The sequence below is a fragment of the Vombatus ursinus genome, unplaced genomic scaffold, assembly GCF_900497805.2.
Source record: "Vombatus ursinus unplaced genomic scaffold, bare-nosed wombat genome assembly UNPS02010548.1, whole genome shotgun sequence".
Lineage (NCBI taxonomy): Eukaryota > Metazoa > Chordata > Mammalia > Diprotodontia > Vombatidae > Vombatus > Vombatus ursinus.
The window spans coordinates 15,596,229-15,716,005 of NW_020950326.1; the positions used below are offsets into that span (position 1 = coordinate 15,596,229).

A 119,777-nucleotide genomic window follows, 5' to 3' on the forward strand; every position below is an offset into this window, starting at 1 on the left:
TAGAGAATAATGAACAAGAAAATGCAAGAAAGGCCTTATCCTTTTCTTTGGGGTTAGGTTCCCCTAGGATGGAACCTGGACTGTGGATGATATGGAGATGAGCCTCTTTGAATTAAACAGGTTAATCTTCCTGGGACAAACATAGGAACCTTCATAGGGCCCTCTATTTGGAGCTTTTCCATTTTTAGAGGACCTGTCAGAAATTCCACTCTCCTGACCTGACCTTAAAGAACCCAGAGTCACCTCTGTGTTGGATTAAAATATCAGAAGAGAATCTTATATAATAAATATTTTGGGAATGTAATAAAACATATAGGTCCTGAAAGGAGCTTACAGTCTAATTGTAGAGAGAAGACATGCACAGAAAAATATAAGTAGTAATATAAGGTGGCAAAGGTGTTCAAATGTGTGGTGCAGATGGTAAGTGCCCCAGGAATTCAGAGGAAGGCAAGAATACTAAGTGTGAAGTGCTAGGGAAGGCTTCACAGGAAGAGTTGAAACTTCAGCTATGTGTTAAAGGATAAGTAAGATTCTAAAAAGGTGGAGAAAAGTGAGAGGGCATTCCAGTCAGGGAAAAGTGGTATGTTGTTGTTCAACTGTGTCCAATTCTTTGTGACCCCATTCGAGGTTTTCTTGGCAGAGATCTTGGAATGGTTTGCCATTTCCTAAACTGAGGCAAACAGGGTTAAGTGACTTGCCCAGGGTCACACAACTGGTGTCCAAGGTTACTTTTGAACTCAGGTCTTCATGACTCCAGGCCCAGAGTTCTACCCACTGCATCATGTAGCTGCTCAAAAAATGGTGTAAAAGCATTGTGAAAAAGTAAATAATGAGTAAAACTGCCTTTGGCGAGAGCAGAGGGTTTGTGTAGGAGAATGATGGGAAATGAGCTTGAAAACGTAGGCTGAGGTAAAAATGGCTAGGAGATCTTGAAAGTCAAGGTAAGGAGTTTGGACTATGCAAACAATCCCTGAAAACAATATAGTGCCTTACAGAGTATAAAATATATCACCTCCATTGAGAGGAAATATGGTGTAATGGATAGCGAGCCAACCTGAGTCAAGTCCTGCCTCTGACAAATAATAGCTTATGACCATGTGTAAATTATTGAACTTTCGAATGCCCCAGACAACTCTCTAAAAATATATGTTGCAGAATAGTTGCCTATCTGGATTAGTAGAAGGGAGTTCCTTCACCAGGAGTTCTCTACACCAGTGAAATTACAGGTCTAAAACATCCCTTCCTTCTGCTCCCTCCAATTTATATCCATTATGTCTTTTGTTTTTTTTACAGCCCTCCTGAAAGGTAAATAGTACAAAGTAATAAAGACACCAATGCATACAAATACATGTGTGGCCAGCCTCTTTGTTTATTTCATAGGCATCATTTGATTTTTGAGATGAGAAGAATTTTGCTTAGATTTTAGAAATCATATAGTTTAACCCTCTCATTTTACAGATGAGGAAACTGAGGCGCTGAGAGGTTAAGGAACTTTGCCAATGTTTACAAAGCAAGTTTATGGCAAAATTAGCACTACCAGGTTTTCTGATGATCAGCCCAATGGTTTTGCTGCTGTCCTTTGCTGCTTCCATATAACTAAAAAGGAGTAACTCAGCAGGAAAGACTATACCAGGGCCTGATGTCCTTGTAAGCATCTGGGATTTTATTCACAGTCTAAGTCTGACTAGTTCAAAGACTTAGCCATTTCATCCTATAGCATCCCAGTTTACAGACAGACACAATCATGGCCATCATAGCACAAGTGCCTCCGTTAACTATGTGTGCTTGGAGACGCTGCTCTGTAATGTACCTCCATATTTGGGAAACAATGTTTTTCGGTCTGTTGCTAAATGCTTCCAGACGGACAGAGAAGGACCAGAGGCAAGTCAGGAGGGGCTGACTCACAGGAGTGAGTCACAGACGGGTGAAAGGAGATTTCATTGCCAGCAGACTGAAAGCTAAAGATCAACCAATGAAGCAGACGCACAGGCTCCCTCCTCAGCCATCCTAGGGAAAGGCAAGTTTTTGGCAACTGTTCACTGGAAGACTGGATCGTTAATGTTGTTGCTGTTCTCAGACCTCTATCAAGGGAGTAAGCAGAGTCAACTCCTGTACATGGGATGGGATAGAAGCCAAGGGCTGGATGTGTCTGTTGCATAATCCCACAGCATGAACTCCTTCAGGCCCTGGTCTTCTGGTTTGGCTAAAATGTCCTCTTCTTGTACTCCCTCTCAGCCACGAAAACTATTATTACTCAGCCAAAATCAAAAGGGGACAATGCAGGAATTACAGCAGTTGAGGCAGGGAAGAAGAAAGAAAGGTATGATAAGCATTTATTAAGCCCCTAGTATATGCCAAGCACTGTGCTAGGCACTGGGGAAATAAATATAAAAAATGAAATAATCTCTACTCACAAGTTGCTGACTTTAAAAGTCTTTCTTAATCTGTTGTGGTAGAGTGAGGGAGAACTTGAGTAACTGAAATTCACAGATAATTTCTAAAATTCATTTTAATCAGTAATTTCAATCTTCCCAATAAGGTATTTCCACCAGAGGGACTCCCAATCAGCTAAATTGTTTTCTTTAGGTTTTATCTCCTATCCTTATCCCTACTTAGAAGTGGATACATTAGAGAGCATGAAAATACCTCTATCGGGGAGATAACTCTAATAAAAGATAATATATAACAAATATATTAGGTGTAAAACAAAAATACCATGTGAGAGGTTGGTGGAGGAAAAAAGGTCTTTATTGACTGAGGGGATTAGGGAAAGCTTCATGAAGGAGATAGCATTTGAATTGAGCACTAAAAGATTGGTAGGAAATCACCAGATGAAGAGGAGGGAAAGCATTCCAGCCATAGGGAACAACATAAACAAAGTCTGGGAGGTGAGGAAGCACAGGGCATGTTGGAGAAAACCTAATTTTTCTGGCGTGCTGAAGCTATGGAGACAAATGACATGCAATAAAGTTGAACAGATAGGGTAGTGTCGGATTACTGAGGGCCTTGAATGTCATTTTACTCAGTAACAGAGAGCAATGGAAATGAATAGAGAAGTGACAGAACCAGGTCTAGAGAGAATTTGGCATGTCATTTCCAAAAGGTTGCTGATATCTTGCTTAATGCACTAATTCAAGCCTGTGGTAGAATGTAAACGTTCTGAGGGCAGGAACTATTTTTCATTCTATCATTGTAGCCACAGTATGCTTTTTGGGTTGTGTTGGAGTCCACAAATTATAGGCCTAAAGTTCTCCATCCTAAGCACTTAAAGTACGTATTAAAGATTAGACACAGTCCACTGACATAAAGAAGTTGATGATCGGGCAGGTGTCAAGGTAGCCAGCGGTCCTTCACATGGAAAGTCTTTTTTAAGTATTTTGCTGTAATCAATGCTATGGAAGGCTTAAGAACTTCAGAGCCCTTACCCTTTAAGGATTTACAGTCTTAGACAAGAAGCAATGTAGACACCCATGTATAAGTCAAAGAGATACTAAAATATTCCATTTCCAGTCCGTTTCCACACTGTTTTTTGCCCCACAGTTGGGACTGGTAGGGAGGCTTGTTATAGATCAGCAATGACAGCTCCTCAGTGCCCATTGTATGTCCAGACTGTGTTAGTTCTATGTATGCTGTCAGGGACAGAGGAAGAGAAGGAGAGATGAAGAGAGAGAAGCAGAGGAAGAGAAGGAAAGAGTTTTTGAGTGACTTCTTCTGTGGGTCCACCTCTATGTTCCCATGGTTCTTCGTGTCTCTGAGGAAGTTTTCTGTGCTAGGCCATGATTTGCGGTGAGCTCCCTGAGGTCTGGGACACAAAGAACACCAAGGATTTGGCTGATTGTAACTTTATATTACAAAGTCAGAGGTCGTTGTATTCCTGATTAAACCCTCTGAGCCGTGCTCTAGTCTCTCAGATAATGATGCCCTGTTAGGAGACCCCAGTGGAATATTGAAAAGCCTTCCAAATCCAAACAAATGAATCTCAAAGAATTTTGGATCGAGGGCTTTTCTAGCATCCCCCAAATTATTCCATCCAGGCACGCACCTTTTCCATAAGTGCCTAAAGGTCAACCTTGTGACTGGTACAAGCTAAAAATATTGCAATAAGTCCAGAGAAAGGACATTTTCTGATGAAGCTAGAGCTCCGGGAACAGACCAGTGAAACAAAACTCCATCTGCAAACATAATAATGGCTGCCAGTTTCTCACACTTTGGGTCACGTGCTTCCTCTTGTACTTTGGATATCTATTGTTTTTTCTCCAAGGAGCTCTCGGCTCCTGCTTCCATGCCTCCCCTCTCCTCCTTATTTTCACTTTTCTGACTTTAGAAAATGTTTTTTGTAAAAATGCTATTAGAGACTGAACAAGCAGTCTGGGGAGTTTCTGAGTTTTTTAAGTAGAAAGTTGCTATAAAACCTTAATTAATGATTAGCTAATGAATGAATAGCGTTATTCATGGTGCATGGGCAGCCCAGGACCAAAGTTCTCTGAGGGCATTTCATGGATGTATTTCTCAGAAGAGCTGATCCGATACAGAACCACACAACCAGCTGGGGAATTCCGACTTGGGAATGGCAACCTAGAGAAAGGACCAGTCAAATATACCAGCCCCACAGAGGGCATGCATGTAACCTTTGACCACTTAGTCTCACAACCTAGCCTGAATCACCTGCCTCTTCGCAGTAAAAACAAATCAGCGACTTCTGATGAAAAACTACACTAAGTTAACCACAATCCAAAAGGGAAAGTGGATGGAATGAATCAGAGGAACTTCGAGGATTGGCAAACGTTAGGTTGCATTTCCCTTTAAGGATCTAAGAGTCATTCTGACATCAGACATAGAGTAGAGAATCAGAGAATCATAGGATTTAGGGTGGAAAAAGGCCATAGAAATAATTTACCTAAACCCCCTTATTTTGCAAACTAGGAAACTGAGGTCCACAGAACTCAAGGGACTTGCCCAAAGTAGTAGAGCTGAGATTACATCCGAGTAGGGATTCCAACCTGGTGTTCTTTGCATTGAATCACCGCATCAGAGGCTTAATGAGTACATGTTCATTATATGAAAACATATCAATATGTAGAACACGTGTATAACTTGTATTTGAGAGGGTCTTGAGCCTTGGCAATAACAGACTGGGTTCACCTTGGAGGTTTTTCAATAATAATCTAATAATGATAACAATAATAATAATTTTTATTATAAACAAAGTACCAGAAGCAAGAGACAAAAGCAACTGTAAATACTCTGTAACTGAAAAGACTTGTCCCTGATAAAAATCAACATCACAATCATTAACTCAGAAAGTAGAGTTGTGTTACAAATTGGAAAGCAAGCTCTCCTGACCAGGTCCAAACAAACAGATAAGAACACCGGATGACTCAGACCATTGCAAACAGTGACACATTCCAGCAGGTATTCAAGGCTGGGGAATGTATTGCTGTAGAATCACCCCTCCCCCCTGCCCTGCCCTGCCCCAAATGTAGTTCAAAGTTCTTCTCTTCCATGAAGCCTATCTAATTTTAAACAGCCCTGCTTACAGAGCATGAGTCTTCCTAGCAAACCTCTCCCTGTCCCAATGCGCATTTGTACATTTGCAATTACTTATGTTTGATATAGTAATTCCATTATTGCATATAGCATCATTTATCCACTTCCTGTGTTTATGGAATTATATAAAACATTGAAATAAAGATAGGCTTATCTTTTGGCACACGCACAAAAAAGTTAGTCCTGGCAAGAAAGAATTTTCACTAAAGGAGAAAAAAAATCGAATGAAGGTAAAATGAATCAGAACTCTGATGACTTGCCCTTTCAGTATTCCTCACTGCATAAACCTCTAGAGGAAGTGTTCTGAATTAAAGCTTTCCAGTTTAAAAAACCAAGACTTACAAAGTCTCTGTAGTTTGAAGCAAAGCCCTTTGATTCTGTGCCTGAGGTTCAGAGCTCCTTCTGAGTGATTAGGACTATCAGTGACTCTGATCAGCAATTTGATGGGTACATGTTCATTATATGAATACATATCAACTAAGCAGAAGATACCTATAACTTGTATTCAATGGATTTTAATCCTTGACATAACAGACTGGGTTCACCTTGGGGGTCTCTCAATAACATCTCTTTTGTGCCTCTTTTTGTGGGATAATTTACCCCATTCAATCTCCCCTCTCCTTCTTCCGGTACAATTTTCTTTCTCACCCCTTTATTTTATTTTATTTTTTTTGGGTATCATCCCATCAAAGTCAGCTTACATCCACACCCTCTCTCTATATAAACTCCTTCTGATTATGCTTATAGTAATAAAGTTCATAAGAGTTACAAATATAATCTTGCCATATAGAAATATAAACAGTTTAACTGTATGGAATTTTTTATATTTTCTCTTTCTTGTTTCTTTTTTATCTTATTATGTTTCCCTTGAGTCTTCTATTTGGAGGTCAAATTTTGTATTTAGCCCTGGTCTTTTAATTAGGAATTCTTGAAAGTCCTCTCTTTCATTAAATATCCATTTTCCCCCTGAAAGATTATATTAAATTTTGCTGGGTAGGTGATTCTTGATTGTAATCCTAACTTCTTTGCCTTCCAGTATATCATATTCCAAGCTCTCTGGTTTTTTAATGTGGAACCTGCCAAATCCTGTGTAATCCTGACTGTAGCTCCATGATATTTGAATTGTTTCTTTTTGGCTGCTTGCAGTACTTTCTCTTTTATCTGTGAGCTCTGGAATTTGGCTATAATGTCACTGGGAGTTATCAGGGAAGTTTTCTTTGATAATTTCTTTAAAGATGTTGTCCAGGCTTTTTTTTTTTATCATGGCTTTCAGGTAGTCCAATAATTCTTATATTATCTCTCCTGGATCTATTTTCTAGGTCAGTTGTGCTTCCAATGAGAAATTTCACATTTTCTTCTATTTTTTTTTTACTTTTTTGATTTTGTTTTGTTGTATCTTGATGTTACATAGAGTCATTAGCTTCCATTTGCTCAATTCAAATTTTCAAGAAATTATTTTCTTCAGTGAACTTTTGTATTTCTTTTTCCATTTGGCCAATTCTATTTTTAGGAAGTTATTTTCCTCAGCAAATCTTTGTATATCTTTTCCCACGTTATTGACTCGTTTTTCATGATTCTCTTGCATTACTCTCATTTTCTTTCCAAATGTTTCTTCTGTTTCTCTAATTTGCTTTTTTTAATCTTTGTTAAGCTCTTCCAGGAATTCTTTTTGGGCCTGAGATCAAATTACATTTTTCTTTAAGGCTTCATGTGTAGCCATTTTGACACTATTGTCCTCTTCTAAGTTTATGCCTTGATCTCAGTAATGTTCTGTAATCAAGTTCTTTTTTGCTCATTTTTCTGCCTTTGTGTGACTTGGTGTTTTTATATGAGAGTTGGGCTCTGGTCCTGCACTGTCCCAAGCTTTTTGTGCTGGGGCTCAGGGTCTAACTGCTGGCTTTCACCGGGCTTCAGGGCTTAGCTGATTGCTTTCACTGGAGGATAGGTTATCTTTCTAGCTTTTACTGGGGAATGGAGCCTCCCTATTAGCCTCCCCTGGTTGTGGGGTTTAGCTGCTGTCCTGCCCCAGAGGTAGGACTTTTTGCTGGGTTGCTATTTTAACAGTCTTTCTGGTGGCCAGCCCTGGGGCAGTGCTTCACAACTAGTCAGCATTTGGGGTGAAGGCCTCAGTGGTGGCTTGTGCTAGGGGTGGGGTCCCTGGGATGGGACCTTACTCTGCTGCTCAGACTACTCACTTGCCTAGGGGGCGGTTTCACTGGTGGATTGCCCCCAGCTTGGAGCCTTCCTGCAGGGACTTTGCTGTGTGATTGGCTGCTACTGCTGCTGCTTTTGAACCTCACTCCCCTCCTACTCCGGTGAGATGGATCTTTCCTGCTGGGCTGGTCATCTGCTTCCCCCCTCCTAGATCAAGTCTGAGGCTGTTTTCTAATTGTTTGGAGGGGAATTTGGAAGGGCTTCAGAGGGTTCCTTCCTCAAAGTCTCATCTATGTCTTAAAGGTCAAACTCAAGGTCCAGTGGAGTGTGTGAATGGTCATTCATAAGATGTTGCTTCCCTGGTCCTCAAAGACATATAACTTTGAAAGGGGTGAACTTGAGTCAATGATGGAACAAAAACTGTGGCCAATAAAGATTCAGGACAAGGATAATTCACGTCTCAGAGAGATAATTTATACCTCATTCAGGAGACAAGATGGGGAGGGGAAGTGACAGGCAAAGCTTAAACTTTACTTGCATCAAAATTGGCTCAAAGAGGGAATAACATACACATTCAGCTGGATACAGAAATCTATCTTACCCTATAAGGAAATAAAAAAAAGGAAGAAAAAAAGGATAATAGAAGGAAGAGGGGGAACTGATAAAAGGGAGGGTAGATTGAGGAAAGAATATTTCATATATATATATTTATATATATATTTCTTAAGTTATAATATATTAACCATAATTAGAGGCAGCTCAGTATCACAACAGATAGAGCACTGGACTTGGAATCAGGAAGAAGTGAGGCTGATTCCAGTCTCAGACACTAGCTCTGTGATCCTGGCTAAGCCATTTAACCTCTTTACGCCTCAGTTTCTTTATCTGTAAAATGAGGATAATAATAGTACTTATCTTAAAGGGTTGTTATGAGAATCAAATGAGATAACACATGTGTTTTGCAAACTTTAAAGCTAAATAAATGCTCATTATGATTAATAACAAAAAAATAAAGAAAATGGAAGAGAGACAAAGACACAAAGACAGAGGTGAGGGAGAGAGAAGAGGGCCATTAAAGCTTTTTTAAAAAAATTCTGAGAAGAAAGCAGAGGAGAGACTAGAAAGAAGCACAAACACAACATCTTTGAAAGTTACATGTTGAATTTATTACATATTTAAAATGAAAAATAAGCTGTGCATAATAGAGATTCATAGCTGCATGTAAAAATCTCTTTTTCTAATCAATTATGTATATAGAAATGCCCATTTTATTTGCCATTTAAGTTCAAAATAAAAATAAATAATAAAAAAAGAAATTGTAAACCTGGGATACAAAGACTCACATTTAACCTCTAGCTTTGCCACTTACTTGTACAGCTATGAATAAGTCAGAAGTTAAATGACTATATTCTGTTAATTAATGCAGGCTGAGATAGTGTTAGCCTTTATATCAGCCACATCACATTGTTGGCTCATGTTGAGCTTGTGATCACCTAAAACATACGTCTTCTCTTTTTCACCCAAGGTACCATCTTCAGCTCTTCCATATCTCATATGTATATAATCAATTTTTGTAGCCAAGGGGCAGGACTTTCCATGTATCAAAAATACAGATCTAGTAAGCTTGCCTTCTATGTCTTTGTTGGGTTGTTGATAAAAATATAGATTAGCAAAAAAAGAAAAAAAATACAGATTAGCACAAGATCAAAGACAAAATCTGGGGACACATGAGTAAATTCCTTCCTCCCCACCCCCCCTCCCAAGCTAATATTGATTCCCTAATCAGTGTTTTTCAGTAAGATTGTTCAAGCAACCAGGTGCAATTTACATCATGATACTATCATCCCAGTCTACCTTTCTTGACTCGTCTATGAGTTGGAGCTAAAGCAATAGAGGGTGCATTATTTATCATGTTTATAATGTCCCTCTGATTTAAATGCCAAGTAATTCTACAAAAATGAGGTTTATTCTGTTCTCTATAATTTTTGAAAGATTATCAATAATAATGCCTCCATAATATTTGTGAATCCTTTAAGTTTCCTGGGATATAATTCCTCTGAGTCTGGAGACTTGAGCTCACTTAAAAGCAGGTAAGTGTTCTATGATTGTCTTCTGTGGGTCATCTCCATCAGACCCTCTAGGGGCGCAGAAGGTGGATGGGGTGGGAGGATAGTGTAAATGCAAGAATAGGGAAGAATATAAAGTGTAATATAAAGCATATTGGATTTGGGTTCAGGAAAGATCTGGGTTCAAATCCTAGCTCTGATACTTTCTAGTTATATTTCACTGGTCAAGTCATTTAATTTCTCTAAACCTCAGTTTCTTCATCTATAAATAGATATAATAATATTTGGGATACCAGCTGCACAGGGCCCTTGTGAGGAAAGCACTTTAATAAATCTAGATTGCTATATAAATGTGAGCTGTTATCAGTATGAGGCTGATATTATTACTGTCAGGGTCCCCTGACTGACCTCTGACTGCAAGGGTGCCAGAACTTCTGGCATCAGCATTCCTAAGCAAATAAGGAAGGTCTCAGAAGCAATATTGGGAGTAACACAGTCATTGCTGTCCTTGTGGCACATTTCATTACTGCCAAACCCTTTGAAGAGCTCTGAGCCTAAGGTTTTAGGTAACTCACAGCATGACCTGGCACAAAGGACTCACTAGGTACACACAGGAATTGTGGGAGAGAAATAGATGCTGAATGAAGTTCTTGGGAATATTGCCTGCAACTGTTGATTTGTCATACTCCACCTGACCCACCCCCAGCCCCAAAGCCAGGCTCTCCTGGCTTTTTTTTATTATTATGGTCACATCATTATTAATATACTCCACCAAATTGGGCAGTCTCTAATTTACTCACATGATGGTATTATGGTTTCCTCTATTTTATGTTCACACAAAATTCTCTCCAATATGCTTCTTGGGTTCATGAATTTCAAGATGTGTGTGTCTATGTTTCTGTCTATCTATCTATGTATCTATGTATCTATGTATCTATCTATCCATCCATCTATCTATTCATCCATCCATCTATCCATCTATCATCTATCCATCCATCTATCTATCTATCTATCTATCTATCTATCTATCTATCTATCTATCTATCTATCTATCTATCTGTCTATCTATCTATCCTTATACCTTCTTAATAAACCTTCCTATTTCCTCTCTTCTTCAATTTAGTTGTTTCATCTGAATAAGATATAACCTTCAATATGATCTTACCACCTTATTCCCGGATGTGTTATTTGAGGAAGTAGAAGTGGAATTAAAGAAAAAATATGAAAGAGAATCTGGAACAAGGCACACATGGAAGAAATCTGTATAGGAGGTGGTACAACTTTGAAAGCATTGAAGAATTATTTATAATACACTTGAATGTGGTGGTGGGGAGTGATTTGTAGCTAAGTGGCACAGTTGAGAGTACTGGACTTGGAGCTAGGGGAGACCTAGGTTCAAATCCTGCCTCAGATACTTACTACTTGGGTGACCCTGCTCAAGTCATTTAACTTCTCTGAGTTTCCTCATTCCATCATCCCCCTCAATGGGGATGATAATAGCAACTGCCTCACAGAATTATCATGAGACTAAAAAGAGATATGTAAAGGGCTTTGCAAACCTTAAAGCACTGTATAAATGTTAGCTGTTATTATTTTATAATTTACCTGTATGGAGATGTGGGTTAAGGAGAAGGGTGATTCTGGGGAAAGATACAAAAAAGAATTTTAGAAACCATGGGCAATATTCCAATGGATTTATGACCTCATTGGCCTGGGAATTTCAGTGATATAGATCATAGCCCACACATGCCTGCCTATCCTATATGACTTGTCCATTTCCTCTCAAAAATGAATCACAGGGGCTTCCTTGAGTTTTCCTGTCATTTCAGGGAAATCAGTGGGGCATATACAATGTCCACTGGCTATTCCTCATTCTCCTTATATGACCAGATCATTTTTTCCTCTGCTCACATATGCCTGCAAGGACACTACCAAGTAATTTCTGGTTTGTAACATGCTATAGCCTACTCATACCTCTCATACACCACACCACAGGCATCGTTACTACCCAAAAAAGACAATTGAAAGGATGCCAGTAACTACTCTACTTTTTCATCTTCACAAAATCTTTAGGAATGATCTGTGTATATATCATGAATATTTTTGACAGTAAGATGAAAAGGGAGCAAGTTTTCACAAATGACATTCTTTTGGGCACCACATCTTTAGAGTCATATAATTAACTGTCAGTGATGGAAAATACTACATCCTTCTGAATTTATTGTTTGTTTAATTAGCAAAAAATATTAACTCAGGCATGATGTAACCCTAAGAGTAGTCTCTCAAGTGTATTTTAATGTCATATAAGATTTCTTGATAAATGCCATAACAGAAATAATTGTTTGATGACTTCTGATTATTAATATCAAGTAAAATATAAAACAGGGAGATATTTGCTTAGCAAAAGTGTTTGCTACTTTTACAGAAGATGCTATGTTCAGGGTAAAATTGGAAAAGAGATCTTCTCTAGGCAATGAGGTACTCTCAACATTCCTGTTTATGGATGACATTGTGCTGATTGAATCAGGGCCTAGAATGTCACAGGGTTTCCTCAGAGTGAACCACAGTTACTCAAATGAGACCACATTGGAAAAACTAAGTACATTAAAAATGTTTATTGTCTAGACTATTATAATGTGAAGTCTAGTCCATTTAATGTATTTGTACACGTATCTATGACAGTCACTCTAAATTAACAATAAACTGGGTTAAGAATTAAACAGGACGAAGAGAGTAGGTTGGGTAGCATTTGAAAGAATATGTATTACTTTTAATGATTGTAATTAGCTCACAGAAATCCTCCTTTAAAAAGAAATCTTATTTTTTATTTACAATTGTTTTTTAATTTATCCTTCTCCCAACCTCCACACAACAGGAATTACATTACTTTTAGCAATGATTTAAAAAGAAAAAAAAATGCAGTTTAGTAAAACTAACATTTATCTCATTTGACAATCGATGCAACATTTTACATTTATAGTGTCCCACCTTTGCAAAGAAGTGAGAGAATTCATTTCCTCAATTTCTCTCTGGGGTTAAGCTTGGCCATTATAATTACACAGTGTTTAGGCTTGTATTTTGGTTCTTTCCATTTCCATTCTTGTTAACGCTGGTTTTTTTGCTCTACTTATTCCATTCTGCATCAGTTCACATATCTTCCCATGTTTCTCTGAATTGTTCATATTCATCTCTTTTTACAGTACATTCCATTGCATTTGTGTAACACAATTTATTTAGCCAGTCACCAATCAATGGAAACCTTCTTTTCTTCTAGTTCTTTGCTACCACAAAAAGAGTTACAATAAACATTTTTTATACATAGAGTCCCTTTTACTTTTTCTTTGGTCCCTTTGAGGTATAGTTCATCGTTAATTTGTAGTGTCTGTCATAAATATATGTACTAATACACCCTCCAAATGGACTAGAGTTAACGTTATAGTAGTCTAGACAATAGTAGTGGGATCACTGGGTCAAAGGATATATACAGTTTAATAAAATTTTGAACATAGTTCTGTATTGCTTTCCCTAGAATGATTGAACTGGTTCACAGCTCAATCAATAGAGTGTTAGTGTACCTATTTTCCCATATCCCCTTCAGCATTTGTCATTTTCTTTTTTTTTTTTTTTGTGGTCTTATGGGTGTGAGGTGGTGCCTCAGAGTTGTTTTAATTTGCATTTCTCTAGTTATTAGGGATTTAGAGCATTTTTTTCATATGACTATTCATAGCTTTGATTTCTTCCTCTAAAAACTGTGTATTCACATCCTTTGACCCTTTATCAATTAGAGAATCACTCTTATTCTTGTAAATTTAACTCAATTCCCTATATATTTTAGAAATGGTACTTCTATCAGAGAAACTTGCTGCAAAGATTTTCCCCCCAGTTTCCTGCTTTTCTTCTAATTTTTCCTGTATTGGTTTTGTTTGTGCTAAACCTTTTTAATTTTATGTAATCAAAATTTTCTGTTTTACTTTCTGTGAACCTCTCTGTCTCTTGTGTGGTCATGAACTCTTCTTATAGAAGAGTTCTAACTCTATAAATCTAACAGATAATTTCTTCCATGTTCCACTAATATCCTTATGATATCACTTTTTACATTTAAATCATGTGCCCATTTGAGCTTATTTTGGTGTGTAGTGGGAGATGTTGGTCTATGCCTAGTTTCTCTGGACTGATTTCCAATTTTCCCAATAGTTTTTGTCAAATAGTGAGTTCTTGCCTCCCTGATAGCTGGGCGCTTTGGGTTTATCACACACTAAGTTACTGTGCTCATTTGCTTCTGTATATTGCATACTTAATCTGTTCCACTGATCAACCACTGTATTTCTTGCCTAGTATCATCTGTTTTGACTATTACAGCTACAATCATAGCTGCAGAATGTAAAGAGACTTAGAGGAAAGCTTCTAACATATTGGACATAGGCTCTGTAGAGGATCTATAGAGAATATGGACAGAAATCACACCAGATGAGAAGGAACGGATGGCTCACATTCCACACCTATGAAGTGAATGTCCTCATCAATGACACCATGCTCCATTGAAGTAAAACCTCCAATTGTTAAAATCTAGTTGTGAATCCCATCCCACCAAGACCCAATAAATGCAATACTGATGTTGTGTTTACCTCCTTACATTCAAATTCCAAAGTCATTTTGTTTATGTGCATTTTGTTTTTCTGTGAGGCAATCGAGGTTAAGTGACTTGCCCAGGGTCACATAGCTAGTGTACATTACGTGTCTGAGACCAGATTTGAACTCAGTTCCTCCTGATTCCAGGGCCAGTGCTCTATCTACTGTGCCACTTAGCTGTCCTTATGTGAATTTCTTGATAGTTAAACAAGAGACACCTTTCTAATTCTTCCAGAAGAGGCCTAGGCAGTTTGGATTTCAGCAAACAAGAGAGCAAAACTGCATCCTGTTGCTGGGTGGAGGAAAGTATGAGTTGGAGAGCAGTTTTATAGTTCAAAAAAAATTGGGAGGCAGCTAGGTAGTGCAGCGAATAGAGCTCTGGCCTTGGAGTCAGGAAGACCCGAGTTTACATCCAGCCTCAGACACTTAACACTTACTAGCTGTGTGACCCTGGGCAAGTCACTTAACCCCAATTGCCTCACCAAAAAGCAAAAAAAAAAAAAAAAGTTGGGCGCCACAGTAGACTTGCTTCATGGATAGCCACAGAAGCTCAGTGAGGGTTCTTAACCTATGGTCTGTGTGAGGGAGGAGTCCATGGATAGATTTTAGAGGACCTATAAACTTGAATGGGGAAAATTACATCTTTATTTTCACTAATGTCTTATCAAAATGAACTCTTCCTTCAATGATTTAAAAACATTCTGAGGAATACATAGGCTTCAGCAATCTGACAAAGAGGTCCATAATAAAAACAAAGGTTAACAATCTCTGTTCTAAACCAAGGGTAGGAACAAAATGAAATTGAAAGAAGAGGAGACTAAATTAAAGGATCATGGAGTCATGCGTTTTTGAGTAAGAAGGGACCTTGGAAATAATCTATCTAATCTCTTCATTTTCCAGGTGAGTAAATTGATACCTGGAGAGGAAAAAAGGCTTGTCCAAAGCTGCACAGATAGTGAAACAGCAGAGGTGGGAGCATGGAAAACTCAGCTCCTTTGATTCAAATCCAGGGTTTTGGGGTGTTTTTATCCCACTGCATTGGCTTGGGCTTGGATGTTGATTTAGGTTGTTGAATAGAGGAATCCAAAGCCCAGGGCTATCTTAATAGTTTGATAAAGCTAGACTTACTTTCTATTCTATCTACCTGTAATTACTAGTTCAAATGGATTTTATGGCCTTCTAAGGTGGTCACCATCTTTAGTAAATTAGTTCTTGTTGTTTATAAGATGACTGCTGTCAGTGACAGGAACCCAAAGGGTAAGAGACCTCATGTAAGAGAGCTATGTTCCTTCCTTCTTGTCAAATTGAACAATGGGCAGTAACTAATCTAGGGGGCAGGGTTGGAAGATAGGACTAGGAGAGCCAGTGTAGCCACTTATCACACCTGGAAGATCCTGACAAACTGGGTGGTGGCAGGGTACTCGTTGGGCCACCATAATCTCTCCCAATATAGACCATGTGAACAAACCCAGTGTCTGTGAATTGTTTTGCTTCCTTTCTCTTCAGGAGGTAGAATTTATAGCCTTCTCATACAAATTCCACTTTTCTGTTGATTTGTTTCTCGGGTAAATGTCAGAAATGTGGTGCTATATTACTGGATAGAAGAAGCAATAGATTTTGGAAACAAGAGGGTGGGCAGTCAGGGTGCAATAAATGTAATAATACAGCCTGTTCAGTGTTCTACTGGTATTTGGGGTTGTAGAGAGGGGACAGGTACCTGGATGACTAAGAAGTAGGAAGAACAGGTCAAATTCAGTACAAGTTGAATAAAAGAGAAATGCAGACCTAGTTTAGTTATTGGAAGAAGACATTAAGAAGTTGTTGTTGTTTGTCCTTCATTTTTTTTTAAATTTTAAAATGTCCTTTTTTAACTTGATGTGGTTTCAAATATTACAATGCTTAAAATGCTACAAATTGTGATAAAAATGCCTTTATCCAGAATACTTAAATCAAACCAATGTTTATCAGAATTGTAATAGTGGGTAGTATAGGTAAAGCATACATACTGAAAATTTCCTTCTTTCACAGGATAATTCAATTCTGTACCCTAAGTAGGATTTATTCTTGACTTGAAGGACTCCAGAGTCCCTCAGTTTAGTAAATGTATGTCCTTCATTTTCGAAGAGGACCAATAACATCACAGGTGATGTCTTAACGTGTGCATGAATTGGATTTAAGTGAGGCAAAGTTGCACAGTCATCAGCCTCACTCTCCTAGAGTCATCAAAGTCCATTGGCAGGACAAAAGTCAAGAGGACTGGTGATGGCTCAGGATGCAATGGATGACCTTGGTGTGTCTTTGCTGTCTGACCAAGCTCTAAGCACTCCCCAGGACCCGACTTAGCCACCTTCATGGCTGCTGGAACAAATTGTTCTTATCCACCCATTCTACTGGGCAAACTTTTCACATGCTTGGAGTAGACATTCTTCCAACTCACCAATGGCTTTGAAGCCTGTCAGTTACTTTCAACCTGGTTTCCCCATCTGCAGAGACAGTTTACCTGGGTGTGGCCACTATGTATGCTACAGCTTCTTGGAGCCACAGGTGAAAGTTGGGTAAAGGTAAACACCAAAGATGGATGAGCAGCCCTGAAAAGGGCTTGACAAGCCCTCAACTAGAGATGTTAGTTCCCCCGAACATTCCATATACTCCTATAATAATATAATATAATAATAATAGTATGAATAACTAGTAAGGCATAATCTGGTGGCTAAAATTATATATCAGAAACTCTCTAATTTTCATAGACTAACAGATCATAACCTTGTACTGCAAATACTGATCTTAGAATATTCTCAGGTCAGTCAGTCAGTTCAATTGGTCAACAAACATTTATTTAGTCCTTACTCTGTGCGAGACGCTTGTGCTAGCGCTAAGGATACACAGAAAGGTAAAAATGCTCTCCTTGACCTCAAGAAGCTCACATAGTAATGGGGATGACAGCATATAGATGGCTATGATGTACATACAGATATATACGGAGTAGAGGGAAGGTAATCAAAGAGGGAAGACTACTAGCAGAAGGAAGGCACTAGTAATGGAGGAAAGGAGGACTGGTGGGAGGGAAGGATGAAAAGTCTCGTGCAGAAGGGGAGATTTGAGGTGATTCTTGAAGGGAGCTACAGAAGCTAAGAGATGGAGGTGAAGATGAGGACGTTCTAGGCCTGTGGCACATGCCAAAGGAATGATATTGGGAAATGGAGTGTCATGTACAAGGAATAGCAAGTGGGCCAGTATAGCTGTATTGCAGAATGTACTGAGGGAAGTAAAGTATAAAAAACTGGAAAGGCAGGAAGAGCCCAGGTTGTAGACGGTTTTAAATGCCAGGGGATTTATGTTTGATCTTATGGAGCTACAGTAGTTTACTAAGTTGGGATGGCATATGGGGACAGGATGGTGATAAGGTCAGTACTGTGTTTTAGGAACTCACCTTGGTAATTGAGTAGAGGATAGCTAAGAATGGAGATGAGTGAAGGAGATCAATTAGTTGACTATTGTAATAGTCTAAGTGAGAGCTGATGAGTGCCCGTACCAGGGTAGGGGGGAGGAGTGTACTTATGTTGTAAAGGTAGATATAATAAGATTTGACAAGAGATTGGATGTTTGGAAAGAGTTCAAATGAGTAGTTGAAGATGACCTTGTGGTTGTGAACCTGAGTAAAAGGGAGGATAGTAGTGATAGGAAAATTGGGAAGAGGGAGGGGATTGGGGGGAAAATAACAAGTTCTGTTGTGGACACATTGAATTTAAATGCCTATTTGGACATCCAATTTGAGATGTTTAGAAGGCGGTTGGCGATGCAAGACTGGACTTAGGAAAGAGATTAGGGCTGAATAAACAGATCTGGGAACCATCTGCATAGAGATGATGACTGAACTCACGGGAGCTGATGAGGTCACCGAGTGAGAATATAGAGGGAGAAGAGGGCCCAGTACAGAGCCTTGGGGGACACCTATGATCAATGATAATGATATGGATGAAGATCTAGCAAAGAAGACCAAGAAGGAGCAGAAGACAGGTAGGGAGAGAACCAGGAAAGAACAAAATCATGAATATTTAGAGAAGAAGGAGTGTCCAGGAGGAGATGGTGCTCAGTGGTCAGAGGCTGCATAGAGACTAAGAAGGGTGAGGACTAGAGAAGTTAACCGATAAATTATACAGGAACCAGACTATTCATTATCATAGATAGAACCATTGCCTACAATCGCCTGGACATAACATTGATCCACAAAAACTTAAGAACAACCCAAAATTCTCATAACCTCCAAATTAACTGGAATGGAAAGCTTTTGAAGTATGGATACCTCACTGAGAAGATCAAAAATCACATGGGAAAAGAATGAAGTACATATCATCCCTGTTGTCCAGCCTGCTACTAGAATTGTACCAAAGGTACTGTCAGTGAGTTAACATTTTCCATCCTAATAATTTTATTCTGCAAAATGAGCTGGAGAAGGACATGGCAACCACTCCAGTATTTTTGCCAAGAAAATCCCACATGGGGTCACAGAGAGCCAGACATGACTGAAAACAACTGAACAACAGCAACAACAATTTTATTAAATTGTGAAAAACAGTTATTTTTATTCACCTGTGCAGCAGGGCTAGAGAAGATTAAATATGAAGGAACAGCAGCAGGTTAGTGACTTGTTCCAGCGTAGTTTCTATCTGAACCTAATCAATTGATAATCAATCAATAAACATTTATTAAACATCTATCACGTGCCAGACACTGTGCTAAGTACCAAGTGCTAAGCCCTTAGGAAAAGATGAGAAGAATGTCAGAACAACTCACATTTACATAGTGCTTTAAGATTTACAAAGCATTAAATGAGATATCTGTAAAGCATTTAGCACAGTGCCTAGCACATAGTAGGCGCTGTATAATTGCACTTCCTGTCCCCCATGCCTGTAAGAAATTGAGGAGGTTAAGTGACTTGCCCTGGATAGCTAGTAAGTGTCAGAGGCTGGGTTTGAATTCCTGATTCTCAGCCCAGAGCTCTATCTATTGTGCCACCTAGTCAAGTCCACCTATTGTGGAGGCCCACAATAAAGAACATTTCTATAGTACTTCAAGGTTTACTAAGTGCATTTCTCCCAACAACCTTCTGAGGTAAGTGTATATATCCTGCAACTTTGCTCAAGTTGTTAATTATTTCAATTAGTTTTTTTAGTTGATTCTATAGGATTTTCTAACTATATCATCATATCATCTGCAAAAGTGGTAGTTTTGTTTCCTCATTACCTCTTCTAATTCCTTCAATTTCTTTTTTCTTCTCTTATTGCCAGTTAACCTTTCTAGTACAATATTGAATAATGGTGACAATGAAGTATGACCATTTTAGAGACACAACTCAGGAGAGATTAACTAATTAATTAATGCTCAGGAGAAATTAAGTGATTTGTCCAGGATCATAGGGCTAATTAGTGGTAAAGCTAGAATTTGAACCAAAGTCTCTTCAGTTCAATTCAGCAGATATTTATAAAATGCCTAGATGTGTGTAAAACACTATGCTACTCTGCTAAGTACTGGAGAGATAGGTAGATAGACACACGGACCGACAGACAAACAGATAGATACTAGGTATAATCTATACTTAAAAATGACCAATCCAATTAGCTTGGGTTCAGTAATGTCAGCGTCCTTTTGTTTATCTGTGGAGAGGAAAACCTTAGTGCAACAGTGATGAGTAAATATTTGAGGTTATGGATTAACTCAGGTAGCTGAGGCTATCATGGCGACAAGAAGACGATACCGCCAGTCTTCCACTGCCCACATCTGTAAGTTCTCCCCAAATGATTTCTAACCCTTTAAAGTAAGATACATGAAATGCAAAACATAGAAAGGAAAGTGTGAGGGGGAAAAAAAGACAGGGCGGGAAAGGGAGAGCACCAAAGGATGAGAGAGCAACATAGAAATAAGCATGGCTTGAGATGGAAGCTCAATATTCTTGGGATCTTCATAGGCTGGGTAACCCACCTGGATCAAGGAAGTCATCCAGGTTTTGAAATGAAGGGGGCACAGTTGGAAAATGAAAAGAGGTTCCTAGAATGAACTGGACTAAGTGGTTAGTTGACACTTCTATAGTAATGGGTATTCAAAGGAACCAAATGTCACTCATTCTGCTTTGTTAGGGATTCTATTAGGAGTATTCCTCTCCCTAAGGAGTATAGCAGGCCTAGAAGAAGCCCTAGGGCACAAAGAAACTTGAGACTTAGAACTAGGACCCACAGCTTCCTGGCAGAGCTATTCCTGTGTAGGTGAATAGTTGGTGGTGGGAGGGTTGCCAGGGTGGGGAGAGAGTTGGGTAGGTCCTTTCCTAAAAGGTACATCTCTCTCTGTACAAATCTTACCATGTGGTCTTCCTTTACCTTCCCGTTTTACCTCCTCTCAGTTTTAAATCAGGTAAAATCAGGCTAGAGTGAATATCAAAAGCAGACTTGAAGGGGAGAAAGAAGTCAGGAAAGGGAAAATGCCACTATAGAAGTGTTCACAGAAGTGGAGGGGGCAATCCCACCCAACTCAACTTGGTTATTGTTGGGGTGAGGACAGGTCTGAATATTTTGCATATATGAATCTGAGGTCTTTTGAAAGCAAGAGTTGAAAGATTTGCTTCAGTTGCTCCAGTGATCTGCCGCTCTGAGTCATGGCTTAGTAGACCAGGGACCTTCAAAGAATTAGCTGAGTGCCATCACCTCAATGCTATACCTTAGGAACAGTTCTGCCACCCAATTAACTAATTCTGATGTTTTGTCCCCTTGAGACGTGATCTCAGTGCTTCAATGGCTTCTCTAGGTAGGATGGCTGGGAATGGAAGGGAGTGGAGGAGAGAAGGGAGCTTTTGCAACTCCTTTTTGCCAGGTGTCAGTTCTTTCGAAATGTGGCGACTTGTGAGCTTTTTGGTGTTTGTGGCCTCCTGGTATTCACTCGGTGGACAAGCCAACTCAGGTAAGGGGTAACAGATTCTCATCCCACAAACACATACAGTTGTAACCTTATGCAGTAACTCAGATTCCCTGGAACAGTGACAGGGTATATGATGAGAATGATAGTGATAATGATGAAAAATAATTATAGTCCCTTGCATTTGTGCCATGCTTTATGTTTGCAAATCAATTCCCAGAGTCAGAGTTGGAAGGGTCTTCAGCAGGATTCTGGTCCAGCCTCTACCTGGACAAGAATCCCATCTCTGTTTCTGAGAGGTGAGCATCTAATTTATGTTGAAGACCTCCAGTGATGGGGAACCCACTATTTGCTGAGGCAGTGAATCCACTTCCAGCTACCCACTTTTGGAGAGTTCTAAATCTTAGGTCTTCTGTCATAGACTGTGAACTCCTTGGAGCCAAGGACTGGTTAATTTTTGTCTTTATATCTGATGGATAAATGTGAAGTTAACTGACTAGAAAAACAAGAGGATATAGTGAAAAGAACACTGAAATGGGAAGCTGGATGTCTGAGTTCTAGTCCTTCCCCTACACCTAATACACAGCTCTATACAAAGAAGATGCTAAGTAAATTTTAAGTGAAAGTTGAATGTTGAAGCTATTCTAGTCCCTACCATGAATAGAGTTTGCCATCTAATTAGAAAAATCAAATATACATACTGGAAAATTTAGGGGAAAATGGGGAGACTAGTCTGACATCTCCTCCCTCTGATATCTAGTTTGGGGATAGAGGAAAGAAATGAAAAGGATACTGGTTGCCAAAAGGGCAGATTAGGGTCCATCACAGGAAGGACAAGAGGATTCTGAAAAGGGAAGCTGAGAATGGGTGTGGAGGGAGACCTAAGGAATTCTGTAGACTTCACAGTTTTGCTGATGCCAGTTCTGGGTGTTCCTAGCCATGTATCACCACCCACCCTCATGCGTACAGTACTGCAGAGCGGTAGAAGCCCTGACTTCAATGCCAGGATTCAAATATTGGCTTACACAGCCTCTTCTCCTACTCATGCTATCCCTGCTGCACCCACCCCTCCTGCTTTCTTCAGTGTTCTCTAGCAGTAAGAAAGCCAACCAAATCCTGAGGATTCAGAAGCGAGCTAATTCGTTCCTGGAAGAGATTAAACCCGGCAACCTGGAGCGGGAATGCAATGAGGAGATGTGCGACCTGGAGGAAGTCCAGGAGATCTTTACAACTCGGGAAGAAACAGTAAGTTGGGATTGGAATATGCCATATCCTCCAGCAGACGAACACTCACTGCAAGAGGCTCTGGGCTGAGAAGGAATCAAGCTCGGAGTCAGGTTAGATGACGAATGGATGTCATTCTGAACCTAGAAGAGATGCTACTTCCTACACAAAATCCTTTCCTGATTACTCGAGCTGTTAATGCTCTCATTCCTTCTCCTTCTCTTCTCTTCCTCCCAGGCAGCTGGGTGGTGCAGTAGATAGAATGCCTGTCCTGGAGTCAAGAGGACTTGAGTTCAAATCCCTCCTCAGATATTTATTAGCTATGAGACTCTGGGCAAGTTGCCTTACCTCTGTATGCCTCCATTTCTTCATATGTAAAATGGGGATGATAATAATGGCACCTACTGCCCAGGGTTGTTGTGAGGATCAAATAAAGTAATAGTTGTAAAGTGCTTTGCACAGTGCCTGGCATATAGTAGGTGCTTAAAATGTTAATTTGCTTCTCTTCTTCAAATTACTCTATACTTATGTTCTTCTTCAAATTACTTTAGACTTATTTATTTGAGTACATATTGAATGCCCAGTAGAATATAAACTCCCTGAGAGTAGGAACTTTCCTTCTTGTATTTTTTGTTTTGTTTTTATATCTCCAGGGCCAAGCACAGTACCATACACATAGAAATCATTTAACGTTTACAGGATTGACTTGGAATCTTGGAGATGCTCTCTCTCCTCTTCTCTTCCTCTTGCTCTCTCCTTTTTCTCTCCCTCTTCTCTGTCTCTCTTTCTCTCCTTCTTCTCTCCCCCCTCCCCTGCCCCCATCTGTGTCTCAGTCTCAGTTTCTCTCTTAAACTTCTGCAGGAGGGAGATCTTTGTGCCCAATCTTTTATTCCCTTCTGCATGGAAGAAGTAGATCTCTCTCCCCTCCACCGCTCCTGGTAGACAAGTAACTGGGTCATTTATCCTGGGTAGCTAGACTACAGGAATGCTGCTGGTGCATAACAATGACAATGGCCCTCCAATTTGGATGATTCTTTTCTTCCAAAGGGCCCCAGTCCAGTTTCAGATATCATTTTATTTTACTGTAGAGGAGTTAGGACTTCTCAATTTACAGAGATAGAAGACTGAGGCCCATTCACGTTCAAAGGAAGTGGTTCATCCAAGACCATTCAATCAATGTCAGCCTGAGGTCCCCACACGCCTCCCATCCTTTCAGCAGAGTATTTCCATGTCTAGAGACTGCATAGCTCAGCTCCTAGGCCAGGAGAAAGTTCCCCAACAAAGATTCTCCTTTCTCTGCTTTCTGGAGAAAAGGAAGGAGGGAATGATGAGAAGGGAGAGTCTTAAGGACAGTCTGACTCGTCAGAAAGGAACAGAAATAAAGGAGTTGATTGGGATCTTGGAAAAAGGATGAAGAGCATGGATAGATATCTGAAGCATTTGCTTGTGGGAAGGGAAAGGAAGAAGCATTTATTAAGCACCTACTATGTGCCAGGCCCTGTGCTAAGCACTTTACAAATATTATTTCATTTGATTCTTGCAACAACTTTGGGAGGTAGGTGCTATTATTAGCACCATTTTATAGGTGAGGAGACTGAGGCAAATAGAGGTGAGGTGACTTGCCCAAGGTGACAAAGCTAGTAAATGCCTAAGGCTGGATTTGAACTCGAGTCTTCCTGACTCTAGACCTAGCATACTAGCCACTATCCTAACTAAGCTGCTTCTAATTTGTCCTTGTTGTAAGTTTATGGCGGTCCCTATGACAAAGCCTAGAGAGCAGGATCTAGAATTTAAGCAGAAGGTAACACAAGCCACAAACACATTTGTGGATGGGGTCTGGATAGTCCCATTTTACAGAATGGGAAAATTGAGGCCAAGGAGAACTTACTTGCCTGTGGCACAGTATTGGCCACCCTATGCTCAGTCGTGTTGACACAGCAGCATTTTCCCCACTTCTGACTTAGTTTGGGCCTGTGGGCAGATGTGCAAACATTGCTGTTCTGGGAAGAAACCAGGATTGAAAGGCAGACAGGTTTACCTACATTTGCTGCGTTTGTCCTGATCCCCTAACCCTCCACTAAAACTTGTGTTTCTTCCTTTCACAGTTAGCTTACTGGTCAAAGTATGTGGGTGAGTATCAAATTTTCTATTGTGACTTTTACTATTCCATTGTAGGCCAACAGACAGTCTTTCACATTCATTTCTTCTGGGTTCCTCCCAGCTTTGCCTGATTTTTTTTCTTTAATTTTTAAGAAAAATTAGGACAAACCAACACTAAGCTTATTCTATTTGGAAATGAGAAGTAGATTTCATAGATTTTGGAGACCTATCCTCAGAATATCTGATTCTGTGACTGTATCTGGCCCATTAAACCAGACTTACAGATGAACACAGAGTATTCTTGGTCCCAGAGCAGCCCCGCCCATTTTCCTAGCCTTAAGGAAAACTACTTACTCCTTAGTCACATTCACACCACGTTTTAGATCTGCAAAAAGCCTTGACAACTGGCCTTCTCTGGGGCATCTTTAAGAACTTGGGTATGTATTCTCTCTCTCCAAAATGTGCCAAGCCTATCAGGATTAAATCAAGCACTAGGAAATTGGCCAAACCTGGGAGGATAAAGAAAAGAATGGCTGTTTTGTGAACAATCTGCCCCACCTCATTATTTTCCCAACTCCCATCCTTTAAATATCTTCCAGATGGAGACCAGTGCGATCCCCATCCCTGCCATAATGGGACCTGTATTGACGGTATTGGTAGCTTTCAGTGCATCTGCACAAAAGGCTGGGAAGGACGCCTTTGTGGGCATGGTAACTCTCAGAAGTTTATCTTTGATTTTTTCTCTTGACTAGTGGTCCACTGTGGTAGGTTACAGTAGCATTTGCTCAGTAGAACTGGGAACTCCCAGAGGGGTTAGGAGAGGGGTTAGGGCTTTCTGTAGCAAGACCGACTCCAGTTCTTTTTCTCCCCAAGTGCTCCTACCATTAAGTTTCAATTTCTTCTCAGGGACAATTGCTCTTTCTAACTAAAGCCCTGCCTGCCTTCCTCAGACATTTCAGAGAAAGATGATTAGGATTGTTAGTGTTTGACCAGGAAGTCAGAGAACATGTTTGGGGTGAGGGGAGCATAGCAGGGAGAAAGGGGGTGGAGGCAGGGACAGTAAACTGAAACAAGGCCTGAGGTGGGTGAGACAACAAGCTTGGCTGGGGCACAGAGTGCATATTAGTGATGGAGATTGATAAGAGTGGCTAAATAGAATGTAAGCTTCTTGAGGACAAGTACTATTTATCTTGGTATCCCCAGTGATGACACAGTAGGTGCTTAATAAATGCAGGAAAAGATCATAGGGTTTAGAGCTGGAAGGCTCTCTCTCTCTCTCTGTCTCTGTCTCTGTCTCTCTCTCTCCCTCTGTGTGTGTATAAATATATATACATATACATATACATATATATATACATATACATATATATATGTCATCTCATGAAACCCTCTCATTTTACAGATAAAACTGAGGCACAGAAAGGTGAAGTAAATTGTTTGAGGTCACACAGGTAGCAGATGATAAGAACTAGGATTCCAACCCAGGTCTCTGGCTCCAAATTCAACCTTCTTTCCTCCTGGTGCTTGTTGATTTGAGAAGTAGGCTCTTTCATAGGCTCACAGCCTTACAGTAGGGATTCTTAGCTTTTCCTGTGTCATGGACTCCTTTGAAGATCTGGTGAAGCCTATAGACCCCTTCTCAGACTACTGTTTTAAAATAATTGAAGGAAATGCTCAATTTCAGTCAGAGATTAAAGAAAATAAAGATGTAATTTTTCCCCCATCCAAGCTCACAGACCCCTTGAAATCTGTTCATGGGGAGCTGTCAATGGATTCGAGGCTAAGGACCTCTGTCTAGAGCTAGAAGAAAGCTCAAATGTCACCTATTCTAACCCCCCCATTTTACAGATAAGGAAACTGAGGCCCAGGAAGGGTAAGAAACTTGCCCCAAAATCACACACAGAGTGAGTCACTGAGGTAGGATTTGAACTCAGGTCCTCTGGTTCTAGGACCAGGATTCATTCTGCTATATGATACTCATTGAATTAAACTGAGAATTAGATTCTTTCCTTGGCATAGGCTCTCCCTGAGCATCTGGGAGAGCCAACATTGGAAAGGCATTTTTCCAGTTTTGTGAAATTGTATTTAACAGTGTTGCCATCATCTGTTTGTTAATACATCCCCTCAGGGATAGTTCAGGGGGTAAAAACCTACTTTCTCTCTTCTTCCCTTCTAATCACTCCCATTTCTGAGTCCTCCGGAGCCTGATTGATTAACATCTGGCTCTTGTTCCTGTCCCAGAGGTAAGCTACACTAACTGCTCCACAAACAATGGCGGCTGTGTTCATTACTGCACCGAGGACCTCGAGAATCAGCAGCGCTATTGCAGCTGTGCCCCTGGATATCAAGAGAGCGACAACCCTATGGAGTGTAAACCTGTTGGTGAGTAAACAGTTGGTGAATTCTCCTGTTGGGGAACCAGAGGGAGAATATCCAGGGCCTTTCATTCAGCCAAGAAAAGAGAAGACGAAGGCAGAACTGGATCATGATAGGTGAATCATGGGGAGAACTAGCTATAATCTTTGGCTCTATCACCATATAAATATGTCATTCCACTGCGGGCTAGCCGACCCAAGCAAATTAGAAGTCAGTGAAGTGTGTTTGCCTTTGGCATTATCCTACTTCTCTTCTCCTTTGTTCTGGCCTACATCTCCCTTGGGTGCCTTTCTTATGTCCCATTCCTTCAGGAACTTGCTTTCTATTGGCCATCAAATAGTCCATGCTAAGGTGATAGCCCATAATGATATGAGGCAGGAATTCTTAACCTGGGGTTATCCTCCCCCATAGATAGATTAAAAGGGGTCCATGTACTTGGATGGGAAGACGCACTAACCATTAACTGAAATTTATTATTTCCTTCAATTATGAATGTGAAATAAACATTTTTGGGGGGAGACCATCGGCTTCACTGAGGTGCTAAAGGGGCAAAGAATCCCTGGATTAATGTGTTCCCATCCCCTAGGAGCATCTTCACTCTTGTAAAAGGCCCCAGAAGTAAAAAGATGAAGCCTTAATAGGGGAAGCTCAGGTATCAAAGATAGGTGGCAGGGGGCACACATTTTGGCAAGGAGTTGAGTACCAAGTGCCTTGGGTCCCCCACTTCACAACAGGAGGTTCCATTACACAACAAAAGGTTAGAGTTTAGAATTGTCAAATCTAATTGATCATAAAGGCTCAGATGAGATAACATTTGTAAAGTGCTTAGCACAGTGCCTGGCACATAGTAGGTGCTTAATAAACACCATTTGTTCCCTTTCTTCCTTCCTTCCTTTAGATGAATGGTGTCATTTCATTATGATCTGATATCAATGAGGCCAAGGTTGTGGGTTTGATTCTGGTATGAGATAGTTCATTCAGTCATTCAACAAATAGCTAGTTATTTAGCCACAGGTTGACTCACCCCTTCTTCTCTCCCACCTCCTAGTCTGGGCTTTCTCATCCCTATCCCCATCCCCATCACCACTCCTTAAAGAAAAATTCTCTCCTCCTTTCTTCCTATACCATCTTTCTCCTTCCTTCTTTCTTTTTCAACATTGTGACAATATAATCTTTCCCACCATCATCCATCTGTTCTGAGAATTATACCCTGGGTATCTCTCCGTCAATTCAGAGTTCCTTTGCTCCTTAAAATGCATAACCTAGGCCCCTTTATCTGTATTATGGATCTTAAGATCATAGATTTAGAACTGGAAGGGACCTTCAAAGTCAACTAGTTCAACTACCTCAATTTCAGATGAGGAATAACAACAATAAAGACAATAATTACTATTATTTGTTTTCCCCTGAGTACCTCACAGGGAAATTTTAAAGACCAAATGAGAAAATTGTGCAAAACAAAAGTGTTCTAAGACTATGAGGTATAATAACTGTTGTTATTATGACTATTTCTGCTACTGTTGTTAGCCACACCCTCCGAGAACTAGAAGGGACCTAATGAAATCATGAATTAAGATCCCTGCTTCTGGGGAGGACCACCTGTGAAATATAAATGGTAAGATTAAGAATAACAGCATCACAAAATTACAGAATTTTATACTTGGAAGGGCACTCAATGCTCCTCTAGTCTCACCCCTACCTGATAGGTAGGGGTTCCAGCCTCCTACTTGAAGACTTCCAAAGATGGGGAGCCTGCTACCTTCCAAAGTGCCACTTTTGGGTTATTCTAATTCCTAGGAAGTTTTCCTGACATCAAACCTAAATTTGCTTCTTTGTAGCTTCCATTGTTACTTCTGATTCTGCCCTCTGGGGCCAAACGGAACAATTCAGTTCTTTCCCCAAATGACCTCCCTTTAAATACTTGGATACAGCTGCCATGTTCCTTGAATCTTCTTTTCTCCAGGTTAGACATATGTAAGTCCTTCAATCAATTCTCATACCACTTCTTTTGCTACATATTCACTAACTATCTCTTTAATGATTCATTTTAGTGTAACAATAAAAACCAGCTGCCACTGGAAGAGGGAAACAAGACTAGACCACACACCCTCTTTTTTTTTCCATTCAGAGAATGGAAATCTTCACTGTGGAGCCCTACATGTGCATAGTTCTGATAGAGCCTAATCTCCAAAGAGAGGAGTCAGGTTCTTTTGTTTTACTCTCTGGCTTTTTATGATGCTCCCCTCAAACTCCCAGGGAGAATCACTTAAATTTGTCTGGCTTATGTTTGGGGTCTCCCCAAAGGGAGAGCACTCAAGGTACAATGTAAGTTGGGTATAGGACAGCTATTTATTCCTTCTCTACAAAAGACATTTTTAATAAATACAAACACCACAAATGCTTATTGGCTGAAACACTAGTAGTAACATCATTACCATTACACTCTCTGGGGAAGTTAGGACAAACATTAGAATATGAAGTAGGAATTGATAATTAGGCATTTTACATTTCACCTCAATCTTGCATTGTCCAATCAATATTCTCTAGGTCTGCACCTTCTTGTAAGCCTTTTAGGAGATGAGCTCATCTTGCTGTTAGTCATACTTCTGATTCTGGAGCTCTTCTTGTTGCCAGTCAGCTCTTACTGAGCTCTGATCTCTTGAAATCACAAGGCTGACTCTAAGACTGGAAGTATCTATCTCAGGGTGATTACTTAATCATTCATACTCAGGAAAGAAAGAAAAAAAGTGTAGAGGCCCAGGCTCACCTCTTCCATCCCTATTTTAGTTGCCAAATGTTTGCAGTTTGCTATTTCTGCTGAGATAGGGAGAAGGGTAATCTCTCCCATCCCCAAACCCTCATCTCTCAGGGAGAGCCCAGGGAGAGCAACTCACCACCCAGGAAAGTCAAAGGAAGAGAGTGGGTTGGAAGCTGTTTATCCTTTTTAAGTGACACAGCACTTCACCTTCCTACAGGGGGAGGTCCAGAGGACTATCCAGGGTTTTCTGTATCATACCAAGGCACCAAGTCCTTTCAGCATTGAGCCATATAATTTCCTGGAAGTGTCCAGAGCACAAGCTCAGTACTCCATCAGTTGAACTCTAGGAAGACCAGTCCCTGCTTTTTTGGGGGTGAGGATTGCTGTCATTTATTTTCCATTACACTAGGATTTCCTGGGAATCACATGTAAGCTCACTGCCTACAATTTTCTGACCCTATTCTCTTCCTTTTTTTTAAAAAATTAGGACATTTATCTTCCCCATCACTCATTTTCCATGATCTTTCAAACATCAGTGACAGGAGCTCAGCAATCACTACCTGCCAGTTCTTCCACCTGGACAGAGTGACTAGAATTCATCAAGGACAATAATGTATTCTCTTATTATGTCCTGACTTACCATGGATATCAACTCCCTGTTAGTCCATTTTCAACCTATTATTTCTAGGACAAAGGAAACAGAAATATAATAGAAATATTGAATGGCTCACCTTCTCTCTGTTGTCTTCAGGTTTTCTTTGGTGTCTTATCTCAGAAGAAGCATCCCCTCCACTTAAGCACAATAGTCTTTAAGGCACATTCCTGCTCTTGAGCCTCTGTATGGGATGCTCCCCATCCTCGGAAGCTCTTCCTGCACCTCCTCTTAGCTAAATCCTTCCCCTTGAAAATTTGGCTCAAATCTTACCTCTTCCATGAAGCCTTCCCAGACCACTCTAGCCATCATTGTTCTTCCCTAGTACTTACAGTCCTTACCACATACTCCAGGTACTTTATCCCAAGGACACAATCCAGGGCCTTAATTGTTCTCTAATTTTTATATATTTATGTCTTGTGATTGCAAATTCCTTAAGGTCTAGGACCATCCAACATCGCCCACAGTATCTAGCACAGAACAGGGCATATAGTAGCTTTTACTTTTTATTAACTAAAGTGCTTACTGTTGGTTAACTGACTGATCTCTGTAGATAAACAGACATAGTCATAAAGTATTAGGATTGGAAAGGACTTTAGAGACCCCTAATCCAGATGAAGAAGTAGAGGATGTAATTTACCTTAGGTCACACAGCTAGGGCAATATCACCAGTAAATCCATAGGAAGGAGGTGACTATGATAGATGGAAGGATCTTAGCCTGGCCATATGTTTCTATAAAGGGTTTTTTGTGACAGCGTAGGTTGCCTATTTGATTTATCATTGACATTGTCCTCTCATTTTCTAGTCAATTTTCCATGTGGGAAACCAAAGGTGAATTACCCAATACCCAAAGAATTACAAATTCGAATCTTAGGGGGGAGACCAGCCAACAAAGGTGACAGCCCATGGCAGGTAAGAAGGAACATGTCTCCATTCAGGATTATAACCACCTTTTATTTGTTCATTCATTCAAAAATTTCTCAAGTTTTTACTACTACTACTACTACTACTACTACTACTACTACTACTACTACTACACTAGCATTTAATAGCACTTTAAGGTTTGCAAAGAACTTTACAAATGTTATCTAAATTTAAAAAATATTATCTAATTTTATCCTCACAACAATCCTGGAGGTAAGTTCTATCACCCCCATTTTACAGTCAAGGAAAAAGGCAGATAGATGAAATAATTTGCCCAAGATCACTTAGCTAGTAAGTATCTGAGAATTGATTTGAACTCCTGTCTTCAGGTCCAGGGCTCTGGACTACACTAGTCCATTACACCCCCTAGTACAACAATACACTGTATAATACCCTGTGGGGACCATATGAATAAAACGCGGTCTATGCCCTTGTGCAGCTTACAGTCTAATTAGGGTGCTAAGGAATAAAATAAGTACACAAGTGGGATACATATAGAGATGAGAGTTATACAGAAAAATAGCTTCTGCTTGGTGACTTGATGATCTTAGACTAAAACATATTGAATTCATGGCAATGATGAGACATCCAAGTAGAGATATCTAGAAAGCATTTGGAAATTTGAGTCAAGTATAGAGAGAGGGGATTGATAAATCGTACATTGGTAAGTAATTAATTAGTATCAATTACAGCCCCCAGAAATGCAAGTGGAGCTATCTCAAGATATATTAATGTGAAATTAACAAAATTATCAAGGATAATATTTTTTAAAAGATGAAGATAAAATTATAAAATTTGACAACTTGGAAATATCCATTAAGAGCATGTATGACAATGGATTCACTGAGAAACAGAAATAATTTTTCTAGAGGACAGAGTAGACAAGTTCCAAAACTACTCCTCTAGAAGAATGCTTGGAAGTTTTGGAAACAAAAGTAATGGATCTGGGTGGGGGGTGGGTTGGGTGTAACAAAACTCAGAGTGACAACTTAAGGGTTAAATTATTAATGCTCCCTAAAAAGAATATGTCCCAGAAATAAATTTTCTTGAAAGGAACAGATAACATAGAAACTCAGAGGATGCCTAAAGGGGTCAACCCCAAATTCAGCCCACCTAAACACATCATCACCAAGCTCCAAGATTATAAGGACAAGTAGACTGTTTTGTAAGCAGCCAAGAAAGACATCATGTGTCAAAGATGAGGAATAACAGAACTAGAATGTAAAATGTTAAAAATTAAAGTAAATTGGATTTTACCCAGAAATCAGGTACTCCACAAAACTGAACGTATTCTTCAAAGACAAAATAGCCTCCTTTTTTTCTCATCTGCCAAATGAGTGGGTAAATTATCTCTAGTATTCTTTCCATCTCTGAATCTTATCAACTCTTTGTTTCAGGTGATACTGTTGGACTCCAGGTCAAAGTTAAAGTGTGGGGGTGTCCTTATTCATTCTTCCTGGGTGCTGACTGCAGCCCACTGTGTGGAACAACCAAAATACCTTATAGTAAGACTTGGTAAGGAAATCACACATGGCCTCTCTGCTTGTGGTGGTGAAGGTGGGCTTGGCAGATGGGAGAGATTGGGAAATATCCAATCATGTTCCATCAGAATATCTGGTATTTAAGGGATTATTCTAGATTCCTTTTCACTTACTTCTAGGATTCTCCATGAGTTTTTATAAACTTCTGTGTCTTTGTGACTTTGTGTCTCCAAAGCCAGACAACTGCTAAAGAGATAATCAGTGATTTTTTCTGAGACTTTCCTGGGAATTGGAACTATTTTTATTTTTACAGGGATTGGGGAAAAGGAAGCAGCAGTGGTTTGAGTTTCCAGGGACTGCTTATTTCTGTGTAGATACCCAAATGCCTTTGAGGAAGTAGTCTGTCCTATTCACTACTATCCAGACCAAGGCTAGTAGTTCATCAAGGAAGGGTGACTGAATATGAGTCACATTATCCCATCAACTTCCCAGAGGCAACAAACAGGGCATGAAGTCATCTAAGTTGTACTCCTGACTTTGCCCTAGCCAACAGTGTAATCTCCAGATGTCACCTTGTCTACTTAAACGTGTCCTCTAGCAGTATTTTCCTGTATGAAATGGTAGTGTAACGTAATGAAAAGAATGTGGGACTTTGAGAATAAAGTGTCTGAATTTTACAGCACTTACTATTTGTACCATCACATAGTACCATTGTGGTGTAAGGGAAAAGGAACCAGAAAATCTAGGTTCTAGTTCTGACTGCCATTTACTAGTTCTGTGACCTGAGGCACTTAAATCTTTCTAAGATCTAGGTTCCCCATATAAAATGGCAATTGTAATAATACCTGCCCTGTATATAGTCCTTTATGTTGAAATATTGATTATTGAGGTGGTGGAATGCTCTGTCAGATACTAGACTTCCATTTTGCAGCTAAAAATATCTATAGTCATTGTCTCTACTTTCTCACTTCTTGGCCATATTTCAACCCCCGGGATTTCATCCTCACCAACGTGATTGAAACTGCTTTCTCCCAAGTGGTAAATGATTTCTTTATTACTAAATCCTTGGCCCTCATATTCTGTGTACCTTGGACCAAATTACTTAAACTCTTTGTGTATCTCAGTTTTCTCTTCAATAAAATGGGAAAAAATTATAGCCCTACCTCCTTCGAAGGGCTATTATAAGGAGCAGAACAGCTTTATCAAGTGTGAAGAGCTAGACAAATGTGAGTTAGGATGGTGACAGCAGGAACAATCCCCCAATGAGGGACCCCATGAAAGATGAAGGGATCACATACTGTCATGGAGTCATAGGGTTAGAGCTGGACTTTAGATATCATCTAGTCTACCCCCTTCATTTTATAGATGGGAAAGTAAGGCCCAGAGAAGGAAGTGACTTATCCAAGATCATATAGGTAGCAGAACCAGGATTCAAACACAGGTTTTTTTTTTTTAATTCAAAATCTGGGGCCCTTTTCATTATACTGCAAGTGGCACATAGGGTCATAGATTTAGAGCTAGAAAGGACTTGAGAGGTCCTCGAGTCCAACCCTCTCATTTTACAGATTAAGAAACTGAGGGTCCAAGAGGTTGTACAAATAGTGTCAGAGCTGGGCAGAAGCCAGGTTCTCTGCCTCCCAAATCAGCATTCTTTCCACCATAAGAGACAGGGGCGAGGGAATCCTGCTGGAAAAAGTGCTGGCATAGGAGAGCTCCATTATAAAAAGACTTAATAGATCCTACATGGGAACACTATGAGTGAAATAACAAGAGGCGATGTGTTTTTATGGAAGGAGCAGTGACTGGGCTGGATGCCAAGAGAGCTGGGTTCTAGCCCTGGCTTTGTAACTATCTGTGCAAACATGTGTGCAAACACAGAAATTCAGTTTAATCTCTTTAGACCTCAGCTCTCTCATCTAGAAAATCAGGGAAATGGACTTGAGCTCCAAGGTTTTTAATCTATGATTCAGTGTCCTTCTATGAAACATAATGATCCCCTAATGTCCAAATCCACTATAATTCAGATAATCTATAAGGAGAATGCTAGTCTGTCCTCTCGCCTTTTGAAAGAATTTCACTGGATTATTGTTATTGCTCACCTGAGCCAAGCAGCTCAAAATGGGAGCAGGAAGGATGACCTGACTTAGAGCTGCAACCAGGGACCTATCTAGAACAGACAATCTAGAACAACTCCCTCCTTTGACAGGCTTAGAGAGGCTCAGTGATTTACCCAGTGTCTCCCAGGCAATAATTGGCAGGCCAGGGATTGGGACCCACGTCTCCCGGCTCTAAATTCATTGCTCTTTCCATTACAGCACAGAGCAGGCACAGAAACTGAGGGCTTGTGGGAGTGATTCATTCCTCTCATCCTTTGAATTCCTTGAACCAAAGTTTGCTCTGCAGGAAAAGGAAGGGGAGATGAAGTAATTGCATCAAGCATATTTCACCTCCAGGATGTCAAATGTGCCAACCAAACACTTACTGAATCCTCATTATTCATAAGACACCCTACTGGACTCTGGGTAATAGAAAGATAATCATATTAGAATCAAGGCCCTGATCTCTAGGAGACTAATGGTTTAAATTTGGGAGATTGGGCATACCTTCATAAAGAAACTACCAATACAAGGCAGTATATAAGTATATGCCAAATAAACTTTACAGACAAAACTGCTATGGAAGACCACGGCTGCTCACAATTTGTTCTTTTGAACCTTGTTCTCGGTATTGCTTCTTCCAGGTGCCTAGTGGGCTTCTTATGCCTGTCCTCCCTAGATAGTAAATATCCTGTGCTCCAAACTTGTCTTCTTAGCGCCTTCCCCATCAAGACTCACATTTGTTCAGTGTGCTGATTTCAAAAATCTGATAAGCTAATTCACAATAAGATGTTAATTATTAATCTCTGGCTGTGTTAACCTCCCAGGGATATTTAGATTTTAAAAGAGGCTATACTTGAAAAGATAATGATTTGGTGTAGCCCACATTAATTTGTTCAAGCTCCATTTTGGGTTTTGGAATTTGCTGACTGACCCACAGGTCTAGCTGACTGGGGTACCACCTGAGTAAAGGAGGTTTGGGGAAGTTTAAGCATATTTTCATATGAACGAATTGCTCCACATAATAGGGGAAAATATTGTTAGGACTGAAATTCTCCCAGAGAAGCCTTATTCTCAGGATTCTGCAGAGTATAGTTTGGGAGATGCCTCCTTAACTCAACTAAATGGATCTATAATGATAAATTTTCAGGCACTGTGATGGTCTAGCAATTGGTAAATATTTAGGTGATGGGACTTCCCTACTACAGCTTGAATCAGTCCGGTTGGGTTCCTCCTACTTCATGTTCCATCTCTTTGTCTTTGGACAGGCTGTGCCTTATGCCTGGAATGTACTTCCTCAGGTCTGTCTCTTGGAATCCCTGGATTCCTTCAAGGCTCAGCTCAGTTGCTCCCTCCTACACAAAGCTCATCTTGATCTCCAACCCTACCCTTAATTGTCAGCATTCTCCTCCTCCAACTAGATTTTATGTTTCCTTGTATTTATACTTTATTATATATATGCACATATATTTATACAAATACTTTGTATTTACATATGTGTGGACATGTTCTTCCCTGCCCAATACAATATAAGCTTCTGGAGAACAGGGTTGGTTTCTGTGTCTGTTTTTCTACTCCCAATGCCTAGTATATATGATAGGTGCTTCATAAATACTTGTTGAATGAATTAATCGAACACCTATTCAACCTAAACATAAGGATGATATCCTCTGTGTGTGTGCCTACGGAGAAATTCATAATAGCTAACACTTACATGGTACCTGAGGTTTCCAAAGCACTTTACAAATATGATCTCATTTTTCACCTTTATAACAACCCTGGGAGGTAGATGCTATTATTACCATCCCCATTTTACAGATGAGGAAACTGAGGCAAAAAGAGGCAGAAATGATTTTCTAAATTACAGAGTTAGGCAGTGTCTGAGCCTGGATTTGAATGCAGGTTTTTCTGACTTCAGGTCCAGCACTCTATCCACTACTCCACTTAGATGTTGGTAAGATTGAGAGGTGGAAAAAGCAGGAGAGATCATTCAGAGGTGTTAAACTCACTGCTTGTGGGCAGCATGCAATCCACAAAACTCCCTAGAGCAAGAACCAGATTAAACTGTACTGGGGAAATGTTTAACAAAATAAAAATACAATACAACATAGGTAATGTCAATTTGTGGTTTTCTAAGACAATATGAGGCCACAGGGATCTGTTTCTATTTGAGTTTCACACCTTCTAGCCCTAGCTCCTTTTTTCCCAGAAGAGAAAACTGCGATCCACAGAGCATAATTGAATTGCTCAAGGTCATACAACTAGTAAGTAGCAGAGTCTGGATTTACACCCTGGCCGTCAGACTACAAATCCAGGACTCTTTGCACTATGCCAAACTACAGCCAAAATGTAGACTAGAGACCCTAATCCTGGTCCCTCTTTTATATGAGTGCATGCTTGTTTATTTCTTTCTGTGAGAATCATCATTTCCTTGGCTTTCTTCTGAAAACCTGGGGGAAGTAGCCAAGTGGAAGAACAGTTCATGAGTCCTTTTGTGCTTTTTTTTTCTCTCTCTCTCTCTTTCTCTCTGTCCCCTTACCTCCCTGCCTCATGCCAGGTGAATACGACATCCGGCGGTATGAGAATTCAGAGATGGATTTTAACATACAGAAAACTATTGTGCACCCAAACTATACCAAAAGTACCTCAGACAACGACATTGCACTGCTTTACCTGGACAAGCCGGTTGTCTTCTCCAAATACATCCTGCCCATCTGCCTTCCCAACTTGGGACTGGCTCATCGAGAGCTCATGAAGGAAGGGAGAGAAACGGTGGTAACAGGTTGGGGACGTCAGTTTGAACAGTCCAGGAACCGTACCTATATCCTCAGGTTCATCAAAATCCCCCTGGCCTCTTACTTTGCATGCTCCCAAACCATGCAAAATAGCATCTCAGAGAACATGCTCTGCGCAGGAATCCTTGGTGACAACCGAGATGCTTGTGAGGGGGACAGTGGGGGGCCCATGGTGACTGAATTCCGAGGTACATGGTTCCTAGTGGGCCTGGTGAGCTGGGGGGAGGGCTGTGGGCGACCAAACAACTTTGGTATCTACACCAAAGTCAGTCAGTATCTTCACTGGATACATGGCCATGTCAAAGCCGAAGAAATGTTGTCAAAGAGTAAGTCAGCATCTTAGTCTCTTGAGGGACTCAGTGGAGTTCAGAGCCCAAAGTGAGATAGGGGGCCGTCCACTGACGTTAAACAGAGTGCAAATCTTGCCCACATACCTGTAAGTGTGTCCTCGTTTTTCCCTCAGTCTATGATAGCTATTAAGCACCTATTATAGATATAAAGGAGATGCCCCATAGAATAGAAGACACGGACCTACCTCTCATCAAGGGCATTGCCATGTAGTCGTGGCAGACAGCGTCTACCTACACATGCAGCATCTCTAGACAGTGCCTTTGACTTGGCCTCCTTCAAGACTCAAATCAAATGCTACCTGCTGCAGGGGCCTTTTCTGGTCCTTTCATTCATATAAGCCTTCCATTTTGAGGTTTCCTTCCTACTATTCCATATGTATCTTATTGTCTCTATTATTTACATATTGTCACCTCCTGTGGAGCCCTCCACTAGTATGTAAGCTCCTTGAGGGCAGGGACTGTTTTTGTGTTTTTGCATTTCTTTGTATCCCCAACAACCCAGCACAGTGCCTGGAAGATAGCTGGATGATAATAAACATTATTAATTAATTAAGCTTAATAAATGCATTATTGATGGAAAACAGAATGAGGTGATGTGAAGAGCACTGGGTCTGGGGTTGGGATGACTCTTGGGCTCTACAAATGACTACCTATGGGAAAGTGGGTAAATTATTTCACTTCTCCAGACCTCAGTTTCCATATCTGTAAAAGGATTGGATTGAACTAGATTAATTCTAAGGTCCTTTTGAGTTCTAAATCTGATGGCTAGAGCATAGAAGTAATTACAATTTGACACCATTCAGGTGGACCCTGGTTTAAAGGAATCCCATATACATAACTCTGACATTAGAGTCAAATAAATTAAGAGACAGTTATTATTTATTTAAAAAAAAGATTCCTATGGATTTGAGTCAAAGGACTTGGGTTCAAATCTTAGCTCTTTTAATCAACTAAACAAGCATTTACTAAGAGCTAATTATGTGCCAAGCACTCTGCTAATGGCTAACAGTCACTGCCTCTAAGAAGCTTACATTTTAATGGGGGAGGCAACATGTACAAACACGGTACATGCAAGATACATACAGAATAGACTGGAGGCAACCTCAGAGGGGAAAGCATTAGAAGCTGGGAGGATAGGGAAAAAACCTCCTGCAGGAAATGACACTCACTCGTGTTGAGTCTTAAAGGACTTAATAACTGTGTTTTTATTGTTGTTCAGTCCTTTCAGTCACGTCCGACTCTTTGCGACCCTGTTTGGGGTTTCCTTGGTGAAGATACTGGAGAGGTTTGCCATTTCCTTCTCCAGCTCATTTTACAGAGGAGGAAACTGAGGCAAAAAGGGTTAAGTGACTTGTCCAGGGTAACACAACTATTAAGTGTCTGAGGTTAGATTTGAACTCAGGAAGGTGAGTCTTCCTAAGTCCAGGCCCATCACTCTATCCACTGTGTCACCTAGGTGCCCCATTAATAACTATATGATCTTAGGCAAATCACTTCTCTCTCTGAGTTTTCCCATTGGTGAAATGAAAGCATTGGACTATCCAATGCAATAATCCAAGGTCCTTTGGATTCTTGTACTCTACATCCTCCTTCATTTGTATATCTTTAACTATTTGACAGAGAGTTTGGGTAAGAATCACGGAGGGATAGTATGGGAAGGTAGAGTTCAGTTCTCAGGAGTCCTTACTGGCTGAAGAGTTGGTTAGGAAGGAAGATAGCTTACCTCAGAAATCACAGTGTAAGTCAATAGAAAGTGAGGAATGGACTTATAAATGACCATCATTTAAAACCAGTTTCTTAGCTTCACATCTATTGTATTAAAACAAGGACTCTTAGGTGCTGGAGGAGCAGATAATACTTGAACACTCAATGCAACCCAAAGGAAAGCCCCAGAGTAAGATATTCCTCTTGGTTGCACTAGAGAGAGGTTGGAGAGTTATGGGAGGGAGGGGGCATGGAGGATTTAGTTCCCTTTCTGATGACCTCTTCAGATTAGTGAGATGGTAGGAGGCGTGGTCTCCACCAAGCTCAACAATAAGGCATGTGCAGGTAAATGTTTAACAAAGGGTGGAGTGGGTCACACTTTTAAATCTGCTTAATTGACATTTTCTCCATCACTTTAATTAGCCTAGACAATCAATAAAAACAAATCAAGCCATGATCTGTAGCATTTGTGTATTTCTGAGGTGTAAATGTTCACATTGAAAATTTGACAATTGGCTCTCCATAGCTGGTTGGAGATATCTCCACCAACCTCCCTTCACCCCCAGTAGATACATAATGGAAGGGTAGATAGCAGTGTAAAACTGAAAAGTAACTGAGGAAGTCCTTTGGTCCAGCCCCTTGCCTCCAAGCGCGAACTGATTCAGAACTTTCCTCACATCTTTAGGTTACTTAACCTCCTACTGTAGCACCATTCAGTATTTAATCAGCGTTCTATTTAAGACATCTTATTATTTAAATTCCTTTACCCTTACTCTACATTTAGAGCTAGGGACAAAAGGGGAAGGTAGACATAATAATATTAATTTCATCTCCAATCTTTTCTGGCACTAAGTACATAGGCTGGGATATAAACCATGTAATCCAATCTCCTCATTTTATAGATGAGGATATTGAGGCTCATAAGGGTTAAATGGCTTGTCCAGGGTCATTTGCAGCAGAGTTGGGTTTTGAACTCAGGTGCTCTGACTCTAGAACCAGTGCTCTTTCCATGATACCATTCCACGTCCAGCAGTCAGGATAGTATGATACATATAACAGATGTTCAGTGTATATTTATTGAATGAAGATGTAGACTAGCACTCAGGGAACTAAATAACATAAATATCTTATGAGTTCTAATGTTATTGCAGCTTCTACCCAACTGTGTGAGCCTGAACAAGTTATTTAATGCTTTACTCTGGGCCTTAGTTTTTCCACTCTACAAAGGGAATAGCAAAACTCTACAATGTAGGGATAAGAATTGACAAGTACCATTAAACTCTTTGGGGACAGATGAGGATATAGTTGCCGTTTTGGGTTTCTTGCAAATGAAAGGGACTATTGAACCATCCAGGGATATTAACAACCTTTAGTTATTCATGGGCTAAGAACCTAACTTATCATGTGTTATCACAGAATCAGAGAATTTTAGAGCAAGAAGGGGCCTTAGGGATCACCTATGAGGAAACTGAGGCCCAGGTCTTGTGATTCTCCTCTTTGTCTTTCTTGATGCCCATCTACAGAAGTGGGGACTAGACACAATGTCACATCATAGAAAGAGGATGAGACTAGAAGTCAGGAAACCTGCATTCTAGTCCCAGTTCTCTTTCCTGTGAGACCTTAGGTAAGTAACTTAACTTCTCTGAAACTCTATGTTCTCACCTACAAAAACTAAGGGGTTTGGAAATCCTCCTCCTCCTCACCATCATTATCATCATCACCACCACCACCACCATCATCATCATTATTGCTAGCACATTAAGGTTTGCAAAAATACTTTCCTTGTTATTTTACTTGACCTTACCCACAACCCTGTGAGGTAGGTTCTCTCATTATCCTCAATTTACAAAGGAGGAAACTGAAACAAACAAGTTAAGTGAGTTGCCCAAGGTCACAGAGTTAGTAAATATCTAAGGCTGGATTTGAACTCAGGTCTTCCTAACTCCTATCACCAAAATTCTATGATGCCAAATAAGGAGTAAAACATAAACCAGTCAATATTACAGTCTTTTCAGCTCTAATAAAAAATATTAGAAAAGAAGAGATTTAACATTTGGTGGAAATTAAGTTTTTGAATTATCTTGCTACTGTTATTGTATCTACAACAGAGAGTATGCATAAGTAAGTGGTTGCCCATGTAATATGATTTGAGGGGAAGCCAAAAGGTCCCTTATATATTCCAAAATATTTTCCTCACTATCCTGCCACAAGGTGTGACCATCTCATAATTAGTTACCTTTTTGAGTTAAGCATTGTTCTCTCTAGGCTCCACTTTTTAAAGTTTGACTGCCCCTGAGATGGATAATTTGTTAAATCATTAGCCATGTTCTATGACGTAATTTATCAGGGCCTCTTGGTAAGACACTCAACCTTCAAGGTCAGAGGAAATGGAATATGGCAAAGGTCCAGAGCCTTTGCAGAGAGCAGGCATGGGTGCAGAATGTCAGTGGGCCTCAGCTCAGGTATCTGGACAAAGTCTATCAGGAAGGGAGACAGGAGAAAAAAAGGGGGAGGTGTTGTTGTTTGTCCTTAGTGCTGGAAGAGTAACAATGACATCAAGAGGGTGATGTCTTGACTTGCAAGTTAGTTGGGTTTAAGTGAGGCACGGCTGTGCAAAGTCATCAGCCTCACTCTCTCCTCCAGAGTCATCAGAGTCCGGTGACAAGACATAGGTCAGGATGACTGGTGATGGTCCTGGATGCAATGGGAGGCCTTGGCCTTTTTAAGTGAGGGTCTTTACTAGGTCTCAGGTTGTCTGAGGCAACCCCCATTAGGTAAGAACTGAGGCAAAAGAACCAGTCAAGGAGAGGAAGACTCTCTGCTTCTGGCCAGAACAGAAACCATTGCTATTTGCTCACTCTGAGTCATCAAAACCAAAACAATGACCTAGTGAGGCTTGGGCTGGGACCTATTATTGACCAATCGGTGAGACCTGGAGTGATTTGGGTTTAAAGGCATAGTCAGGTAGCTCCACTTGAATCCCAATGGGCTTTATCAAAGCCTGGTTTTCCAGAGGTGTATTTCAAGAAATCATAAATTAAAATTACATGAGACAGAAGAGGTAATTGTCCCAGATTTAAAAAATGATAAAATAAGTAAATAGGGAAGAAAAAAATCTAATTTATCCTAAACCCCAAGATATCTTGTGAAGTATAAGCGAACAAAATTTATATTCCTTTGGACAGAGCATCCACATTTAAGGGTATGACTCCCCATGTGGGTAGAGGAAGAGGAGGAGAAGGAGGAGGAGGAGGAGGAAATAGTAGCATCGCTCAACTGGAACCGGTCTGTTGGGTCCTCTGGACGGACAGCTACTGTTACTCATATATTGTTGTTAGTCCTTCATTTTCGAAGAGGACCAATGACATCAGGAAGGTGATGTATTGACTTGTAAATGAGTTGGGTTTAGGTGAGACACAGCCATGCAAAATCATCAGCTCCACTCTCTCCTTCAGAATCATTGGAGTCCTGTGGCAAGACGTAAGTCAAGACAACTGGAGATAGTTCAGGATGCAGTGGGAGACAAAGGTAGAGGTATGAGGATGCTGGAGACACACTTCACTGGCGTTGCTATTTTTTTCTGTAGATTTGATCTCAGCAAAGATTTGCCAGAGTGCTAGGAACTGTAGAGATACCATCTTTGAAAAAAAAAATAACTGTGTGCTGGGAAAAGAAGCCTGTGTAGTGGATAGAAAACTAGCATTGGAGTCAGGAAAACCTGAGTTCAAATCTTGCTTCTGACACAAATTGGCCATGTTTGTACCTGGGCTAGGCATTGCATTTCAGTGCCTCAAGCAACTTTTTTTTTTTTTTAAGGCAATTGGGGTTAAGTGACTTGCCCAGGGTCACACAGCTAGTAAGTGTCAAGTGTTTGATCTGAGACCGGATTTGAACTCAGGTCCTCCTGACTTCAGGGCCAGTGCTCTATCCACTGCACCACCTAGCTGCCCCTCTCAAGCAACTTTCCAAGCCTTTAAATCCCAAAGCAGTTGCAGATCTTCATTAACAGAGGGACTTTCCTCACTGGGAGTCACCTAAACAATGAAATTGTTAGTCTGGGGGTGGGGGTGGGGAAAGGACTACGGAGAGAGATTCATTTGTTCAACAAATATTTATTGAGGCACCAGTATGAGTCAGGCATAGAATGTCAGAGTTGGAACAGACCTTTGTGATCATCTTGTTCAATTCCCTTATTTTATAGATCAGGAGACTGAGGCCCAAAAAGGTGAAGTGACTTTCCCACAGCTGGTAGTGGTATAACATAAAGCCTTCTGACTCTTAATCTAGTACTTGTTCCACTATTCCATGTTGCAACTGGCAGAGCGATACCTGGCAATTCTGGTGTACAGGACGAGCATCACTGAACACGCCGCGGGAAAGAAAGGACTCCAGAAATGAACTTTCAAAGACAAATTCAGTTGAGTGTGACTAGGGTAGGGTGGGATGAGAAGTGGTATGGTATGAAGAAACCTCAGGGAAAGATCTAAGACTTCAAATATACAAGGCCTTAAAGAAGGAAGGAGGGAAAGAAGGAAGGAAGGTATCTAGGAGAGAAGGAAGGTAGCTAGGAAAGAAGGAAGGGAGGTAGGGAGGGAGGAGGCTAGAAGGAAGAAGGGAAGAAAGAGAGGAGGGAAGGAAAAGAAGCAAAGGAGAGGGGAAGAAAGGAAAATAGGGAAGAATAAGGGAAGGAAGGATGAAAGGAAGGAAGGAGAAAAGGAGAGAGGAAAAGAAGGAAGGAAGAAAGGGAGGGAGGAAAAAAGAAGAGAGGGAGAAAGGGAGGAAGAGAGGAAGGAAAGATTTATTTATTACCTGTTATGTGCTAGGAACTGTGTTAAGTTCTTTAAAAATATTTTCTCATTTGATCTTTATAACAACCCTGAAAGGTTGGTGTTATTATTTTCCCCATTTTACAGGTGAGGAGGGGGTCATCTCCAGTCATCCTGATCTGTATCTTGCCAACGGACCCAGTTGGCTCCAGAGGAGAGAGTGAGGCTAGTGACTTTGCACAGTGCGCCCTCACTTAAATCCAATTCACTTGCAAGTCATGACATCACCTTCCTGATGTCATGATCCTCTATGAGAACAGACAAACAATAACAACAACAACAACAGAAACAACAGATGAGGAAACTGAAGCAGAAAGATTTGAAGTGACTTGCCCAGGATCATGCAGCTAGTAAGTGCCTCAGGTTTTCCTGACTCAAGCTCAGCATCCCATCCATAGCACTACCTAGCAGACCAGAGGTACTACACTATAATGTAGAGATGGAAATCCCAGGATGCCATGAAGATACAACAAGATACAACATATCACTGTTGGAAAGGCCACCACCAATGAAGGGATGGGAGCAGAGCAGCACTGGACTGGGAAGATCACCTGTGGTGTGGCCCCAGCAGGAGAACTATCTGGAAGCTTCCTATTTTAATAATTATTCTTACTAACTAGGGGCTAAGTATAATTATTTTTATCCGGTGGAAAAGTGCAAGTTCTATCAGTGCCTTCCAACTTTCAGAACTAGTCATCCCACCTTAGTTATAATTCTGTCCTTATGTAGTCTACAATCTAGGAGAAAAGATATATATTAAAAAATAGCAAACATTTGTATAGTGCTTAATGGTATACAAAGGACTTTACATGAAACCCATGTGATAACTGAGGACAGACAAACCAGTTTCAGTCTTGGATGCTTATCTATCTATATCTGTCTATGTATCTATATCTTTATCTATCCACACACACACACACACACACACACACACACACGCACACACACACACAATATGGCTTCTGCCTCCTCACCCAGAGTCTCTTTTCTTGTAACATCTGAATTTGCTTCATTTTTAGTTGTTATTTTTGTGTCCTCAAGTCAACAAGCCAAGTCAGTAAAGCATTTATCAAGCACTTACTATGTTCCAAGTAATATTCAGCTCTGGGAATATAAAATACAAGCAGAAATAATGAAATAGACAGACCCTGCCTTCAAGGAGCTTACCTTCCAATGGGAGAAGATGATACATAAGAGGAAGGTGAAAAATGGAGAGTATGGAGGGAATGATAGAGAAAGTTTGGAGAATCAGGAGTGAACCTGGAAAGGAGTGAAAACATGGCTAGCCTGGGTAGTTTCCTTAAAATGGAAACTCCCTTGCAAGCACCAAGCTAATAAAGAATGAAAATAGAACAAGTTTATTACACACAACAAAGACTAGAAATAGGATTCATACCTGAGCTCACAGCCAAGAATATGTTCTCCTTTCAAGGTCCCTGCCTTCCCCCAGGCATTCCAGACTTAAAGCAATATCCTGGAGTCAATGCCCCTTCAAGTACGGAAAGAACTTGGGGGCTTCTAAAGATAAAAGCAACTCAACCCTCTGGGGGAAACTACCTTTCACAGGAACGTCTACAGTTGTTTCAGCCTTAAAGAGCCATCCTGGGGTTGAGATCTCCTAAGTGGAGAACTTCGGGGTTGCTGTAGAGCCAACTTCCCTCCCCTAGGCCATCACAGTTCATATAACCTGTGAAGGAAAGGTCCAGTTGTCCCTGTCTCTCTGCTCTTCAATTTGACCCAGAAACTTCTCATTGCTTTGAGGTGGCAGCCTCCCTGTACTGCCTGCTACTCTCCCTTCTTTAGGAAAGTGTTACAGTTCTTTTATCCAGGACCAAATTGCCTCTGGGCTAGTTAACACAACAATTAATCAGTAAAAGAGTGAAGCTATAACAATTGAGCACCTACTATTCGCAGGCACTATGCTAGGTATAGCTAGGGATAGCTAAATGTATAGCCATGCTCTAGGGGAAAATAAAAGGGCCCTTCAGGAACCTGGCAGACTGCTGAGATTACCATAAATTTATCTTGTATGTGCATAGTTGTTTTCAGATTGTCTTCCTCAGTAGAATGTCTCCCATTGGACTCTCACCTTGGGGACAAAGCTTATTTTTATTTATTTATTTTTGTCACCAGCACTTATTACAATGCTAGCACAGAGTAAGCCTTAATAAATACTTGTTGACTGATGACCTCTTAGAGACCTGCTGATGTTCTTTCTCTAAGGAAGGTCCTCAGCACTTAGGGTAACTAAATTACATTTCACCTCTTTCCTGCCTTAGGGTGCACTGAAGTCAGTATGCTTCCCATCTCTCAGACATGTGAACATCATCTCCTGCTGAGCATTTTTGAGACTAGTGAAAAACATTTCTACCCTTTACATTCCTCTTTTCAATTTTCCCTTATGTCCAAATATTAAGTCTTATGTATGAGAGAACCTCTGACAACCACAAAATGGTGCTAGGATTAGGAAAAGGGGAAATGGCAGAGAGAGTCAAAGAAGGGCAGAGCAACCCAATGCCCTTATTTCCCTGCCATAAATTGTCTTATTTGAACTTCCTAATAATTCAATGAGATAGCTTCTCCATTATATCACACTTCCTCCCTTCCAGAAAAGGGGCTCTGAGTGTGTCTTCACATGAAGACTATATTCATCATTTGGGACTCCAAAGAGGGAAGTCAAGTTTTCCTTGAATTTTTTTTTTTTGGTTTATTTTGCTCCCATTATAACCAGAGTAGAACTCTGGGGAAAATCTTTTAAACAAAGTTTAGATTTGACTTATGTCTAGCATCTCCTCAAAAAGAATTAAGGGGTCATTTCCAGGAAAGGTGCTCAGAATACACACCAGATGCTTCAGGCACCTTCTCATCTTTCACATATCTCTGAGACTCTGCTCCGCACTGCCTCTGGAATTCACATGCTGTTTGGAGGTTTTCATCGTATCCCTCCTGGCATCTTCACTTTCCTTTTTAAAGGGAAACACAAGCAAAAGTGGGAATAGTGGTCCTGATTTCATTGGCATGTGAATCTTAGGAATTCAACCTGGGAAATTAAGGAAAAGGCAGTTTTTCAAAAGTGGTCTATGGAACTGTGGAAGTAGTTTTGGGGATCAATAGGTTTTTCTCAATTACCCTCAGGTCTTAAGAGGACTATTGCATTTTGTCTGTGAAACCAAAGGGCTGTGATGTGGGAGCTTACTGTGGAGGGTAGGAGTCAGGGTTGTAGCATGAGAATTTATCACTATATTCCCTACAATACTAAGATTTTAAGGCAAAAAGAAAAACTTTTAAAAGCATGTCTCTCTCACCTTTTCACTTGCTCACTCCTTGCTCCTGATGCTTCCCTTCCCCTCTCCTTATCTCCCAGAGGTCTTCTTTTCCCCAGTTTTGAGCCTTTATTTATCCTTTGTCAGCTTCTCCTCTAGAAAGCAGTGAGAAAGGAGGAGATAGCATAAGAACCCTTCATGTGTGGCTAATGTGCACAAGTACCTGAATGTGTGCAGGATAGGAGGAAGGACAGCTGGTAGCACATACTCTATAAGAAAGAGGCGTGTATGACATTTTTCCTAAGTGCAACTGATAATATATGTATCCTGTAGTACCTCTTACCCCGCCAAAAAAGGGTCTAGCATCTAACAAAAAAGGTACTCATGGTACAAAACAGAAATCATGTATAGGACAGCTATTTATTTTCTCCAAAAAGAAAGAAAATGCTGAAAGCACATGTGTCTCTTAAGTGCTTATTAACAAATACTGGAAGTATAATACATTTAAAATAATAACACCACACTCATTATACTTTCCTGAGAGGTTAAAAACACACACTCACACGCGCGTGCACACACACACACACACACACACACACACACACAAACAACTTTGTGGGACTACCAAACAGACTTTTCACCTTCACCTGAGACCTTCCTATCTGAGCAACTCGTAAGACTCAAAACAGCATGCCTTGGCATGCTGTAACTTTTTAGTCCCTTCAGCATAGGATCCTGCTTGTCTTGGACATCTCCACTTAGAAGTGATGTAATTGCAGGCAGCCTCTTCTATTAGGCAGTCATCATGGACTCAGAACCTAGGAACTCTTGAATTCACGAGTTATTGACAGTATTAGAAATACTCATATCAGGACTGCTGCCTCAGATACTTCCTAGTTGTGTGATCCTCGGCAAGTCTTGGCTAGAAGGGGCTGTATTCCACGACCTTTAAAATCCCTTTCATCTCTAAATCTATAATCCTTAAATCCTTTGACCTGTGCATAGGGAGCAAAGAGGCAGCCAAGGTCTGAAGGTTCAGATAGATTTGCCTAGGTAAGTACATATTCTCACTCACATGTGCTCTAGATATGGACTGCCATTGCTGCTGGTGGTGGTGGTGAGTGTGTGTGTGTGTGTGTGTATGTGTGTGGAGATTCCCCTCACCCCTCAATGGAAGTCCAAAGAACACCAGACATAGTCCCAAAGTGGCCGACTTAAAGGAAAGGAGCAGAGACTTTGTATAGCTCATTTGAGAGGGGAGGTCTCTATATAGGAGTTAATCCCCTGCAATATTCAGTAGCCATCCTCTTTGAAGTCCTGGTCATGGGGACAAAGTGACCAATCAGTTGTGTCTATGTAGCATGCACTTTAGCAAGAGCCTGGGACATATGTACCACAGAAAGAGACCAAGGCACATATCCATTTCCATGAACCTGAAACATATGCCCAGCTCCATGGGGTAACCCTTATTACAACTACTATTATCCCTATTTTGCTGATGAGGAAACTGAGGCTCAGAGGTGTTTAGTAATTTTTCACATGTTGACACAGTTAATGTCAAGGCAAGATAGGTGTCTCCTGATTGTAGATAATTAATAATAATAGATAACTGGCATTTATATAATGCTTAAAAGTTTGCAAATCACTCTACAAATATTATCTCATTTTATCCTCACAATAACCTTAGGAAGTAAGTGTTTTTATTATCCCCATTTTATAGATGAGGAAACTGAGGCAGACAGAGATAAAGTGACTTGCCCAGGGTCCCACAGCTAGTAAGTATCCGAGGTCAGATTTGAACTCAAGTCCTCCTGACTTCCATTCCAGTGCTTTGTCCAATGAGCAACTAGGCTGCTACAATCTTTCCAGTGTATTATGTTGTCTCCTCAGTATAACTACATGCATACAAATAACTATTGTACAAAGCTTTAGGTACTAAGAGTTATAGGAATGATAGAGAAAACAATTATCCCTATAGGAGTTTGTAGAGGGAAAGAATAATCATTTTTATCTGGTGATCAGAGAAGGCTTGTTGGACTAGGTACCAAAAAGATATCTTGGAGCATCCACCACTGGATTGCCCTTCAAACATAACTCACAAAAAAGAGAAGCAAAAAACCCAAGCAGCTGCTGTCAGAAAGAACTCCCCTGGGGGGGGGGGGCAGAGCCAAGATGGTGGAGTGAAAGCAGTGACTTGCTTGAGCTCTCCCCTACACCTCTCCAAAAACCTATAAAAAATGGCTCTAAATAAATTCTAAAGCAGTAGAACCCACAAAAAGACAGAGTGAAACAAATTTCCAGCCCAAGACAATCTGGATGGCTGATAAGAAAGGTATATTGCGCTGGGCTGGGAGAGGAGCACAGTTTGGCGTGGGGCTCGTAGGCCCCAGCGACCCTGGAGCAGGCCTCAGAGGACTGAATCGCGGGCAGCTGTGGAGGTTTCCAGGCTTTTCAACACATGAATGCCAAAGACAACTTGGAAGGTCAGTGGGAAAAGTCTGTGACTGCGGTGAGAGTTAGAAGCTAGGTTTCAGCCACAAGTCCCAAGTACGGGCAGTGGCTGCCTCCTGAGCTTCTGCCACAGACTGAGGGGGAATCGAGTGGCTGATCAGAGGGGGATTGCAGGGATCTCTTTGCCAGTGCTGAGGCAGGATTCTCTTGCTTTGCCCGTGCTTGGATCTGGGTCACAGTTCTGAGGGGCAGTCCTGGGGTGAGGAGGAGTGCTGGCATGGTGGAGCTTGCTGTGGTGGTAGAGAGGAAACACCTCACCCCTTATCATAGTACCTTGGAAGAACTGAAAATTTACAGGTCCCTAGAAGTATCTCTGAAAACAGCTGGACAAACCCCTGAAGCTTGGGACGGTACATTGGAAGCAGATTCTTACCTTAACAAAAAGTTTAAAACTCAAGTAATTGGCTAGGATCATGAGCAAACCTCGCAAAAAGAGTCAAACTATATTATCTTATTTTGGTGACAAAGAAGATCAAAACATACAACCAGAAGAAGACAACAAAGTCAAAGCTCCTATATCCAAAGCCTCCAAGAAAAATATGAATTAGTCTTAGGCCTTGGAGCAGCTCAAAAGGGATTGTGAGAAGCAAATAAGAGAAGTAGAGGAAGAACTGGGAAGAGAAATGAGAGTGATGCAAGAAAATCATGAAAAACAAGTCAACAGCTTGCTAAAGGAGACCCAAAAAAATAGTGAAGAAAATAACACCTTAAAAAATAGCCTAACCCAAATGGCAAAAGAGGTCCAAAAAGCTAATGAGGAAAAGAATGCCTTAAACAGCAAAATTGGCCAAATGGAAAAGGAAGTCCAAAAGATTACTGGAGAAAATACTTCCTTAAAAATTAGAATAGAGCAATTGGAAGCTAGTGACTTTATGAGAAATCAAGACATTGTAAAATAAATCCAAAAGGATGAAAAACTAGAAAACAATGTGAAGTATCTCACTGAAAAAACAACTGACCTGGAAAATAGATCCAAGAGAGGGAATTTAAAAATTATTGGACTATCTGAAAGCCATGATCAAAAAAAGAGCCTAGACATCATCTTTCAAGAATTTATCAAGGAAAACTGCCCTGCTATTTTAGAACCAGAGGGCAAAATAGAAATTGAAAGAATCCACTGATCTCCTCCTGAAAGAGATCCCCAAAGGAAAACTACTAGGAATATTGTAGCCAAATTTCAGAGTTCCCAGGTCAAGGAGAAAATACTGCAAGCAGCCAGAAAGAAACAATTCAAGTATTGTGGAAACACAATCAGGATAACACAAGATTTAGCAGCTTCTACATTAAGGGACTGCAGGGCATGGAATATAATATTCTGGAGGGCAAAGGAGATAGGATTACAACCAAGAATCACCTACCCAGCAAAACCGAGTATAATCCTTCAGGGGAAAAAATGGTCATTCAGTGAAATAGAGGGCCTTCAAGCATTCTTGATGAAAAGACCAGAGCTGAATAGAAAATTTGACTTTCAAATACAAGACTCAAGTGGAACATGAAGAGGTAAACAGGAAAGAGAAATCATAAGAGACTTATTAAGGTTGAACTGTTTACATTTCTGCATGGAAAGATGATATTTGTATCTCATGAGACCTTTGTCAGTATTAGGGTAGTTGGAGAGAAAAAATTATATGTATGTATCTATGTATAGATAGATAGATAGATAGATAGATAGATAGATAGAGGGCACAGGGAGAGTTGATGATGAAAGGGTCGTTATCTGGAGAATAAAATTAAGGGGTGAGAGAGGATTATATTAGGGGAAGGAGAAGGGGAGAGGTAGAATGGGGTAAATTATCTCACACAAAAAAAAATAAAAGAAAAGTCTCTTACAGTGGAAGGGAAACAGGGGAAGGTGAGAGAGAATGAGTGAATCTTATTCTCATAGGATTTGACTTGAGGGAATAACATACACACTCAATTGGGTATGGAAATCTATCTTACTCTACAGGAAAATGGGGGGGAGGGGACAAGAAAGTAGGGGGATGATAGAGAGGAGGGCAGATTGGGTATGGGGGTAATCAGGAGCAAATACTTATGAGGAGAGACAGGGTCAAAAGAAAGAATAGAATAAATGGGGGAGAGCAGGATAAGATTAAGGGAAATAGAGTTAGTTTTTCACAGCATGTCTACTATGGAAGTGTTTTGCATAACTGCACATGTATAACCTAAAAAGAAAGAAAGAAAGAAAGAAAGAAAGAACGAACGAAAGAACTCCCCTGGGATGAGATCAATGTGACCAGGTCAGTGGCTTGTACTTATTCCCAAGGCTGGGTAATCACTGGTGATGCCCCGGGTTTCCTGGCATGGGTGAGTCAACTTTGTGAGTTGAGTAAGCTCCAATCAGGTAATTCTCTCTCTCTGGCTTGAGCACAGAAGAGGCAGGATTTCACATTCCTTCTCTAGGGAGGTGCCCTGAGGTTGGAGTGAGGTGAGGATTGCCCTTTAGTGAAGGGCAATTTAATAATAAAGTCAGCTGATTGGAAAGGAGAGAGACTAAAGGTTTAGATTCAGAAGCAGCAGGCTGTAGTAGCACAGTGTTAAATTAAGAATCAGTAAGACCTAAGGTTCAAACTTATTACTTTCATTTACTAGGTGTGTGACCCTGGGCAAGTCACTTGATACATCTTAGCCTCAGTTTCTTTACCTGTAAAATGAAGGGGTTGGTCTTTAAGGTCCCTTCCAACTTTAAACCTATCATACTATGAAACTGACCACATTGGGGAAGGACTTATGCCTATTAGGTTCTCCCACTTCGTATCCATTAAGATAGTTTCTTTAGATTTTACTACCTAAGAAAAAGCCTTCCTGAAATGAAATCAATTAGTCGATCAATTCTTGATAGGAGGAACAGGGTAAGAGTAAGGCTCAACACAAGAATGAAGAGGAATGGGAAGAAGGTGAAGCAGCCAGCCTGACTGAAAGGAAGGGTTTCTTTTGAAAAGCAGTGAGAGACAAGTTGAAGCTGCTAGACTGAGGAGGGTGATGGGCTGAAGCTTTTATTTAGGGAACTGCCTCCCAAAGGGAGACAAGTTATGAACCTTGAAGTTCTCTCTCTAAGAGAAGGCTACCAGGGAGTTTTCTTCACTCCTACAGAGGAAAAGGGGGAAAGTTGGATAAACATGTTTGGTTGGGCAGTGGCCAGAGTAGACCCTGTATCTCTGCCAATATTTGCAACATGTCAATCATTAGCTGGTGGCTGTTCTTAGGGCTTCAGAAACCACCACAACCCAGATCTCCCGAGAAGGTGAGTGTTCATTCCGACAACTTGGATTTATTCGGAGAGACCTGCAGGGAGAATGAGGGGATGTCTGGGAAAAGGTGTGGGCAGGGCAGTATTGAGGAAACATAGGTCCAACCCTTTAGGGATTAGCTGATTGTCTGGAGTCCTGAGAGAAAAAAAAAATTACATTCTTCTTTCCTCTTAAACCCTGCTAGTACAAGGCAGAATGGACTCTTATTTCCCCCAGTAAGAGGTATAGCCCCCAGACTTCCAGACTGGCCAGTGTTTCCAGCTGGCAAATGTGATAGCAGCCAACATTATCCTTTTGGGAAAGAGAAGGGGGCAGGCAGTGTTCAGTGAACTTGTGGGTGGAGGTGAGACTAGGCTAGCTCACCCAATCTTATCTTGCCTGGCATTGCCTTTCATCATTCAGAACCCATTCCAACAAAGGATCAGCTGGCAAGAGCAAGCCTCAGCCTCTCACTATACTGATGCTACCTGGTTGTATCTCTGCTAGTAGATTTTAAACTCCCCAAGGGCAGAAATTATGTCTTACATATACCTTATATCCCCACAAAGTGACTAGCCCAGGGTCACACAAGTTTATAAATGCACGCATAGGTATTGAGCAACTAATTGGTGGGCACAGACCACCGATAGTGAGGGAGGGGAATCAGAACTAAGACTTGGTTTCTAGTCAAGAGTTTACATCTTTATGGGAGAGACAAAGCAGATATATGAGAAATAATATTAAGCTAAATTATCAAATACTAGATTGAGGGAATTGAATATGTCAATAGGAGTTTCTGAACTTAAGAAATTCAGAGAAGAGAGTGATCATGTGGGTTAGAGCTGGGACACTCTTCTGAAGAGGTGTGAGTGAAAAAGGTAAGGACGTTTAAAGTGCATTGGCACCCTCGATCTCCTTAGGCATGTTTTCTGTCCATTTTACCTGTGTGGCTCTCCCTTCTCTGGGGTACCTCTTTGCCCTTTTTCCTTCAGAGTTCCTGTGACTGATAACCTTGGGCACCTCTGAAGCTCTTTATTTCCTTCTCCCATCATGACATGGAAGTTCTTATTGATTCCAACACTCCTGGCATTGGGACTGGGCCTCCCCTATGTGGCTGGAGCAGAGTCAGGTATGTAGAGGCTGATAGCTGATGGGAATAAGGGACCTCATCATGCTGATATCAGTGAGGATGGAGGGGAGTGTGTGTGTGTGTGTGTGTGTGTGTGTGTGTGTGTGTGTGTGTGTTTACTTTTCTGATTCAGGCTGGTCACTCTCATATGTGTCTCTTGACCATTTTGATCTCGTGATTTCTCCAATGTGAAGATGCTTGCTCCTCTGAGGCAGATTGCAATCAAATCTTAACAGCACCATTTGTTTATCTAGCCCTGTGATAGCTGCTGTGGAGCACATCTCCACCTTCACAAATTAGAGCATACCAAAAGTCTTAGTGTATTTAAGCTACTAAAATTTAAAACTGCACTAAGACTTTTGAGATACCCTGTATAAGATATGGTCTCTGGGCTTAGAACACTTATGGTTTACTTAGGGGGTGGGGGTAGGAAGAGAAGACCAACATACATGAAACAATAGTGAATGACAAATAATTATGCACTCAAATGGTAAACAGACTATATAATTGCCATAATAATCCAGAAGTGTAGTAGAATACTCTGCTGGACTTAAGGGTAAGAGGCTGGCTCAAATCTCACATTAGATGCATGACCCAGAGCAGGTCATTTAACCTCTTTTAACTTCTGGAAAGGCTCAAATGGGAATAATAATACTTATGCTACTTATCTCACAAAGTCAATATGAGGCAAATACTTTGTATACTTTAAAGGGCTATACAGGATGTTGAAGTTTAAAATGGCACTGAGACTTTTGGGACACTTGATATAAGTGTGGTTTATCATTATCATTATATTGTTGCTATTATTGCCTCTGTAGGCTAGGTTGGTCAATATTTTCACAAATATTTGGTGCCTCCCCCATTGGAATGTAACTCATTGCAAGTAGGGATTATTTCATTCTTTGTACTTAAATCCCCAGTGCCTGATACATAGTAGGTATATAATAAATACTAGCTGGTTGTTTCAAGTAGGCTTTATTTTAGGAAGGATTTAGATAGTCAAAGCTATTATGCATCTCAATAGCAGGGGAAGAAAAATGAAAAATATGATACCTAGTATTGTCTTGAAAGTATGACAGTTAAAAGTATCCTGATGACTTGGACAGTGGATCCTGAGTAATAATGATATAAAACTCATTTGATAGAAACCAAAATATCTTTGCTGCCTCTAAAGGGATTAAGTCTCTCTGAAAATTAGCAGGGACCACCTTGATTGGAGTTATATTAAAACATCGAGTGTCCATGGGTGCCTTTGAAGAGGTGGATGGATACCATAACCCTGATGTGTCTAAACTCAACCAATTTCTCTGGAGTTTCTGGTTTGAGCGAGACTAATTCTAGCTATGCAGAATGCTCACATGGTACTATATATAGGCAGTGAGTAGGGGTACAGTACTGGAACCTCCTTACCATTTATGTCTTCCCTGCACTAACTTATAGAAGGGCAGAAGGCAGTGCTGGCAGGGAACACACAGGTTCATGGCAACCAGCACTCTCAGGTTATCCCCCCCAAACCCTCAACCATGGGGGTATAGCCAGAGAAGTTTGATTTTTGGAAATTCCTTGGTGCCCATAGAATGGAAGCATCACTTGAGGAAACCCAGTGGTAGGGGCTGACGTGTTTTCAATGCATGAGTAGGCTATGTCTGCAGAGGCTGCTGCACAATCCACTTCTATGACTACTTTACTCTCTTACAAAAAGAGTCCCAGAAAAAATGGTTCTCTCCAAGATGGCAGACCTAAGGAACCACTTGAAAAAAAAGTTGTTAGTCAATGGCACTGTAAGAGTGCCTGTACTTTACCCATATTAGTAGTTCAGAAAAAGACTGAGCAGATTAAGATATGTAAGGACTAACAAAAACACTGAATAATAGAAATAGGGTAGACTGGATGCTTGATTTTATGTGATTCTATAATAAGGACACCATGTCAAAGAGTTCACGGTACCTAGAATAGTGTATGGCATGGTCCTCATGTGAGAGGAAGGTAAGAAAAAGAAACCTTTTTATCTGTCCAGTGGAATTCTACCAATTTGAGAACATAATCCAATAATGACCAGAGAGCCTCTGACTCCAAGTCTAGTGCTCTTAACAGTAGACCCAAGCTACCATGTCTTACCATATTCCATTTGCTAACCTGTGATGGGGTGTTCTAACAGCCAGAGTTGTTCCCTAGGAGTTAATGGATCTAGCTCTGGTATGTCCTTCCACAGTGGGCTGCGCAGGGACTTACAGAGCACTGAGTTTCTTTATTGTTGGCCTTGTCAACTAAAGTTGAGGAATGTTGGTATTTTTAAAGTGTTTTTGAGAAAAGTTGAAGCCACCAGGATCTTGAGGCTACGAAAGAGAGAGAACCAGTTCCTGGAGGAACTGAAACAAGGAAACATTGAAAGGGAGTGTGTGGAAGAGAGCTGCTCCTTTGAAGAAGCCCGGGAGGTTTTTGAGTCCCAAGAGAAAACGGTGAGTGCTTTGATCTTCTTTCTTTCTCTAATGCTATGTACTCCTATCATCCCTCTTTGACTCATCCCATTGGCATGCTCTGGTCCTCACAGCCCAAGTCAATACCCAGTTTTCTATCTATCTATCTATCTATCTATCTATCTATCTATCTATCTATTATTTATTCATTCATTTTTCATTTGTTCATTTATTTTGAAGATCATCTATGGCTCCTATGTAATCACTAGGTTGCTCTGTTCCCCTTTCTTCCTACCCTTGCCCCATCTCCCGTCATATCTGGAACAAACATTTCCAACCTCATAGATATGTGCTCAAGGAGTAGAAATTTATTTTAGCAATAGCTGAAATAGCTATAAGACCGAAGCAAAACTCAGTCACATGTGTGCACTCCAAAGCCATATATAGATTTCTTTCGTAGAGACCTTGGTTCTAGTTCTAGCTTGTCTATTAACCGTATGGCCGGGGCAAGTCATTGCTTTTGGGGGCCTCAGTTTACTCATCTCTGAAATAATGGGGTTGGACTAGTAGATAATCTTTAGAATAGCTTCCATCTTCTAAGTATCTGTGATTCTCTGCTGCATTGTGTTCACTGCATTCTAAACCTGCTCCAGTGGCACAGAGATTTAAAAGTCGAGTGTAGTAATACATGCACACTGAATTGCTCAAGAATAGCCACTTCCTCTTCCACATCTTCCTTCCTCTCCCCCACCAGTCGTCAGAGGGGCCATGGATCTGAGGAGTGAAAAGATGAGCTGAGGTTGACCAATCCCATCCCTCTCTGGAGTCAGGGTCCTTTGGTTAAAGTGTGAGTCTCCCTTTGGCTTGTTCTAGTGAGTTTGAAGCAAAGATATGGGAACAGACAGGCTCTCCATGGAAGGGAAGATAGAGCTGATGTCTCTTTCTGATAACTGTTGTGTATTTGTTTCTGCAGATGGAGTTCTGGTTCTACTACAAAGGTAAGAAGAAGAGGAGGAAGTAAGGCTATCTCTTATCCTGGTGGGGTAATGGACAATGACTGGGTCAGGGATCAGGGGACCCAAATTCTAATTTTGTCTCAGCTAGCCATATTGTGATTTCAGGCTAGTCACTTCAGCAAGCTTGTCCCTACTTTCTTCCTACGTAAAGTGAACTGGGATGTTCAAGTGGGAAGGGATCTTGGAGATCTTCTAATCACAGAACTGCAGACCATTTTCTTTATTTTCTAAAGGAGGAAACAGGTTCAGAGAACTTACTTGTAGTCAGCCTTTCCAAAGTGTCATGTTGCCTCAATAAGGAAAATAATACCCGCCCGACTTACCTCATAGGGTGGATGTGAGGATCAAATGAGATAGCACACAGGAAAGAACTTTTTTGAAAAGTTAAAAATGTCCATCTTCTTGTTCAATTACTTTATCTACTTGATGAAGGTAGAAGTAGGGTGATTAATATAATTTAAAAATTACTATCTTCTTTTTTCCAAGCTGTTGCTGGGATGAGGGGTTGGAATGGATGGCCTCCAAGGTTTTTTCTGATTCTAAAATGCCAGGCTGATAGAGATGGTGTCCGGGGCCACAGAAACCCCGTGGAGCCTAGTATCCAGAGCAGGCTTTATGGGGCCCTCCCATCGAGACAGCACAAGAGAAAGGGAGCTGTGGGAGTATGAAGAACTCAGAGACTTGTGGGAAATGATGAGTAGAAATAAGCAGAATCAGAAGAGCAATTTACACAATGACTACGATGTAAATGAAAAGAACTTGAAAAGGAAGCCAAACTCTTGAGTAACTGTAAAAACCAATATTGGCCTCACAGAAGAGTCAATGAAACACATCCACTTCCTCTTGGCAGAGAGGTGGGGGGTTACAAGATGTAATATATGCAGGATGTTGCCTATATTACAAGATGTGGTAACTACATTGGTTGTTTTTGCCGAACTGTTTTTCTCTGTTAAAGGGAAGATTTGATTCTAGGGGCAGGAGGAGGGATTATATATCTCCTAGATGACTGATGTCAAAACCAAGGGCATCAATAACATTTTAAACAAATGTATGTATGCTGGTGGGGAACCAACAGTTAAATGGGGCAGCACATTGTGAGACAAAGCAATGGATTCAGTCCAGGCTCTATCAGAAAAATACAAGGTACCTCCAGTGGTTTAGTCTTTGACTTATAATTCTAATAAAACAGAGCTTTGTTCTAGTGTTCACTTTTGCTAAAATTAAAATTAAAAAGGAGTCATGTAGATTGAACAATGGAAGTATGGCATATGAACACAAGGCGCCACTGGAACCCTGTAGCCTAGTAAGGGAGGGGACCAAAGGCTTAGCAGGAAGATGCTAAAACAGTTCAAGATTTGGAGTCAAATCCTTCCTCTGTGACTTCCTATTTCTGCCTCCCTGGAAAAGTCTTTTGACCTTTCTGGACCTCATTTTCCCTATCTGTATAATGAGGAGTTTGAACTAATTGACCACCAAGTCTTTTCCAGCTTTAATTCATTCTATGCTCCTATGACTCAGGGAAATCCCATCATTATTAGAAATAACCAGGGGCAGCTAGGTGGCAGCTAGGTGGCCCAGTGTATAGAGTATACAGTGGATAGAGTATACAGTGTATAGAGTACCAGCCCTGGAGTCAGGAGGACCTGAGTTCAAATCTGGTCTCAGACCAGACATTTGACACTTAATAGAGGTGTGACCCTGGACAAGTCACTTAACCCCAATTGCTTTGGGGGGAAAAAAAGAAAAAGAAATAATCCAATCGATTATATATATATATGTGTATATATATATGTATATATATACACACACACACACACACACACACACACATATTTATCTCCATCCATTCAATCCAATCAGTTACAAAATCTTGTTTTTTTCTACCTTTACACTATCTCTCTGATGTCCTCTTCTCATTATGTACACAGTCATTACCTTAGTTCAGGACTGTGTCAGTCTTGCCTAGATTATTATAGTGGTTTCCTGTTTAGTCTCCGAATTAGGTTTATTCCATCCCCCCCATCCATAAATACAATACTTTATTTCTTCAGTTATTTTAATTATTTTATATTAATCTATTTTAAGGTAATTCTATTCCTACTAGCTCTCTTATCCTTACTCTCAACCCAACCTCATCTGACATACCTTTCCCTAGTTTTGGAATTTTGCTTTTTATTAGTTCTTTTTTTTCTTGTTTTTATCTAGTTATTTAATTCTTCCTTTCTTTTTTCCTTTTCAGTTTAGCAGCCAAATAAAATCCATCTTCCCCTTCTCCCTCTTATTTTATTTTGTTAGTTTTAAATTTTCATTTTTTGTGCCTTTTTCTCATTTATTTCTCTCATTCTCATCATTATTTGTCTTCACTTTCTGTCTATTCTAGATTTCTATTCTTTAATTCATGGCCCTTATACTTAGTCTCTTTATTCTCTCTATTCTTCGTGGAATTAAAGCTTCCAAAGTACCTTCTTCTACACAGTTTCCATGTTACTGCCTTGTAGATCTTACCCCTTGGCCTCCCTTTTCTGTTGTACCTCACTCTTAGAAATACAAATTCCTGCAGGTGATAGAGAGGATATTGCCCCATGGTTGGCATTTTCCTATGTTCCTCATTGTGCAATTCATTGTTAAACTTTGCCCTCACCCATTTGTTTTGAAATCTCCTCCTTGGGTTCACGTCCTTGTACTCCTCTGAGTGTCATTTCCCCGAAGGAGCTCCAGTTCCTCAGGCAGGATGAGTGCCTGCTTCCAGATCCCTGCAGATTATACCCATCTGTGCCACCCTGGGCAGGTCAGTTAACCTTTGCTGAGAGAGAGAGACAGAGACAGAGACAGAGACAGAGAATAGTTCTGATCTCCCATAGAGGCATGCATCAGTAGTGACCTCTCCCACTACTCAAAGATTTCTCTCTTTTTCAGCATCTCCCTTTGCCTCCTTACAAATTCTCTTATGGGCTTTCTTCTTCCTGAGAGACTATAGGAATTATTTCCCCTTCATTGTAAGCTTTTGGTGTAAGATATGTCATTCTTTTTTTTTCCTTTTGCAAGGCAATTGAGGTTAAGTGACTTGCCCAGGGTCACACAGCTAGTAAGTGCCAAGTAGTCTGAGGCTGAATTTGAATTCAGGTCCTCCTGGCTCCAGGGCTGCTGCTCTGTACACTGTGCCACCTAGCTGCCCCAAGATATCTCATTCCCTTCTATCTTCTCCCTTTTATGCACTCTCTTCTTTTGTAAGTTAATTCCTTAAAAAAAAACCCAAAAACTGATTCATTGGTAGAAGGAGTGTCGTGAGGTTTAGTCCATGATGCTTCAGGCCTGTTTCTCTACTATCACTTCTATTTGATGTCTGTTTTCTACCTTGCCCCCTTGTGAACATTTAGAAAGAAATCTTTTAATGGTCTCTCTGTTGTTATTTTGCTGGACTTGGTTGCTGTATTTATTTGCCTTTCTTGCATATCTGTTATTATCTGAGGCATTTGAAAAGCAAATAATTTCTTCAGGACTGGTTTTCTTTCTAGCACCTTTTTTTTTTTTTTTGGAACATCTATGTTCTTCATTAATGGCTAGACTCAAGCTTTGCAGAGTAGGTTGCATTGCACCCTGAGTTGCATCTTGAGCTTCTTTGATCTTTGCACATGTTTCCATTCCTTTCTGCATTTTTCTGGTTGATGCAGAATACAGTAGTCTTGTATTATTCAAATTTCCTTTCATTTATATTTGAAGGTCTTTCTTGTGGTCACTTGAAGGATTTCCTTTGTTAAATTTATTAAATGTGACATATGTGTTGGAGACTGCAGCACAGGGCTTTTTCTGAAGGAAAAAAAAACTATATAGATTATTTTGACATTTTGTTTTCAGTGTTCAAAAATTCTAAACAGCTTTCTTGTATTATTTCTTGTTTTTTTGACTTGTCATGTTTTTCTTGAAGACCTATAGTTATTAAGTTTTCTCTATGCATCCTGTCTTTGAGATCAATATATTTTGCTTGCATGGAAATAATGTTTTCTTTTAATGTTATTGCTTTTTGCTACTCTTCTTCCAGTTTATCCTTCACTTCTGTGTATTTGCATTCCCACTTAGGTTTTTTTCTCTTCTGTTTCTTTAGCGAGTCTTGCCACCATGGGTTCAAGTTTTTCTATTCTGCCAATTATTTCTTCTGTGTGGGTTATAAATTCCACCTTCACTTTCTTATTTCTTTTTTTAAACCATTCAGGAACATCCTGCTGTGGTTCCATGCTCTCTTTGGAATTTACAGGATGTTTGCCTCATCAAGTGTTGATTCACTTTCCTTTGTCATGCAGCATTTATTCATAGATGCCTGAACTCTTTTACCTGATTAAGAGGCCATATTCCCTTCTGCTATTAATGTCTAGTTAGTTTTGTTTTGTTTTTTTTTTTTGGTTTATGCTGTAGGTCTTTAATTTAGTTTTATTCCTACTGAGATCTTTGGTATTTTCAGACTTTTTCTTTTCTTGTAGTCCCCTATTGCTCTCTTTCTGACTCCTTCACTCTTTGAGTGTGATTTCCTTGAGAGCTGGATTTTAAAGCCATCTTTACTACCTCCCATGATGTTTAATTGCGTTCACCAGCCTTAATCTCTGTCCTAAGTAACTTCAGGGGATGGGAGGAGATACAGAACTGGCTCCAATTGAAAGTGGAGCTCTTTGTATCAAACTTAGTGTAACACCACACAACCACACATATGTGTCCTGCCCCAGTTCCCGCTGTCTTTTCTAGTTTTCTGGATGAGCTACAGAGGGTTGCTGCACTGATGTTTTGACCTAAACCTGCTTCTGTCTTTTGGTTTTCTCCAGGATTGGTAGGAAAAAAGAGGGGATGTAGAGTTGAGTTCTGTTGCATGTCCATGGGTCAGTGTGTGCAGTCCTTCTGCCAGAAGTGGTAGGCAATGGGGCAAAAAGTACTGAGTGAGCACGTTAGGGCTAACATTTAGTTTTATCTACTATTATTTCATTGAATTGTTATCTTATTTGGATTCATGGAGTCTTAGACCACAGAGACTGATTTATCACTGATTTATCTCCCGGGCAAAATTCCTACTTTGGAGAGGTTCAAGAGGTCATGAGGATCAGAGAAAATGTCTAGTCTGCCATATTGTGGGTCATGTGACATGACAGTATCCACTAATTAGTCTCTGCCTTGAGTTTCTCCCCATTCCTATCCGTCTTCCACCAAGCTGCCAAAGCAAGCATTAAGTATAGGTCTGACGGTGTCACTGCCCTATTCAAGAAATTCTAGTAGCTCCCTATCACCTCTAGGATAAACATAAACTCCTTTCTTTGGTTTTTTAAGTCCGTCAAAACTTAGCTTCAGTTACCCTTCCAGAATTATTATGTACTACTCCTCTTCATTCATGTTACAACTCAGCCAAACTGGACATACTACTGTTCCTCACATACCACACTATACCTTCTGTCTCCCTGCCTTTGTCCCTCATGCCTAGAATGCATTCCCTTTTCATTTCTGCCTTGGAGAACTCAAATATACTTTCTACATGAAAACTTTCCTAATCTCCCAACCTGCTAGTACTTAAACATGCTTGTATTTGTTATGTTTATTCTGTATAAACTTAAATATGTACATGTTGAGACCTCTGTAGGATATCTCTGTATGAGACTATAAGCTCCTTGAGGGCAGGGACCATTTTGTTTTTGTATCCTCAGTGCTTAGCTTGGTGCTTGCCACATAGTAGATTCTTCTTTTCTTTCTTTCTTTCTTTTTAAACTAGGCAATGGGGTTAAATGACTTTCTCAGGGTCACACAGCTACTAAGTATCAAATATCTGAGGCTGGATTTGAACTCAGGTCCTCCTGACTCCAGAGCCGTTGCTCTATCCACTGTGCCATCTAGCTGCCCCACACATAGTAGATTCTTAGCAAACACTTAGTGGTTGATTTCTAGGCACTGTGCTGGCCTTGGAGATACAAAAATGAAACTGCTCCTGACCTTAGAAAGCTTAAGTTCCTTTAGAGGGATGCAGCAGGAAAACTACACATATATAGGAAATTAAATTCAAAATATATACAAGTAACTTCTCAGGGGAGAGTACTAACAACTAATGGGGGTAAGGAGTAGAATCGGAATAGGCTTATTGTAGTAGAAAGCACTTGTGTTGAGTTTTGAAGGGAGCTATAATTGGGCCAAGGTTACCCATCATATTAATTGTCCTGGGCCACAAGCACCCAGTATGATGACTTGAGGCCCTGCATCAAGGCAATATTTCAAAAGCATTTCAGTGAAAATGAAACAAACAAATTTACTGAGCCTTATGGTTACTTAAGACTTTGACGCGGCCGCTGCAGTGATGAGCATGAGACCAGCTCAATGCTCTGTAACCCCAAGACGCATGGATGAGGCAGGAGACAGCAAGGTGGCAGAAGCTCCGTTTATTGAGTGCAGTTAGCTGACTTTTATGGCCCTAGTGATGCATGTTCAAAGCGTGATCCCCCTGTGATAGCCAATCATCAGGTCTGCTGGAGCTCGTGTCAGGACTCATCTCCCATTGAGAGGAGAGCCAAACCAACCGTGGGAGCTGCATGTCAGCAAAGGAGAGGTCCTGGGAGACTTCCTTATTTTTGCCACGCAACTATGTTGTGACCCTCAGCTTCTACTGATAGAAGCTAGAACTCCCATGGGAAAGTTCCCTCAACAGAGCTCTCATGAGACCGTGAGACATTCACCCTAACAAGACTTGACTGGTATTAAGGGACAGTCTCTAGCTATGGTCTCTGCCTCTAGGGAATCTTCACCTCATCAATTTTCTTTCTTTTTCTCTCAGATAAAAATCCCTGCAAATCAAACCCCTGTAAAAATGGGGGTGTGTGTCAAGTGAAGCACTATCAGATGGTTTGCGTTTGCCCACCCCGTTTTGTGGGGGAACACTGTGAAACTGGTGAGTATGGGAGCTCAGTTTCCTGCCCTTGGGCTCTAAACCCAAAGCCTCATTTTCTTCAGAGTAGGCCTTTCTCAATTAGCTTGTGACCACTTGACAATCAGGTTTATCCCTCCTACCCACCAAATTCCCAGATAACAGATCCAAAAATAATCATGAAAGGGAAATAGAACTGTGGGTGTGTACTTACCTAGATGATTCTCCCTTATCATCTCTGCCTCCTGGCAGACCCAAGGGTCCTTCAAGTTCCTGCTTAAATCCTACCGTATAGGAAGCCTTTCTCCATACCTCTTTAATTCAAGTGCTTTCCCTCTCTTGATTATTTCCAGTTTAACCTGTATATAACTCATTTGTACATAGTTATTTGGATGTTGTCTCCTCCATTAGACTGTGAGCTCCTTGAGAGCAGGGGCTGTCTTTTGCCTTTCTTTGTATTCCCAATGTTTAGCTGGTGCCTGGCACATAGTAGGAGCTTAATAAATGCTTACTGATTGACTGACTGTAGTAAAGAAGACAGATTGACTCCTGGGCTGGAAGGACTAATGATTTGGCTCCAAGTGGGAGGGAATGAATATTTATTAAGCATCAACTATGTGCCAGCACTGTATTAAGGACTTTATAAATATTATCTAGTTTAAATTACATTTACATTTATTTTATTATCTCATTTTATTTATGTGGTATTACTAATGTGCACATCAACATATGCCTGTTGACTGGCAGACACAGAATCTCTGTCTCTGTCTGTCTGTCTCTCTATATATATAGTAATAAAGATGCATCAGGCATTCCCATTAGAGTGCCTTGTCCCCTCATTAGGCTGAATGTCTTGGGACCAGGGTCATACCTTCCTCCTTGGAGGTACAAGGTAGTATGCATGTTGCTGCTGGTGATAAAGGGTAAAGGAGGCTTTGAAGTCAAAGCAGGATTTGTACTGGATGCAGAAGATGAGCCTGAATTTCTTCTTTATGCAAAGATCTCATTCCGCCTTTAGAATGTGAGATTTTTGAGGACAGAGACTGCCTTTGCACATGATAAGCACTTAATAACGTCTGTTGACTGATATCATTGCCTATTCAAGTTTTGTTGCTCTGAGACAGAAAGATTAAGGGAACTAGGACTGGAGCACATGGAAGGAGAGGGGTTAACAAACACATGTTGTGGTCAATTCAATCTAATCCAATTAAGATTTATAAAGTGCCTACCTTGTGCAAGGAACTGTGCTGGAAAATAAAGACAAAAAAAAAGACAAAATAAAGACAAAAATAAAAGTAGTCCCTGCCCTCAGGAAGCTTATATTCTAGGGGCAGGGAGGGAATGGGAGGAAGCAACATGTAAAAAGATAAGTATATATATGTCAATTAAAAAAATGTATTATTAATGATCTTAAAAAAACCTGTCACTTTCCAATGACTCCCTCCCACCTCTTCCCCTCCAACAGAACTCTGTCTTTGAACAAATAAGAATAGTCAAGTAAAATAAATCAACACATTGGCCACGTCTAAAATGTGTGCCTTGTTCTGTACCCATAGTCTACCATGTCTTTGTTGTGAGTCAGAGCTTCCTTCTCTGTAAGTTGCCTCACAACACGATTGATTGCTATGCTGATCAATTTTCTCAAATTTTTTAGTGTTGTTTTCCTTTATATTGTGGTCATCAAGCAAATTGTTCTCTTGGTTTTGGATAATTTGCTCTGCATAATTTCATAGATATTCTCTTGAGTTCTTTATGTTTTCCATTTATTTACAGAGTAACAATATTAATTATCTTCACATATCATGATTTATTCAGCCACTCCCCCATTGATGGGCACTCACTTTCCTTCTAGTTCTTTGCCATTATGAAAAGTATGGCAATCAATATTTTTGTATATATGGGACTTTTCCCTCTGTCATTGGCCTGCTTGGGGTACGTATCCAGTAGTGGTATCCCTGGGGAATAATTTAGTGACTTTCTTACTATAATTCCAAATTGTCTTCCAAAAGTTTGTTCAATTCACAGCTTTACCAGCAGTGCTTTACCAACAGTGTTCCTGTCTTACCAGAATCCCTCCACCACTGACCATTTTTACATTTTCTCATATTTGACAATCTGATGGGTGTAATATTTGGACACTTGTGGAGGGAGAAAGCGTTAGCAACTAAGGCAAACTGGAAGGCTTGCTGTGAGAGGTGGTACATGTGCTGAGCCTTGAAGGAAGCTACCACAGTAGGTCAAAGCTGGATGATTCAGCATTTCCAAATGGCAAGATCCCCTCATGTTTAAATGACTCTTATTCTTAAGAATAATGATCTCTTGAACTTGTATGGCACTTTATAATAGCTAGCATCTCCACTGTACAGATGAGAGAATTGAGGCAGACAGAGATTAAGTAACTTGCCTAGAGTCACAGCTAGTAAATATCTGAGACTGGGTCTGAACTCGGGTCTTCTTGACTCTAGGTTTGATGTTCTATCCATTGTGCTACCTAGATACCTTTATGATTTTAAAATATTTACCACCTACTGCCTTCAAACTGATGGACTTGGAGCCAGGAAGCCCTGGGTTCAAATCTCACCTTTTTTCATACTGTTCTCCTTTTTTTTCAGCCAAAAACAAGGTGTATTAAAGATCCGCCATATTGGCCAGACTCTTAGGAATTTGAGCTTCATACTGTTTTCGAATCTATTTTTTCATTTGATTCTTACAGCACTTCTGTGAAGCAGAAGGGCAAGATATTGTGTGACCTGGTCAAGGTTTTTAAAATATTGCACTCTGTGAATGTTTCTGTCCAGGTGAGGGCATTATATATCCAAATTGACAAATTGACTTCACTGTTATATACCAAACTGACAAACCACAAAGTAGCTATATACAATGGAAAGCAGATTTTGGAGGCATGGAAGATCTGTATCATTATAAACAATAATATTTGTATTCCTTATTTTTGTCCTAAGTGGCTGCCTACCTTGCCTACAACCAATCTTTGTTCTATTGTGATTAGGACTAATGTTATTATATTCATTTTACATATATTGAGAGGGAGGTGTAGAGAGGTTAAATGATTTTCCTCAAGGTGACACAGTGAGCTAGTAGAAAAATTAGTACTAGAACTCTGATGTCTTAGCTATTAATAAAATGTTCCTTCCACCAGGCTCTCTCTTCTACCACTCCAAGTAGGATAATTTTGTGACCTTTTCAGAAAATCAGGAACTAGGAATTATAGATATTGAGTCGGAAGGAACGCTAGAGGTCACTTAGCACAACCTCATCACTTTAGAGATGAGGAAACTGAGACCCAGAGAGGTTAAATGACGTAGCTAAGGTCACCTGGGTAGTAAATGGTATATCCAGGATTGAACTGGGGTCTTCAAACTACAAACCTTTCCAAGTTCTTCCCTCTATACCATTCCAAGTTGTTGACACCCAGAGGGTGAGGTTTCAAATCAAATAATCAATTTAGGTGGGGAGGACTATGAACTTGGGTCAGTATCCTTGACTACGCCAAAGGCTAGCTCAAGAGGCTCCACCACAGAGCATGCTCAGAGTTGGGGCACTCACAGAGAGCAACATGCTTTTTTTTCCCTTACAGAGCAACGCCAATGCTGGTACCAAAATGGTGGCTGCTGGCAGTACTGCCAGGACCAGGAATCCAGCCACGCAAAATGTTCCTGTGCTGAGGGCTACACCATAGCAGAGGATGGGATGAAGTGTGAGGAGAAAGGTAAATAAGATGTTCTATGGAAGGCTGGGAGGTACAGCCTGATTGCAGAGGAGACATGCCCAGAACACCTACCTAGGCACTCCTTCCCCAGCTCAGTTAGTGGGATATACATGTTGTATTTGTGTTTTGAGAAAATTGGGATGTTGGGGCGGTCAGAGAAACCCTTATCACAGAGAAAGTAATGAAAGTGAACCTAAGGAAACAACTGACCAGGTACAAAGAAGATTAGCACCTCTGTTGAGAGAGCTGCCAAGCCCTTTACAGGGTGGCTCATCCACCTTAGGTGTCTGCCTGATTCACTCAACTCTCAAAATTGGTGGCTCCAAGAAGCTGTAGCATGAGCAGCAGCTACACCCCAGTAAAACTGAGTCATCAGATGGGCTAAACCAGGTTGAAGGTAACCACAGGGTCTCAAGCCCATCAGTGAGTTAGAGGGATGTCTACCCCAAGCATGTGAAGCCTTCCCCTAGCAGAATGGGCAGATGAGAACAATTTGTTCCAACATCCATAAAGGCGGCTGAAGCAGGTGCTATGGAGCGCTTAGAGCTTGACCAGAGATCAAAGACACCAAGGTCATCCACTGCATCCTGAGCCATTGCCAGTTGTCCTGACTTTTGTCCTGCCACTGGACTTCAACGACTATGGAAGAGAGTGAGGCTGATAATTCTGTACAACTCTGCCTTACTTCAATCCAATTCGTGCACGAGTCAAGATATCACCCCATGATGTCATTGGTCCTCTTCAAAAACAAAGGACAAACAACAACACCCAAAAACAAACCAAAAAAAACCCCCATGCACTTTACAAAGTCCTATAGTCTCTATCTGTGTTGCTTATACATGGAGATGTTTATTTCCTGGCAGTGATATTAGGAAGCTACCTAGAAAAACAGTAATTATCATCCTCTTTACATGTATGATGCTTAAAACACTTCCTCTCCCCCCATTTCATCCTAGCACAGCGCCAAAAACCCAGTGGGCATTCAATAAATATTTGAGGCAGTGTGGTGTATTGGAAAGAAAACTTGGAATTAGACCTGGGTTCAAATTCCAACTCTGTGACACTGGGCAAGTTACAACCTCCCTGAGGTTCAGTAAAATGGGGAAAACAATATGTCACATGGTTCTTGTGAGGAAAGTGCATTTGTAAATCTTAAGGCAATATATAAACATGAGTAATAATTAGAAGATGCATTATCCATGCAGTTATATAAAACAGATGGGGAAATTGAGGATGAGGCTTGTATTAGAGACACAGATGAGGCAAGTATTATATTGGGTGTCAGAAAACCTTTGTTCAAATCCCTGCTCTGCTATTTACTGCTTGTATGGCCCTGGGTGAGTCATTTAATGCCCCTAGACCTTAATTTTCTCCTTTTTAATGAAGAGTTTAGACTAGATATTCTTTTTTTTTTTTTGGCGAGGCAATTGGGGTTAAGTGACTTGCCCAGGGTCACACAGCTAGTACGTGTCAAGTGTCTGATCTGAGACTGAATTTGAACTCAGGTCCTCCTAACTCCAGGGCTGTGCCACCTAGCTGCCCCTAGATACTCTTTAAGATTTCTTCCAGCTTAAAATCTTATAATTCTAAGCTGAGTCAGCTAGTTAGTGACATAGTCCGGATTAGACCCCAAATCTCCCAACATTTGGCCTTGTGTGCTTTGCCCCTAGGATTACCTATAATCATAATAAGGATGATAATAATGTCAGTGTTTATAGTTTTAAGGTTCACAAAACACTTTGCAAATGTTATCTCATTTTACCCTCACAACAACTCTTTGAGGTAGTACTATTATTATCCCTATTTTACAGTGAGGAAACTGAGGTAGACTGAGTTTAAGTGATTTTCCCAGGGTCATACAGTTATTAAATATCTGGAGGTAGAATTTGATCCTGGGTTTTCCTGACTTCAAGTCTATTCACTGTACCCTCTAGCTGCCTCATCAAATGAATCAGTTGACCTAAAAAAGAAAAAAAAGTTATTCCTTTTGTTGTTGTGTTGTGTTCTATAAATGAAGAACTAATTGCCAGAACCATAGCACTATGGGCATGTGGGCTTTAGATAACATGCTATTTAACAGTTATGAAGAACCCAAAAATAGACTAATGGCCATTTCCCAATGATTTGGAATGTAGATTCCTCAATAATTTGGAATGTGGATTTAAGAGCTAGTTGATACAAAGACAAAGACCATCTCTTCTTTCAGCCTTGTTTCCTTGTGGGCTCATCAAAGTGGCCAACACCAGGGATCTTCAGGAAGAAATCTCCCAGGACAATATGACATATGGGAACATGTCCTGGAATGCAACTGAAGAAGGGATTTCTTGGAGCAATGAGACAGGTGAGGACCACGAAAAGAGGGCTTCCACAAAGTTAAAGTTGGAGAAATTTAACTGATTACAGAATGAAAGGTAACAGATCTGACTAATTCAATTCATTTATGGAATATTTGTAGAACATCTGCTGTGTGCCTAGTCCTGTGTATGACAAGAGATGATGACATAATCTTAGGGAGCTTAGAATCTAGTTGGGGAGATGACGACCACAGGAAAAGTTGTTATAATACAAGAAAGCCATGATTCTCACCTCTTCCATAAATCCTTCACTGAACACTGAATCCCACAATGACAAACTCTTACTATGTTATACAGGGGGTTCAAAAAAGTCTTAGTGCAGCTGTAAGCTTTAATAGTTTTTAATAGCTTAAAACTGTATTAAGACTTTTGAAACACCTTATGTCATTCATGCCCCGAATTTAGTGCTTCATATATATATATATATATATAACATATGTATATTAATCTATAATGATGTAATACATATCATGAAGAAATATATAAAATATATTTATATACTGTCTTACATCATGGGCGCATACATGTAGAACTAGAGGGGTAAAATGTATAGTAGAAACCCAACAGATATTTATTGTTGATTGTCAAATGAGTGATGCCTGGCATGGATTTGCAGTGATGAACTTGGAGCTGGGAAGCGCTGGGTTCCAATCTCACTTTTGACATTTAATAGCTATATGACCATAGGCAAGTGATCTAACCTCTCTGAGCCTCAGTGTTTTCATCTGTAAATGGAGGATCTAGGATTCTAAGGTCCCTTCCAACTCCAAATCTATGACCAATCCTTTGTCCTATTATAAGGTGATAGAAGAGTTCAGAAAAGGGAGGGAGCAGTTGTATGGTACAGTGAGAAAGAGACAGACAGAGAGAGAGAAACCATTCAGTGTGACTCAGAGAAGGCTTATTGGGGGTGGTAGGAAATGGAGCTGGACCTCGGAAGGATGAGTAGGATTTGACTTTGATAAGATAGGAGGCAAAATGGTGGATATGCTATACAGGGAACAGTGTGTAGGGCTCATGAGAATACTAACCTGGTCAGAACAGAGGGTACCTTTTGAGAAATGATAGAAGACAGGGTTGGAAAAGCAGGCAAGGTCTAAATTGCAGCAGGCCCTGACTCATGTTCCTCCCATTGTAGAGGACAGAACCAAGATCATTGGAGGATCTTTCTGTCACCTGGGAAAGTGTCCATGGCAGGTAACGTTTCTCTTTGTAGGTCTCCGTCTTTCCTTCTTCCATCTTCCTCCAGTGGAAGAATTAGAAAAACATTTGGAAAAATAGGGGAAATTGACAAAGCTCCCATTCTTAAAAGTCCACAGGATTTTAATCTGCTGCTTCTATAATTGGTCCATTTCCTGGGGCTTATAGCTGTGAGAGGTCTGTATGGGAGCAAGAGCGTGATTTGCCTACATATTCCTACCATAGCCCAGGAGATTTTCCTCTCTTCATAAAAAATTTTTTTCTGTTGAAATGTTTTTTAATGTATTTTAAAACAACAACAACAATACTCACTTCCTAGTGATGTCCCCTACCTCTAACAGAACCCTCCTTTGTAACAAGTACTGTCAAGCCAAAAAAAAATAAAACCAACACATTGGTCGCATATGAAAATGTATGCTTCACTGTGCAACTACTGTCTACTAGCTCTTTGCCAAAAGTCCCAGGGGACTTTGCTAAAAATCTGCCTGTGGCTCTGGTGGTACAGAGAGCCAATGGAGATCTTACGACAAGAATCATATTGGCCTGTTTACTGTGCAAGGTCATGAAAAAAGACTTGTATTCTTTCATTTGGTTAAAGCTACTGTACACATAGGAAATCTGGAATTGCTGGGCTCTGTGTTGGCTATGCATTTCCACGTTTTGTTCAGTCTTGGTGTTGCTCACAGCACATGCTACACAGTGAATTATTGTTATCATTAATGAATGAATAAACAAGGGTATCCAGTGATAACAGAAACGGTGTGTGCAGGGTACCATATAAAGGTGACTTAGGGAGAAGGTGACTTCGGGGTTCTTCATTTCCCTCCCCTAAGGTCTTGATCTGGAATGAAAAAAATTATGACTTCTGTGGTGGAAGCTTACTCAACAGTCGCTGGGTGGTCACCGCTGCACACTGCTTGGAGAGCATGAAGCCACACTATGTGACTCTAGGTAAGTCCCATTCCCAAAGGTGCCCTGAAGCTCATGCCTCTGAGCTAAATCCCACACCCTTAGTTTTCATTCAAGGGAAGTCAGAAGTTGTCAATCATCAGTAAATCATGTACTTAGTACCTACTATGTGCAAGAAACTTTCCTAACAAAGGCCCCAGTGAACTTACTCTCTTATAGAAAAGAAAAAGTCCACATAAAATGAGAAAATAATGTGGACTATTGTACCATCAATACCTAAATTTTGGAGTAATTACAATTCCTTTATTCTCCATTTAAGCTCATCTTTCACTGGAAGTACTCTGTTCTGTCGTTTATTCCTCATACACTTATTCCTGGGTGGCAGTGGGAGGAATCCTTAATTTTAAAGGTCCATTAACCTCAGGATCAGATGGTTCCCTGAAGCTATATGGTCATTTTATCCTAGTGTTAGTGGCTGGACTAAGGGAAGCCCTATGGAACTATATTTACATTTATCCACTTCTTGCATGACCTCAAGTCTAATAGGCAACTTCCCTGGAATTTCATTTCTGCAGGATTTTTGTTCATTTGGAAGCTCCCTCTGGTTCATTATAATATAATTGGAAGGGGCAGCGTGGTACAATGATAAGCACATGGGATTTGGAGTTGGAATTCCTAGGTTTAAATCCCATATCTCTTATTTACTACCTAGTTGACTTTGGGTATGACACATTTCTTTTGGATTTTCAGTTTCCTTGGCTATAAAATGAGGAGGCTGAACTACATGGCTTCTAAAGTTCCTTCTGTTTCTAAGTCAAGTCTCCTGTGATTTCTAAAGTCCCTTCCAGCTCTAAATCCTAAGACCTCACTTAATTAGTCTCCCTAAGCTCTCTATAACTCCTTAAAAGGGCCAACTCTACTTTATTGACTTGGGGGTCTAATAACCATCATCTAAAGGGGGAAAGCTACACTTTCACTGTCTTTTTAGATCATGAAATGGCCAAGAATATTTGGAGTGCACACAATGGGGGCCCAGTTCTATGTTATTGCTGTAGAGATTCAAAAGAAATTGTACCAATAGTCAAAGAAGTCAATAACAGGCAGGTTGTCTCTGCCTTTTTGACAAAACCACCAGCACTTACATACCCAAATGACTGCTCCTCTTCACTGTGAGAGATGGCACAGTTCTGCCAGTCAATGTTGCCATCGATTCAAAACTCTGAGGGAATTTCTCCTTGGAAATGCCTTCAGGAACAGTTTTTAAGCCACAAAAGGAAATAGATGGCCCCATTTTATAGTGACATCTTGTTCTGGACTCGTGTAGAATTTGGTGCAGTGGCCAGGGCACTGGATTTGGACTCAGAAAAACCGGGTTTGAGACTTGACTTTGCCATTGTGTAATAACCCTTGGGTAAATTACTCAACTATGCAGAGTCTCAGTTTTCTTATCTGTCAAATGAAAAGGGTTAGAATAGATGACCCTTGAGATCCCTTCCAGCTTTAACTTGATGAAACAGGAACTATCTAGTTTGATCATCCTGCTTGTATTAACTACCACACAGGAGGAATTGTGAGAAAAAGGGTTTTGTAAATGTTAAAACATAAGTTGCCAGTGCCTGGCACGTAGTAAGTGATTAATAAATGATACATTGATTGTATTATCATTGCAATTACTGTTCTTACTACTTAGCATATGCCTCTGAATCATTTTTGATTGTTTTCATATCCTCAAAGAATAGACATTTGTTACCATTAACTTTTTCTTCATGGAAACTCCCTTTCCCCATGAAAATAGGCACCCTCTCTGCAAGTTTTGGAAAATTGTCTGGTGGGAATGAGAATTTAAGTGACTTTTTCAGGATCACAAAGCCATTCTATTGTTGTTGTTGTCCAGTCGTTTCAGTCTGTTTATTCTTCATGACTCCAGTTTTCTTGGCAAAGATACTAGAGTGGTTTGTCATTTCCTTCTCCAGCTCATTTTACAGATAAGGAAACTGAGGCAAACAGGGTTAAGTGACTTGCCCTGGGTCACACAGCTAGTAAGTGATTGAGGATGTATTTGAACTCAGGCATTCCTGACTCCAGGCACAGTACTCTATCCACTGTGCAAACTAGCTGCTTAATTCCATTAGGGGTAGCATTTAAGCTCAAGTCTTCCTGACTCCAATCTCTATCCACTATACCATATGGTTTCTCACCACTGAGGATATTCAAAAGGATGTGATGCTGCCGATAAAGGCCATTTCCAAAAAGAACTTCCCCCTAAGTCCGTGGAATAACTATCATTACTTGTATGATTTGTTAACAACCATGATACAGCTTAAAGGTTCACAAAGGGCTTTACATGCATCATCTCATTTAATTCCAACAACCCTGTGAAGGAAGCACTATTAGAATTTTATAGGTGACAAAACTAAGGCCCCCAGACATTAAGTGATTAGCCCATGCTCATCCAGTAAGTGCTGAGATGAGACGTGAACCCAAGGTAGCCTGACTCTAAGTCTAGAATTTTACTGTAGTATAACCTTGAATAATTAAATGCTATTTGGGAAATCTCAAACTATCATGTAAAGAGGAACTTAGAGAAGAGCAAAACATGGCACCTATTATTTCCATGTTTTCCATGTCTGAAGACATCATAGTCATCTTTTATTTTTGAGGCTGCTAGGTGACACAGTGGATAGTGCTGGGAGGGGAGTCGGAAAGATCTAAGTTCAAATCCAGCCTCAGACACTTATTAGCTGTGTGACCCTGGGCAAGTCACTTAGCCTCTGCCATCTGTAAAACAGGGAAAATAATGGCACCTGCCTCCCAGGGTTGTTGTGAGGATCAAATGGGATAATAATTGTAAAGCACTTAGCACAGTGCCTGGCACATGGTAAGCACCATATCAATGTTAGTTATTATTATTATTATTATTATTATATTTATACCACTGTAGGTGATCATGACAAGTTTTTAAGAGAGCCAAGTGAAGAGAAGATTCCTGTGAAGGAAATTCATACGCACCCTTACTATGTCTTTGAGAACTATGACAATGACATAGCCCTTCTCTACCTGAGCAGAGATGTGGTTTTTAACAAATACATTCTTCCTATTTGCCTTCCCAATCATAACCTGGGAACACTGCTAACTAAAGAAGGGAAAATAGGAATGGTGAGTGGGTGGGGATCCACATACTACCTAGGTCCTTCCTCCCGTTTCCTCATGCGTGTGGATTTACAAGTGATCAGCATGGAAACCTGCCAGAAATCAACAAACAAGATAGTCACAGACAACATGTTCTGTGCGGGTTATGGTATGGAGGCGAAGGACTCTTGTAAGGGAGATAGCGGTGGGCCCCTGGCTGTGTTCTACCGGGACACCTGGTACCTGCTGGGTGTTATCAGCTGGGGAGAAGGCTGTGCTGAAGAAGGCAAGTATGGCGTCTACACTCGAGTTTCCAATTATGTTTCATGGATCAAAGAGACCATTGAAGCTGTGACCAAGGCCAGTGATGTAACTCCCGCTTCAAAATGAAAAATGATCTGACCAAAGTATACCTTTCAATTCATGGTGGGAAGGAAGGTTCCCAAACCTGCTGACTTAGTGTGGAAGTCTGAGGACGCCTAATGCCAAGTGAAACTTCACCCTCCCCAGTGTTGTTTTTTAGTAAATAAAAATAACCTATAAAGGTATCTATTATAATTTGATAATAGATTTATTTAAAATGTTACTATAGGCCATTATCTGGAAACAACTTAATTCATAATCCAGAATGAGCTGAAGTAAAACAAACAAACAAACCTGGAGGGAACTAGGTCTCACCTTCACAAACTGTCTTATCCATTCTTCTTAAAGGAAGAAAGCCAAGGAACAGGAAGGTGCCTCTGAGCTCCCTTATGGAGCAGTGGATCTGCCAGGGATTAGAGAGAATTGAGCTGAGTTGCACTCGAATATCTAGAAGATTTTCTTGGTTTCCACATCTTAAATCTGTGTAAAATACCAGTGTTCAGGTAAGCAGGACAGCTTTGAAAATAATGCCTCCCTCCTCTTCCCGTGTGTGTATGTATATATACACACGTATATATAAAGATATGCATACACACAATACACATACACATACACATTCAAGTACATGTATACACATGCACACACAAAATACATATGTATGAATATACATGGACACAATGCATATAAATATAACACATATGTATGCACATGATATACACAGTATATATACACATATGTATACACATATGCATGTATACATATATATCCAAAATATATACATATAGGTTCAGTTAGGTGGTACAGTGGATAGAGTACTGGCCCTAGAGTCAGGAGGACCTGAATTCAAATTTGACTTCAGACACTTACTAGCTGCATGACCCTGGGCAAGTCACTTAACCCCTGTTGCCTCCCCTACCCCAAATGTATACAAATACAAATGTGTATATACACTGTGTATGTGTATGTGCTATATATAATTTGAAATTAGCAGTTTCACAAAGAATCTTCTTTTACTGTGCTACTTTGTATTCAGAGACTCTCTTTGTTGTTGTTGTTTGTTAAATTCAGAATAAAAGAAACTAAAATTAGAAAGATGTCAGTGTTATCAACTCTCTTATTTGGAGGACCAGGGCTGCTACTTACATCCATGCGAGTTCACCCAGTGATCTCTCTGAGACATGATAGACACGACCAAACCTGAGAATACAAGTATATGTAGTCATTATATGACAAGGAAATATGAGATGTAACTGTCTACATGGGGATAGAAATATATTCCAAAAGCAACATTAGAGATTCCAAGTTCAAATCAGAGACAAGCAAACTCTTCTATACCCACCTACATCCTCTAAGTCCTAACTACTCTTGTAAAGCTGAATTACAAACACTCACTGTATTCTTATTCTGTCAATGTCAGTCAGTTAATAAGCATTTATGAAGCACCTACTATTTGCCAGGCACTGTGCTAAGTGATGGGGATACGAAGAAAAGCAAAAGTCAGTTCCTGTCCTCAAAGAAATCACAATCTAATGGTGAGAGAATATTCAAACAACTACATATGAACAGAATATATGCAAGGATTGGAGATAATCAAGAGAAGAAAAGCATTAACATTAAGGAGGATCAGAAAAGGCTTCTCATAGAAGCTGAGATTTTAGCAGGGACTTGGAAGGAAGCCAGGGAGGCAGAGATGAGGAGGGAAACATTCTAGGCATGGGGGATGGACAATGAAAGCATTCTTTTTATATTTATTTTGCATGTACTTTTACTTGTCCTTACTGTCTCCTGCATTAGAATATAAGCTCCTTTGACTAGGAATTGTTTCATTCATTGTATTTGTATCCCCCGTACCTAACATGGTGCCTGGCACATAGTAGGTACCTAACAAATCCTTGTTGATTTATATAGTTGTGCCCTTTTTAAAAGTCGCCCAGAAATTAGAAAAGGCCAGGGAAAAAAACAACATATACTCTATTTATAAAAATTTCACTGAACGGCAAATTGATGGACTCTTTGGAGAACAATTTGGTATTACACTATAAAACCTACAAATGTAATCATACTTTTTGACTCAAAGCTCCTATTATTAGGACTATGCCTAATTTTTTATCAAAAAATTTAAAAAGAGTTGTTCAAATATATTGTCACCTTATTTGTAGTTGCAAAAGCCTGGAAATCAAAATGTCCAACAAATGAGTCCTGGCTCAGTAAATTGTGGTATACTAGAGTAACAGAATACTATAAAGCAATTTTAGAAAGTTGTTTTTGTTTTTTTGGTGAGGCAATTGTGGTTAAGTGACTTGCCCAGAGTCACACAGCTAGTGTTATGTGTCTAGGGTCAAATTTGAATTCGGGTCCTCCTAACTGCAGGGCTGGTGCTCTATCCACTGCACCACCTAGCTGCTCTCTAAAAAGATCTTTATGAAATAATATGAAGCAAAGAAAACAAAACCAGAAGAGAATACACAGTGTAACTGTGTTTAAAAAATGTACAGGGATGATTGGACAAGGAAAGGTGAAGGTGGCTTGCAGTAATTGACGTTGTTAAGGATACTTTATATGATAAAATTCATGTGTTCAAATGTAAATAACTGAAAAGCAAATTTAAAAGTTTGCTGATGTTTCAAGTTAAAAAAAAAACAAAACCATATTATTTCACCTGTCCCTCCCCTCAAGCCAAAAAAGAATCAGTTGATTTTTGTAGCAATATTGTTTCCCACCACCACATTTACTGATTACAATAAAATTAGGTAGGCCATTTCCCAGATTACCCTTGAAAAACATACAGCTATAGAATTTTTTCCTGGCCTGGTCTCAATTCTCCATATCCTTTTAGGTGATCTATCTGTTAACCAAGGCCTACATAACCTGTGGGCCAGCAAAGAATTTCAGGCAGCCGGCGAAAAATGTAGAGAAAAATATATACAGGGAGAGGGAGGGGAAGAAAAAGACAGAGAGAGAGAGAGAGAGAGAGAGAGAGAGAGAGAGAGAGAGAGAGAGCAGTAATTTAAGGAAAGAGAGAACACTAGAATCTGAGGTGCTAGGGTTAAGAAAAGATTTGAGTATGAGTTGGCACCTGAGTTGAGACCTGAACACCACTCAGTATAGCAATCATACATTAGCAATAACATTTCTCCAGGCCCATTGCAATAAATGAATGAATGAATAAATAAAATCCTCCTGCCTGGCCCTCCATGAAATAAACTCTCCCAGCTAGCTTCTGGGGACCTGAAAACCCAAACTCCCTGGTCCTGACCTATTAATTTGAGTGACTAAAGCTGTACCTTGGTTTATAGGACAGTAAATTGCTTAAAAAACGCTGTGCAAATTAAGATTTTGTATATCAGATCCTATTTTAAATGCTCTACAGGAGCTTGGTATTAAAAGGAATCCTATGGTGACTCTTTTTACAAAACCTATTATGCTGAAAGTGAAACAAAATGCAGAACCAAAGGAAGAATTTTTGAAAGAGTGGGATATGCCCTACCCCTTTTCTCCCTGAGAACTTTTAAGAATTTGAATGCCAGTTAAGACTTCTGATGGATACATCTGTTTCAGGCTATAGTGTGCGTTAATACCTTGAGAAAAAGAACAAGGTTGATCCAAGACACTTGAATCTTGATTCAAGTTTTTTGCCACCCGCATTTCTATTGTACTAATTCTAGCCTATTACTCCATTTTGAAGGGTTTGTGCCAGCTATCTCTCAGGACTCCTAATACACCACTTTTTTTTCACATAAGCAAAATGTATCTGGTCTACACAGGCCTCATCACCTAATCTTCTGGTTAGTCTCCCTGCCTCGTCTATCCTCCTCCAGTCCATCCTCCAATCAGCTGTCAAAATTGACCTTCCCAAAGCACATCTAACCTTGTTACTTCTCTTCAATAAATTCCAGTGTTAGCTTGAAATCAAATATAAAATCCTTTTTGGTTTTCAAAGCCCTTTATAACCAGGACCCTTCCTACTTTTCCATGTACTCTGTGATACAGCAATACTGGTTTCCTTGCTATTCCTTCATACGGCACTCCATCTCCTGGATGCATTTTCACTGACTGTCTTCCATGCCTAGAAATTTCTCTCTTCATCTCTGCTTCCCAGATTTTAGGTATCAACCAAAATCCCACCTATTTCAAAAAGTCTTTTCTGGTGCCCGTTAATATTAGTGTCTTTTCTCTAAGAGTATCTCCAATTCAGTCTGTATATGCTTATTTGTATATAATTGTTTTCATGATGTTTCATCTGTTAGATTATGAGTTCCTTGAGGATAAGGACTATTTATACTTTTCTTTGCATGCTCAATATTTAGCAAAATGCGTGGTACATAGTAAGCACTTAATAAATACTTGCTGACTTGCTGATACCTACATGCTCATAAAGACCAGATTCCCCACACATTACCTCCATAGCACCACAGTTGTTTGGGGCATGCCCTACTTTTACTTGGCTGTCCACAAGAAAGGGTGTTCAGGAGAGCCTGCTGCCATTGTAGGAAAACAAGAGGATTCAGAGGTGGCAACATGATTAGGATGACACTTTTTGCTGGTGTGGAAAGAGATGACAGGCCAGGAATGAAGCAATGACTAACATAGACCAGGAAACAGTGGGAGCCACTCTCCCACAAGCATGGAAGGTAAGTCTCCTTTAAAAATTTCCTCAATCCCACTGCCAGAAACAGAAATACTAATAAATTCAAACCTGAACCATGTTCCCTAGATCTCTTATTCAAAGACTAGCAGTGTTTGAACTTGGTGAAAGAGTTTTAATCTTTATTATTTTCTGGGAGGTACACTGCATATATCCAATACTGTCAGGAAATATTTCATTACTTATCAGTTTTCTAAGATTTTTTTTCAAAAATGTGACCATTTTTTGATGGAAATATTTTCAAAATTTGCATACTTATTTATCTCTTGAAATGGAATCTCTTTTCCTTAATAATTTTAGGTTATCATGAGGGACATCAATTCTTGTCCTGTATTATGTACTGCACTGATCAACTCCAAAGGTCAGTGGTATGCAAAGTCTTTTTGTCCCTATGCTAAAATGGGTCAAAATTTGTTTCTGTCTTGTTGCAAGAGTCAACCTTGGGGCTGCACTGGTATCCACACAATATTAAAAAAAAAACAAAACAAAACCAAACCTGGAGGAAGACCTCTCAGGTATACTGGGTAAATCCTTTCTGGGGAAATCATGGAAGGACAAAGACAAGAATTGCTCACAGAGGATGAGCAGCTATAAGGGATTTCAAATTGCGCTGTTGTAGGGTGGGGTCCCAAATCAATGAGATAACAGATCCAGTGAAGTATTAAAGAAGTCTTCTTCCTCTGCTGTGAGCACACCCACCTTAGCAGAATTCCCTTCTCACTTTGTTGCTGTCACTCTGCTATGTCTTATGAAACCAGATAATTAGGTTTGTTAGAATGTCTATAAGAATAATCAGGCCTTGTGTGAGTTAGGGCCCAGGGGACTTCCCTATGAGAAAAATGCATATGAGCTTTCAGTGAATCTGTGATATCTCTTTTGTTCTGATAGGTGTAGTCTGGGGAACAGGAGGAGGACAGTCTATATCCAAATCTCTTGGCTGTGCTCTGGATAACTGAGGTTGTTGCCTCTCTAGTTAACTATTATAGCCCTATTTCCATAAATTGGAGAATGAATTGCTGCTATACAGGTTTATCTTTCTGGGACTTAGCACTGTAGGCTACTAAAAAAATCCCTAGACACAGAATCTTACATTAAATCAAATGGATTAGGCAACTTGGCAATCTAAAGAGTATAGAAGAAATAGAAGGATTTTAGAAAATCTTCCATAATAGATATAGTTCTTCTAACTTCTCTAACTAATAAAACCAGCAATATGGAATTCTATCATATAAACATTTCTTTTGAAACAATGAAGAGACAGCTTCCCAAAACAAGATGGGTATTTATTGTCTAAAGTCTGAAGCAGTACAACGAATATCATCTGTACAAAGTACACAACAGAACAGTTTAAATACAATTGGGAGAGAAGCCTTTGGAGTCTCAGTCCAAGGACATGATACAGAAGTTGAACCAACAATTTACAGATACACTAAAAAAATTTAAAATGTCATCCTTTCCCAAGAGTCCAATGGTGCATTTCTTACAGTAGAGATGACAGAACATCAGCAAGGTCACAAAGGCATTTTATTGCCTTCAATGCTGATTTTCACTGCATGAGCAGATCTGCTTTTTTTCCGTATATCTGTGAATTTCCGCATCTGTTTATCCAATCGACTGATTCCTTTCTTAGAAGTCCCCTGAAACTAATAGATTAAAAAAAAGTTAAGAAAATAGCAGAAATTGAACACACACAGCTTTGTCTTCCAGCAATGGAAATACAGCAGTCAAATAAGGCAGATGTTTAATTCCAACAAGATGCTTTGGTGGGCTAAGGACTAGCATGACAAATGTGCACAGCAGGCAGTAACAATTCACGTATTTATGATACTGCATTAGAGCTAAAGGAATGTTTAGTGCCAGTGCTTATTGATTGTTACTTAGTACATGGAAAATTCCCTAAGGTGACCACCTCACAGGTGAAAAGGAAAAAAAAGAGCAACCTTTCCCTATTCTATTTGATTAAAATTAGGCTACATAGTAAAAACACTTAAAAACCCTCAATCCCACAGAACACATAAAGGAGATAAATCTTACAAGACAATGGGGACATGTTATACCTAGTGGGAGAGGAAAATATCAACGACAAGTTGACAGAATCTAAACAGTAGGAAATGAGTAATAACAAACTCTAATTTGTTTTGTATGCAAGAATATTTACAAAGAAAAGGCGTAAAAAGAAATTTCCTAATTGAAGGGACTTAAGAGTCGTAAAAATAGTCTGAAATAAAACGGACAAATCCAGATTTACCGCTACAAATTGTGACATTTTAACTTTATTATCTATCCCTAGTTATCCTTTGTATTTAATAGCTCTACTATTGTTCTTTTATAACCTAAAATCATCATGTGTAACTCCTAAGTATTCTGGAATCCCAGAAAATGGTCATTATTTTCCCTTACAAAAAAATCTGTCCTTTATAAAAAAAATTTATTATCCTAGGCTCCCTGTGGCTTTCCACCTCCCTGTAGGAGGTTGAAAAAGGATACTCCTATATTGCACTGTTAATCTCTGAAAGTACAGCTGGCTCCTAAGAGCAGGCTTACCATCAAGCATAATTGCTGCCCCAGGACACCTAGAGGAAGAAATATAATTTCTAAATCAAGAAGATACTGTATGCCTGCCCATATATCTTTTGCCCTCCAGGACTAACCAGCATGAGACTTTTAGCAAGTCTCATAACTTCTCTGAACTCATCTGTAAATTTAGGGAGTTAGACTAGTAACCTGAGGTCTATGAATTTGCTTTTTAAAAATTATTTTGATAATTGTATTTCAAATAAAAGAACTGGTTTTCTTTGTCAATTTACCTATTTGATACATTTAAAAACATCATCCTGTGAAGGGGTCATAGTTTTCACGAGACTAACAAAGGAGATCTATGACACAGAAAAAGTAACCTAAGATGGTCTCTGGGGTACAGCTCTAAAGTTCTACGATCCCTCCAATACTTTAAGTTCTTTGAAGGCATAGGCTATGTAGCAATTCATCTTAATCCAATGAAATTGAAATACACACACAGATAGCATCTTAATGAATCTTGACACAACACAGAAGGTACTTCATGTATATTGAGTGAAGAAAATTGATGCCTTCCTCTTCAGGCAAGATACAGTTCTCAAATTTGACACTAGATGGCAGCAACTGAGAGGAGAGTTAATAATAGAAGGGAAGAGAAGATTCAGAAGTAGAAAGAAGAGATTTTGGATTTTGAGAAGAGGAAAGACAAAAGGGATGAGGGAGGCAGAAAGAAATTGGGGTAAAGGAGAGGTGAGAAACTGCAGGGAAGAAGGAGAAATGAAAAGATGCAAAGAAAGGGAGGCAGAGAAAGGGAGAGAGAAGTAAGGGGGTAAAAGGGTTTTGGGACCCATCTAGTATGCCTTTATTATGTCTACAAAAAGGATTGCATGTCCATCTCAATAAGACATAAATGACAAAAGTTTTTTAAAAGCAGTTTCTGAACCTATGATTTTGAATGTGTTACCTCCCTTGTTACCACTCAGAGCCTCGAAAAGATTGTCTTATTAAAAGCATGATTTGAACAAAATCATTCTAAAAGGCACTTGCAATCTGTAGTCTATAATGACAAATTCAAGGATACTTGAATTTCATGAAATATAAGGTCATAAGGGTTAGGGTCATAATTGCAAATGACAAAGTTTGGCATTCCTGGTTAAGATAATGAATGCACACTTTCTTCACTCCATAAATGCTATTAGCTAAAGCACATGCAAGGGTTCACACTTCCTCAGAGATACCTCTCTGATAAACTCAGGTTTACAAGGGCATCCTGTTGCCTTCAATGCTGAACTTGACAGCCCGATGCATTTTGCTGAGTCGTTTCTGCTCTGCAAATCGCCTCTTGTGTTTCTCCAAGCGGCTTAAACCTTTTCTAAGAATACCAGGCTAGAAACAGTATTTTCAATTAATGGATATAACCAAAATTAACTAAAAATATAAAGGATCATTTGGCTAATTTTGTCTAACATTCTATTTTCAATTTAAAGATTCAGATCACACAATTTCAACCCTTAATTTCGCCTAATAGATTTAAGGAAACTGGTAAACATCACATGAAAGTAGTTTCATTCAGTTCCAGGATTAATTGCTCAGATATCCTAGGACACTAGGCTTATGCAGGGCAAGAAGGATTACAATAAAAGATTTCTCACTGAAAAGACTGCTGTTTGAAACCAGAACCATATTCATCTTCACAAACGATCATGTTCATGTTCTCGACAATCTCTGTATTGCTTTTGGGTACTTGGTTTGTCTGCATAAAAAAACACTAGGCCTCTCTCAACCACATATAGATGACAGGTAGGTGAGATGGGGCAATAAAAGAGATATCTGTTTTCCCTTTGTGTGGTCACTCACCCTTGATGATTCCACTTCCACATTCCACTTGGGTCTGACAACATAGTCCTTGTTGGAGGGCATTGGTACTCTGGCACGAGCACAGAAGCCAGGGTCTCCAGGTCTAAGAGCTCTGGGATAGGGAAAAGGAAAGTGTTTTTTTTTTAAAGGCTAAGTCTTAGAAAAGTAAACTTTAAGAGTTAGCTTTATTTGTAGTATAGAAATACAAAAAAATCTTCCCAATATGATTAGGCCTTTAAGTTATCTTTTTAGCCAAAGGAAAGAACATTTCAAGGAAACAGAAGCAAAAGAATAGATATGAAATACTTTGCTAACTGTGTACCGTGTCGAAGAAAGACAAGCTGAGTTTTTAATTTAAAAAAAAAGAAAAAAAGAAGAAAAAGATCAAGGTTGTAAAGCAATAGTAATACATCCATCTATTCATACATACATACACATATAACAAATGATATTTAAAACTCACTGATATAGAGCTAGAAATGCTAGTTATGGAATAACACAAGAAAAAGAAATTAAGGAACTAAGCATATGCAAAGAGGAGGCAAAATTGTCTTTATTTACAGATGATGGGTATGATGGTTTAGTTTAGGAAGAGCCTAGAAATTCAATGAAAAAAAATTGAAACAATGAGTAACTTTCGTAAAGTAGTAGGATATGAAATTAACTCACAAAAGTATTAGCCCTTTTGTCTATTCTTAAAACCCAACAGGAAAGACAGAAAAAGAAATTCCATTCAAAACACCTACAAAATGCATAAAATACTTGAGAGTCACTTTACAAAGGCACAGTCTGGACTTACATGACTATGACTACAAAATATCCTTTACAGAAATAAAGGAAGAATTAAATAATTGGAGAAATACACATTGCATATGATTAGGATTTGCCAGTATAATAAAAATGGCAATAATAGCTAAATTAATGTATGAGTTTATAAAGGGTCACTTCATAGACCCAGACAAAATAATAATAAAAATTAATTTGGAAAAATGACAAATGCTAGAGGACTAGCATTTGTGGGAAAACAGGAACATTAATGCACTGCTGATGGAACTGTAAACTAGTTTAGCAACTCTGGAAAGCAATTCGGAACTCTGCTCAGAAATTTCAGGAGCTAGCATTGTTTGTAGTGCAGAAGCATACAAAATGTATTATTAACACTAAAAGCTATTAAACTGTGTACACTCAAAAAGCTATTAAGTAGCAAAAATGGTATTAAATTGTGCATACCCTTGGCCTAAGTGAGATTAAAAAAAGAAAAAGACCTATACAAACAAAAATATTTATAGCAGCTCTTTTTGTGGTGACAAGAAACTGGAAACTGAGGGGGTACCCATTAACTGGAGAATGGCTGAACAAATTACAGTATATAAATGTGATAAAATACTATTGTGCTATAAAAATGGAAGGGAAAGGATTCAGTGAAGCCTGAGAAAACCTATATGAATTGATGCAAAGTAAAGTGAGCAAAACTAGGAGAACAATAAATTATAAAACAACAAAAATAAAAAAAAACAAACATTACTCTTATTCTGAGGAGTCTGTGAGTCTTACCAGGCTGCCAAAGGAGTCTATAACACAAAAAAAGGTTTAGAGCCACTAATCTAGTTCAGTGGTATCAAACTCCAATGGAGAAAGAATCCCTGGGGGCAGCATATTGATTTAGAAAACCACAAATTAACATTAATGATGTTGTATTGAATTATTTATTTTGTTAAACAATTGTCAGGAGCTGTGACTTTGATACCTCTGATCTAGAGGAATAAAATGTCACAAAACATTTATTTACATGAGAGAAATAATCTAAAAAGGTAGGATTAAAAATAGAAATGTTAATCAATGGAAGATTAGGTAAGCAAGACTCAAATCAAACTGAATGTGAATAGTATTCAATAAACTCAAGGACAATAACGATTGGGGCAAGAAAGCCCTTTTGACAAAAAAAGCTGGGACTATTAGAAAGCAGTTTGAAAGAATTAGGTTTAGATCAGCGTCTTATGCCATATGCCAAAAATAAGTTCCAGATGGAATATATAACCTAGATAACCTATGCACAAAAGAACTTAGACAACCTAAATATAAGGAGGAATCTTACCTTGCCAGTTACAACTATAAGACATAGACATCATCATAAAAGATAAAACAGACTATTTTGATCAGATAAAATTGAAAAGTTTTGTTAAAACAAAAGCACTGCTGCTAGAATTGGGAGAAAATCTCAGCAAATTTTTTTCTGATAAAGGTCTGATAATTGATACAAATATATAAAAACAAAAGGTATTCTTCTATATTTAAATAGTGAAATGACATTAACATATCTTTTGAAAGAAACAGATGACAGAACATCACAAAGTATTAATGGTAGGAGAAATGCAAATTAAGACTACTTTGAGGAATTACAAGGAAAAGAAAAGCAAAGAACTAAAATCTAAGGTGCTCTTCAAGTGGGGAATGGTTGGACAAACTGTGGCAGCAAATGTGTTGGAATATAATTATATAATGAGAAACAATAAGAGACAATTTAGACAATCTAGTTAAGTGTCAACTGATGCAGAATAAAGTGAGCAAAGCCAGAACAATTTATACAAGAACACTGTAAAGATTTAAGAACTCTGTTCAAAGCAATGACCACTCATGTCTCCAGAGGACTTCTGACAGTGAGGTGATGGACTTAAAAGTGAAAAAAAGGACATGCATTTTGTATCTGACTACTGCGTGGATTTGCTTTGCTTGACTATGATTATTTGTTACAATGGGTTTTGTTTTTTTTAAAAATTCTTTCTCTTCATTTTTAATAGGGGAGACAGGAATTAAGGGGGAAGACTGAGGGGTTAGCAATTGTCACTGCCAAAAAAAGCCACTGAAAATGTTTAAAATGCATAGAAGAAAAGGAAGTTCAGAAGGAAGCACAGCCAAGCAGGAGAATTTTGAAAGTGATAAGTGTAATAAATAGACATATATACACATACCCATATATACATATGTTTATGTTTGTATGTATGTATTTTAAAAAGCAAGTGGTATGAAATAGTTTCATATGGGATTTCTTTTTGTGTTCTGCTATGTATGTGGAGATGCTCTCTTTTTTTTTCCAGTTTTAAGTTTGAAATAAAATAAATTTTAAGTGGACAAAAAACTCTTGAGGTTTCACTTCACTGCCATCACAATGGTAAAGATGACAAAGATGAAAACAATAAATATTAGGAGGGCTGCAGGAACACAGACACACCAATACATCGTTAGTGGAGTTGTGAATTGGTCCAATCATTCTGGTCAATAATCTGGAATCATACTAAGAAAACGTGCCTAAGCTACCTGTAGCTTTGGCCCATTGATACCATGAGCAGACATATAACCCAAGGAGGTCAAAGAGGGAGGAAAAGGTCCCATTCACAATGTCAGTGCCTTCCCTCTGAGATTCCTTCCAAGTTAGCCTGAGTTTATCTTGGTACAGTGCTGTTTACATGTTGTCTTCCCCATCAGCTTGTGAGCTCCCTGAGAGTGAGGATGATTTTTGTCTTTCTTTGTATTTCCAATACTTGGCACAGGGCCTAGCACAAGTTGGGTGCTTAACAAATACTTGGTGACTTGTTGATAGTAGCACTGAAAAGTGAAGTTGTTTTTTTGGGGGGGGGGAGTAATTGGGAAGTGACAGTGAGGTAACAGACAAAAAAAATCAATAAAACATCTTAAAGGAAAAAAGAGGAACTTTAGCAAAACTCTTAAACATTGTGATAGTATTATTTTAACTTTTTTTGTATCTTCCCTTCAAGTACAGCAGGCAGGCACATTCAGTTATACTGAATATCTTTTGTAGAAAAAAAAAGAAAAAGCTTACTTTTCCTCTCCTGTCAACACCTTTTCCAGATCTCTTCGTGGTGTCTGACCACCAGCACTATACAGACAAAAATCAAAGAGTTAAGAGTTTCACCTTTTTTTTAATGAAGAAAATCAAGTTGAAACATTAGGCTTTTCCAACCTATCAGTGTAGGTAACATCCTTTATTTATACTATGGTATTAAAAAATGCTTTCTGAGCTGAATCTTTGGGTGAAAAAAATCTTTATTACTAAATTTCACAGCATTACTTTATTACAGTTCTACTGGCTAAGTAGATAAAACGGAGAGGACAATCATGCTGGGATAACCTTTCAGACTTTCTAACGTATGAATAATCACTAACAAGGAAATGGAGATAGAAGCACAAAGGGCTGCAACGCATGAAATCAGAGCTGGGTAAAATCTCTTACCTGTTCATTCGCCTACGCTGAGGCATTTGTTCCAAATCTCTCTGCTCTCTCTCCTCTCTGGTCATCCCTTTGTAGTTGGAGGTGAGGCCGAAGATAGGTCGAGACCACTCATCTACAATATGAACAAAGGGCCAGCTGTTATGGACATGTCTGCTTACAATCATAAAAATACTCTTCTCTCTCTTCCTAACTGATTATACTCAAAGCCCTTACAACACCCTACCTTTGAAAGTTAAGTGATTTTAGGATTATTTTACAGTTGAGCACAAGAGATGATTTTCTGAATCTGAAGACTCAAAAGGCTGTGGCTACATTAATTTACTCCCTGTCCCTAATCCCCAATTTCCTGTCAGTTCAGTGATATACTATCAGCCTAAAAATAACTCATACTCATATACCACCTTAAAGTTTGCAAAATGTTTTCCTCACCACAAATATATCAAATAGGTAATACATGTTTTACAAATTCCTAGAGATGAACTGAGGCTCGAATAAGTTAAGCAACTCGCTCATGGTCATGAAGCTAACAAAGTGGGAAAGTGAATTCAAACCACGCTACCTGAGTCTATCTAGGTTCCAAGATTTTACTCAACTATAGTTGTCTTTATAAACACCCAAATAAGGAAGTATTGGACTCAATGCTGTACTTTGCAATCAGTTGTGTGGGCATTATACAGAGAGAGCCTAAGGAAACTTAATGGGTTGAAAAAGAAGAAGCCTTTACATATAAATAAAAACAATTATTTTATTTTTCTTAACTCACTATTAAAAAGCCTCAAATTATTCACAATCATATTGCTAAAAAAATTAGATACACCTTTGAAATAATGAATAAGCTGAGCTCCACCTTTTCAGATGAGAAACTGTTAAGCATAAGAGTTACCCATCAGGTGACTAAAACAGGTAGAAACTTTTTACATATTCCCTGTTCAGTTATCATCGTAATTCTATTTTTGCAACATGAGGCAATTAATATTGGATTTAACATATTACAGAAATTAAACAGGAATCAATGGAGAGAGAGACAAAGGGTTCAGTGCATGAAACACAATCAGTATTTCCCCCTCATTTTTTTTAGACAGATGGCTATATATTAGACAGAAGCTAATATAGAAGAAAAGGTGCTACTTTGAAAACATTTACATACTGATCAATTTCCCTGCCATGTCTTTGTTGGGTCTGGACTCCTTGGGATGCTTATAAAGATACATCACTGCCCGTCCAATACCACTGTGCTTCAGAGTCTCCTGACTCACACTAGGTAGCTGGAAATCACAGACATGCACATTCATTAAATAATCAGAGAAACAAGAAGCCTACTGATAAATTTGGTGGAACTAAAAGGTACAGTTCATGTCTATAGGCACAAAATTCCACTTCTACAATTAGGATATTCTAAACAAGAGCCAAGAAGGTGGAAGGGTTGTTAAGGAGGTGGGGAGAGAAATGAGGAGTAACTGAATATTATCATCTCTGAATCCAGGGATAAAACAATATTCAAAGTATACAGAACATTTGTGGGCAATATGAGAGCTTATATGCTGGATGTCAAAGAAGGGAAGGATATAAAAAACTTGCATTTCTCTAGAATAAAGGGAAAACTAAGAATGGCAAAGTAAAGTTTATTAAGGTACTTAAAAATTTCAACTTTTCAATTCAGTTGTACAAATCAGCCCAGGGTTGTTAGCATAATCTTTTTTTAAAATAAAAATACAAAATGTTTTTCCAGGCTTCAATATTATCATATAGTAATGTGATTAACAACATCACTATCTTATATTCATAACTACTACTCAACAGAAATACAATTATGTCACAAAATAAAAAAGTTTGGAAAATAATGGTAAAAAGAATACATCTAGATAATATCTGGAGATCAAGTCACTAGAAATAATGGTCCAACCTCTTGTAGGATCTTTAGAAGTTCCTCCCGAATCTTCAGTGCTGGCAAACTCCTATCTGGTAGAGGTGAAAGCCATTCTTTGATGGCAGACATTACACCACTATCAATAAAAGTTTCTTTAAGGTCCTGCCTGCAAAGAAAAGTTCCAAGAGAAATAATGATTGTGAATCTTAAAGAATTTTTTTGAATAGATGAGATATACATGAAGCACTTTAAATAATAATTCAAGATACTACATAATTATAACTAGAAGAATGGTACAGTTAAGTTTTGTAAGAATTAAATCTCAGAGCAGCTAACAGCATTTAATGAAATTTTGTATTTAGATAAGCTTTGAGATTCTTTCCTAAGATTTGTGACTTTGTCCCTGCACTAACAGAGATTGCATCCTCGTTATGACTTAGCAGGTTGGTATGAAAGTTGCTTGGTCAAAAAATTCATCACCTTGTAGCTAATCTGGTAATGAGCAACTCAAAATTTAGCTAGGCTGGTTCACACCCATAATCTTCATAAGGCAGAAAAACATTAATCAATTTTTATATAATGATCCTTATACTAAGAAAAACATTTCTATTTTTAAGACAATAGAAGAACAAGATACTTACTTTTTAAGGTGCATAACTACAGTAGGTAGCAAAGTCAGTTTCTTCAGTGCTGGCTTTTTTTGATTGTTCAGTTGCCTATCTTCCTATAAAAATGAGGCAGACAGAATAAGTTACTGTTTTAAATAGTCATTAGTAATTAAAAAAATTAAAACAGAATTTCTAATCTAATCTAAGTTTCACAATAAAAAATACAAAACTGTTCCTTTTGATATATTCATTGATCTTCTTACAGATCAGAATGGCAAGGGAAATAAGAACTATTTTTATTGAGGCCAAAATTATCTGATTCATAGCTTTCTGAATATGGGTCAAACACACACAACTATTACCATTTAATGAAAATAGTCATAATAAAGTGAGAGCCAAACAAAGAAGAAATTACTTTAGCTAAAATGTGGAATAAATCATTAACTTTTCAGACAGCTCACACATCAAAACAGGCTTTAACAGAAAGCTAAAGAAATCTGTTTTAGACATTAGGAAAAATTTTGTAACTCTAAGAATTGGAAGATATTGAAATGTGGGGGACAAATAAGAATTGTGGGATCTACTTGGAAGATCTTTAAAGGAAAAACAAGACAGCTATATCTACATGGACACGTTAGTATTCCACTGATGTAGGGAAGTAAACTAGACTCCATGCCCATGATCATTAAAATGATTCTTATATAGAAAAATTTGATACTTTTCGGTATACTACTCAAAGCCAAGAAAACAAATACACTTCCATAACAACCATTTTTATATTTTTTATTTACTTAGTGAAAAAGTTCATGACCCACGACTTTATTTTAGATAAATGAAAAGTTAGAAATATTTGCATTCTCAAAATTCTCAAAAAAGGGTACACTATCTGAATAGCTGTTAAATGGCAGAATCAACAGCTTCTTTAACATACAGCCCCAAAACGCCACCAATTCAATTAGAAATAGAGGGGAAAAAAGATCTACGCTGGAATGTGACAAATCTTACCTCAGCTGCTTCATTCATCTTAACGATCATGGCACTAACTACATCATCTGCATCACTAATAAAAGTTCCACCATCACGATTTCGCCTGCGTTTTCCACTCATGCTCTTCTTACGCTGCAGCATCATCTCAAAATCTGACATGAAGTCCATACTGGAGTCCATGGAAGACAAAACTAGGTATAGTGAAGATGTCAAGGAAAGCCTGGTCTCCCCACTACCATTTTTTCATATCTACAAACTTACATAAGCATTTTAAATTTCAACTCTGGGATATGCTGTTGATTTGTAGGTATTTAAAAAACTGCAAACCCTTTAATGACACTTTCACACTTAATCATTTATCACCTGAAAATAAAGATATTTCTTAAACTGATGCCCAATTGTGGAGTACACAGTGTTTCCTTAATAATAAGATTCTTTATCTATGTGTTTTAAACTATTTCTAAAAACAATCAAAATATGTTTTTTTTTTGGGGGGGGTGGCAATGACTATTTCATGCCTACTGTATATAAGACACTAGAATGGTGCTTTAGATGCTTAAGAAATGTTTGTTGAATTGAACTGATCTAGGTGCTTTAGGTGTACAGAAATAAACCAGATAGGGTACCCCTGTGTTCAAGAAACTTACAGTCTAGTATAGTGGTTTTGGATGAAGTGCGACCAAATTGTGGGTGTTACATTACTTTGGATAAAATTTATAAATTTTATAAATAATGTTGTTTTAAGATGCATTACACTACAAACAACATCCTGATTACATATAGGCACTAACCTCAAGATAGGACAGGCCCTGAGCTTGCAAAAAATTCAAAAAGAGTTGCTCTTATTGAAGGGAAATGTACATTTATGAATCTCCTGACTCTTCTGTAATGACTTAAAATTTTTTTGGGGTAAGCATTTATTATCTCTTCCTCCTATTGCCCCTCTCTAACACTGAAAGAAAACCCCTTAACATATATTACATAGTCTGGCAAAACAAATAGCCACATCTAGAAACATGGGTCTCATTCTGCGTTTAAAGCCTTATTACTTCTCTGGCAGGAGGTGGGCCGAACGTTTTATCTTTGAGCCTTTAGATTCATGGTTTATCATTGCAGTGATTGAAGTTCTAAAAGTCTTTTAGAGCTGTTTTTCATCAAACGCATTTATAACAGGCCTTATGGTATAGAGGAAATAATCCTGTGGAGGAGGCACTATAAATATGATTTCTATTTTACAGATGAAATAATAAGGAAAGTCCAGGGTTTAAGGTGAAATTGTTAGCAAGTTTCCAAACTCTGGACTCCAACTCTGGTTCTACTATACCAAGATGCTTAGGAACACTGCACTATGTACTCTATAGTCTTGGATTTAAGTCTCACTTCTTCTACTAACTTATGGCCAATGTGGTATTAGATCACTTAACCATTAGGTGCTTTAGCTTCTTCATTAGTATACCAGGCTGATACCTCCTTCATAGGGTTCTTGGGAAAATGGAATGAGATCCCAGATGATAAATATGCTTTGAAAAACAAAGTGTGATTCAAATATAAAGTGATGATATTTTGCAGCAAAATTTAAAACAGGACAATATGATATTGCAAAGCCAACCAAGAATATACACATATTTAGAGGCAGCTATGTGGATAGAGTGGATTCAGTGGATAGAGTGCTGGGCCTAGAGTGAGGAAGACCTAAGCTCAAAGCTAGCCCCAAACACTTACTAGCTGTGTGATCCTGGGCAAGTCCTTAACCTCTGTTTACCTCAGTTTCCTCATCTATAAAATGAAGATAATAATAGTACCCACCCCACAAGGTTGCTGTGAAGATCAAATAATCTTTATAACAAGCGCTTAGCACAATGTCTGGCACATAACTAGCACCATATAAATGCTATCAGTTATCATTATTATGAATTCAAATCGGTTTCAGTTCAAAAGTAATATAAAGAAAATGGTCTAATGGTTGGTTTGTATTAATCCATATTACAAAATCTTGTTAGTAAGATTAATACTTTTCCCCCTGGCTTCACAGGTAAGCTTAGGGTAGATTAAGTTGAGACTGATAAAAGAGAAAAAAAACGTGGTATTTGTTTGTCCTTTGTAATGCAGTTAGGAATCAAGTTTCTAAGATTCTGGATGTGAACAATGTCAAGACTATACTGACGCAAGTAACTATGATCAAATAATATTACAACCATTATCTCAAACAGGAAGGAAAATAAAGTGGATAAACATTTGTTCTCAATTATAAAAATCTTTTATAGAACACATTTTGCCCACAAATGGACTTACTGTTTTCCTCTTTTTATGTTATCGTCAGAATCTGAATCATCTGCTGCCTCTTTAACTTGTGTTTCACTTTTCTCTTCTTCCAAATCTTCTTGGTTAAAACCCTAAGTCAGAGGCAGTGCAGGTTAGTTAAAGCGATCCTATTCTCTGTTGATTCCTGAATGGGTATTCTCCTGTATACTTTTACACACTCTCTCTCTCACATATTCTTCAATATAAGAGACACGAGACAGTAGAATTTTAACAAAGTGAACATCACATGCCTGTCCTAACTGATAAGACCTGATATTAGGTTTACTGGTCTTTACCCCAATTTGTCAGCTGGTCATAAGCACTAATTACATACATCCTATGTGCTAAACATTAGGGTTATGAAGAAAGAAAAAAGTGAGTCCCTGCTCTCAAGGACCTCACAGTCTAATGGGGGAGATAACATGTAAATATCTATGAACAAATAAGATAAACACAAGATAAATTGGAGATAATCAATAGAGAAAAGGTACTAGAACTAAGGGGAATAAGGAATGGCTTTCTCATGGAACATGAGATTTTGGATGGGACCTGAAGGAAGCCAAGAGACAGAGATAAGGAGGGAGAATATTCCAATCTTGAAGGACAGTCACAGAAAATGTCTGGAGATAAAGTTTTGTGGGTGGAAAAGCTAGGTTGGTGTCACTAAATCATAGGGTACTATGGGGGCTCAGGAAGGACGTAAGGTGCAAAAAGACTGGAAAGGTAGGAAGAGACCAGGTTGTGAAGGGTTTTAAAATCCGAACAAAGGATTTCATATTAGAAATGATAGGGAACCAGCAGAGTTTAATGAATATGAGAGTGACATGGTCAGACCTTCACTTTAAGAAAATCATTCTGACAGCTGAACAGAGGGTAGATTGTAGTGGGAAGAGATTTCAGGCAGAGAAACCAACCAATAAGTTATGGCAATATTCCTGGTGTGAAGTGACGAGGGCCTACAACAGCGTAGTGGCAGGCAGTGTCAGAGGGAAAGCGACCATATACAAGAGATGCTGGTAAGGTAAAATCAACAGGCCTTGGCAACAGATTGCATGTGGAGGGGTGAAACAGAGCAAAGAGTCAATGACACCTAGGTTGTGCACCTGGATGACTGAGAGGATAGTGGTACCCTAGACAACAATAGGGAAGTTCAGAAGACAGGAGGGTTTTGGGGCAAAGATACCGAGTTCTGTTTTAGATATGCTGAGTTTAAGATGTCAACAAAACATCCAGCAGTTTGAGATGTCTAATTAGCAGCTGGAGATGTGAGTTTAGAGATTAGAGCCAGATAAATTGATCTGAGAGTTAAAAAAAGAATCCAATGTGCTTTAAAAGTAAATGTTTCATATATACTTACAGTAAATTCTTCTTCCTCTTCATCACCAGATTCTCCAAATATATCTGCTATCAAGTTCCTGTAAAAGATATAGATAGAGGAAGAGTTATTTTTGTTTCCTCATTCTCTTTCTTTCTTTCCTTTTTTTTTGGCTGGAGAAGTAGAGTGAGAATTGTGTCTCCTTATTCTGCCCAGGCTGAAGTGCAGTGGCCTTTCATAGGCCTGATCTCATTACTGACGGTCAGCAGAGATGTGACTTTCGACCCCTCTGTATCCAGCTTGGTGGTCTCCTGATCTTGGGAGGGGTTTACCAGATTGATGCTGGACTCAAAGGGGACACCTGAACTTTCAAGCTCAAATCATCTAACAGCCTCAGCCTCCCTGGTAGCAGGAGTTACAGGTGTGCACCACCACAATGGGCATTTCCAAAGTATCCAAAAACCCAGATTCCAACAGATCATAAAAATTTAGGATATTGCCATATTACTGTCAGCTTAATAGGTAACTTCAATGTATATGAAATACACAAAATTTTCCTAAACTTTATTTGTAAGAATCTGGAAATTCGAATACATTTAAATTGTCACTTACTCCTCTTCATTTCCTGAATCACTGTCACTCCCAAACAGATCTTTCTCTTCACTTTTCTTGCCAGTCTCTTCCTTCCCAGCGTCATCTTCTTCACTCTCTGATGCTACAGTTTTTTTCTGTCTTTTGGCAGATTTTTCAGAAGCAGCATCACTGTCAGAGTCATCTGCATCAGAGACGATGCGCCCCTTCTTTGCAGCTATTAATAAGCAAATAATGTTAATAATAATATATTTCTACAGCATTTTATATTTGTCAAGTTTTCACATACTTCATCTTATTTAGTTCAGTACCACAAACATTTATTAAGCACCTATTGTGTACAGCAATTATGTTAGGCAATGGGGGAAATATGAAGCTTGTTGTTCTACCCTAGTAAGGGGATATGACACAAATATTACTACAGTTTTTTTAAAAAGCACATTAAACATGTATTATGTAAGGTCCATAAGAGTATACACATTATCAACTCAGGGACCAAAGAAGGATTTATGGAGGAGGTGGCAATTCAAATGGGCCTTAAAAGACTGACTAGAACACAACTGGTGAAGGGCGGTGGGAGAGAGAGAAAGTTTTCCAGACACAGGAACAGTGTCAACAAAATCAAGAGGGTATGTTCAGGGAACCTGGTAGTTCAATTTAGCCTAAGTATGTATAGGATATTTGGAGGGGTGAGACAAGTCTGAAAAGGTAAAGCAGTACTATGTTGTGGATGGTCCCCTGAATGCCAGGGAAAGGATAACTAATTTACTTGGTAGGTAAAATTTCTGGGCAGAGCAAAGATGTGATCAAATTTATGCATAAGGAAGATTAGTTTAGCAGAAATATTAAGGATAGAATGAAGAGCAGTGGCATAACTTGCTAAATATGCTACTGTAATTGTCTAGGCAGGTGCTCATGAGTGAAATCTCTACTAAATGAGTGAAATCCTCTACTAGAGGAAATAGAGATGAGGTGAAAGATGTTTCAGAGGTGGAATTTAACTAAACTTGCGAGGTAAAGAACAGAGAAAAGCCAATGATAAGATCAATATTCTGAAAACAGGAAAATAGGCAAAAGGCACTACCATTGAGAGAAACAGTAAAATCAGAAAAGAAAAGTAGGTTTTGGGGAAAAGAAAACAAACTTGGCTTTGGACATGTTGAGTTTGATGTTTTGGTGGGAAATCTAGGGAGATTTATCTTCTAGGTAGTTGGAAATGTAAATTGGGATGTAAGAATAGAGGCCAGAGCTATTGCTGCAGAAGGGTAGTTATCTGTAAAGAGGTTAAGAGCTGAGGGTATGGGAGTGAAAAGGACTGCCAAAAGAGATATAGGGAAATGGAGGGCCAAGGACAGACCCTGAGGTAACACTAATCTTAAGGATGAGGAACTAGTGAAGGAGTCAGAAAAAGAGTAACAGAGAAGTAGGAGGCGAACCAGAAGAACCTGGCATCTGAGTAACCAGAAGGAGGGCATACTCAGTGTAATGTGCTGAAAACAACTGTATCATGGTCACTAAGCATAACCAACCCTCTGAAATATAGCAGGGTAGGGGGTAGGAGTAGGGGGTGAGGCGAGGGAGGAACTCCAGAACTTTTAAAATAAATGCTCTCTAGGGCTTGAAATAAACAGATCCAGATTATGCTGAAAGTGTACCAACATGCTAAAGAGACCCTTCGTATTGATTTACTTTACAAATTTTTTTCTTGCTAGTAATCTTTCTGCTCCACAGCTAGCAAATAACTATTCTCCTGTAATTCTGGACATTAAGAATCACCACCTGCTTTGGTGGAAATTTCTTTCTTCAATTACCTCTTCCTGTACTATCAGGATGTACCACCATCCACCTCACCCGTTTGCTCTACCCAGTCTCTAGCCTGTTCCACCCATTCTTGCACCATGCTGCCCCCCCTGCCCACGTTCCTACCATATCATTAACAAGATCCCATTGCCTTAGATTTCCTCTTTTTATTAAATGCCTTTAACAAATGCCTGATTTCTCCTGAAGAAACTATATCCCTTGTTTCCCTCTAAAATAATGGCCACTACTTCTGGGATGTTCTCTGACTTTCAGGGCCAGAAAAAGGGGGCAACTACCTTAATCACGATTCCAAACCTTTCTTTCTGGCACCATAACTCAATAACCTTTTTTATTCCTTTCACATTCATACCAGTTATATGACCATATCCAGATCCTTCCTCCTTTACTTTCAAGACTTTTATCTCTACTCCTACTTGAACTACCCAAAGGGTAAATCTCACCATGACTATTCCATCTCTAAGGTTCAGAACTCTGAAACTCTTTATAGTCAAACTCTCCTGCTTTTCCATCTCTTTTGCTACTTCACTTTTTCTCAGTGTTCTTTGGCCTCATGCCAAAGGAGTATTTGAGTACCTCCCTGTACTTCCCAGTTATGGTTTCACTTCTCTCTCTTTGCAGTCAAGCCTTTATAGTCAGTCATTTCAACAAGGTGTCCTCCACTCTTGAATTCCTTCTCTTTTCCTTCCACTTTCCATCCTGCTAATCTCCAACACTGGCTTCCATCATCTGATTTTTCCAATCCTACTGCCAGCTACATGGTACAGCAGGAAGTCAAGAAAACATCCTGGGTTAACTACATATTGATGCAATATAACATCAACTGGAGCTTTCATGGACCCATGACAATGCTTTTATTCATCTTGTCACACTCTTCCTGGTAGCTGCTCCAAAGCTCTTCCCTCAGTTATACCCCTACTCCAAGTATTTTATTGAGAAAACTGAGTATAGCTATTTTGAGCTCCCTTATCTGTCCTCCTCTCAAACCTCAAACTGCCCTCACTCATTCTATCCTCCTTTGTTTCAGTTCCAGAAGACGAGGGAGCCTTTCTTCAAGCCAAAGCTAACCCCTCTATACTTGTACACTTAATGCCAACCTCTTTGTTCTCCTTTGGGACCTTCTATCATCAATTATGCCTACATCACATGCACGGCTTCCTTGATGCCTACAAACATGTTGGTATTCTCCATTACAAAAACACATCATCAAAAACAAAACAAAACAAAAAAAACAAAACTTCCCTAGACTTTGACATCACTTCAAGTCCTCTTTTCATCCATTATTACTAAACAAGAGCCTATACGTGCTACCTCCACACTTCCTTAACACTCATTGAACTCCTCAGTTCACTGAAATTTGTCACCACTACTCTTCTGAAACTGTTCTCACAGGTGATACACCTTAACCTTTCTGTAGCATCTGGCACTGGTGACACTCACTGTCTAGATACTTTTTCTTCCTTGACTTCTACCACACTTTTATTTCTTGATTTGCTTCTTGACCATTAGCTCTACTATTGATTCATCCTCTTCCTGTCACCTAAATTTGAGTTTCTCTCACATTTTATTTACTTATTTATTTTTGGTGAGGCGATTGGTGTTAAGTGACCTGCCCAGGGTCACACAGCTAGTAAGTATCAAGTGTCTGAGGCTGGATTTGAACTCAGGGCCTCCTAATTCCAGGGCTGGTGTTCTATCCGCTGTGCCACCTAGCTGCCCCATCTCTCATTTATCTTCAATCTCTGTGTACTGGCTACTTCCCTAATGCCTACAAACATGTTTATGCCTCTTCCATCTTCAAAAAAAATCCTCACTTGTTTTGCTATCCTTGCTAACAATCTTAACTATATATCTCTCCTCTCACTGCTAAACTCCTTGAGAAGGTCATTTACAACTGGTGCCTCCATTTCCTTTCCTCTCACTCTCTTAACTCTTTGTAGTCAAGTGTCCAACCTCATCATTCACCTGAAACTGCTCTCTCCAAAGTTACCAATGATCTCTTCATTGTCAAATCTAATGGCCTTGTCTCAATGCTCATCTTTCGTGCCCTCTCTGCAGCCTCTGACACTGTTGATCATTCTCTTCTCGATAGTCACTAGCAGTCTGTGATACACTATTCTCTCTTGGTTCATCTCCTACCTTTCTCCTACATTCCTTCTCAGATTCCATTGCTGGATCTCCATCCAGGTTGAGCCTGCTAACTGGGAGTGTCCCTCAAAGCTCTGTCCTAGACTCTCTTCTTTCCCTAAACCAGCGGTGGGTTAACATGCGGCCTTGAGGCCACATGTGGTCTCCTAGGTCCTTGGGTACAGCCTTTTGACTGAATCCAAGTTTTACAGAACAAATCCTTTTATTAAGGGGATTTGTTCTGTGAAGTTTGGATTCAACCACAGACTCCCCCAGCCCTGCTCTAAACTATTTCACTTAGTGATCTCATCAGTTTTCATGGATTCAATTATCATCCCTAAGCTGATGATTCTCAGATCTATTTATCCAATCCCAACCTCGCTCCTGACTTCCAGTCTCTCATTTCCAATTGCTTCTAGACATCTCAAATTGGATGTCCTGTAGACATCAACATGTCTAAATTCAAAACATCTAAAACTGAACTCATTATTATTCTTCCAAACCCTCTCCTCTTCCTAAGTTACCTTAAATTACTGTGGGGGCTCTATCATCTTCTCAATCACCCATGATTTGCAACCTAGAAGTCATTCTTGACTCCTTACTCTCCTTTATCCCATATTCCGCTCACATTCAATCAGTTGTTTAGTCCTGTCAATTTTTACCTTCATAACATTTTCTCTCCTCTGATACTACCATCACACTGGTGTTGGCTCTGATCACCTCACATCTGATGCCCTTCCCCTGGAAGGCACTGCTCAGCTAAGTACTCAAGGAGAGAATACACTTCTGTTTCAACGTCCAAAGAAAGCGGTAAAATCAGAATTGGCAGCTGTGCTAACAGGGTAATTTTAAAAAGGTTGAGATGCTTACAGTAGCATCAAATTTTACCAAGGTGTGAAAGGACAAGATGTGGCAAATAGCTCAGCTATCATTTGGCTCTGTCTCCATTGTTTCATCTCAAACCACTATGGAGGTTCAGTCAAAAACTACTCAGTCAAATCTGAGTATAATCATTATGCTACATACATTTATCTCAGTGAACCCTCTCTAAAAACAATACAAGTCCCTTATATTCCCATTATTCATATTTCAACTTTTTATTCCAGAAATGCTTTTCCCTTAGTTATAGTTTGCTGATAATTCATGGTAAGTTAAATTCAAAGATAAGCCTTTATAAATTTCATTGAGACATTTTAAACCTCAGATACCAAAAAAATAAAACTAACAAAAACAAAGAAACTCCAACAGGCTCTATTAGCAGACATGATGGTAAACAAAGGTGAGAGTAATAAAAATTTTTTAAAAAGTGATCTTACGTGCTTTCTCTTCATCTTCACTATCAGAAAGGATAGCAGCTTTCCTCTTTACTACTTTCTCTTCTTCCTTCTCTTCATCCTCATCACTATCCATTTTCTGCCTTTTAGGTGCTTCATCCTCACTGTCAGAGCTGTGAAATATTTTCTCCTCTGGATGGCTACCTGAATGCAGAGAGTCATTCTGTAATTTCCCTTTATCCCGCCTGTTCTCTCTGTCACTATCATCTGATTCAATCTTCTGTTTTTGTCTAGAGGAATTTTCATTTTCGGAATCACTGGCATGAGCCTTCTGAAGCCCCTCACTTTCAGAGTCACTTCGCTGGCGTTTTGGGGCCTCCTCATTTTCAGAATCACTGGCAAGTTTAGGGGCATCCTCAGCTTCAGAGTCACTGGCATGGCCCTTTTGGGGCTCATCAGCTTCTGAGTCGCTGGCAGGCCCTTTTGGGGGCTCTTCAGCTTCTGAATCACTGGCAGGATCTTTCCTGGGCTCATCAACTTCCGAGTCACTGGCTGGACCTTTCCTGGGCTCTTCAGCATCTGAATCACTGATGGGACCTTTCCTGGGTTCATCAGTTTCTGAGTCACTAGCAAGAACTTTCCTGGGCTCATCAGCTTCGGAGTCACTGGCACCACCTTTTCGGGATTCATCAGCTTCCGAGTCACTGGCAAGACCTTTCCTGGGCTCATCAGCTTCGGAGTCACTGGCACCACCTTTTCGGGATTCATCAGCTTCCGAGTCACTGGCAAGACCTTTCCTGGGCTCATCAGCTTCCGAGTCACTGGCAGGACCTTTCCGGGATTCATCAGCTTCCGAGTCGCTAGCAGGACCTTTCCTGGGCTCATCAGCTTCCGAGTCACTGGCAGGACCTTTCCGGGATTCATCAGCTTCTGAGTCGCTAGCAGGACCTTTCTGGGACTCATCAGCTTCCGAGTCACTGGCAGGACCTTTCTGGGGCTCTTCAACATCTGAATCGCTATCAATACCTTTTTGAAATTCCTCATTCTCAGAGTCACTGGCGGGAAGCTTAGGAGCATACTCATTTTCTGAGTCACTTGCATGCCCATTGAGAGGTTCGTCATTTTCAGAGTCACTAGCAGGCAGCTTCTGGGGCTCGTCGTTTTCAGAGTCACTTGTGGGATGATTCAGGTCCTCATTTTCAGAGTCACTTACTGGAGGGTCTGGCTGGTCTTCGGTGTCAGAGTCACTATACTTATGCCTATGAAGCTCCTCATTTTCAGAGTCACTAACATTGTGATTTGTAAGGTCCTCATTTTCTGAGTCTGTCATATGATGTCTTTTAATACGTCCATCATCTTCTCTATCACTATGATCATTCTGCAAGAGGGAAAAAAAAAACAAGGAAAATTAATAACATTTAAAAAGATTACAGTAGTTGAATTTTTAAACGTAATAAAAATGCATTTTTAAAAATGTGTAATACTTATGAATTAAAATACTCCATAGCTGTATATACTGAAAAGAAAACTACATGTAGAAATGTGCAATTATGAAAAAACAAGAGTATTATGGTAACTCATCATTTGATGCCCCAAATGGGGAAAGATAAGCCAGCTCTCACCAAACTAAATACAAAAAGCACTAAATCAAAAATATTTAAAGGCATAGTGGTTGTGTTTTTGAGGGAAAGGAATGCAGAAGATAGGAGCTAAGAAATATTTTAATGGCAGCTGAAATCATTACAGTTAAGTGTAAAGACACTCTCTACATTAATCTCCAGTCCATTAAAGTAGAATACCCTAAAGTTTAGCCTTGTGGTTCTTCCTCTCTCTCAGTGGTTTCCAAAGTAAGGTTATGTTAAGCCTGATTCCAATGAGTTATGTGAGAATGACTAATCAGAGAGTGTGAAGATGGGTCTCAGTGTACCCTCTCCAGGATAGTCAATCATGGGGTTCATCTACAAAATAACTATACCCACTCAACCCTCAACAAGCCCCCTCAGCTGTACAAACTCCCAACCTTCCCCTCCTCTGAGCCAGGCATTTGCCCCCTCAGAAGTTATAATCTGACTGCTACTGGGTACCCAGAGCAGTAGCTACAAAGGTACCACTGGAAAAATTGCCCCTCCCCACATACTTATCCCATTTCATCTCACTGTGTGACAAGCACCCCCATTAGGATGGGCTTGGTGCTCTAAGGCAGTGACCAGTGAGTAAGATGAGTGTCCCTGCCTCTCCCTCTTTTCACTGGGTAGAAGAAAATGAATCCATAGCCTGAAGAGGCCTGCTGAAGTGTGCATTAAAGATCTCATTTCATCATCATTCTGCCCTCCCAAATTCTCCTCCTTCCAAATTTCCCTATTAATATCAGTCAAAGGCCCCACCATCCATCAAAACTTCAATCAGCTGGCAAACATCGTCTTCAACATCTCTAACATACATCTCCTCTCCTGTCACACAGCCACCACTTTTTGGTTCAGACCCATATTACCTCTCCCTTGGGCTACTGTGATGATCTTCTAATTGGTCTCCCTACCTCAAGTTTTCCCCTCCAATCCATTCACCACTCAGCTGTCAAAGTGATTTCCCTGACATGCATGTCTAACCATGTCAATCCCTTACTATTCAAATTCTAGGGACTCCTAATTGACTCTAGGATCAACAATTATTTTTATCTTTTATTATATAAAGTTTTTATTTCTGTTTAAGTTTTATAATGTACCCAAGCATAAGAATAGCAGTACATGTATATCATTCATAAATAAGTAAATATACACCCACATACACAGAGGGGTACATATTCAAAAAATATTTACTGATGGAGTACACTCACACACACACACTCCAGAGGGGGTGTGCACCCCCTCTGGAGACCACTACACAAATAAATCATCATCTATGACCCTGCCATTTTAACCTCTTTTCAGTGCCATATCTCTTTTTTTTTTTAAACCAGAAAAAATACAACTTGGGATGGACTGTGGCATAGCAGGTTAAGTGGTTTAACAAAGTTTAAAAATCAAATAATAAAAGAAAATGCTTTTTGATATAGCACTAGTAATACAAAAAAAGAGCATACAACTAGGTGGAAAATTCACTTGTTTGCAATAATGCAATTTTAAGGATATATTGTTAACTATCTAGTCCGTGAGGAATTACAACTCCACACTTCAACATCATGCTGACAGCTTCTAAAGAAAACTATTTCTTATAAAGGACGGAAGGAATACAAGAAGAGAAGGTGGGAGGGCGGAAGGCATATCTCAGGTATGCTCTTATTTGAGTAAACTCTAGCTAATCTTACTTGTACAGAAGGGCTTGACTGTCTATAACCATAGTAAGCCACATACAAGATCTTACTTGATTAATTTTCCAAAAGAAAATTTCAAAACAATTGATGATAAGATAAAGAGAAGACATGGAAGAATAAACCCCTAATTACTCCTGATACATGCATATCCTTTTGACAGAAAAGAGTTTCCCCTAAAAAGGTTTCTTTTATAGAAAAGTTATAAAGAAAAAGCAAATAAACAATTTTGTACAAGAAATTTAGTGCCCTCCGTATGTCTTTACTTTGCTGTCACTGTTTGTATAAAGTTTTCATAATTTACTTGACCATCATTATCACCATCTCTGATCATTTTGTATAAGTAATTGATAGAAACTATTAAAACTAAGAGAGGCAATGTGCTACAAAGGACAGGTTAGTCTTGGAGTCAAGAAAATTTGGGCTGAAGACCCACCTTTTAACACTTATTAGCTGTTTTAACGTGGGTAAGTTACTTAACATCTCAGGCAGGCAGTTCTCATATAAAATGTTAGAGCTTCCTAACTGGATACTCTAGAGTAATCCTCACTTTCTTTCCATCCCCAAACACAAAATAAAAAGCCATTCTCTAATAGAGAAGTGGCAGTTGGGTGGCATAATGGACAGAGTGCTAGGCCAGGAGTCAGGAAGACTCAAGTTCTTGCATTCAAATCTGGTTTCAGACACTCGGAGAAAGATACTCCAGTATCTTTGCCAAGAAAACTCCAAATGGGGTCACAAAGAGTCAGACATGACTGAAGATAACTCAACAGAGAAGTGGCCAATGGACATTAAAGAAGAGACATTACCATTTGCTTTGCTGTAGCCTCTTAAGGACCATGGACCATGGAACCTTCCATCTAATTTGCAGCTGAAACTTCCTATATATACTGTCTCCCTCATTAGAATGCAAACTCCTTGAGTACAAGGTCAGTATTACTTTTTTATTTGTATTCCCAGCACTTAGCACAGTACTTTGCACATAGTAAGCGCTTAATAAATGATTGATTGATGAATTCATCTGATAGATGTTATTAATGACAATTCTAAGAATTAGATCTACTTAAAAATATTTAAACATTTTTCTATGCAGTACTTATTAGCAGAGTTGGTTTCATTGTGCAAAGTGCCAGAAGTCTTAGAAGTTAAGTGACCACCCCAACCCTCACCTCTCAGTCACTCTCTAAGCATTAATGTACTACCTTGTGACCTTTGGCAAATCGATTAACCTTGAAGATAAAATAAAGGACTGGGCTAGATGTCCTCTGAGGGCCCTTCGAGCTCTAGATCTATTCTCTTATGAACTCTCTGCTTACTATCGCTTGCACAGTGAATACCAAATATTATTTTAAAATAACTCTTAATAGATGGGAATGCTTATATGATTATCTCTGTAGAGCTGGACCATTGACTAGTTAGGATAAAAGTCAAACGCAACATATTAGATGCATAAAAATGAGAAGACAATACTGAGCACTCAATAAAGCCAATGATGCTGGAAAATGGGAGCAAAATGATAAAGATACTGACTTCAATTACCACTAAGTTCCTGATGAACTTTACCTTAATCAGCAAAAATGTCTTTGCTATGTATAGACATGGTTACAAAAGGAAACAGTTTGGAATACAAACTCATTTGTAAATCACTATGGAAGATAATGAGCATCACTGCCTCATGCAACTGTGAAAAGCAAAAACAAATCTGTAGATATCCTGGGGAAAGACCTAACTGTTATCATTCCAAGGGCATTCACATGTGACATTGGCAAAAGGGCAACAAATCAATGGAAAATGTTAGTTTCCATTGCATGTGGAATTTAAAGGCCAATTCTTACTGAGCTATTATTTGTTGAAGGAAAAATGACATTTAAGACAATGAAGTTTTGGTAAGGGATGCCAAGCCAGACCAAGTATACACATTAAATCTATGTTGGAGGTGAAAATCTTGAAACTATTGAGGAATTTTTTTTATGTCATGTCAGGGAGAAAATGACAAAAGAATGGGATAAAAATCATTGACTCCTAAAAAAGGTAACTAACAGGGCATTGATAACTACCAATCTATATATTTACTTTGTCATCTATAAAAAAATTTAATGATCTGACCACAAGTTCCCAAAGTGAGCGATACTGCCCCCTGGGGGGCGCTGGAACAATCCAAGGAGGGGCGGCAGTAGCCTGGGATGCAACTGGGGGGCTTTGAATGAAAATAAGGGGGTAGTGTAAGCATAAGGAAAGAGAAGATAAAGAAAATTTTGAAAAACCGTTCATACATGTTTCATCTATTGTATAACAGAGTTAAAGTTGTAGTGATTACATTATTTTCCAAATAAACAAACAAAATGCAAGTTATAACTGATCACTGGTCAAGTCCAAAGACAAGTCTTAACAAGCAAGTGTTGGCACCATTGTCAAAGTCCAGCATGTGTAGGCAAGAATATGTGTAATGACTTGTTTACAATATGACACTACACAGTTATGTGATATGATAACACATCATCAAAATTTCAGTGCAGGAAAAAACCCACAAATTTACAATAAAGTATTACATCTAAGATGCGCCATTTTGAAAAAATTATTTTTTTGAAATGATGCAAATTTTTTAAAAAACTGTTAAAAGGTTAAAGAAAGTAGATTTCCGGGGAGTACCAAGTAGTTTTTGTTTTTGTTTTTTTTTAAAGGAGGCAGTAATAAGTTTGGGAATCTCTGTAGATACGTGTACACAGGTATGTGAAGTTAATAAGAAAGCTTTCCAAAAGTTTTCTGATCCAAATATGGGTTTTTTGGTCCAGGCCTATGATGTCAACAGAATGGAGAATTTCTGGTGCACACACCTGCAGTACTTAATGATTACAAAAAAGCATTGGACTCAGTAAAGCAAAAGGCAGCCTTAAGGGCTCTCCTCCAATAGGGGAGTCTCTGAGGCACATGCTCCGATTGTCCAAGATTCTGATATAAAAATCCACCATATTAACACCAATGCGCACCTAGTAATGCCTCAAAGATAGTCCCAAGGTTGTAAGAATAGGGCATAGGAATGGACAGAAGTAATGAAGGAGGAACAATTTTGGAGAGCCAGATAATGAGCTTTGTTTTGGGATGTGCAGAATCACAATGGCACTGTGGAGACATCAGGAGGAAATTGTGGTATAGCGAAAAGAGCACTGAACTTGGGGAGACCTGGGTTCAAATACAACTTCTTCAAACTTGTGTGACGAGGCTAAGTCACAATATCTCTGAACCTCATCTTTTTCTCACCTTTGAATGTGATAACTCCTATGTCATAGGGTTGCTGTGAGGAATAAATTCAAGAGACAACAGGGAGCCTTTGAAGGCTTTTGAGTGGGGAGACACCAAGGTCAGATCTGTGCTTCAGGAATATTAATTTGGCAACCACATGAAGGATGGATGGAAAAGGGAAAAACTGGAATCAGAAAGACCAATTAAGAGGCTAATACAATAGTCCAAGTGAGGTGATGAACTAGGGTAGAAGCTGTGTATAGGCACACCTCATTTTATTGTGCTTTGCAGATACTGCATTTTTTTTTTAAATAAATTGAAAGTTTGTGGCAATCCTGTATCAAGCAGGTCTACTGGAGCTATTTTCCCAGTGGCATGCGCTCACATCATGTTTGTGTCCCATTTTGATAATTCTCACAATATTTCAAACTTTTTCATTTTTTAAAAAAACCAAAAAAATTTTTATTAATTTATTTTTAGTTTTCAACAATCATTTCCATATGCTTTTGAGTTTTAAATTCCCACCCCTATCCCCTCCTCCTGCCCCAAGACGATGTGCAATCTGACATAGGCTCTACATATACAAAACTTTTTCGTTATTGTATCTCTTGTGGTGATCTGTAATCACTGATCTTTGATGTTGCTAGCGTAACTGTTTTGGGGTGCCACGAACCTCATCCATATAAAAGACAACGAACTTAATCAATAAATGTTGCATGTGTTCTGACTACTCCATCCACTGGCCCCTCTACCATCTTTCTCCCTCTCCTCAGGCCTCCCTCGTTCCTGAGACACAAAAATATTAGAAAATATTACATAAACTTAGTTGATAAAGCAGCAGCAGGGTTTGAGAGGGCTGACTCCAATTTTGAAAGATGATCTATTGTGGGTAAAAATGCTATCAAACAGCATTGTATATCACATAGAAATCTTTCATGAAAGGAAGAGTCAACAGATGCAGCAAACTTCATTGTTGTCTTATTTTAAGAAATTGCCACAGCCACCCCAATTTTCAGCAACCACCACCCTGATCAGTCAACAGCATTGACATCAAGGCAAGACTCTCCACCAGAAAAAAGATTTCAATTCACTGAAGGTTCAGATGATAGTGAGCATTTTTTTTTTTAGCAATAAAGTATTTTTAATTAAGGTATACACATTGGGTTTTTTAGAAATGATACTATTGCACACTTAAAAGACTACAGTATAGTGTAAACATAACTCATATATGCACTGAAAAATCAAAAAATTCATGTAACTCGCTTTATTGAAATATTTGCTTTATTGAAATATTTGCTTTATTGCAGTGGTCTGGAACTGAACCCACAATATCTCCGAGGGATGCCTGTACACAGAAAGAAGGAAATTAGTACTAAAGATACTGTGGAGGTAGGTTTTATAAGATTTGTGAACTGACTAGATACAGAGGGTAAGGGGAAGTTAGTCAGTTAGTCAATTAGCATTTATTAAGCACCTACCATGTGCCAAGTTCAGTGCTAAGTGTTAGATGAACTTGTGTGATTGAAGGATGGTGGTGGTGCTCTCAACAGAAATGTGGAAGTTTGGCAGAGAGATGAATATGGAGAGAAATACACCAGGTTCTAGTCTGAAAATGAAGAATTTGAGATGTGAATGGGACATCGAGTAAATGTCTAGCAGGCAAGCTGGTAACATGGGACTGGAGTTGAGGAAAAAGATTAAGGCTGGATGAAAGAAGACAGCAAACTTAGTACTTTGTAAACCTTAACGGACTGTTTAAATTTCACCTATCATCTGGATCAGTCAAGCAACAAGTATTTATTATATGCCCAGTATATTCCAACACGTTTACACAGTAGGAAGAGGTGTCATGTAGGAAAATGAAGATGCTGTTATGGAAATCAAAAGACAACAAAATCTTTTGAGAGTCAGAGACTGCAAAATAAGAGTGCAGGGAGAGGAAACCTTAGGACAGACCTCTGGGGAATGCCCACATTAAGAAGCTGGTAAGAGAACGAGAATCCAAAGAAGTCATTAAAGAAATAGGAAAACCAATAATTTTTTGTAAATTTTTTACTTTTGAAAACTAAATTATATTTTCTCAATTCAATTTACATACAACCAGGTTTGTGAAAATAACCATTTTAATAGCTAATACCATTTTAAAATGTGCAATAGGAGCCCTTGACTCATTGCTAGTGCTTTTATTAAAAATTAAACTGTTTCATGATAATGTCAATATTTGCTCAACATTCACCTTTCATTGCAGCTAATCACAAAGTGTGCTGCACAGGCCACAGTCATTCCTGCCTCTACATCACTTCTTTTACCTGGCATGCCCACCTTGCTCTTCTCTGTCCATCCTCCAGGCTGGAGCTAAAGTACTTGGTGGAGAAGCATGATACATTGGAAAGGATGAGAGATTTATAGTAGATGAACTAGGTTCAAATCCTGGCTATGCCAGAGTGACCTTGAGCAATGTACTTAGCCACTCTGGGCTTCAGTTTCCTTATCTGTAGAAAGGAGGTAGTTGGACCAGAGGTTCTGAGGTCTCTTCCAGCTCTAAATCTAAGATATCATGACCTCTCCCTACAGGTAGAGGTTGTTGATTGCTCGAGTTCTTCCTCATCTTTTTCTTGGAGTTTCCACAACCTTACTGTCTCAGACTGGACTGGACAGTGTCCTGCACTCTTCTCTGGATATTTTATACTTGTGAATCAGTCTTCTCCACTTACACTGTGATGAACCAGTGCAAGAACTTTTACTATGTCTTCTGGTCCAGTCCTGAGCACAAGGCTAATTATTCTGTAAAGACCAGAGTGGGGCAATCAGAATGGTAAAGGTCCCTGAGTTCATGTCCATGGGGATCAGCATCTTGGGGATGCTTAGCTTGGAGAAGAAAAGGCTAAGAGGAAATATGAGAGTTGTATTCAAGTTTCTAAATGGCTGTCACGTGCAACAGATATGAGACTTATTCTTTTTTGTCTCTAGAGAGTAATGAGTAGAAGTTGCAAAAGGGAAAATTTAAGCATAAGGCTAGGAAAAGCTTTCTAATAATTAGAGCTGTCTCAAAGTAGAATGGGCTGCTTTGGGAAACAGGAGGTTTCTCCTCATTGAAGGTCTTCAAGCAGAGGCTAAAAAACCACTTTGGGACTCTCAGAGTGAGGATTCCTTTTGTGGATTTAGGAACTAGATGGCCCTTCTAAATCTCAGATTCTATGAACACCACAATCTGAAGACTTAAAGTTACAGGTGACACAGGGGCAATGGAGTGATGCATGGTGGGTAGAAAGATGCTCCCAATGATGAACTATACAAAAGAAATGGTTTAAGGGCTCTCATACAAGAAATGACTGGAAAAAGTAAATTGGCATGTGATACATAACAGGTGCAAGGGATGGATAGCTTGATTGCCGCACTAATAAATACAATTTTTTTAAAGGCCTCTTATTGTTAGGTAGAAAGCCTCTGCAAAGGCTCTGAAGGGGAACACAAAGATTGGGAAGGAATATAAGGGTTGCAATCTGTATTGCTGGAAAGAATAAACATATTGGGAACATATTCACTACATTATTGAAGAATGTTCTTCATTTTCACATGTGCACAAACACTTCTTCACTAATTCAATGACATACTGCTTAAACAAAAAAATCAAACTGTCTTTACTGTTCCTTTTTCCTTGTGCTTCAAATCTTGCATATAACAACTTACAGGAGAGTAATAAATGTTAGTTTTATTTTTATTACCGGTGTATAATACTGCCTATAAGACCTAGGAAGGTGGTGATATAGTTTTTAAGTTATCTACACATACCTGTGAAGTTAGAAAGAGATAAGACCTTAGAGACCATCTAGTCTGAGGACTAGGCTGACCACTCTGAAATGTTTTTGTGCAGAACTTACCTACAGCTGGGTTCTTGAATCTCCACACCTTTTTAAGCTCAATTTTGCTTTGATCATTAATACATATGTAATTTAACAACTTCAGCCCTGGAACTTCATGCTGACTGAAGAGTATAAACAGGCAACTTAATTTAACTTTTAAATTCTCATACACTGTTCTAACCAGACAAGCCTTTGAGGATCAGATCCTTAAATAAAGTTTTAGCAGATAGTAGTTTACTATGAAAATTTGTAATATGCTCCACAATCTGTGACTGAAGACTGACACTTTACTTCTGTAAGCTGCTGGTGCTTACTGCCATCATATGGCATCAGTAAATCTGACTAGGACTGGAAGCCACTATCAGGTTAATTCATTTTTTACACCCACATTCAAGGCTGCAATTGCCTAATATTTGAAAATAAAAGAATGAAAATTTTAAAGCAACCAAAACTGTTTTTACTGCCAATTCATAAACAATAAGCAACTCTACTTTTACTTCCAAAAAAACTTTTTAATTAACTTCCCCACCCTTCCCACCTTGCTCCCCTACAAATCACTAAGTTTTGATGACAAGTTCTGACATAATTTCCAAGATCCACTCCAAAGGAAGCAGTTCTAATTAAATACAACAATGAATCCTCCCCAAAGATGCTGTTCAACCAATACCTCTGAATGATGCTCTAAACTTCCATTGTCTGATCCAGAGTGCTGCTCAATTACATCATCTTCAACGTCTGACCCTGAATCCCGTTCATCCTGTACTGGGGTAGCTCCACCATCATCTGCTCAAAAACAAAACAATAAAAATCCCACTTAAAGGGTAAGATCGATGATGTCTTGGGCTACAACTAAGATTAAGTTTAAAGTATAGCCAAAGGTTGCCACTAGCAAACAGCATAAGGACATTACATTTCTACATTAGATTTGTATTAAAAATGTTATATATGTCATATAATGACAAGTAAAACAATGACTAGTAACCACATCAATATGATGAGAGGTATGTAGAACTTAGCAAACATCAATGGAGAAGCCAGGGAGCAAGTGAAAGATCTCTAAACATCACTCCTATTTGGCTAACTAGATCATACTACACTTCATGTTGAAAATCAGATCTCATTCTGGTAGACCCTAAAATACAGCATGGCAAAGTAATCCACAAATATGAAGGTCCATATAAAGGACCACACCTCCAAATACTAATTTTGCACATGAGAGAACTGAAGTGCTGATTTAAAAAAGTAAATCAATCTACACTTACAAGTACTTGGTTATCAGGTGAAATAGGTCACAAAAGTTAAATATAACATCTCCAAATATTAATTTTGCACATGAAAGATCTGAAGTAATCATTTAAAAAAGTAAATCAACCTACAAGTATTTGACTATCAGGTGAAATAGGTCACAAAAGTTGCTATCTACGTAGCTTTCAAATAAAACTTCTAGATATACTCCCAATCATAATATAGATACACTAGCTTGAAAAGGATTTTTTACTTTCAACATCTATTTTGCCCCTGACCACCATCAACCTATAATTTTTTTTTAGTGTTCAAAGATCCATCAGCAATCACAATGAACATCTTTAGAGACTTTAGGACCACCCAACTCAAAAGCCATTGATCCTATCTGGGATACTTACAACATAAAGAATACTGGTAAAAACAGATTAAAATATTTAGTAATCCAAGTTGTAGTATGAACATTAGAAAGCATTAAAGGAAATAACATTTAAGCATTCCTTACTACTTTATGTTGATAAGCATATTTTGCCAACTATTTGCTACATGGTCTTACTAGTCAATCTAAATCGAAGGCAGGATCAAATTTAAACTATAATTCTAAAGCATTAATTAGTCACGTCTGGGGCAAAGAATTCCCACTGGGGCTAACCAGTGACATCAGATACCACCAGTAAACCCAAGACATAAAAATGGAAGAAAGAAAAGAATTATTAAGCAAGACAGCTAGAAAGAGGAAGAATAGAAAATACAAGCACTATGAGGCAGGCTCTCTTTCTCCTTCCCTCTTTTTCTTTTTTGGTCTTTGAATCCTTAGTTCCTAGCACAGTGCCAGGGATATAGCAGGTTTGTTTAATGAAGGATGAGGAAAAAAAATTACAGTATGTAGTGCAAAATGTCACTAACAACTAAATGCCACTTGGGAGTCACCTTTGATCTAGAACATTTACTGAATACAAGTAGAACAAAACCACATTTCCAAAATGTTCACTGCCTAAAATCTAAGAAACTTCCTAATGGGAAAGGAATTCAAAGAGTTTATGCTATTTAAAGATTAATTTAAATATCCTTTAGAGACCAACTAGTACTACCTAATAATTTTTACAGATGAATAAACTGAGGTTCACAAAATACAGTAAGAACCATCAAGGGTACTAAAACCCAAGTCTCCTGATCTAGTCCATCGCCTTTTTAACACACCAAACAACTTGCCCAACGTCCTGAAGCCTAATTTAGAACTTAGGGTTTTGGTCACTGGACAGCTGTGGCCATCAGTTTCCTTACTTCTCCAAACCTTCATTTCCTCATCTGTAAAATGGGCTTAGTACTGTTACACTATTCAACTCAAAGGACTTTTGTGAGAAAAACACTCAACAAAAACCAAATCCTACACAGGAGTGAGCTATTTTCTGGCAGATGCTTTGGTTACCGACTCTGCAGGCCATCTGAGGATCTCGGTGGCAAGAAGAGTTGCAAGCTCGGTGAGTCGCAGGCCCGGGACACTGCTCTGAAAAGATACACCAAGTGCGGATTCCCTCGGATTGGCAACTCTTTAGCCAAAAAAAACTGACTCTGAAACTGACAGCGTCTGCTCGGATACCTAGTGTGTCCCTTCCCGGGTTTCTCCAGCTCCGGAGACCGGCTTTACTCTGGGGGAGAAGTGGTCTCACCGTAGGCAAACAACGGTCGGTCGGTCAGCAAGCATCCATTAGGCGCCGACTGTGTGCCGGCCACTGTCCCGAGCCCGGGGGCGCGATCTCCGCTCCCTGCTCCGCCAGAATCTCCTCTTTTCTCCCAGGGTTGTTCGGAGGCCCCGAGGATGGGCCCAAACCTGGATGAAGACCCTCCCCAGGGCAGCACAGGAAGTTCCCCGGGGAGCCTGCCCTTCGCCCCCTCTCCAGCCCCTGCCATCCCCGGGGCCTCCTCACCTGACTGGTCGCCGCTGTAATACTCCATCTCCATGGCGGGCCCGGGCCCGAGGTGGGCGCCTGCACCGGGAGGCTCCGGGCCCCCCGCGCCGCGCCCCCCGCCTCCTCCCCGCTACCGACCCCCTCTCTTCCCCTCCCGGCTCAGCCCGGCCTGGGGCTCAGGAGGGCGCCTACCGGACCCCGAATCAGAGTGGGGGTCCCTGCGACCTGCAGCAAGGCGGGACACAGAAGGGGCGGGGAGGCTGCCGGGAACCTCCGGGAGAAAGAGCCGACGGCTGCCTAGGTCCGGCCTAGTGTGATTTGTCCCCCAGCCGGCGGGAGAGAGGCTTCCCAGCAGCACCTCCGTGACCAAAATGGCGCTTGCCCAAGACCCTCAAAGGGATCTAGTGCGCAGGAGTCGCGACGAGTCAAAGGGCCAATGAGCGGCGGGAGACGGTGGCTGCGGAGGGTTTTCGAGAACGGGCGGAGGAGAGCATTGAAAGGGGGTACTCCGATTGCGGGCCTAAAAGGCAGAGCTTCATTAGCTCCCGATACGACCCGAGTGCGTACCCTGGGATGGCGGTCTGGCCTCCTGCTCCGACAATCTCAGGCTTTGTCGTCGTGCGTTTCTAAACCACTCTATTCCTGAAGGGGTAGGTGGCGAGCGGCTGGGACTACAGTTCCCAGCATGCAACAGTGTGCCGGAGGACTAGTACTTCCAAGCATGCCCCAGGAAACGCGGAAACTTCAGCTCTCCGCCAGCGTAGTCGGATCTCAAAGTTGGCAGTGTGAACGTTTTCTACCATTATTCTTTTTTAAAAGAACAAACTTGTCTCTTTATTTCGAGAAATGTTTTTAGGGCGGCAAAGTGAGCCCTTCTCTTAAGGCCTGAGATTTGAAACAGGGAGGGGCTGTCTAGTCTCCTTTCTGGCTAGGCCTAAATTCAGCTCTTCGCCCGGCACTCGTCTTTCTGCCCTCTGATTGGTAGAACTCGGTGGGAGCAGAGACCTTTCGGAAATGTAGTCTGGCTGAACCCGGGCAAGAAGGGCAAGCGCGCGTCAGACAAAGCTTGGCCGGGGCTTCTGAACCTTTCCGTTTTCTGGACTCATTGCGGGGGAAACCAACCATCCAATGAGTTTTTAAAAAGTCAATTTCTGTCGGAAGAGGAAAAATAACAATCCAACGATTTTTTTAAAAATAAGAATTGCTACTGAAAAAGGCGAAAAAAAGCCCAACGACCCCATTACTTTATTTTAATATCAGAATACCGTTTATTTTCTCAGAAGTTTCTAGTTACCGCCTTGGTCCTCACTTTATTTTTTCGACTCGAGCAGTTATTGAGCGCCTACTTTGTGCAAGGCAGACGCGCTCCTTGTTTAAGTGGATAGAGTGCGTTGCAATCAGGAAAATCTAAATTCAAGTTCGATCTCTGATGCCCATTGGGTATATGTTCAGGGGAGGGTCACAATCTCTTACTATGCCAGGTTACTCTCTAAAAGACTAAATTACACTTGCAGATCTGCATGGGTGGAGGGACTTTCCCTCCAGGAGTTGTGAACACAAATGAAAATAAGTCCAAATGAAATGAGAAGAGACAGTACTGTAGGCTGTGGGGAAATAAAGAAATGGTAGAAGTCCTGTTTTCAAGAAGGTTACATTCTAATGAGGAAAGTCAGTAGTTAATAAGCATTTATTAAAGGGGAAGGGAATAAACATTTATATAGTGTCTACTGTATGCCAGGCACTGTGCCATTAGCCCTGGGGATACAAGAAAGGCAAAAGATAGTTCCTGCTCTCAAGAAGCTCACAATATAAGGGAAGAGAAGAATATGCACTACTTGTAGAGCTTGCTTTAGGGCACTTAGATAACGAAAGAATAAGCTAGAGGTAGGAGTGTGCTTGGCAAATGTTTAACAACCAGTTCTCAACAACAACAAAAAAACACTTAAGTTTAATCTGAATCATACATTTTCTCCATCATTTCACTAAGTTTATACAAGTCACAAAATAACAGATTAAGCCCTGATTTGTAGCATTTGCAAATTCCTAAGATGTAATGCCCAAACTGAAAATTTAACAAATCTTCTCTTGAAAGCTAGTTTGAGATAGCTCTAGTATGTCCTTGGGAAGAGGGATGAAAAGGAAGCAGCACTTTCAGTGAAAAGAAGATAGGATTTGGAGTAAGAGGATCTACTACCTGCTGTATCCAGAGACAAGTCACTATAACTTTTAAACTTGTTTCCTTGTTTGTAAAATGGAAATTATATTAGCTAGAGTACTTACTCAGGTGATTGTTGTTGGGAGCTGATGAGATCACAGAATTATAGATCTGGTGCTGGTGTTTGAAGATATCTTAAAGGCCATTTAATCAACCCACTCTCCCCACCCCCCCATTATAAAAAAAGGAAACTGAATCCCAGAGAGATTAAGTGAGTTGCACAAGGTCACACACAGAATGAACATCAGAGGCATCAAAAATTTTAAAGGTTGTCACTGTAGGGAGACTAAGGTTTTACAAATATCAGCAACTAATTGTTAATCCATAAAATGATGACATAAGGGTTTTGATCAAGCTTCTTCCCTTGATAAGTTCAATAGGTGATGGGAGTCTCATTTGGCTCAAATTGAGGGGGGACAGATTTTTGTGGAAGAAGCTATTCCCTTGTCCTGGTCCCTTTGTCTTCAGTGCTTTTACCCTGCCCATCCTACAGAAGCCTAGCTACCTTTCTTTAGCGTTAGATGAAGACTGAGCATGTTCACCCAGAGGACAGAGAGAATTTCTGGTCACCCTTTGCCATTTATGGAACACAAGTCTGCGACCAGAAACCTGAGAATGGACTTTATAGATCCAAGAAATCCCTCTTGCCTTTGTAGAAGCTATCATCCTGCCTAGGAGTTCCCCCCACTTCCCAATTCTAGTAGGAGGCAAGGGTTCAGGAATCACATTATCTAGAAATATCCCTCTCTGGTCAAGTGGGAAAGCACCTGTTTGCCTCTGTCATGTACCTATGAAGGAATTATGTCACTGCCCCATCTGCTGGGCTCTCAGAGACCCTTCTAGAGGAAAAGTGGAAAAGGGACAAAGGGGACCAAAGGTGTTCTGTTGTCTTCCTTCACAGACCAGCACCAGCAGCTGGTTTTTCTCCCAAAAGTCTGTCAGTTCATCCTGGGGGGAAACCCAGTTGGTGAAAGGAGAAAGGAGGATGACAGGGGTATATTCCAACAATCAAGCTTTGTTTTGTGGGCAGCTGTAGTGCTGAAATTTAATCAGATATCTTTTGTCTTCTCAACTTTTGTCTCAACCCTTGTCTTTTGTCCTCCCAACTTCCCCACCCCCCCCCCCCC

At 39.7% G+C, this 119,777-nt stretch overlaps 3 protein-coding genes and 1 long non-coding RNA gene across 9 annotated transcripts; 2 read left to right on the forward strand and 2 right to left on the reverse strand.

Annotated features, from left to right (window-relative positions):
* Nucleotides 1–20,108: 20,108 nt before the first annotated feature.
* PROC (protein C, inactivator of coagulation factors Va and VIIIa) lies at nucleotides 20,109–38,564 on the forward strand. The gene is made up of 9 exons (XM_027854739.1): nucleotides 20,109–20,176; nucleotides 21,258–21,344; nucleotides 22,384–22,544; nucleotides 24,629–24,653; nucleotides 25,223–25,333; nucleotides 26,865–27,005; nucleotides 31,216–31,322; nucleotides 32,732–32,849; nucleotides 37,469–38,564. Exons 1-9 carry the CDS (start codon nucleotides 20,131–20,133, stop codon nucleotides 38,047–38,049), a joined length of 1,377 nt encoding a protein of 458 aa, XP_027710540.1. The 5' UTR covers nucleotides 20,109–20,130; the 3' UTR covers nucleotides 38,050–38,564.
* An 8,743-nt stretch (nucleotides 38,565–47,307) lies between these two features.
* On the reverse strand, nucleotides 47,308–58,829 carry LOC114037698. Its single transcript, XR_003568491.1, has 3 exons — nucleotides 58,476–58,829; nucleotides 47,892–48,004; nucleotides 47,308–47,626 (listed from the first exon to the last, which is right to left on the reverse strand). It is a non-coding gene; the product is annotated as an uncharacterized LOC114037698 (long non-coding RNA).
* LOC114037697 (coagulation factor X-like) lies at nucleotides 53,558–76,912 on the forward strand. Of its 3 annotated transcripts, none has more exons than XM_027854665.1 (10): nucleotides 53,558–53,604; nucleotides 54,583–54,719; nucleotides 57,018–57,178; nucleotides 58,110–58,134; nucleotides 64,946–65,059; nucleotides 68,631–68,762; nucleotides 70,969–71,103; nucleotides 72,255–72,313; nucleotides 73,150–73,267; nucleotides 76,167–76,912. In XM_027854665.1, the coding sequence occupies exons 2-10, from the start codon at nucleotides 54,641–54,643 to the stop codon at nucleotides 76,742–76,744; spliced, it is 1,401 nt and encodes a 466-aa protein (XP_027710466.1). In that variant the 5' UTR covers nucleotides 53,558–53,604; nucleotides 54,583–54,640; the 3' UTR covers nucleotides 76,745–76,912. The 3 variants fall into 3 exon arrangements, with proteins under 3 accessions (XP_027710466.1, XP_027710465.1, XP_027710467.1); XM_027854664.1 differs by lacking the exon at nucleotides 53,558–53,604 and adding an exon at nucleotides 53,756–54,468; XM_027854666.1 differs by lacking the exons at nucleotides 53,558–53,604; nucleotides 54,583–54,719; nucleotides 57,018–57,178 and adding an exon at nucleotides 57,801–57,983.
* Nucleotides 76,913–82,624: 5,712 nt separating this feature from the next.
* Nucleotides 82,625–116,532, reverse strand: IWS1 (IWS1, SUPT6H interacting protein). 4 transcript variants are annotated; one of them, XM_027854692.1, is made up of 15 exons: nucleotides 116,196–116,447; nucleotides 115,955–116,032; nucleotides 113,951–114,066; nucleotides 102,916–104,251; nucleotides 97,676–97,871; nucleotides 97,106–97,163; nucleotides 95,740–95,840; nucleotides 93,466–93,616; nucleotides 92,494–92,576; nucleotides 91,889–92,018; nucleotides 91,133–91,250; nucleotides 89,986–90,097; nucleotides 89,575–89,631; nucleotides 85,737–85,848; nucleotides 82,625–83,005 (listed from the first exon to the last, which is right to left on the reverse strand). In XM_027854692.1, exons 1-15 carry the CDS (start codon nucleotides 116,434–116,436, stop codon nucleotides 82,874–82,876), a joined length of 3,021 nt encoding a protein of 1,006 aa, XP_027710493.1. In that variant the 5' UTR covers nucleotides 116,437–116,447; the 3' UTR covers nucleotides 82,625–82,873. The 4 variants fall into 4 exon arrangements, with proteins under 4 accessions (XP_027710493.1, XP_027710495.1, XP_027710494.1 ...); XM_027854694.1 differs by lacking the exons at nucleotides 115,955–116,032; nucleotides 116,196–116,447 and adding an exon at nucleotides 116,454–116,532; XM_027854693.1 differs by lacking the exon at nucleotides 115,955–116,032.
* Between the last annotated feature and the right edge of the window lie 3,245 nt (nucleotides 116,533–119,777).

Excerpts from the sequence above, each read along its gene's own strand:
- PROC (XM_027854739.1), top strand. The coding sequence starts at position 20,131 with ATGGCGACAAGAAGACGATACCGCCAGTCTTCCACTGCCCACATCT. Across the intron at positions 24,654-25,222 it reads TTACTGGTCAAAGTATGTGG|ATGGAGACCAGTGCGATCCC; the intron begins GTGAGTATCAAA and ends AATATCTTCCAG. Across the intron at positions 32,850-37,468 it reads ATACCTTATAGTAAGACTTG|GTGAATACGACATCCGGCGG; the intron begins GTAAGGAAATCA and ends GCCTCATGCCAG.
- LOC114037697 (XM_027854665.1), top strand. The coding sequence starts at position 54,641 with ATGACATGGAAGTTCTTATTGATTCCAACACTCCTGGCATTGGGACTG. Across the intron at positions 54,720-57,017 it reads TGTGGCTGGAGCAGAGTCAG|TGTTTTTGAGAAAAGTTGAA; the intron begins GTATGTAGAGGC and ends GTATTTTTAAAG. Across the intron at positions 58,135-64,945 it reads GTTCTGGTTCTACTACAAAG|ATAAAAATCCCTGCAAATCA; the intron begins GTAAGAAGAAGA and ends TTTTTCTCTCAG.
- IWS1 (XM_027854692.1), bottom strand. The coding sequence starts at position 116,436 with ATGGCAGGGGCTGGAGAGGGGGCGAAGGGCAGGCTCCCCGGGGAACTT. Across the intron at positions 116,033-116,195 it reads CCGACCGTTGTTTGCCTACG|AGCAGTGTCCCGGGCCTGCG; the intron begins GTGAGACCACTT and ends GTATCTTTTCAG. Across the intron at positions 92,577-93,465 it reads AGATGAATGAAGCAGCTGAG|GAAGATAGGCAACTGAACAA; the intron begins GTAAGATTTGTC and ends TCATTTTTATAG.